The sequence below is a fragment of the Protomyctophum bolini genome, assembly GCF_963924005.1.
Source record: "Protomyctophum bolini genome assembly, chromosome: 1".
Taxonomy (NCBI): Eukaryota; Metazoa; Chordata; class Actinopteri; order Myctophiformes; family Myctophidae; genus Protomyctophum; species Protomyctophum bolini.
The window spans coordinates 23,984,927-24,129,105 of record NC_137862.1 but is presented as its reverse complement, the minus strand read 5'-3'; the positions used below and the strand labels follow the sequence as shown (position 1 = coordinate 24,129,105).

At 43.4% G+C, this 144,179-nt stretch overlaps 5 protein-coding genes across 5 annotated transcripts in view; 2 read left to right on the top strand and 3 right to left on the bottom strand.

Moving 5' to 3' along the window:
• Nucleotides 1-6,343, bottom strand: part of LOC308319753 (NT-3 growth factor receptor-like) — a gene marked incomplete at its 5' end in the record, with an annotated part of 201,336 nt that extends 194,993 nt beyond the window's left edge. Inside the window, one exon of the mRNA XM_080769935.1 lies at nt 6,051-6,343. Within this exon, the coding sequence (XP_080626061.1) occupies nt 6,051-6,343 (293 nt within the window). The remainder of the gene's footprint in view (nt 1-6,050) is intronic.
• A 63,481-nt stretch (nt 6,344-69,824) lies between these two features.
• Nucleotides 69,825-80,641, bottom strand: LOC308312948 (large ribosomal subunit protein mL46-like). Its single transcript, XM_080759754.1, has 4 exons — nt 80,377-80,641; nt 73,203-73,410; nt 70,997-71,173; nt 69,825-70,449 (listed from the first exon to the last, which is right to left on the bottom strand). The coding sequence occupies exons 1-4, from the start codon at nt 80,620-80,622 to the stop codon at nt 70,196-70,198; spliced, it is 885 nt and encodes a 294-aa protein (XP_080615880.1). The 5' UTR covers nt 80,623-80,641; the 3' UTR covers nt 69,825-70,195.
• Nucleotides 80,642-80,920: 279 nt separating this feature from the next.
• On the top strand, nt 80,921-84,933 carry LOC308314269 (small ribosomal subunit protein uS11m-like). The gene is made up of 6 exons (XM_080761810.1): nt 80,921-81,063; nt 81,284-81,397; nt 82,202-82,300; nt 82,482-82,611; nt 82,773-82,838; nt 84,596-84,933. The coding sequence occupies exons 1-6, from the start codon at nt 80,984-80,986 to the stop codon at nt 84,701-84,703; spliced, it is 597 nt and encodes a 198-aa protein (XP_080617936.1). The 5' UTR covers nt 80,921-80,983; the 3' UTR covers nt 84,704-84,933.
• A 7,749-nt stretch (nt 84,934-92,682) lies between these two features.
• abcc12 (ATP-binding cassette, sub-family C (CFTR/MRP), member 12) lies at nt 92,683-127,383 on the top strand. Its single transcript, XM_080769921.1, has 28 exons — nt 92,683-92,767; nt 93,360-93,507; nt 93,674-93,910; nt 100,809-100,982; nt 101,229-101,376; nt 102,147-102,295; nt 103,488-103,595; nt 103,937-104,200; nt 106,214-106,285; nt 107,886-108,010; nt 108,695-108,767; nt 109,836-110,039; nt 110,888-111,007; nt 112,203-112,305; nt 116,005-116,055; nt 116,210-116,311; nt 116,904-117,007; nt 117,512-117,694; nt 118,194-118,420; nt 118,842-118,979; nt 120,157-120,346; nt 120,838-120,927; nt 121,333-121,519; nt 122,016-122,175; nt 123,018-123,096; nt 123,957-124,070; nt 124,944-125,108; nt 126,328-127,383. The coding sequence occupies exons 1-28, from the start codon at nt 92,685-92,687 to the stop codon at nt 126,418-126,420; spliced, it is 3,891 nt and encodes a 1,296-aa protein (XP_080626047.1). The 5' UTR covers nt 92,683-92,684; the 3' UTR covers nt 126,421-127,383.
• A 5,405-nt stretch (nt 127,384-132,788) lies between these two features.
• cep89 (centrosomal protein 89) overlaps nt 132,789-144,179 on the bottom strand; it is a 90,977-nt gene continuing 79,586 nt past the window's right edge. Inside the window, exon 20 of the mRNA XM_080760732.1 lies at nt 132,789-133,018. Coding sequence (XP_080616858.1) covers nt 132,853-133,018 — 166 coding nt within the window. The 3' untranslated portion in view covers nt 132,789-132,852. The remainder of the gene's footprint in view (nt 133,019-144,179) is intronic.

Sequence of the window (144,179 nt, the reverse complement as noted above, 5' to 3'; positions counted from 1 at the left end):
AAGCTAAATATGACATTGGAAAACATGGAATGTAGTCTAAAACATTCCCCAAGGCATGCAGGATATATTTCTAGTGGAGGCTTGTGCAGACCGGTGTGGTAGCCGTAGGCTGGACAGAGAGCTATACCTTCAGCGTGTTGTGTTTGCCAGTCAAAGTTAGGCTATGAGGCTCACCAATGCCCTCTCGATTGTGTTATATCACTAATTTGTCATTGTGTGTCTGTGTGGTTTGCCACATGCTCTCTATGTGCAGAAATGCGTAGTACACATACTGTAATAAGGAGCTGTGCGTTTACAAATCAAGAGAAATTTGAGGAGAAATCATTCAGTTGTCATCTGTAAATTGACATAATATATTTAAATCTAGCTTCTTTCTCCAATTCTCAAATGGTGGCAGGCGTGACCTAGTTTCCTACACAGAAGACTGAGGCTCATGCAAACTTGATGATTATGCTTATAACTGAGAAGCAGTCTGTATTGCACAGTACAGTACAGTACAGTACAGTACAGTACAGTACAGTACGCAGATTGTAGCACCCCTCCCCCCCACACACACACGTGCACGCTCACAAGCACGCAAAACTTTAACGACTGTTTCTATTTTGCTCCTCACTGTGCATGTGTGGACACACACACACACACACACACACACACACACACACACACACACACACACACACACCTTTACATTCGTGGTACTGGTGTTTGTAAAGCATTTGTGACTAACTTTATTATATATTCAGTCACCATGCTGAGAGAACAGAACCCTGCTGTAATGAAGCAAAACTAAACCAATTAGCCAAAATGTTCCCTTTTGTAGGTTCAAAGGTAATAAATAAACATGCCAGCATGCATGGCAGTGCGTGCCACTGTGTGTGTGACTATGTGCCTATAGGCGTGCATAAAGTATGCAAATTAGTTTGGGTATGCATTTGCCAAAGAAACCTGTTCTACGCAGCACGTTCAAAGGATTTCAGCCAGGATATTCGAGCCCCATCCAAATTTGAAAGATCATCTCTCATCTTTAAGGTTCTTAGGAGCATGTCTTGCAGCGAGCCTGTATTGTGTGTTATGCAGTGATAATAATTCTCACAGCACCAGAATCTGGATGGGTTAGGTAAAGTAACAAGATGACATACATCCTTGTAGTCTTGACTCTCGGGAGCTTGAGAAGCCTCCATTCAATACAAATAATGAACCTAGAAACCGGACCACACAAACGACACCTTCTACTCTAACGTTCATGGGAAATGTAAGTAGTACAACGCGTTATAGCTCAGACAGAACAGCAGCATTTTCATGACATGGAACAATAGTTCAGATCATGTTGAATTACGAAAAGGAATTAGATTCTGTGTGGGTAGTCGACTCAAGTTTTAAGAAGAAAATAATAGAAAATAATTCCAAAATGTTTGATGAGCTATGATTACCTATGATTAAATCTTTATACGAATGAATGCAGGCATGAACTACAGTACTTTCATTCATTCATTATGAAGTTTAATTTATGTCATGAATGTGGTGGTACTAGAAAATTTGACTTTTATAGTGGCCAAGAAGGAAGTCACTTAAAGAGATTGTGACATAAAAAAGTTTTTGTAATTTTTATTATTATGTTTTTTAGGTTTTCTGAGCTCAATTGCACCCCCAAAAAACTGAACTTTTAACATCCAGTAGATTTTCTGTGGTTTTCTGGCTCGAACAAGTGCTCTGATGCTCAAAAGGCTTCAAAACTCCAGACCACAGAAAATCCACTGAATGATCAAAGTTCAGGTGGTGTGGGTGGAATTGAGGTAATAAAACCTAAAAGAAAAACTAAAAAGATAAATCTATGAAAATATATCTCATGAAACCTTTAGGCATGATTTATACTACGATGAAGCATTGTAGTAATCTTGGCAACAGAATATCTTGAAAAACAGAACCAGATGTAAACCGATGATCCGCTGTGGCAATGATGAGAATTAGACGAAAGAAAAAAAAATCTACCAAAGCTACATTATTCCGGTTCCTAAACTTAAAGAACTACAGAATTCAAATCATTTAATATTTGACAAAAAACTAAAGTTAGGTTATGTTAATTTGTTGATTTGTAGCCTGAATGAGAGTTCACAAATAGCATCCAATAGGTTCCATTTGTACACGCACTCAGGGTTAAATTAACACTGAGGAACCCTATATTGTCTGCAGAAGGCTATCCAAGGAATATGGATGGAATTGATTGACATTTATTGATCATGAAATAAAATGTGTCAGATGTGTAGCATACATCAGACCCACCACAATCGAATGGTTAACGCAAAAAAGGCTCAAAGCTTGTTTCCATTGCGGTCCCGGTATGAGGTGTGTATGATGTCATGTTGGGTGCATGACATGTACTGCAGAGTTCATGATATGAACATGTCTCTAAGTGAATGTGTGGGTGTAACTGCCACTAAAGTGTATACTGTGTGGCCCAGGAATACATCTATTCTAAATTCAAGAAAAGCTGTCTGTCTGTCTGTCTGTACACTTAAAGAGCAAGACTGCTGCTCGCTTCGACCGCCATCTCAAAACGCCACGGCGCACGTACAGCCTCAAGGAATCTAGCGCCGCACAGCCCTGTCCTCCAGCCTCAATGTGCCCTGCTTGCAAACACCAAACATTTTAACAATCATCTTAATGTATGGGTCAGTTTTCCGTGCAACATTCCTCTTGCCTTCCCCACCTTTTTGTTAGAGCGTTCTCGCTGACTGTTCCCCCTGCCAGGAAGGCAGCAGAGCCACACAGCGCATACTACAGTGACACAAGCGCGACACTCTCTTTCGCTCTCTCTCTGCATGCAGTGCAGACACAGGAATCGGCTACACAGTGCGAAATGTTTGCAATAGCGTAGCCTACGGCTACCATCATCCATTAACACTTCCCTCCCAATCAATGTGATCTATTATATCACATTACCCACACTGTACATAATTTCCAGTTCATATATTAGAAAGGGTAAGGCCCTAGTCCTATAAATTGCTGTGCGCACACACACAGCTGCTTCTAACCTGTGTTAGTTAGCTATAGCTCCCTACCACTTACTGTAGTCAACTTCAGGCCCCCAGTACTTAAAAGCTTCAAAACCTAGAGCCAGCACCCCCCCCACACACACACACAACACACACACACACACACACACACACACACACACACACACACAAACACACACACACAATAAATTATAAATATTGTGACCAGTGGTGTTCTCATCCAAAAAGAGAGCCATGGCAACAGATTTTGCTGGGAACATATTGCATAACATACCAGCACAAATCAACCCGACTAAAAAGAGGAAATGGGAGGAAGGGTGCTTGCATGGCCGCCACCTAACAGGAATGACACAACATAACACATTACTCTATTATCCCCACAAAGCATTCCCATAGCACACCATAAATCCATGCCCCCGCCCCCCCCAATGCATTGCCAATGTCATTGCACATAATTAAATATTAAGCAGAATAAAGCAACAGCTAACACTGAACGTGCCCCTGCGCATGATATGAGTCTCCCCCAGCCACTAACAGCCCAAGATGTTACGGTATTATTTGGCAGTAGCTATTCATGAGCCACCCATGCAAATAATTCAGTCTGAATAGTGAAAAAATGATTATCTGGCCATGTTAGCCAGTTCTTTTTGCTGCAGCACAAACCATTAAACGGCTCCTCGCTCCTGCTAGGAAAACGCAGGATCTGCTATGGGTTCTCATCTGAAGGAAAGGCTCTCTCTGTTCCCCTGAGATCAAGTGAGATGAGACATCATGCAAGAGAAAATGTAACCATCAAAAAAAAGTAGAGATTAGAGATGGCGGGGAGGGAGGGACATGAGAAAGACGGGGATTGAAAAAGGGAACAGTAAAAAGGGGAAGAAATATACAGAGGGAGAAACGGGCGAGAGGGAGACAAGCAAAAAGGAGTGCCAGAAGAGAGAGATACAGAATAAAGCCTCATTTACATTTCTGCGTGTCACGTTTTTTTTTCCTTTTTTTGACTTGACAAATCTGTTCTTTTCGCAGCGTGGTCGTATAAGACGACGTCTAATTGGAGGGAAAGAGCGATAAAAAGAGGGAAGAGACAGCTGGATGGGGGGAGAGACACACAGGGAGCGAAAGGGAGAGATGGTTTAAACACAAAATTACCAGAGTACCATCTAGTGGCATCACATAGTCGTGGAACTGATCCATAAAATAGTTGAGATGTGTCTCCTACAATGGAAATATAGGAAAGTGACAGAGGAAGAAGTATTTTCTGTGTGCTTGCGTGCGTGCGGTTAAGAAATAAAAGGATGATAGCCGGTGAATCACCAACTCTCTTATGTAAAGCACGTCTGTCTCTGTCTCTCTCTCTCAAGCACGTCTGTCTGCTGCCACCCCCCTCTCTCTCTCTCTCTGTCTCACTAGCACATCTGTCTGCGCCTCTCTCTCTCTCTCTCTCTCTCTCTCTCTCTCTCTCTCTCTCTCTAAATGCAGTCTTATTTTAAGGCAAAGAGACGAGATGCAGCTCTTTTTTTCTTGACTTTTCAAGAAAGGAGCTCTTTGATGTCAGTGCTTGGCAGGAAGGATCTCCTCAAACGAATCTCATTGGAAGAAAATGAGGGGAGAGACAGAGAGAGAGAGAGAGGGGGGGAGAGAGAGAGAGAGGGAGAGAGAGAATGCACTTCTGCAGGAAAAATATTCTCACCATTGCTGTATTTTTAACAACCTCTTTTTACTGTAAAGAAGTGGGAGACATAGCAAAAAACGTCCACAGCTTCCATCCACCCCATGTTGTCTATCCATCTTTCTAATAGTTTGTCCAATTCCTTGTATTGCATCTGAACATACAGGGCTCCATTTTCGTCACTGCTAAACCCCTTATCCCTAAACTTCTTTGCCTTTTTTACTATTTTGAAAAACATTTTTGAATAGTTCAACTAGCTAATCTACATTGACACGTTGTGAGCTTGTAGACTGGCCATTTTAACTATTCAAAAATGTTTAGCAAAATAGTAAAAAAAGGCAAAGAAGTTTAGAGATAAGGGGTTTAGCAGTGACGAAAATGGAGCCCACAGTACCTAGCCAATAAACGGATTAATTAGACACATAAGAGGCTCCAAATGCTTGGCTTTTCTTCACCATCATCCTCCTGGCAATTAAAAAAAAATCACACCCGTGTGACTGTGAACTGAGTGGTGAAACTCCCCTCTCCCCCTTCCCCTCTCTATCTCTCTCTCTCGCTCTCTCTCTATCATTAGCAGGCAACAGTGCAGCACTATCTCTCTCTCTGTTTCTGGCACAACAGCGCAACTTTTGCCCCTAATGGTACTCTAAACATAGTAACAGTAACATAGTCACATAGTTAGTCACGTTTAGGAAGGCTGTTCCTTGGAGTGGTTGCACCACTCAAAAATGTGGTTGACAGACAGGCACAGAGAGAGAGAGAGAGAGAGAGAGAGAGAAGAGAGAGAAGAGAGAGCGAGAGAGGGGCGGGGGGCTTTAGTCTGGTGAGAGTGAGGGGCTGCTGCAACAGCCTTCAGCCTTTCTAACTGTAGACTAGCGTACTGTATAGCCCTGCTGAAACCTGCAACAGAGATCACATACTGTAGGTGAAAATTAACAACTTTCTACGGAGATAATGAACGCTAACGCTAACTAACCCACACACACGTCTCACACACACACACACGAAATTGTGTTAGTCATGGCAATGCAATATCTAGGCTTCCATTGCAAAACCATTGCAAAACGTTTGACAGTGACACCAACGATCTTACACATCTGTGAGCATATTATTTATAAAGGGTGTGCTTGAGTGTTTTTCCAACATCTTTGATTTGAATGAGAGTACAAAACGTGTACGGCTTGGGCTGCTAAAGAAATAGGAACTGTCCTTGGTGCTACTTAAAACGGGGACCCGTTTAGACGTTATATGAGGGAGGGAAAATTGGTAGAGGGAGGAAAACTGTGCGCACGCGCGCGCGCGTGCACACACACACACACACACACACACACACACACACACACACACACACACACAGTTTCACTTACACAGAGGTGATGTTCTTGAACAGGTCCTCTATGTCCACCACGGCACTGCTACTCCCATTGCTGCCCTCCTGCAGGGCGAGTAGCGGGAAGAACCTGCTGCTGTCCGACTTATTACAGTGCACCTCCGTCTGGGAGCACACGCAGGACGGAGGACAGTCCAACAGCGGTGCTGTCACGGACGAGCTCCGGTGCTCCTGGACGAAACAGCTCATCAGGAGCAGGAACAGCACTCCTCCTTTCCATCTCCACCGGCAGCAAATGATCAAACGACCCGAATAAAACCGTACATCCATTTTTCTTGTCTGTGTCTAATAATGTAGAATAGATCCGATTCCTTGGGGTGGGTGGGGGGGGGGGGGGGATGTCTTCTCTTCCACGACGTCCTCGACTCCTCTCGTTAGTATAAATGGTATGCAAAAATATGTTAGCAAATATATATAATATATATATATATACACACACACACACACACACACACAGTATGTCAGGCTATACAGCCTATCTCGTATAAGCAGCACTGTGCCTTGGCTGTCGATGAGTGTCAGTAAGCGGCTGTGTTTCTGTGTGTGTCTGTGTGTGTGTGTGTGTGTGTGTGTGTGTGTGTGTGTGTGTGTGTGTGTGTCAATGCGTAACGATCGACTTATCCGTAGTGGTCAACGATAGCGGCGATGTCCTTGCGCGCGTTGTGACCACAGAACCGACATGGACGCATAATATAGAGACAGGCAATTGCAACGTGAAAATAAAACAAAATAAAAGTACGACCGCGGTGAAATAAATCCTGGGGCTCCGTGCGTCGTTGCGCTCATCGTGTGGGAGGTTGCATGGTTCTTTTAAAGCGTTAAAATCCAACTTGACGTGGTCGTCGCTCCGAGGACCGAGAAGACGACTGCATGGCGCGCGAGAGAGAGAGAGAGAGAGAGAGAGAGAGAGAGAGAGAGAGAGAGGAGGGGGAGAGCACGAGGGAGCAGCCCATATGGATGGACTGTATGAGCGAATGAGGAACAGAAAAGTTTGGTCGGCTACCGAGGAGGAGCATCAAGTGGTGCCTCCAGTCCTGGCTGCCCTGGGTTTTCTAATTAACTGTGGTTTGACACCTGCGGAAACAGCCGAGCGCAATTAACAGTCATTCTGCTTAACATTGGCCAATTAACTTAAGTCTCCGTTCCAAAATGTCGCCTGCATGCCACTGACGGTTAATTGTCAAAAATAATCAAGAACATTGACAGTTAGTCTACTGTTTAACAACGCGTGATATGGCAAGCTGACACTCTTATCAGACAAAAAGCCTAGTATTTTATCCATAGATCGTTACGCCCTCGTGTGGCGACTCCACATCATTTACATCAGGGGTTCTCAACGTTTTTGGCCGGGGACCCCCGAAAATGCTTTGGCAACGTATCGGGACCCCCGCCCCGCCCCCTCCCGACCCCCAATATAAATTGACTGCTATACAATAACCCTAATAATAGAGACAATACACCATAAATAAAAACTGAAACCAGATATAATCATTATGGAAGGTGTATGCATGTACTATGTGTACTATATGTAAACTCTTCATTTCCATTTTCCAGCCATTCAGTTGCAAAATGAATATAAAAGTTTTTTTTTTAATTATTTGGGGACCCCCCAAAATAATTTGGCGACCCCCCCGACCCATGGGTTGAGAACCCCTGATTTACATCAACGTATGATAGGCACAAAATAGAATTTATGTAGGCCTACATGTAGCCAATTAAAGGATGGACGCTCCCCCCCGACCCCCCCTGAGCAAAATGTGAACTTATGTTATATACTTATGATGTATAAATAGGCTTATAATAACAAAGTGAACAAATGCAAAAAGAAAAAAAATACATCTAATTGCAGCTTTTATGCAATACCTCCCAAAACTAGTGGTCTTGCTTCTGCATGCTCTGTGCAAATGCATAGCTTAACTGGCATACACTCCATGTTTTGTCTCTCACAAATTAATTCCCCCTATCGTTTAATAGACTACTAGTAGCCTACTGCATGGTGTTGCATGTCAAAGTAGGCCTCGCCTTGGCCTGTGGATCTCCCTTGCAGAATGCCCCAAGCAAGCTGGTGGGATAAGTGATAGGTGGCCAAGGTTTCATGGGTCCTGTGCTAGAGCTGATGTCCTTGTAATTCCTGCCTGTAGGGTGTGTGGAGATTTAAAGGATCAGAGTTCAATTTTCTGGGGGCGATGCCGGGGGAAATCCATGTCTCTGCTTTTGATATTCCAAATACAGCTCTGGTCGATTATTTTTATGGCCGGTGGGGATAAGTCCTTATCCCCGTTTCTTGTCAGGCTGAATGGGCTCTATGCACACTAGACATGTAACGGTATGAGATTTTACAGTACGGTATACGGTGACGGTATTGGTACCATATTCCGCAGTATTTTATGGTAATATTATTTTTGAGGGCCGCTATAGCCCCTCCTATATTCATTAGTGTAGATTTTCGTCTTACACGAACATTACATTCCCATTGACAATTAATGGACAATTTTACGTCATAGTGTCTGAGCAAATAGACATGTTACGTCATGATGATGTATGATAAGAGCGCCCCTCACTTCACACAGGTGTGTTTTCATGATATATATATATATATATATATATATATATATATATATATATTTTTTTTTTTTTTCTTTTGCTACTATAGGGCCAATCAACAAACAAACAAAAAGAGGCAAGTATAATCATTAGAAGAAAAACATTGAGCCAATCAAATGAATGATTTGAGTAAGATGTTAAATTATGCTACTGCATGTTTGCATCACCATCTGGTTTTGTGACGTGACGGTGTGACTGAGATGTGGAAGTGCGTCACCCTCATTCTATTGCTGCGTGCGGGAAGAGAGTTTGTCAAGGTTTGTTTGCGAGCAGAAGTTTGTGTTCTACTCCTACTTTAAGGTCATGTCCACCAGACATCAAAGCTTTCACACACCCATGTGACCAGATCCGCCTTCACATTTTGTGCACACTGCACAGCTCACCTGCCTGAAAGAAGGTCTATGACTGAAACGTTACTTAAATTATAATAAAAGTGTATCGCAAGTGCAGATGGTGTGCGGGTCAATGTGTACATTTTGTGCCTTTCTTTTGGTGCATAGCTGTGGAAATGTACAAATGTAATCTTTAAGATGTCCTATGCAGTAATATAATAGCCTGACACTTCTATTCTACCTGTCACAGTTCTTAGCAGCAGTCATTGCGTGATTTCGGGTGTGACATACAGTGAGGGTGTGAGAGTCCCCCCCGGGGACCCCCCACACGGTAACTTTACTCAAACATTACTCATTTGTTATTTTTGAGTGGTGCTAACCACTCCATTACATGACTTTCTGTGTAAGTCTGTCTATCTGTGTGTGTGTGTATGTGTGTGTGTGTGTGTGTGTGTGTGTGTGTGTGTGTCCGTATGAGCACGGAAGTACCCTCGCAATACCGCTGGATGGCACTGTTGAGCAGCATCACACACACGCACGCACGCACAGTACAGTACAGTACAGTACAGTACAGTACAGTACAGTACAGTACAGTACAGTACAGTACAGTACAGTACAGTACAGTACAGTACAGTACAGTACAGTTCAGACGGGTCAGATTTTCTTTAATGAACGTGGCTAGCGATTCAGGGCTGGAAATGTATATCCCAAAAAGAAACAATCCATATGTGCTCAAATCAGGGCTGGCAATCTTGGTCTAATCTTCATATTGAGATTGGTAGATATGTACGCACTGTTATGTGGTTTGTGTGATCTTAAGCAAATTTTGTTTTGTATTGCCTTAATCAGGCAGACACAGACACTGAATTTGTGTGGTTGGATGACTCGGATAAACTTAAATAAATATTGTTTCATTTGTTTGTGAGTTTAGGGTTGCTTACGTTTAGGCATAGTTTTAATGAGGTTAGGGTTAAGGTAAGGATTAACATTGTTTTGCTTGCAGAAAGTAAATTAGTCAATTAGCCTGTTTTATACTTTGACGTACGGTACACCGGTGTTGTGCAAAGATATCGCTTATTTTTGTATCTTTGAAAGCACAAGTGGTGATACAAGTAGGTTTATTGATCGTCATGACATGGATGGTAGCTATAGGTTTGGTTTTGAAGGATTAGTTCAGCTTTTATGGTTCACTGCTGTAGTAGCCTATATGTGTGTGCAGAGACTTTGATTAGGAGAATAACACAATCCTCCCATGGCACATAAACAGATCTAAGCATGTGGAGGATGGAGCTGGAGAGGAGGTGAGTGAATAAAGCATTATAGATTCTCATGACAAACAGAGCAGCAGCAGAACAGCATTAGCCAGGCTACTTGGTGGGTTGAGTATAGAAAAATGCATGATTGATTAGGGTGTGTGAATGATGATTGGTTCACTTATAAATGGATACCAATTAGCTTAACCACTTTCAAGCTGGTGTCCCTATTTTGAGCATGCCACAATAGGTGGAAAGAAAATCGTTCAAAACAAAATGTGTGTGTGTGTGGGGGGGGGGTCGAATTTCGGGATTAACTCTGGCCACTTTCAACGCCAGCTTTGTACAAGATGAGGATGGCGGGCAGTAACGTCAATGTATTTCTATGCTTCTGTTCAGAATCAGAATCATCTTTATTGTCACACCAGTTTTACAAGTAAAAAAAGTAGTTCCTATTGTGTTATTTGTCTAAGAAAACAAAGACAGGGAAGAAGAGAGGGGAGGGGGGTTTGGGTAAGGAGATCAAGGCAGGAAAGAAAATTTAGAAGCTTGTTCCACAAACGGCACACTCGTAGGGTCTCTCAGCTCATTTACAGATGGCACAGCCATAGGGTCTCTCATCTTACTTACTGTACAATACAACTAAGGGGTTTCCAGATATTTACAAGCTTGTTTCACAAACAGCACAACAATATGTTCTCTCTTATCTTATCTCTTTTTATGCACCAAAATTATGGAATACAATTACTCAGGAAATCAGACATCAGATACCAACATTTTAAACAAAAACTAAAAACACACCAGCTTCCCCAGCATTTTTTTGAACAAATGTCTTGACCTTCTTATGCCTATTTTTATATCTGTGATTTTATGCATATCCGTTGTATTGTGCTGCTTGATATGTTAACCTATGACCTAACTGTAAAGCACTTGATTTATGTCCTGCCTGTGAAGCACTTTGAACTGCAACTCTGTATGAAAGGTGCTATATACACCGGTAAATTAAGTGTATTATTATCATTGTTATTATTATTACCATTATTATTATTATTATTATTATTATTATTTACATGCTAAGCCATACAACCAAGGGGGTCTCGTCTTCCATAAAGAAAATTACACATAGGCCTATCTGAGATAATAAGGTGTGTTAGCATAGCGGCCACTGTGTACTGTGCAATATATACAGTATATAGTATAGGCTACACAAGACGTTACAGGATGTTATTCAGGTGCAACGTTATTCAAGGTGCAACTGTTGTCAAGCAAGTGTGTAGACTGTACAACTTGTCTGTGTGCTGCGTTATCCGATTATTGCATTCCATAATGGTTGTATGTTGTAACTATAAGCACAGCTTTACATCGCAGCACTGTTTAGCTAGACCTGGCCCACAGTCACTGCTCCATGGCACCAACACTGAGCTCACAGATTGTGAGCTTGTAAATCGGCAATTATCTTGACGCACTATCACTATTATCTTGACGCAAACAATGTTTATCCACAGAAAAGGCAAAGTTGGCACATTATTTATCAGCAACACAAATACTCAGAAAAACTAAGCATTGCTCAGCTAATTCTCTGTCTATGAATAAAGATTAAAAAAAAAGTCATCTGGAAGTAAAATTACACAAAAAAAGTAAAAAGACAAACATAATTATCAAGCGATTATTGTCCATACTCCTGCTTCTTCTTATTATTATTATTACTACTACTACTACTACTACTACTAGGCTACTATTAATATATTGGTGGCAAAATGACGCATATGTGGGGAGAGTGTAGCATCATACAGCAATGGTCAGGCCAGTCAGGAATTGAAACAGGACTCGCCCATCAGGTCACCGGCTCATCACTCTTCTTTATTAATCAACTTTTGAAAATGTGTAATTTCTCACAGTGAGAGATCCATTCCTGACTACAAAAAAATGAGGAAATTGGAAGTATGACCTGGATTATAGTTATTAAGCCCAATCACTTCTTGGTTCCGTTATATCATTCACATCTAAAGCAAGTCAAATTGAGCTATAGAAAGGCATAGTTAAATCATGCGGAACCATTGTTCTCATTTCAATCAAGCCTTTCTTTCTTTTTCTGGACAAAGTGGGCTGTCTAGGTTTCAAACACCTGCCACAGCCCTTTCTCAGATTAACAGAGGTATCGTTTTCATTTTTTAAAAGAAAATGATATACTGTACATCAAACCTGTCCCTATAAGAATACTCTTGTCAAACCGTCAATCATTGAACCTCCCTTCCTTTCTCCGCTAAATAAATGAGTGATTGGTTTCTGAGATGTTGCCTATATCGAGCGGGGGGAGGGGGACCAAAAAAGCAAAAGAACTATAGCCGATATCAGATGTGTGTGTCATCTATCTGTCTCCTCTGGGAAGAATATGCGGAGAGATGCCTTAAATCTGTCCGATATAGTCCGACTTTTTGTCCCAGAGATCAGTCCCCTCCAACTGGGGCCGTATCAATCTACCGTATGACTTGTCACTGTCCCTTCTCAGGTAGTCAATTTTGTTAGGGCAACACATATTTTACTTTCAGTTCCTGACAACACCGGGCAGCATCCCAGAGGTAAGCGAAATAAGCCCCTGCACGGAAGGTTGCTAGTTCAAATACACAGACCAGCAGGCTAGAAGACACAACCCCAGGCATTCTCTCATTCCCCATTCCAGCTACTCAAGGTGTTGGCAGGGGGTCACTGGGTGACAGTAGAAGTCTGTGCTTGTAATATGTGTGTGAAGGTTGGTGTTGCGGTATAAACAGAACCCAGCTGACTCCTGTCGGAGCCCATTGCTTCAGTGATAAATCTCTGTCAATAAATCTACCCATGCACCAATCTACCGTACCCACCTCTCTCTCATGAGGCCAGGTGGCTGATGAGGGAAATACACATGGGTGGGAATCATCGTGGGATCGAACCCTTATACAGTGCTGATCACTACTCTCTCTAATCAATATAATGCACTGCTGTTGCTACAATACATTCAAGTATGAGTTAGTTTAACTCGAGAGATTTAAATGAATACTCTGACTGTTTGTTGTGCACTAACCAAGATGGCTGTTTCTCAAAGCCAATAGCCAATGTAAAAGTTCACAATGTGTCACATCGTGTCACATATTTGTGAGCATTTTGATTTGTTGTTTTACTCAAGTAAATTTTTAATTATGCACTTTTATTTGTAACAGATTACAGTATTTCTATATTGCAGTATTGATACTTTAACTTTTACCGATTACATGCTATGCTGCAGAGCGGGTCCTTGGGGTCCAAGACAAATTTCTTCCTTGGGAGACAAAATAAAGAAACCTTGAACTTTGAACCAACTGGTGGCTAAACTCGATAGTGTTGCCAGACAATTCTAATAGAAGGACCCTCTTTAACAGATTATCTTTGAGTCTAGTTGAGCAGGAAGTAATTGTGTGGTCCATAGTGTCATCTCAAGATGTACACAATGATTTTACACTCGTGAGGTCAACATAGCCCTTTATCTTATTCTGAGCCCTAAAAATGCTTTGATCGCATGTGTGCACGTGTACAAGGATGATTGGGGAAATTCAATAATGTCACGATAGTGTCACCAGAGGCTAGCTACGTATGCTAAAAACGGTAAATAAAATAACATTAATTCTGGATTAAATGACATTAAAGAAACACGAGATTGGCAAATATTGTGTTTTCAAGAAAGAAAGAAAGAAACTAAAGACAGAAAGACAGGAACATTACAAACAAACTGAATGTATTAGTGAAATAGCAAGATTCTGTGAATGGAATCATAATAAAAACAAGTGGTGGTGGGAGCTGGCAATAGAGCAGCAATCAGCAGAAGTAAAAATAATGAGCAGGTCCTCGAACCAGCTGTGATTGTGCTATTGTCACCACCAACAAGAAAGACAGACAGAAGAGACAGGACAGTCAGTAGCTGTGTCAGAGGCTAATCTGAGACATCCTGATCCTTTCGTGCCTTGTTCTGATCCATCCAAATAGACATGATTTCAATATAGTTTAAATAGACTACTTGGGATGATTGGAATTACCGTATCTCTGTTCCTTTCTTGCCCTCCTTATTCAAAACTTGATCAAGGCTTTTTTAATTAATGGTGACAGGGAGTAACGCATGTAAGTGACAGGCTGTCGGCCATTTTTGGCACAAAATTAAACATGGCCAAATCACATTGTGTGTGTGTGTGTGTGTGTGTGTGTGTGTGTGTGTGTGTGTGTGTGTGTGTGTGACACACACACACGTGTGTGACGCGTCTAGTGCGGTAGTATAGTAGCATAGAGATGTTTGTAGATAGTGCATGTTGCTTGCTGCTTTCTGTTTGCTACTCTCTGCTTACAGCTGGCTCCACCAGCTAGCCCTGAAAAGAAGAGGGGCGAGTGTGTAAGTCTCCTCCTGCTGGTACTACATAGCCTCTCCACCAACAAGACTCCTGTAGTGCCTCCCCGTGGCGACGCATGGTAACTGGGTCTCTGCGGACCCAGGCTATAAACTGGAGGGGATCTCGGAGCAGCAGTGGGCCCCAGAGACGCGGCGTATAGGCCCACCATTGTGCGGACACGCCCTGACGCCCGTCAACCCTGCCCCAGCTATGGGTAAACAGCCCAACTGCTTTGTGGGTAAGCTTATTTATAGGCAAAGGCTAAGGGAGCACACCCTGACAGAAAAGCAATTTGCTGGCGGTGCGCAACAGGCGGGCCTTAAAAGACCAAGGACCTGGGCAGCCTCCTGCAGCCATGATGGGGGACTGGTCGTCATGGGCTCACCCACGCCACCGGGTTTACCCCATCGTGGTGAAGATAGTGCTACTGGGAAGGGAGCACCTCCTATGGCACTTAAAAAACGTCCTTGCACAGGTACAGTATCCACCTCTGACCACGGTAGAGAGTTATTGAGCTACATTATGCAGACGACTGTGCTCTCGTAGCTCACAGTCCATAGGACCTCCAGGATGGGACTGACTGTCAACACCACCAAGACGGAAGTAGTTTGCCAATGGAGCTCCAACATCCCATCTACCACCTACCTTTGCTCTTTCTGCAGAACAACTATCAGTTGTATCATCATTCAGATACCTGGGGAGCATTCTCTCTGAAGACACCACCATTGACAATGAGATCCAGAACAGGATCAAGCAGGCAGCGGCTGCTTTTGGGAGACTCCGGCGACGGGTCTTCCAAAACAAGAACCTCCATCTCTCCACGAAGGTCTCTGTGTACCAAACCATCTGCATCACTACCCTCCTCTACAGCTGCTAAGCCTGGGTAATTTACAGCCGCCACATCAAGGCCCTGGGGCAGTTCCACATACGTTGCCTTCAGCACATCCTAGGAATTACATGGCGTGATCGTGTGCCTCATTCTGACATACTCGCAAAGTCCAACTGCAGGAGTATTGAGGCCACGATCACCCAGCACCAGCTACGATGGCTGCGTGTGTGTGCGCGTGCGTGTGTCATTTCGTCTTCAGTGTTCATTTGACTCCAGGGTGTATATTTGTATCCATTTGTACACCTTTGATTTAAATGAACACTCAGGAATTTACAGTGTATGAAGGGTATAAAGAAAGAACAGCTATTCTAAAGCAGACTGCTGTTCGTAGATCTTCCTGATGAATAGCCATCGTAAAGCATAAACGACAACTTGCTTTAGGATTCAGAATAAATAATGCTGTTGAGTTAGGACTTAGGACATGGTTGTAGATGATTGGCATTTGCGACTGCCACTAGGACAGGAGAGTGAGTTTAAAGTTATGGCTCAACCTTCAGCGTACAATCTGGCTGAGAGTGAGAAGAAATAAGCTGTGTGGTGGAAAAAGGAGTCAACATTTCTCACTTAAGTAAAAGTATCAATATTGCAATATAGCAATACTCTGTTACAAGTAAAAGACCAGAATTCAAAAAGAGGCTTAAAAGTACAAAAGTATTGGTATCAAAATCAAAGTACCAAAAGTAGTTTTGAAATGTATAAAGATTTTTTGAAAATCGCAGATCTACAAGCTCACAGCAACGCTGAGATTGTAGGCTCTTTTCAAAAGGCATAATTTATACGGCCAAAGTGCATGGTCAATGTGTGTTTTGTAATTATAATCTTAAAGTTTTCAAATAAATATAGTGGAGTAAAAGTACAATATTTGGTTAAGTATAGGCCTACAGTACTTAAGTAAATGTTTAGTTACCATACATCACTGGAAAATCAGATAACATCTTCATTTATCTTGTGCTGCAAAGTGAGAAGTTGCACAACCAGATTGTTAAGCCCTAGAGCTGACATAAAGACATAAAGCCATGAAACAGATTTTGTTATGAGATTCAGCTTAGTTTGAGCTGCTTAGCTGTTTTACTAACACCTGCCATATCGCATTGGCTAAAACACTAATGCTGTTTTAATACAGTTTAATACAAACTCAAAATGTATTGTATATATTTCATTATGAAAGAAGTCATGAAACCAGCCATTAGGTGCATGAGAAGGAGTACAAAGTGAATATATACATATTTAATCAACTGTACATTGCGTGGTCCTCGGAGCAAGTCAGCAATTCTATTAGCTTGTGTGAACAGAAATACAAAGATTTTTTTTAAATGATTACGGTGATACATTGTGACCAGTGGGCATCAACCATGTAGTGGACATTTTTGTCAAAATTCCATTTCTGCCACGGACATACAAAATGAGTATTGCCAGAATCACATTTAAGAGATAGCCCTGAATGACCATAACAGATCTGTAACTCTGAGAGTGTAAAAATGGTACCAATTAAATGAACCCATTTGAACACTCTCAGAGTTAAGGGGGTCCTTACCACTAGTTACTCCTAATAATTATGCCTGGAGAGTAGAGACTTGATGTAGGGAACACAGTCACATGGGATCCCTATGTGATGTTATTGTCAGTTATTTTGACAGCCTGCAAGAGCGTGCATGAGTTGCTTGTGGGTTATTGGGTGACGTCTCTCTCTCTCTCTGCAATCTTTTCTTTCCCTCCTCTTTTCCCATAATTTTCTCCTGTCCTTATAGTCATCTTCTCTCCTTGACTTGTCTACTCTCTCCCTCGTGCCCTTGTCTTGTCTCTTGTACAAAGCATGATGTGAGAGGTTGTCAAGAGAGTGTTAAACACAATCTGTCCTTCAAACAGAATGGAAAGTGCCAAGAAAACCTTGATATCTCAGACTATAAAGGGTCTGATGTTTTTTTCATGGATGTATGGTACATCAGCCCGAAACAATGTAGCAGAATACTGTATATGATCATAAAAAAAAGAAAAACACAGTAATGCAAGAAGAAACGTATTGTCCTCATGAGGACAAGTTGGCCTGGAGTGAAACTGCGATAGAATTCAAAATAGAAAAGATAGTATTAACCCCCAATGAAACACACAACCACAACATAGCAGAGCCACCAGTATATCCCAGTTTATATTTACAAAATACTAGACTCTAGTAGAAAAAACAAAAGCTCTGAGATACAGTATGTATGTACTAGAGCCTGCAGTACATACTGTATCTCAAAGCTTTTGTTTTTTCTTTCGCAACTACTAGTGGGAACGGCATCACAAATTCAATAACATTTGTAATTTCAGCACAATTTTATTTCTGTACTCTCAGCTCCAAGGGAAAATATGCAGCAATTTATTTTCTCAGCAAAGACATTTTAGTGTGATAAGCGAGAAGAGATTTGCAGAGATTGTCAAGGCAATATTAGACATGCCACCAAATGACTCATCCCTGCATGCTTAACATGTCACACTAAAGTGCAGGAGTCATTTCCTGTGCATGTCTGTTGGCCAGTATAGCAGTACAGCATTGCACTGCATTTCCTGTGGACATGTATTTGCTTATGAGGCTGACAACTGGTAAGACAAAATAACGCCAGGGATGAGGTTGACATACCGGTATGTATGGCACCCTACTACTTGCTTTCTATTACATTGTATCACAATCAAGTTGCCATGACAACTCACCATGAAACAATCAACACTCAAGACACAACTACTGTCATATAGAAATAAGCTAAGAAATTGAGTGGTGCCTATCATCACAATTTTTTTTTATGTGCAATGGTGTATTAACTTTGTATTTATGGTTTCTTCCTGGAGGCTGAACCCTTGACAGTCAAACGGGCCAATGAAATAAACAGTAATATAGTGACATCACACTATCAGCCCCTCCCCTAACCCCTCCACCTTTATCATACAACTACAGCTGTGGGTGCGGCTTCAGTTCACCACCCACCGGGCAAACCAGGCATACTTAATGAACTGGTGGGCGTACCCATTTGTTAAAACAACATTTTAACAAATACTGTACACTTTTTTGAAAAGATTATACCTCCTTATATAACAATAAGACCTGATGATTATGTTTTAGGGTAGAAAAATATCATGGCACTCCATCTTTAAGTTGTTTATTATTGAACTGGAGAGTTTTGTGTTCACAACATATGTCTTTCAATTGGTTATTAAAATGCTTGAACTCACATTCGTTGTGTTCTGCTGTATTACTGTGATGAGTTTTACTCCTCATGTATGGCTTTTTTACCTGTATAGGTTTTGGCCACTTCACTCTCCTCGTGACTAATTTGGTATATCCTACTGTTCATGTTGTCACATGGTTACAGGTTCACATGAAATGAAATAAAATGTAGGTTTACATACGTAAACCCGGTTTTATGAATGAAAAGTGAACCTGTAACCCTTCTTTGTCACTTGGCGGTGAAGGCTGGCCCCGTCATGCCTTTCCAGTCGTCAGAAAAGAGGAAGAGTGTGTGGGTGTGGGACGCACTTAAGAGTGACGTCGCACCCACGTGGGTGATTAATTTGGTATAATGCTCCTGATCCAAGGGTGATTGACTTGTCACATGGTTACAGGTTCACTTTTCATTCATAAAACCGGGTTTACGTACGTAAACCTACATTCTACCATTGTCCACTGAATTTCAGATTTGACAGTGCAGCTAAGAGAGAGTGGGTAGAGGGACACAGGGCCGAAACGGTAGATTGAGACAGTCAATATATTTAGTCGACTAAGGATTAAGACTAAACAATTTCACTAGAATAGGACTAAAACTAAATGGCGTGTTACTAAGACTAAATCAGAATAGTTTTCAGACAGTTATTTTAGTCTTAACATTATACCTCAGGCAGCTGTCTGGTCCACCTTGGCCACTCAGTGGTGTATTTCTATGTCATACCTTTAGTCTATCTATTTGACATTCGGATACATCATACATACATACATTTTCGCTCAGTTATGTTGATTAGTATACTCACTCGCCTCAGCACATAAGCACGGATCACTATGAAGTATAAGATTCAGCAGCAGAACAGAATGTAATACTGTTACCACGGATACAGGAAGGCAGATAGACGTCATCGAAATTCTTAATTGAACAATTTTCAGACATCAAAAACACTTTTTTCTTGCCAAAGCATAAAGTATGCTCTATTATTATCTATGATTCATTATAGAATAACTGCTTGTTAAATTATGATTACTGGTAAAAAAAAAACAAAAAAAAACACCTAGCTACTTTTACTTCAAAAAATTGTCATACATAAAAATATAAAAACATAACAATGTGTGCTTAATTAAATTGGTTCATAATTTAAATGTTTGCCAGCACATTTTAATGCTGATAGCAGCGTTAATTTAACCAAATGGCCAGTCAATTTAAATTTCTATTGAGTTCTTTAATAGTTGTTGACAAAGTAGGATATTATTCACTGTATGTAAGAAACACTACAGTGGTGAGCAACATCAACACCCTAATAGCTTTGCTGTGGTTGCATTGTGGGCATTACATTGTCATCATTGTAACATGGTAGTGTACAAAGTCAATATCATACTTTCATTCCTACCTAAACACATTCCACAAGTATAAGGTAAGTTTATGTCTATTGAGTGCCGAGTGCTATTGACCGAGTATGCAAGTGAAGAGACACAAGTAGTCTAGTAGCTGCAACATATAGTGTCAAACCCTAAGACCGTTTAAATTGTACATTGTAGTATGGAGGCACAAAGTACATGGAGGCCAGTCTACAACAGCGGTCATCTATGATGGCAATACTATGATGTCAGTACTCTGATGTCAAGACTGTGATGTCAGTACTGAGTCTGTCTGTCAATATAAGTTAATATAACAGTAGTGCCCAGTAATGTGTCTCTCGACGATTGACCTGAAAAACAAGTGGGAAGTCAAAGAACGGAGAGAAAGTCCATGTCAACATGTATCACAAGTTCAATGCGATCATGCAGAGGTTAACAGGAGCTGCATCATCGGCATACGTCCCACAGGGTTTGAAGCCCACCGTTCCCGCTGAGGCTCCTCCGACAATCTTTGCTTCTCCCACTAGGATGGCTTCCGAGGCCGGAGGTCAAGGGGAGTACATGGGTCGAAATAAAGTGCCAGAGCTCCAGAAATTATTCCAAAGGCATGATGGACTCCCGATACATCTGAAGAGAGGTTTGATGGACAGAATGTTGTACAGAACCACCATGGGTCTGACTATTGGAGGAACCCTGTACTGTATGGTGGCGCTGTTCATGTGCGCTCAGGCCAAGTGACGCTACCAGCTCCGTTCAGATCCAGTGCATGCACCCAGTTTACTTTCTGTTCTATTTACTGTATCCCCCATCTGATCCTCTTCCTGGATTATAACACAGTCTTGTTAACAATGAAATCTAATTTTATGAGGAGAATAACATTTATTATCATATTATCGTATAATAATAATTATTGCTAGGAATTTTCAATCAACGTCACATGTGAACCAGCTGTTGTGTGCAATAGCCAGCCAAATGGTTAGGACACATGCCTGACAACGATTCTGGGGCGGGGGGATCATTAGCATCATGTCTCTTGCTTCCCTACTCTCCAAGTAGAGAAGAGGAAAGACAAGACACATTGCACCCTGACTGAGGGCAAGGCTGGCTGGAATAAAAACAATGGCAAATGGCCCTTTTAAGGGATGTAGACAAATTGCACCCCAGTTCACCCGCTTTGAGATAGGCCTGCTGTGTGGCAACTCAAGAGAACTACCGGAGACATGAACAACCTGAATACAACCAAACAACGTGCTATAAAGCCAATTAAGAAACCGTTTCCCCTGCCCAATTCGCCGTTGTCATGTCCACGCATGCACGCAGCCACCTGTCCTCCACTCATTCACAAATCACAAAACCCTCATTATCAAGCAACTCATGTAAGCAGGCCCTGGACTCAATTTATTTACTGTTGTGTCGCGAGAGGTACAGACAACGCCATAACGCTCAACTTTCTGTACATGCACCACCGATTTTTCATCTGCATTTAACAAAATCACACCCATGGGAACACACTGTAGCTCAGTGGACCCCCAAATCAACATTTATTAGGCCACGGACCCCCCATTTGAAAGCATATGCCAGTGACCCCCGATAAGGCATTATTATAATTATTATTATGGCTCTAGCAGTGATTCCGAAACTTATTAATTTCATCATGGACCCGCCAGTTTCACACGCATTAGGCTACGGACCCCCCCCCCCCCGATTTAATGGCATTTCTATCTCTGGTACCGCGATTTATATTGTAAAACCGCTGTTAATTTAACAACTGAGAGTGTACAAATGGAACCATTCCATTTGTACACTCTCTGAGTTACAGACCCATAAGGGTCCATGTGTACACTCTCTGAGTTACAGACCCATAAGGGTCCATTTGTTTTCTAACTATCTCTAATTGAGCTAGGTACCACTTGGAACTCCCTCAAGTACCCCTAGGGCTCACCGGACCCCACTTTGGGAACCACTGCTGTAGCTGACCTGAATAATTGCAATGTCCTGCAGTCACTCCAGTTCAGTTCTAGACAGAACTGTTGCACTCATTCCTCAAACCTCAACATTGTATTTAACTACACTCCCATAAAGCAAGAAGAACAAAAAACTGAAAAGAACTCACTATACCCGGCTAGAGGATAGAAAGAATGGAAGAGAGGAAGGAGTCAAAAAAGTAAGCATAGATAGAATGGTGGAGTAGCTGAGAGGGGAGGATTTAGAGGGCCTTTCTGAGTAGAATGGAGGCAGTGGGACAGTAAAGCCTGATTTATATACTTTGTCAAAACAAAACAAAACGCCAGACAAATTGCATAAGTGGAGGAGAAACTCAAAGACATTCTGCAAATGCTTGTTTAAACAGTAGTGCTTTTACGTAGGTGGCTCTTAAGAAAATGTCTACAGAGACTGTGGCTCTCAACTCTCAAGGCCTGGGGAAGGGCATAAAAGAGTCTGCGCAGCCGATTGCAAAGCTATGTCACCAATTAGCCAATGCCTTCCATTATTTCTGGCATGTAATCTCACAATGTGTTGTGTGATGCAACACATTGTTTAATTTGTAAATTGCTTATTTTTAGCCCTTCCTATATACAGCTTTTGTCCCCAGACTCCCCACACACGTCTCATATTTGCCATTGACAATGGGAGGAGAAATTAGGTCATTATGTGCCTCAAATATGATGTACATTTGTGGCAGCACAAACAATAAATGCCTTGAAGGGAAAATTGACGTCATATGGAGCAAATCGGCTAACCAATCACATTGAGATGATGTATGATGATAAGAGCACCCCTCACTTCATTTTTTATTTGTTTTTTTGCCTTAAAGGGACACTTTCACCCTTTAAAAAAAAAGAAATGTTAATGACGTCTAGGAGATTTAGAACACCCTGCGGGTCTTTATGTGTGTAATATGTGGTTTTAGATATTTTAGATTTTAGCAGTGAGCCCAGTGTCTCTGATGTCATGGACACTGGGCCCCATTTACTTCCTGGACTACAATTCCCATAATGCTTTGGTGCACTGCTCCTCTGCACCACCTCCTTGTGGATAGGGGGAGGGCTGTCTTACTGAGACAGCCCTCATGTGGAGGAAGTAAGTGAGCCCAGTGTCCATGACATCAGACACTGGGCTCCCTGCTAAAATCTAAAATATCTAAAACCACATATTACACACATAAAGACAGGAAAGTGTTCTAAATCTTCTAAATGGCCTTTTTTTTGCAAAAAGGGTGTCCCTTTAAGTGTATTTAAAGGTTTGTAGATATTAAAAAAGTCATATACGATTACCGGTATTCAATTTATCAACGAAGTAATCAACAACATGATGGATAGTGAGGACCTCCTGTACACCATTTCAACTTCCCGGCTCCCCTACATCTCCACAAATCCCCAATTTTGAACAATCAGGCTTTCTCTTCATATCTGGGTATTTATGTACAGTACATTGTCTCACAACGGGCCAACTGAGACATGTCATAGGAATCGCCCTACTTTGTATAACCCTATTCCCTCCCTCCCCATCTTCAGTTTGGGCGCAGGCACACTGTCCCATCAGAAAACGCCTAGAGCAGCAAAAAAACTGAAACATTTTGCCGACGTTACAAGTTGAAGCCGTGCACTAGCGTAATTTCCATCCACCAGCTGTGCAGGAAGAGACACTTGCTCTAGGCGTTTTATTGCCGCCTCTTGGCGCAAAAGTGTGTCTGCAGTCTGCACCCTTCCAAATTAGCATTTCGTAATTGGAGACTGTTGGAAGGGAGGGGGCCTTATTATAAAAGGGAGGGGGTGGGCCTTATAATGAGTCAAAGATGTGGGAGACATCTCCCACCAACATTGTCAGTGGCTGAGGAGATGTCAGCGTGAATATAATCTACAATAAATAACAAATGTACGTGCACCCACACACCCCCCCCACCCACCCACACACACACACACACAGAGCTGTGCATGTGACATGACTAAGCCAGCAGAACTCCTAACAGAATAGAAACCGATTAAGTGAGTGGGTGGATCTACCCAAATCTTGATTGAAAACGAAGCTTTAGTTGGCGTGTTGGTGGTGCTAGCCCAACTGGAGGGAGAGAGGGAGATGAGATAAGGAAACGTATAAATCCCTGAGGCGAGACGCGATTAGCTTATCCAAGTCTGCACATTGAAAAAACAACTTTGCCATCTAAATAAATAAATAACAAAAATAATTCAGTCATTCAAAAAAGTCCAGGGTGTCTCAGGGGTTGTGTGTGTGTGGACGGGGGGGGGGGGGGGGGGGGGGACAGGACGAATGTCATTAATGCACATTCATTGTTTTTGGCAGGAACAATGGAGATGGAGAGAGAAAGAGACAAGGTGTCAGAGAAGAGGTAAAACAAAACACCTGCGGTCTGCGAGGCTTAGAGAAGAAGAGACAGGCCATACAGTGACATGGTTGGATATCGACCGAGTGAGAGAGGAGGACTGCAGTGGTGTAAAGTTAAGTAACTAAGCACATTTATTCAAGTACTGTGCTCAAGTACAATTTTGAGGTACTTTACTGGAGTATTTCCAATTTTCTGCACTTTTACTTCTACTCCACTACATCTCAGAGGCAAATATTGTAGGCTACTTGTCTTTACACTTAGTTACTAGATAATTTGTGGCGTATAATATAACTTGTTAAGTTGTTACTGGCCATTTAAACATTCTTTGTGATCTTTGTCTTGCAATTCTAATAACAGCCGGGTCGATTCGGTTCTGCACGAGTACATTTTTTACGGGTCTATTTGGGTCTGTCGGTCAAATTGCACCTGTGAACTCGTGAAGACCACTACTGCAAGCTGAGAGTTCACATCAGGTACCAATCTATAAAACTAAAGTAAACTAAACATCTGGGGCAGATCTGACTTGCCCAGGCCCTCACTTCACACAAACTGAACCGCAAGACAAGAGCTTAATGAGCTATTAATGTGGTGGTAATTTGATATTAATGAGGTATTATAAACTATCCTGAGATCAGCCTACCTATGTCTTCTGTCTCACTCTCAAGTCCTGAATGGCACACTGTCTCTATTACAGGTATATAGAAAATATTACTCAAATAATAAAACAGATGGTGAAATAAAGTTAATCTATAATCTATGTCCGACTGTACAGTTATCCGATTGTCTGCCAGGCAGTCTTCTACTTCTACCTATAAGTTATTTAGCTATACATCTGTCTGTTCAGCATGTCTGTGTGTGCGTGCGCGTATGTGGCGCACACACAGACAGACAGCACATACACCGTTAGTGTACACAGTGTGTGTGTGCATTCTTTGCCGAACTTGTTGTACATCCACTTACAGTATATTCTTTCTACAGTTTGCATGGTGTTTGTCTTCTCCTTGTCAGTGTTTGTCGAGGGATTACAGCTCTGCCAGCCCTTCTGCATGACACAGTACCAATTCCCTGCTGCATCTTTCTGCTGAACAAGCATCTGTCTTCAACGGCCACGGCTAGACAAAAAATGCAAGATCACAATTTATTATTTTTCTTTTTCCTCCTTTGGGGGATTATTTTGGGGTTTCTCTGACACCGTTATTATTTGTAGTCCTAAATCAGCAGTATTAGTGTCTTAAACTAAAGCCCTGCAAATTCCAATTGTACACAAAATAAATAAAGAAGAAAAATGTGTATTTCCTGATGTGCTGTTCAGGTGAGCACATGGTGGGGAAGCAGCACTTAAGGGTTAAGGACCCCATCTTGCATTTTGAAAAACATTTAAAAAAACATCCCTAGATTAAACCGATTTGAATTGTGAACCAGACAGACAAACAGACAGATTAGAGGAAACGTGTCTTCTCTACAGAAAGCCGTCTCAAGTGTCTCTACAGCTGTGGCCAGTAAGATCAAGCTGCACGACTTCTGCCTGGCTGACATCCAGGAACATTTATCATTGGACCTACTCAATCACTGGGGAGTAGGGGTGTAACAATATAGTAAATGCATTGAAAAATCGATTTTAATTTCAAGAATTGAAGTATATCGGAAAAAAAATAGCCACATTTACTATGTATTGTATCGTTTTGCATTGCAAATAATCGATTGTATTAATATTACATTTTTGTGCAAGGTATTTAGCAAGTTTAATTACTTAGTTTAAAATAATGTCAATGTATTTTAAATAGTTACTGTATCGATTTCAAATCATTGAATAGTATTGTATCGTCCACCATCGTATCGCCATAATGAACCAATATCATCCATGTATCGTATCGTCAACCATGTATCGTGATACGCATCGTATCGCTGTTACAATGCATCGTTACACCCCTACTGGGGAGTCATTGAAGATGTACCCAGGGCCCAGATTAGTTACCTCTACTGTCTCACAGCCTCACTTCAACTCTGATCTATAAGTCCTAGCCTGTAACACCACATACAAACACCTTGGACCTGTTACACATACATTGTTACCCTTAAAGCAGGAAAGGCAGCGCTCTGCAGACGCTCTGCCCTACATTTTTCACATTGGCCTGTTATAGCGTGACCAGAAAAAGACCGATTTTTGCAAAAAGAAAATATAGAATTGACAGTATCCTACTCCTGCAGATTTTGGCCAAACATCAAATCGGTACACACGATCTCTATAGTTGTGATCGAGACGGATAAGTTAGATTTTTCATATTCCATCCTGATTGGCTAAGATTGACATCTAAGTGGCGATTTTGGTGAAAAATTGCACGTTTAGGAACAAATGCCACCGTTTTAACATTGCCCTATTATAGCGCCAACAGGAAGCTGATTTAGTATATATATACACAATTCTTTGCCAAACATCACACATTATCGGCAGTGGCTCAGGGGTGTCGTTTGAACCCGGGTTCCCCCAGAGTTAGTGTCGAAGTGTCCTTGAGCAAGACTCTGAACCCTGATGTTACATGGTTTCCTCTGCCAACAGTACTGTGTGGATGGGTGAATGTAATGCACAATCTACATATGTAAAGCGCCTTGGATAAAGGCACTATATATATATATATATATATATATATATCATTTACCATTTATAGTCAACTGATCAAGACGGATTCCATCCTTATTGGCAAAATCCGAACCTTGCTGGCCCACAATAACCTACCTGACCTGGCAGAGAACTGTACTCTGAGGAGCACATTTTCTAGTTATTTGAATACATTTTTCTGAAAACTTCATCAGGATTTATAAGGCATCCTTCGAATCGGCTTGAGGTCTAAATGGATTAATACTGCACAGCAGCAGAAGGAAAAGGACACGTTTCAGCCCTATTATTTTGTTCAGCATTTCTGAGAGATAGGCCTATGTGAGTGTGAAAACAACATCTGACCTGGTGCAACCAGCTTTTACAAATCATCAACAAATTACAAAAGTAATACCAGATAAGATCAGTAATACCAGATAAGATCAGTTCTTTTTTTGTGAATGTGAATGTTTTTGCCATTTGTCACACCCCTGTCTTAGGCGAGGGTCATATGAACATCACAGATGGGAAGGCCCCAAGTGCAATAAGTGACAACAAACAAAGGAGACCATATGTCTGAAAGTAGAAAATAAAAAGGATATTCAAAATAAAGTACTTCATATTATATACAATAATATAAATTAAACCAATCATTTTAAATAAATCATTATTGTATAATATAAGTAGTTTACATATTTATAAATCAGGCTTTTTTAATGTAAAGCAAATCATACATTATAATCTATATAATATACATTATATATATATATATATATATATATATTATAATATACATAATAATAAAACAGATCTAGATCCAAAATGCATTTATACAAATAATAAACAAAACATCACCTCCTCAGAGACTGACACCCTCCTTTGACCAGCTCCAGACAGCAGACTGAGTCCTGACTGACTGGGCCATTTCCTAGAGCTATATACCCCCTGGCTCCTCCCACAACACAGGACCAAATGAAAAGAGGGGTAAACATGATCCACAACATGTTAGTCGCTCAAAACAGTCACAAAACAGTTACATATATATTTATATTGCAGTTGAGCTTGTAGCTCTGTTATCTCACAAAGTCTTTAGTTTTTTTTCCAGAGTCCTTTTAGACTCCACTGTCCCTCAGCGACAAGCAATCCTCCCATCCCTAGAGGTGGAGTTGGTTTGGCCCAAACTGGCCAGTTAAGCTGTCCCTACTTAAAGTGACAGGACACATTTGCAGGAATTTGATGAGAGCGGTGTGTGATCCATTTGCTGCTTGCTTATAGTTGTTTTTGCATACTCTAACAGTGCGCGCTACTGAAAGGCATGTAAATGTAATTTAGCAAACAGTGACAGGGTGGGGTCACACTGTCACACCATTCACTCATTCTATTCATCCATCTTCCATCCTCAAAATGTAACTGAATTAATCCTGCTGTGCTGTGCTGTATGATACTCTACTGTTTCACTTTTATTCTTTCACCCCCCTCTCACACTGATCTCCGCCAGGCCTGGTTACCTACCCAGGGCTGTGTCAGTCATGAGGTGCAGCCATTGGGACCATAGCTATTCCGCAGCTATTAATTTCAATGGAAGTTGCTCAGTGGTGTTTGAAGCACCCGGAAGAACGCTCTACTATCACTTGATTTTGGCACCAAAATGTGGTGCCCAAAATGCGCACCTCAATCGATTCATGAATGAGCACCCCAGCTGAGCACTCTTTTGCTCGTGCATGGGCTTCGCCCACCTGCAGTTCCAGCTTTGGCCAGTATTGATATACAGTATAGTAGTGATTGTGACATTATAGGGAGCTGTGGGGGAAAATACAGTTTGTTGTTTGTGAAGTGAAAGAGATTTTGGATCATGCAATTGTAATTTGGGAATGATTGGATATTGCGTTTATTTATTTTTGTAAGAAATAGGCCTCACCCACACATTGTGAAGGCAAATACAGGCCAGCAGTATGGAGTATCTGTTTGACAGCCATTGTCGCATGACTCACGAGACCATTGGTGCCTGAATCTGGTTGGGGGAAACCAATCACGTTTCTGTAACAAACGGTGACATTTATAGCTTTTGTGGTGCTCCCTATGGATGTAAGTGAAATAGCTTTTGGCTCTCTATTGGTTAGAGGCCCTTCAATGTGTATTTCAAATTTGGGGCATGAAGGTCGGATGCTGCATTCATGATTTGTTTTGAAGAAAACGTGAAAACATAATCTCATGGCTACTGGCAGGGATAAAAAAAGACACAGGTAGATTAGCAGACAGACACACAAGACAGGACACTGATGTAAGCCGGATTCGGTGTTGCACTCCGAAAATGGCCTAAGGTACAAGCTCAAGTCTAGTCAATCTAATATAAAAAAACATAGTCTTTTTGAACACTGATGGGGAGATAGACATGGAAGGAGGCAGACAAACACCTTATCCATGACTTAGTTATTCTTGCCCTCTCCTCATCTGCACATAGAGATAAACTGTAAACCTAAACAGACAACCTTCCACCCATCACTGTATTATAATCAAATGCAATGCCTATGAATGTAACTTTGAGCAAGGATCTATAATTCCCCACTTATATGGCCTATGGTTATAGTTCAGTCGGATAAACCCAGACGTTTTCATTAGATAACTCAAGAATAGATTTAACCAATATTTATTATAATAATGAGAATACAAGTGCATGTGCATATAATATTTTATCTTGGCGTTCGGCTCTGCTACATTTTTCCTCCCTGCTCGGCATAATTAAACACCATCATTAAACATCAGGGAGATATATATACTGTACTATAACAACCCCCCATGGGGAACAGAAATAACAGAGCCTGGCCGGTGGTGCTGGGGTGGTGGTGGGAGCAAACATCACATAACCAGGAACCTATTATGCAGAAGGTAGGGAGGAAGAAACATAGAGTAATAAAAGGATAGAGGCCGAACCGGAGCGAAAGAGCCTAGCAGAAGCTGCTCGAGTATATCTGACTGAAATAACTCTGAAAGCTATACGTATCATTTATACTGGGTCTGTCCCAGTGACCAGCAATGAAACACTTTAGTTGCACTGGGCAGCTCCCAGTGGCCACATGACTGTGGTTGCACTGGGCAGGTCCCATGTGTGTAACAGTATCAGTGTGAAGCTGAAAAACACTTCCCAAGATAAATAAGGACTTTGCAAATAGCGGTGTCCACATGAGCCGGAATGAAGCAGGCCATACATACATACATACATACATACATACATACATACATACATACATACACTATAAATATAAATACAACATTCACACCAATTACCATGAAATTTACATCAAATGTCATTTATAGTGAAATCAATATTGCAGCTCAAATTATGAGGCATTATTGTTGGGCCAATGCCAAGACCATGTACTGTACTGTTGAGAATATATTAATATTCATTCATATAAGCATTGTTGCTAGACTTAAATAGGAATAATATTCCTTGAATATAATAAGGAATATGTTTAACATAATATTTATTTAATTAGTATTCATTTGTGTTAGCCTATACATTTGACAATTTGCTACTACTACTTCAGATATTGTCCAAAACCCACGCAAATCATTATCTCTGAAGTCATGTTATCAAGATTTATCCTGATGATTCCTTTACAATTGGCTATGATTGGCTATCACAATTTGCAGTAGCCCAATAGCCCATTCATTTTACCAGAAAATGCCACACATTTGATCTGTTCCAAATTTGAGGGGCCTCTAAACGATTTCACGTACTGAACAGGACTTATGAGTCATGTAACAATGATCATCACACTTTCTAGTTACAGTTTGCCTGTAATTTCCGTCACATGTTTTTGGGCGGGGAGTATTTAGTTGTGTGTTTTTTTTTATATATTTGTTTGTGGCTTTTCTCCATCAATGTATCAAGTGAAGACTGACAGGAAAGAGGGAGAGACAGAAGGGGAGAGACATGCAGCAAAGGTTGCCATGAACGGGACTCGAACACGCAACGCGTCGTCAGGCCAAAGCCAATATGTGGCATGCGCCTGGACCACTTGGCCAGCCCCTCGTTCAGAATGTTTTACAAAATCTATGTATCTTTTCATTTAGCTTGGTTCGCTTTGTTGGCGTTTACTCTTACCATTCTTTGGGTCATCCATTATTCTACGAAGAAGTTGCCCTGCACAGGAAAGGAGAAATACAGTGTGCAGTCTACACACTGCCATGCCATGTAGCTCCTCACAGCTACACAGGAATGGAGAAATACAGTGTGCAGTCTGCCATGTAGCTCCTCACAGCTTGTCCCAGCCAGTGTGACACCAATCTGAGAATCGTCAAAAAATAAAGGAAAAACAGCGCCCAATCTTTTCCTTTGAATTTTGACGGAGTCAACAGTCTGTCTCGGGAGACTAGTGTGACACGCACGCACGCCCTCTGCCAACCTGGGGGGCCAGCAGACTGACTTTATGTGCTTCCTTCTATGCATGAGGAGTCCAGGCTGCTTCTTTTCACCTGACAGGGGAGAGTTTCCCCAGCCAGACGTAGCGTGTGGAAGGAACACGTTATTCTGACCAGTTCCTTTCCCCTCCATCAAGCACAAGACACGAAAATCACTCTCTGCAGTAACTCACTCATGCACACGCACGCACACACGCACACACGCACGCACGCACGCACACACGCACACACGCACGCACACACACACACACACACACACACACACACACACACACACACACACACACACACACACACACACACACACACAGAGAGAGAGAGAATGAAAGAGAGGTTTTTTTGGTAGCAGGGAACAGACAACAGCCGAGGTTCTAGCTTCTGATCAAAGTTCTCTTTGGTTCTGTACAGAAATCTGCATTCAGTTGCTTGCCATGCCTTAGGTAGCATAATCACAAACACGTAGGTATTGTAACACATGGAAATCCTGGAATCCAAGGAGAGCAAATGGAACACATTGTCATGACTGACGGTGTCCTTGAAAGTGGGGGTGGGGAGTGCTGATTAAAGGCATCCTGTCCCACGTCTGCGAGTGCAGGTGAATGATCATTGCCTGCCGAGGCGAAATTCATGTCTTTTCATTCTGAATGTGAGCTGTGCGAAATGTGACAGATACAGAAATGAGTTGGCTGGTTTGTATTCCATTTGAGTGGTTGTTCGTCCACCTGACCACCACGGCGGTTAATTGTCAGTGGGGGGGGGGGGGGGGGGGGGGCTCTGTCCGTTCGGAAGTGCCCTTAAACTGCCGGTAACTGTCACACTGTCCTGCAGTGAGGGTAGTGTGTGCACAAAAGGCACTTGAAAGTTGAAACAACTCTCAAAAACCTTTAAAAAAATCAAATTAGCAGGATACTCAAATATAGCAAGCCGGAGTCCTCTTAACTTTTTCGCTGCTAAGTACGTTTATGAACGTAGCTAGGCTATTGGTATAAAGGTGCTAACTATGCGTATGTTCGTATACAACCATATACTCCATATATGAAAGCGGCAATCGTCAATTTACCTTTTCGCATTGCTCCGGTTAGTATGGACAATGGAGAACCTCCGTCCCCACCAGCTATGGGATTTTTAAAACCAGCTCCATTGAGCCTCCATTATAACAGGATTTTCAAAGCGGTGTATCTCAAAAGGTTCAAGCACTGTCCATCGTCGCGCAACGATCACAATAATTTGTGAGTTTGTATCACATCGCTGTCGCTGAGCACATGTAACTGTTTGTATAATGATAGCTAAGGGGTCTGAGCTAATGCGACTGATCACTGTGCTCACAACAAATATCTAAATATCAAAATCTTAGTCTTAATCAACAAAATGAACACTGCACAGGGTAACAGCAATATACAGTAACAGCAATGACACAAAGCAAACCGCAGAACACTCAGCAGTGAGGCCTGTTGTTTAAGGCAAATATGACTGCTAGTATCAGGCTTTTCCCACAGCAAGACCTTCTGCACCTCAGTGTTGCTTACCAGCGCCCACAGCAGGGCATATAGGGTAAGGTGGTGATTGAGTGGGTGTGTAATTTCCTGTGCTATTGAGATGGCAATGTGTGCAAATATGGTGTTGTTGAATTCTGTGAGGTTGGTATGGGGAGACCAATTATCCTGGCAGCAACGTTGGTTACTCACACTAGCTCAGCCCAGAATATATAAATCGGCACAGAGAAAACGTTTTTTTATTCACTTGTAAAGTTGTAAATATGAATAAAAAAATGATGCATAGCATTAAAATGTATTTTATTTAAAATGTGTTATATTGCAGTTTGTCCATGTCCACTCAATAGTGAGCTGCGCTAATATATTAAAGTATAACTGCATGGTGATGTAAAACAAACGGTGACAAAACAAACATTAAATACTCTTTATTGTTAATGGCATTTAATGTTTGTGTTAGGGATGTACATTTTCTCTTCATTGTCAATGGCGTTTTTAAAACAAACATTGAACTATAAACAAACTGTACTGAATATAGCCCAATCTGTACATACAGTATATTTATTGGTCTTTTTTTAAAGGTTTTTGATGTGGAGAGAGGCAGAAAGTGGGAGCGAGTAGGGGAGACATATTGTATTACATATTGTATTAGCATGCATACCTCTGGTATGCATGCTACATTATCCAACCACTAAATACGTGGAGCGTGGCCAAATGGATTATTGTTCCACATTAACGTTGAGCTTTGGGCTGTAAATGACTTCCTGTAACCAACACACAACATTTAACACTACCAATTATTCTCTTATTACGATGAAACCAGCTGAGAGATGATTTTCAAGGAGAATTTTAAATAACATTAGTGGTTTTGTATAGGTGAGGAGGCGGGAGTGAAGCAGTGGCAATTTACAATAATTGCATTAATAATTGCACTCAGGGTGAATTATAATGAACTAAAAAAATGACTTAACACAGCCCTATATTATGTCCAAGCGATTCCCCACAGCTGTTAAGAGAACGTGTTTTAGATTGGAAGGTTAAACTGTCAGGATTTATTCTTCTCTCTGCCCAATGAAAGTAAAATGTAAAATGGGAGGAAAAGTTACACCTCTCTTTCTCTCTCTCTCTCTCTCTCTCTCTCTCTCTCTCTCTCGTGTCATCTTCTATTTTCTTTATTCTCTTTATGTCTCTTCCTCTGCTCTCTCCCCTTTCTTTTCTCTGTCTCCCTCTCAGTGACAACCACAGTCGTCCTCTGTCAGCATGTGGATCAGCTCCAGTACAACTATAGTCTTCCAATGTTGACCACTGCATGGGAGCCGGCAAGGATAGACGGGACATGTTTTTAACATCACTTTGAATAAAGATGCTCAACCTCCATTGTCTCCCCTGTCTGCTTTCGAATTTCCATTTTAGACTACAAGCTCCAACTTTATTTCATGGGCTTCAGTAATACCTTCAAATAAAGGACTCTGAATTCCATTACATCAATATACCCCTGCTACAAATATGCCTGCACATGGGCGCACGCATGCACGCACTAACGCGCGCACACACACACACACACACACACACACACACACACACACACACACACACACACACACACACACACACACACACACACACACACACACACACACACACACACACACACCTCTTTTCTTCCTCTGAGGAGTGTATGAATAATTGATTCCTTTATTTTGAGGAATAGGGACAGAAGTCCAAGCTCTCGGTATTGTGTATGTGTATGTAGTTAAGCCCTTACTCCCATTCACATCACCCTGGAGAGACATCAGTGCAACATTTTCATGAACACATCAGCCAAGAACAGAACAAGATAGACTGTAGATAAAGTGAAGAAAGGAGGGAAGGGAAGGGGAGCGGAGCGGACAGGAGGAGAATTGTGAGGATTTTTTATTTCACTAAAGCTAATTGAAGTGGTATTTCAATGTAAAACATTTCTTCATTTAACATCTACTCTGACTTTTGAGTGCACACCAGACAGTTAAGTTGCATTCTTTTTTTTATATTTGACATTCATTCGAGCAGACATCCAATTCAAGTTCAAACTCCATGTTAAATGATAGTTCATCCATAAAATGACTATTTCTATAATTTATTCACCCTGTGATGTCTATGATGTGAATACAAAGAGAATGTTTTTGTATAAGATTCCTTTACAGTGAATGAAGAATCCAAAGACAAAGACTAGAAAGAAATCGCTGCAAGCAGCGATAAGGCAGGACTCTTATATAGCCTGCCACTAATCACGAACAGCTGACACAGGGTGTGGCAGCCAGAACTCTCAGGTGATTGACAGGTTAGGCACTTTAGACCAGCAGAGGTCAGCAAAGCCACAGGCACTACAACAGAACAAAGTAAAGAACATTCTTCACAAAACGGCAATTTTCATTGGCTCATAAAACCTTCATTTTTTCACTTAAAAAAATGTACTATACTTTCCCATGTCCGTATAGATGTTCACGTGTAGAAGTTTTCGTGCATTTTGATCAAATATCCTGGGAGGAGATGCATTTTAATTGATTTTCATATAATTCAAAATGGCGGGTGATCTAGAGGTCAGAGGTAAAAAGTAAGAGCACGATACTTGTTTGGCATGATATGTCATATGTGTGTCGAGGTTTCATTGCTGACGGTCAGACGGTTTATGAGCTATGTGTGATCAAAGTTTGCATTTTCAATTGAGTGCTATAGTGCCACCCTTTGGCCAATGGTTGTGGGCTTCGCATCCTCACCGTTTGGCATGGCCCTCAACCATATCTCCAACTTTCACGAAAACCGACTGCACGGTTCAGCCAGAACTGCTATTTTTGGCGGAAGGAGAAGGAGAAGAAAAAAAACAGCAAAAACAATAAAGGACCAAGTCCTTTCAGGACTGCTTGGTTTTAAATTGAGGCCAAGATTAACAGCAGCAAAACGATATGTCTATCCACCCTGCACGGTGTTTACTTTTCCAAAATATAACAAAAGTTTTAAAGTACTTCCAGGCTAAATCGTCTCATGCATGCTGTCGCACAGCCGCACACGCCTGGGCGGCGCTCGTGTGCATGTGAGCTCCCATTGGACCACATGGAATGGGCACGATTTGACAAAATGTATATTTAAAACTACTTGATTATAGATTTTTATATATTTTGGCCTCATATTTTTCCCTTCTATTAAGCACTGTCTTGTTGCAGTATAAGTGTATAGGCTATACATACGGAGATGAAAGAGGAGGGGAAGAATAGACAAACAAAATATAATGGGAGGAGGGGAGGACACGTTTATGTGAGTGAGCGCGTGCATAGCAATGTGTGGTAAAAGCTCTGAGCCAGTAGACAGAGCGTTGGACTGTGTCCTGTTGTAAAGTCATTCCCACTAATGAGCCTCAGTGACTGGAGGTTAAACTGGAGGCTGAGGGAACATTTAGTCAATAGTAAACAACTAATTAATCATTCTTTCTGCTGCCCACATTTGCAACAAAGCAAATGTGTATGCTAATAGAGAAGAACAAGCATTTTCAGGATCTTCGGCTTATAAAAGTGTACATTCACCAAAGCTGAGGGATTGCTATCCCTGCGGCCGATACAATTTCCCTCTCGGGTTTGCCTGGGTCTGGATATTTCCCAGAATGAAAATATTGACAAAATGATCATTTGCAATATGCTTTTAATCCATATAGATGGAAAATAAGTTGTCAAAAGTGATTTTCGAATGGAGGATTAGTATGTGTTGTTGACAGGATGATGTTGAAAGTTGAAACCTCCAAGGCATCTTAAGCAACCAATAAGCACCAGCTGCAGGCATCTTCAGTTGGGAGCCATCCTGCCCTGGTGTTTCACCCCCTTATTGCTCACCAAGATGTGTCTCTCCCTGGAATCTGTATAGAGTGTCTGTCTTAAAACCATGTCAGACTGATGTTGTGGAAAAGTGGAGGATACACACCTAAGCTCTAATCGTGGCTAGACCACAGAGAACCGTGACTTGTGAGATACTGAATGAGGCCGAACAGCGTCATGGGGGAGTGGGATGGTAGAGAGAGTGGAGAGGGCTCAGTAGTGAGTCATGGAGGGTCAAATGTGGGTGCATGTGTTTGGTCCGACGTACTAGCAGTCGTACAGTCACGAGTCCGACACCCTACCCAAAACCCAACCTTAAACCCAACCTCAGAGGAAGCCACAGGTTAGTTGTAACCTGCCACGCATGTCAGAAGCGACGGGTTAGTTTTAACCTGCCACGGGTAAATATAACCTGCCGCACATGTCGGGAGCTAAAGGGGAGTTTTAACCCGGCCACAGCTTTGTAACCGGCCACGCATGTCAGGAGTGACGGTGTTGTCGGATTAATACCTGTTGCACTAAAGCTGACTGTTGCAGACTGAATGGCAGGTCGCAGGCCAACAGTATGGAAGAGTGAATTCCTGCCTCACTAACTCCCAGGACCTCCTAGGGCTAGGTACACCTGACAGTGGATGAAAAAAAATACAACCTATATATATACACACACTTTTATGCAATGTTTTTGTAACCCATTTTTTCACCCAGTGCCAATTGCCTAGCCGTAACCTGGCTCCTACTCTCCCTCTGCCAACCTGGGGAGAGCCCCGAACCGAGCATACGCTTCCTTAGATGCATGAGGACTCGAGGAGTGAGCAGGCCGTTTCTTAATAATGAATTTCATTTTTATAGCGCTTTTCCAAGTGCTCAAAGCGCTTTACAATGGTTCATTAATTCACACACCAATGGTGGAAACCTCACACCGACCAACTCATTGGAGGCAATGTAGGGTTCAGTGTCTTGCCCAAGGACACTTCGACATATGGCCAGGAGGAGCCGGGATTCGAACCGCCGACCCAGGGATCATTGGACGACCTGCTCTACCTCCTGAGCCACAGCCGCCCATCTTGTCACCATCTGACAGGGGGGAGGACGTATGTAGTGCGTGGAAGGAACACGTTATTCCAACCAGTACCTTTCCCCTCCATCAGGATGACCAAGGGGGAGGATCAGTCTGATCAGTGGTTCTCAATCTTCAGAATTTCATGGCATGTGCCTTATATGCAAAAAGTCAATGCAAAGAAGAATTATGGGCGTGATGCTCATACGAGCACGAATACAATCCCTGGTACACTGACAATGGGTATACGGCACTCACTGCCATCCATAGATTTACTTTGAAGCATACAGTAGGATGGTATATCCTGGTGGCTCTGCTAGTAAGAGCTTTTTCCACAAAATGCAAAACGGTCATAATGCAAATCTGACTCGTGACCTGCGCATTACATTCTCTCCACAATACTGCCCAATAAAGCTGACAGGCATTGCGAATTACACAGTAAATGCCCCTTTTCACATTATTATTATTATTTTACCTCTCCACGGACAGAGCAACTATTTTTGTTTCAAACCTATCGTTTTAAAATAGATTTAGAGGCTAATGAATTTCCAATTAAAACAATGATTTTAATTTAGTGGATTGCACTTTCTCCCCTGTGTGCACTAAGCAGAGAACACAGCGTTTTATTTCTGTGTTCAACTCATGACCAAAATCTGATACATTAAAATGTTTTGCTCTCATAGTCTCCTGTAAAGTGAGTGTTGTGGTGTTTTTATTACGTATATTGAGACAGAATCAAATGAACTGCATAAAGTAGACCTCCCCAGGGGCCCCTGCAGGGTAGAGATTATGTAAATAGGAGACAACAGGCCATCAATTGTCTTCCAGTGTGAAGTAGAAAAACACTGGTACGCTGGCTTCAGTGAAGGAGGCGTCAGAGGCTGCTGGTACGCTGGCTGCAGTGAAGGAGGTTGCTGGTACATCGGAGGTGTCGGAGGCTGCTGGTACACTGACTGGAGTGGAGGTGTCGGAGGCTGCTGGTACACTGACTGCGGTGTCGGAGGCTGCTGGTACACTGACTGGAGTGGAGGTGTCGGAGGCTGCTGGTACACTGGCTGTAGTGGAGGTGGCGGAGGCTGCTGGTACACTGACTGGAGTGGAGGTGTCGGAGGCTGCTGGTACACCGGCTCCGGTGTCGGAGGCTGCTGGTACACGGGCTCCGGTGAAGCTGGCGTAGGATGCTGCTGATACAGTACGCCAGCTGGGGTGAAGCTGGCGCTGGGTGCTGCTGGTATACCAAGTCCGGTGAGGACGGTGCAGGATTCTGCTGGTACGCCAGCTGCGGTGAAGCTGGTGCTGGGTGCTGTTGGTACACCAGCTGTAGAGCTGGCGCTGGGTGCTGCTGATACGCCAGCTGTAGAGCTGGTGCTGGGTGCTGCTGATACGCCAGCTGTAGAGCTGGTGCTGGGTGCTGCTGGTACACCAGCTGTAGAGCTGGCGCTGGGTGCTGCTGGTACTGTACACCAGCTGTAGAGCTGGCGCTGGGTGCTGCTGGTACACCAGCTGTAGAGCTGGCGCTGGGTGCTGCTGGTACGTCGGATACACAGGTGGTATCTGATATGCTGTATGGTGGCTGTTATGCATGTCCGGGCACAGGGTTACTAGGCGGATTGGTCACCTGTGTGTGTGCCCACTGATTGACCACATCAGTGCTGTGCTGGTGATCGGGATTGATACCTTGATTGATACCTTGCCCACTGTAGATGGGACGAGATCTGACGTATCCGGCTCCTTGAATCACACTCTTGTGTCATCTCACCGTGGTGAGTGAAGCATCCATCTCAATGGACAATGTAAAATAGTAGCCTTGCTGGAGGCGTGCATAGACTTAGAGGGTTGATGCTATGCCCACTACAGGGCTCCGATCAGAGAGTATGAGGAAAGGATGACACTTGTGTTGGCATTTATGGTTTTTATATAAAGCTGAGTGAATGAATGAATTAATGAATGAATGACTCAATGAATGGTATTTCCTCAAGAACGCATTCAGATGTACAGTAAATGTTTGTCTGTGCAGCATGTGGAGACTGCACAGTGCTCAACTGGGGTCCTCTTGCACTGAGAGTGCCCGAACAGAAGCCTGAACTAAAGAAGAAAACTGGGCCTGCACAAAATAAAGCAAAATAAATGTAGCTAATTTTCTACCCAAGGAAAATTTACATCTGAGGTTTACATCTCATCTAACCAACTAGGCCTATAGATTTCATTGTTTCATATCCTTGTAATGTTATAATAATATACAGTACAGTAATATTCATATACAGTATATTGTAACAGTTTTCAAAGTAGAAATTGCAAAATGCTATAAGCCGACTCTTCTCATTGTTAATGAATGCATGTGAATGCAAAACATATACAGTATTATTTTTTGGTCTTTATAGAGGAGAAGATATGATAGGACTCTCGCCCTTCACTCCCAAATCATTCTCCTTCTCCTATGATAGGAGAATGATTTGGGAGTGAAGGTCTGTGCTCTGAGCAAGAGAGCATGGGGTGAAAGAGGCAGTCTCTGTCAAAATTGCAGCCATTCTGACTCCACCCATCTATTCTCTACAGTACAGATTAATCACCACTTGCAGCTATAGCTCCTTTCTCCCTAACTACAGAGATTTGTGGCAGGGTTATTCACGTGATAATCTGAGTTATGAGTTCCAGAAGCTCATTCGCATGAAAACGGGATGTATACTTCCTTCATGACTTCATTCCCCTGGTTTGAGGTGACATTGAGGTTTGTCAGTGTTTATAAACAGCCTTCAGGCTGGGATTAAACTGGAGGATTAGCTGTTACATTCAGTTGCTGTGCCTGACCTCACTTCAGATGCACATTTAAATCAGGTATTTCAGAGTTTTGTACACAGAAAGCTGCCATGTAGCGGTGATGGTGTAGCTACTCTCGTATTGTTACTAAAGTGTTAGTAGCACTGTTGAGCAAGAGCAGCGGTTCTCAAACAGTTGGTCAGGACCCTTTCTTGGGTCAGAGTAATTTTTATGGGTCACGAGTCACGACGAGTAGATATTCCTTCATCGCTTTTGAAATCTTTTAAAAATAAAAACACATTCAATAATTTTTCAAAGAAATTCCATATAGAAGAAACAAATTAAGTAGCTAGCTGATCTACAAGCTTACAACGTGTTGCATTGTGGCGCTTTGTGTGCTTGTAGATCTGTTATTGTCCCTAGTTTGAGTCCTGGGGAGGCATAACATTTCACTTCTAGGTCTTGAGCTAAAAAGTTTGGTAACCACTACTTTGAGTACTACCTACACACTACTACTCCACTGGCTCCACATCGCCTTCAGGACTGAATACAAGATTTCCCTTCTCACTCACCACCTGAGTGCATTTACGGCAATGCACCCCCCTATACCTTAAACACTCTTAAAGCCAGACCCGTGGGGCCACGGGTTAAGATTTGTACCCTCTGATAGCCAAAGCCACGGCGCCACGGGTTGTAAGAAAAAGGGAGAGACATGCAGAAATTTTACATTTTCATATAGCATGTATATTTGAATAATAAATCGTGTTCTCGCTTGGAGGAACACGATATTCCTATTTATCTGTATCACAATGGAAACACATAGCTTAGTATCCAAATGCCAGGTACAGTAACTGAATATAAGGCATGCCACCCAGTCAATGGAGCAGCAGAGGAATACCTTCCAGTGAAAAAGATAGATTCCAGAGATTTTGAAGTTGTGTGAATTTCTGCCTCTGTGGGGGTATTTATATGCAAATATCCTGGACAATGGCATTGTAAGACTAAACAATATAGGACCCGATGATGTGTTGGTGAAAAAAGAACAGGAAAACGTATAAAAGTATTTAAACTCTTTTTTGATAAAATAGTGTCTTGCAGGGTTAAGTTAGTTTATGTATTGGATAGTTGACAGATATTTAGTCAAGTCATGTGTATTTGTATTGTTATGGCCCGGCCTATAGGGTCACCTGGTGCAAAATAACAATGGTATTGCTGTCAACAATACAGGAACGTATTGGCTAGGGCAGCAAAATATGTGGGAGGTGTGGGAAAGATAACTCTAAAGAAGACTGTAAGGAAAAAGAATGAGCAAATAAGTGTATGGATTGTGGAAGAGAAGTTCAACATTATGCAGGCTCAGCACAGTGCCCTGGGACAATCAGGAGGTGCACATTGATTGATTGATTGATTGATTAACAGTTTGCAGAATTACAGTACATTTCAAGTACAACTCAATACAACAAATTAACTGTGAGTGGACGACACCATAAAGCATTACACTTGTTTACAATAGGGCCCACCATTTTCAATTCATCAAAACACAGGATGAGAACAGAAAGGGGAATGTCGTATGCAGAAGCAGTAAAGAGAGTGGAGGGGCACAAAGATAACACCATGCCAAAAGTCTAAAACTATAGTTATCACTTGCACGATTGTTATGATTTTCTTTTACATAATAATAGGCATTTTAAGCTCCCAGCAGCCATCGTGGACTCCATCTTGAAAACGATGCCTTTCTAGTTCGTTATTCGTAAAGTTTTAGTATGTTATTTAGCACACCCAGAATCCATTGAAAAATCTCTTCTATCAATTAGTTTGGTTTTCAACCATACCTATACCTATCTAAGTGCAGACAGACTAGACTAGGTCGTTTGGACATCATTTTGAACGCACGCCAAAATTTAAAAACTTCATCCCCAGCTATGTAGGCTGGGCACAGGCTGCCACTTGTTCCCGCATTACAGTCTGTTCACTTAATGTGATTCTATTATGCTACAGTAGTATAATTAGTGTAGCTCTTGATTGTTTTATTTATTGATGTACTTTTGCCTGTAAATATTTTGTTGCAATGTTGTTTGACTCAGACAATGGAAATAAGTCGAAAGACTTTCTTGTGTTTGTATCCTTGATGTTTCTTCAATGAACATGATGTAAACTTGTTTTTCCTGTATGACGTCTAATCAAATCAAAAGATATTCACTAATCACTAATAGTACTCAAGTACATAATATTCATTGCTTTCTCTGCCTGATCTCATATAATCACAAATCCACTCCTGGTAATCCTTACTTTACTGAATTTACCTTGCCCACTCTTTCTCCACAAACTTTCCTACTCCTTGAGGGTCACTAATAAACAGGGCAACAGGCTGTCGGTTTGTGTCACCGTTCTCATCCTGATCGCATAACTCTCACTTCCTTCATCACTTTGACATATTTTCTCCTTTCTTTTCTTTCCATATACTTAAGTCCAAATTCTAGCTGCCAGGATGAATTAATTATCATATTTTCTAACAAACATATAGCCTATCAGTGAGAACTGAGCTCCAAGGTTGGTTGTTCTACCACAATGAACATTTGCACACTAGATATAAGGTGTGAGTAGGTTATCTGTTGAACATTGTATGTTAGCCTATAAGCAAACAAACACTGACAGATTAAAGAATAAGTTGAAGAGGAAAGTAAAGAGAGAAGAAAGAGGGAAGGAGAAGGTCGGAGGGGTAAATACACAAAGGAAGGGAATGAGACAGAGAAGATACAATGAAAGCAAAATGCAGGGTAGAAAATATAAAGAACTATATATATGAATGGGAAAGAGAAATGGGGGAAGCACACAGTATAGATATAGTGCAGAGAGAGTGACACCAGACTGAAAAGCAAGAGATGGAGATTGGAGAGACAGTTGAAGCGAACAGAGAATGCATGTGCACTCTGACTCTCTTTGCAATATGGCCAATGAAATATTCAAATAGAGAAGCAGATATTTTTTGCAGAGCCAGCAGGCCTCTCAAGGCCATCAAGGCTGGAAAAACTTCACTTTGCAAAGGAGATTTTTAGGGGTTAGGCTGGGTTATGGTTAGAATTACCATTTTAAACCTTTATTGCGGCGCGTTGGATGAGAATGCGTCGGAATAGCGGTCTTCGGAATGCCGGTGTGTAACCAAGAGAATGATGGCTGCAATGTGTACCTTGAAATAGAGCTGACTGTCCAGTATCTTTCTCAGGTTCTTTGTCAGTTTGAGTAGGATCAAGGTGTCCTTTCCTTCCCAGGAAAGGAGTGAAGCTCTGTTTAGTCTATGTTGAGCTTATGGTGCAGGGAATACAGTCACTTGGAGATGTCATCCAAAACTGCCTCTCCCTGGCCAGCCGGGGCACCTGATGGAGGGGAAGGGAACTGGTTGGAATAAGGTGTTCCTTCCACACGCTACTGTACGTCCAACCGGGGAAACTGCCCCCTCAGGTGATGAGAAGCAGCTTGGACGTGTAGTTCTTGACATTGGAGGGGTCAGCACTGGATGAGCGATCGTATAACTGACTGACTTGAAGGCAGATGGAATGCAGCCTGTGGGTTGAGTTGATGACGTTGGTGGAACATGGACGGACTGACTGACTGAGGGGTGTATACCGCATAGGCTCTGATGCCTTGACATCATGTTCCATTCCCGAGCCTAGCATCGGATTTGCTGCGACTCCCCAATTATTGCTGTGAGACCGTTCTCATCCCATTGAATTGGGCTGTTATCATCGTTATGGTCCAGTAGGTCCCTATAGGCCTACCAGGAGGCTCTGGTATGCTGTTATCAGCCACTCTTTTGGGTGATTAAATGATAATGCATACATGCTGTCACGTGACCTGTCCAAGTCCCGGAAAATCGGCTATTTTCAAATGTTCTAAATGTATATCGGGCTGATGTGGTTAATGTAGTGTATAACTGGTAAATAGCCTGCCTACGCCACCTCCCGCTTAATGATGGGGCAGGGGGAACCCCTAGAGTGAAATCCTTAGAACTGACCAACTTCCCCTTAACAGGAACAATTTACAAGAGGCATTTGTGTGGAAGACATATAACAACTTTATTTGTATTGTAACTACAGTATATATAATTAAAACGTTAGGGCAATATCAATAGGCAAGATAAGATAATAAAGTGACCGGTTGGAAATTAGCTCTCCTAAGGAAGGGCGGGTCGGCCCGTGCACACAGTGAAATAAACTCGAACTTAGGGAAGAAAAGGGGGACAGGCCTAGCACAAACTAACTAAAATCAATACAAAACATGCAGTGCAGGGGGTTAACAAATACACACCAATCAAACCCAACGATCCCACAGTGCAGTCCCAACAGAAAAGTGCCGTGTGCAGCAGGCGGACCCGGCCTAAGGTTACTCTGTAACATAAATGGAGAGAAACAATTAAAACAAGCCAGTAAGAAAGTAATCAAAACATGCCTAAAATGCCCTTGCTATATCAACTCAAATAAACAAAACAAAAGGATAAAACAACAGTGGAAAACAGTGGCTGGACTGGTCCTTTGATTTGCAGTGAACAGTGCAATCAATGTAAGAAGAAAAAAAGTATTTGATCCCCTGCTGATTTTGTAAATTTGCCCTAATACAAAGAAATGAGCGGTCTAAAATTTTTATGGTACTTTTATTTTAACAGATAGACAGAATATCAACAAAGTCCAGAAAAAAACATTGTACAAAGGTTATAAATTAAATTCCATTTGATCAGGTGAAATAAGTATTGATCCCCAAGCAAATCATGACCCATGTTGGCAAGCACAGAAGTCTCTTGTAGTTGGTCACCAGGTTTGCACACACCTCAGGATGAATTTTGGTCCACTCCTTTTTACAGATCCTCTCCAAATCCTGAAGGTTTCGAGGCTGTCGCTTGGCAACTCGAAGCGTCAGCTCCCTCCATAGATTTTCTATGGGATTAAGGTCTGGAGACTGTCTAGGCCACTCCATGACCTTAATGCGATTCTTCTTGAGCCACTCCTTTGTTGCCTTGGCCGTATGTTTTGGGTCGTTGTCATGCTGTAAGATTCATCCACGACCCATCTTCAGTGCTCTGGTTGAGGGAAGGAGGTTCTTGTCCAAGATCTTACAGTACATGGCCCCGTCCATCTACCCCACAACACGGTGAAGCGTTGTCCTGTACCCTTAGCAGAGAAACACCCCCAAAGCATAATATTCCCACCTCCATGCTTGACGGTGGGGATGGTGTTCTGGGGTTTGTATTCAGCATTCCTCTCCCTCCAAACACGACGAGTCGAGTTGATGCCAAAGAGTTCAATTTTGGTCTCATCTGACCACATCACCTTCTCCCAAGCCTTCTCAGAATCATTTAGGTGTTCATTGGCAAACTTCAGACGGGCCTGTACAATACATGTGTCTTCTTGAGCAGGGGGACCTTGCGGGCACTGCAGGATTTCAATCCATTACAGCGTGTTTCCAATGGTTTTCATCCCCACCATCAAGCATGGAGGTGGGAATATTATGCTTTGGGGGTGTTTCTCTGCTAAGGGTACAGCACAACTTCACCACGTTGTGGGGTTAATGGACGGGGCCATGTACCGTAAGATCTTGGACAAGAACCTCCTTCCCTCAACCAGAGGACTAAAGATGGGTCGTGGATGGGTCTTCCAGCATGACAACGACCCAAAACATACGGCCAAGGCAACAAAGGAGTGGCTCAAGAAGAAGCACATTAAGGTCATGGAGTGGCCTAGACAGTCTCCAGACCTTAATCCCATAGAAAATCTATGGAGGGAGCTGAAGCTTCGAGTTGCCAAGCGACAGCCTCGAAACCTTCAGGATTTGGAGAGGATCTGTAAAAAGGAGTGGACCAAAATTCCTCCTGAGGTGTGTGCAAACTGCAAACCTGGTGACCAACTACAAGAAACGTCTGACTTCTGTGCTTGCCAACAAGGGTTTCTCCACCAAGTATTAAGTCATGATGTGCTTGGGGATCAAATACTTATTTCACTTGATCAAATGGAATTTAATTTATAACCTTTATATAATGTTTTGTTCTGGACTTTGTTGATATTCTGTCTCTATCTGTTAAAATAAAAGTACCATAAAAATTATAGACTGCTCATTTCTTTGTATTAGGGCAAATTTACAAAATCAGCAGGGGATCAAATAATTATTTCCTTCACTGTAAGGGCAAGGGCAGGGGGAACATTCCAACTCACGTGGAAGCCACATATTGACACTTTAAAAATAAAATGATCTAATCTAAAACAATCGCAATATTACACAAAATGAAAAGTATCATTAACAAAAAATCACTCCAAACTCTGTACAGATCCCTACTACTGCCATATCTAACATATTGTGTGGAAACACTTATACAACCATAGTTCATCCCATCTTTATGTTACAAAAAAAGCAATTAGAATTGTACATTTTGTCTATTATGCACCAACAAACCCACTTTTTATTGAAAACCGTACACTGAAACTGCAAGATTTAGTCAACCTCAACTCCACTGCAATAATATACAAGGCTCATAATAAGTCACTTCCAAGCTGCATGCAGGAGCTGTTCAAGCCAAGAGAGAGCAAATATGACCTCAGGGTAACAGCTATATTTAAGACGACAAAGGCAAGGACAAACACCAAGGGGAGATGTCTAACTGTAATAGGAGTAAAACTGTGGAACTCGAACGAGCTTAAATTGTTAAATTCAATACAAACATAAGAAATTATTCAAAGCAAAAGGTAATCGATACATATAGCAGCAGAACAAACAAACTGAGAAAATGGTTGAATGGGTGCTTGGCTGTATATATTTGTAAAAGATAATATGTATACAATTTCACATGTATCTACATGAGATAGTATAAATATGTTTATATTTATTTTTATTTATATTTAAAAATCTATTTATATTTATATTATTATATATTATATTATAGTAAGACCTCTTGGTCGCCCACGCCTGCGCTTCAAGAACGTTTGCAAACGTGATATGAAGCAGGCAGGCATTGACCACAACAACTGTTGCCACAGCCGTCACTGCAAGAAAACATGACTACTCAGGCGCAATCCATCGTCATCACTGACGGACGGATGCCTATGATGGTGGCATCCGATGGTGGCAGGGGGTTAACAAATACACACCAATAAAACCCAACGATCCCACAGTGCAGTCCCAACAGAAAAGTGCCGTGTGCAGCAGGCGGACCCGGCCTTTAACAAGGTTACTCTGTAACATAAATGGAGAGAAACAATTAAAACAAGCCAGTAAGAAAGTAATCAAAATATGCCTAAAATGCCCTTGCTATATCAACTCAAATAAACAAAACAAAAGGATAAAACAACAGTGGAAAACAGTGGCTGGACTGGTCCCTTTAAGGAAAAACACTATTCAAATCATTATTAAAAGAACAAACAATAAAACCTACTTTGATTTGCAGTGAACAGTGCAATCAATATAAGGGCAGGGGGGACATCAACAGCCTCACAGCTATAAGAGAAGACAGTGAAGTGATATTAAAAAGCTGCATTTAACTACACAATATACATGCAGTGCATAGAATATACAGTATATACTGTTTTACCAGTCTCTCAATGTCTTTAAGCACAGCAGCAGATCACTTCACTTCAGTGTATTGGTGAAGTCATTTGAAGACTGAAATAAACAAATACATTTAAATAAGGTCAAATAAAACAATAGGAATACAGACTGAAGTGCTAAAACAATGGCCAAACGTGGCATGTGCTCTACCAAAAGAAATGCCATTAGCAGTATTAGCCGCAACAAACTTCGGGTTACTTTAGTAACCTCAGTTATATAAGTGACTCGAGAGAGAGAGTCATATGGGGTCCAAGCCACTAGATGGCGCAGGCACACAGCCTAACATACACTCACGGAACAATTCCATTGGATCGTGAACTGTCGCTCATGGCGTGGTTATGTCCCCACCCACTGGGTATATAACCTAAGGTCCGCCCTGAGCAACGTCATTCCTATCAACCTGCTTTCTGACGTCTTAAAGAAGACAGAAGGGCGACTTAATGACTCTCTCTCTCGAGTCACTTATATAACTGAGGTTACTAAAGTAACCCGAAGTTATCTTAAGTACCTCTCGGAGAGAGTCATATGGGGAACATAACGCTCGTATGATCGCCTTCGGCTGATAGAAAAATATTCGACCCTAGGATCATCTCCATTGGAGAGAGACCAAACGCAAAGGAGGCCCAAGAAGCCAACCCTGCGCGTTCACCCAAAAGAGACATCCTTTATAAAAGATGTCCTTGACCCAGGGCCGACAGCTCTGCTGTTCCAGCCCTGCCGGTCAAAAAACACGATAGTCATCCACCCATAACGGTCAGGGGCCAGAAAGGGACCTCTTGACCTTATGAGGATGCCCTTGACCCAGGGCCGACAGCTCTGCTGTTCCAGCCCCGCCGGTCAGAAGACAACCCGCCGCAGCGCAGACATCCTGAATAGGGACACCCCTGGCCAGGGCCCAGGATGCAGACAAACCTCTTGTAGAGTGTGCACGTAGGCCCTCTGGGGGCTCAGTACCACACGAGGTATAGGCTAAACGTATAGCCTCCGCAATCCACTGCGAGAGTCTTACTTTCGAAATGGGTTTACCCTTCCATTGGGAACCCCAGGCCACAATGAGCTGCTCACCCAGCCTGAAGGGGGCAGTTCTTGACCTGTAAACTTTCAAGGCTCTCACCGGACAGAGACAATGTAGTCTCCTATCCTCCACCGAAGAGAAGGGAGGAGGATGGAAGGCCGCGAGATCCACGGGCGAGCAGCCCGCGGGAAAAGTCTTAGGTAGAAACGAAAGGTTCGGCCTGAGCGTGACCCTGGTGTCATTACCACTGAATCTCAAGCAGCTGCTGCTTACTGAGAGCGCGTGCATGTCACCAGCCCGCTTCGCCGTTGTCAGGGCAACGAGCAGAGCGGTCTTCAGAGAGAGGAACTTCAGGTCCACCATTTCCAGTGGCTCGAAGGGGTCTCTCATTAAGGAGTCCAGGACTATTGTCAGGTCCCACGAGGGGACCAGAGACCTGGCGACCGGCCTGAGGCGTGTAACTCCTTTCATGAATTGACGGATCAGCAGGTGTTCACTGATTGGTCTGTTGTTCATACCAACCTGATAGGCCGCTATGGCCGCCAGGTTGATCTTGACTGAGGAGAGGCCAAGACCCCTGTCTAGGAACTCCTGTAGGAAAATCAGAATGTGTCTCACAGACGCCTGAAAAGGGAAGACCTCTTCCTGTCTGTCCGAGCACCAACGCTCAAACACATGCCAGGCAGTGTTATAGCGTCGTCTGGTGGAGGCAGCCCTGGCACCAAGGGTCGTTTCTACGACATTCGGAGGCAGGCCAGTCGCTTCTAGCGAACGCCCCTTCACGGGCCAAACCCAGAGATCTAGGTCCTGAGGACGTGGGTGAAAGATCTCTCCTCCGGCCTGGGTCAGCAGGTCCCTCCACAGAGGGAGCTGCCCTGGTTCTTTGAACAGGAGAGGGACTATGTCCTGTCTCCAAGATCCCCAGGCTGGAGCTACTAGTAGCAGCTCTGATCCCTGATCCCGCACCCTGGCTAGGACATGCGGAATCAGTTCCAACGGGGGGAACACGTATAACAGAGAACACAGGCGAGAGGACCGGAGTCCCCCCTGCCTGTTGATGTAACAAACCGTCGTGGTGTTTTCGGAAACGAACCAGGACGTGGTGACCTCTGAGGAATTGTTCGAATTCTCGGAGTGCCAGGAACACTGCCAGTAGTTCCAAGTAGTCGATGTGGGAGGAGCGTAATGCGGCATCCCACACGGCATCCTCCCGTCGTGGGTGGCGTCCCAACCGGAGAGGCTGGCGTTGGTGGTGACCAACCTCCTGACTGTGGGGAGACCCATCGGGATCCCCTCCGTCAGAACACCTCAGTTCGACCACCATTTCAGAGCTAGAGTGCAGTTCGAGGACACTGTCACTCTGGCCGAAAGTGCGTGTAGATCGCTGACCCTCATAGCGGACGTCAGGGCGACTAGGAGGGCTGGCTTTAGTGTAAGACATTTTAGGTCAGCCGTCTGCAGTGGTTCGAAGGGCTCATTGTTAGAGCCCTGAGGACTAGAGACAGATCCCAAGAGGGGACCAGTGGTCTGTTGATCCTGTGTACCCTGCGCCCTTCACAAACTGCTTCGCCAGCGGATGTCTCCATACTGTCTGGTCGTTAACGCCCATCTGGCAGGCCGAGATGGCTGCTAAGTGGGTTTTCACTGAGGAGAGGCCTAGACCTCTGTCTAGGAACTCCTGCAGGAATGTCAGGGCGTAAACTACTGAAGCTTGGAATGGGATAACCTGGTTAGGTCGTTCTGAGCACCACTGCTCGAACACGCCCCAGGCTGTTTCGTAGCGGGTCATTGTCGACTGGGCTCTGGCCTCCTGAATCGTTGAGACAACATTCGGAGGGAGACCGGCCTCAGTCAGCATTAGCCTCTCACGGGCCAGACCCATAGGTGTAGGTCCTTGGGGCAAGGGTGGAAGAGGGATTTCAGCCAACGCTGAAAAAGGCCTCATATGGAGTCTGTCCAGACCTATCAGAGGCCATCCGTAGACACGTACCCAGTGGAAGTGTGCGGCCTGACTTGAACATGGTCATGCACTTCAGGTTGTTGACTCTGTCCCGACTCAGCGGAGCCCTGTAGGAGACAGAGTCCAGAGTGATGCCCATGAAATCTGTGGATTGGGTAGGCGTCATCATGCTCTTGGCTAGGTTTATCCTGAAAACCCAGTGAGGTCGCATGGGACACGACCCGAGTCGTGTTCCTCGCGGCCTCCTCCGCTGAATCCGAACACAGGAGACAGTCGTCTATGTAACTGGACACCCATAGACCCAGAAGTCTCAGGGGTGCCAGAGCGGCCTCCGTACAGTGGACGAACACTCTGGGACTGAGGGACACCCCGAATGGAAGGACCGTGTACTCGTAAGCCTTTTCCTGGAACCCAAACCGCAGGAACTTCCTGTGAGGTGGGTAAATAGGGATGTGGAAATAGGCGTCTTTTAGATCTATGGATGTGAACCAGTCGCCTGGGCGTATGGAGCGCACCAGAGACTCGGCCGTCAGCATCTTGAACTGAAAAGACTTGAGGTGCCTGTTGAGTATCCGCAGGTCCAGGATGGGACGTAGACCCCCCCCCCTTTTTCTTGACCAGAAAGTAGCGGGAGTAGAACCCGCTGCGACGCTGGGCCAAGGGTACCTCTCTGACGGTATCCTTCTCCAGCAAGGAAGCTATCTCCTGTTGGAGAATCAGACCCTCCGGACCCCTGGCATTGGTGAAGATGACCTCTGAAAACGCCGGGGGTGTTCTGGCGAACTGGGGTCTGTAGCCCTTCGCTATGGTGTTGAGGATCCACGGGGATCCTCCGCACCACTCCCACAGTGCCAGGTGCTTGGCTAGTGGGTTCTCTCCGGCTATGGGAGGCACGCCCCGCCTGGAGGTAGTGTTCCCTGGCATGTCGGAGAAAAATTGGGCATGACCCGTCTCCCCAGTGGCGTTTTGGTACGCCACTGACCTTATGCCAATATGCCCTGCCCCACTGCGTCGGGGGGGCCCATGGGGCCCCCGTGGCAGTGGGTTCATGTCCACCCCCCTCCGTGGATATTGTTTTGTTGTCTTTTTTGTATTGTGTACTGTACTACAGAAAAAAGTGCTGTACTTGTGCAAACAATATCGAGGGACCTGGCTACAGGGACGTCCAGGACGCCCACCTGTGCCATGGTCCAGAAGCGCATTGCGGGCGGACTGGACGTGCAGTCCGAGACTGCTACGTCCGGTGCTGGGCCCGGCGCATGGGGGGAGGGTAGGGTGTGTGTCACTTCGGCTGCTGGTCAGGGCCTCGCAGCCTGGACGCTGCACCTCCACGTTGAGGGTCATCCTCTCGAGTGCGCCCCTGAAGAGGTCTCCGGGGATGATAGCACCCTCGGAGAACTCTCTCTGGGCAACGGGATCCAGACCAGGTGAGGCTTCCAGCCACCTAGAGGTGATGGAAGCCGTGGCCATAAGGCCGGTCAGGTCGGTGAGTCAGTACGTGAAGGTCACAATTTTCTCATGTAGGCGACGAACTCTAGCCAACTGTTCAGGAGTAGGGGCGTGGCCCATCTCCTGAAGAAGGGAGCTCTGGGAGCCCTGGAGTAACGTTGAAGCATTGAGATGCCTCCCAGACGCTACTACGGGGGGAGGGACACGAGAGCAGTGCGGAGTAGCCGGGAGAGTCATGGGCTCCTTCCAGCTAGCCGTGTAATGTGCTCTGAAAAACCTGGGACAGGGGAAGCAGTGGTCCCCCGACAGTGATTTTTGTCGTGTACATACTGTGCAGCTTGGCCACAGGCCCACCCATGGTGGGGGTCTGTGTCAAGAGCTTTTGCCTTTCTTTGGGGAGCGGTCCCGGTGTGCAGTCTGGGGCTGCTACACCCTGGACGGGGCCCAAGGCATGGGAGAGCGTCTGAGCACGCTCCTCCTGGAGACGGAGTTGCAGGGTCCGATTGGCCCCTCCAGAGACGCTGTGCCGGTCGTAATCCTGGCAGCCGTCATGTTGGCTGTTGGACAGCAACGTGAGGCATTCAGTGACCGTAAGAGAGCAGCGTGAAACAATAGCCGAAGTAGCTCCGATGCTATGGCTATGTCATAGACGAGTTGGTGTGGCACCTTGAAAACAGCCTATCTGGAATGCTAAACATGCTAGGGTGGCGTCGGCCATCCAACGAGGTTGCTACTCCAGACCTCGAAAAGGTTAGCTAAACAGCTAAACAAACCTAGCTTCACAATGTACATACCTGTAATGTTGAGGGAAGCAGTCGGTTGTCGAAGGTCGTTGGGGAGCCACGTCGATTGAGACTCGTGCCTTCGGCCGCTGCGTGAAGTAGTAGTAGTGTCGGTGGAGGCCTAGGACTGCATCCGACACCCCGTTGTCGCAACCACCGGCTCAGGGGAGCCTCGTTGGTGGGCTGACGAGATCCCGCTGGAGGGAGAGCAGCACCCAGAGCAAGCCGGCGAGGCCTGGCTGATGTCTTGGGTCTGGCTCCACAGGTCTGTTTACCAGTGAGGTGAAGAGCATGTGGAGCTTGTTGCTGGCGGTCCGAGCCGCCTTCCCGGCAGGGGAGGAGCCCAGGAAGGACTCGTCACTGTGTCTCTGAGACGCGTCAAGGTTGAGGGGTCTGAAGAGAGAGGACGAGGTGGTGGGCTGACGAGATCCCGCTGGAGGGAGAGCAGCACCCAGAGCAAGCCGGCAAGGCCTGGCTGATGTCTTGGGTCTGGCTCCACAGGTCTGTTTACCAGTGTGGTGAAGAGCGTGTGGAGCTTGTTGTTGGCGGCCCTTATCACCCCCGCAGGCCATCTTGGGTGCTGGTGTAGCTTGAAGAAGGAACCAGCAGTCCAAGACATTGTAGAAACACTTCACTTTTAAGTTATAATATAATATCATTATAAAATAATAATATATAATATAACCAAAATGTTGTGAGGAAAACTGTCTGTAACTCACAACCGGATAAAGGAGAAAAAGGGGTGGTGGAGTAGAAGAGTAGGACTCGTGGTGCTCCACTGGGAACTGGGGAGGGCTGTCGCCACCCCCGCAGGCCATCTTGGGTATTGGTTGTAGTCTGAGAAGAACGGTAGCCCAAGAGGAAACTTCTTTTTCTTTTATAGTTATATTATAATATTATTGTTTTAAAAACTAATAATATATAATACAACAGTAAAAAAGAGTGAGGAGAAAATCTGGTACTCACAAGTTTGTAGAAGACGGTGAGGATAAAGCTATAATATATATAATATTATTGTTTGACAACTAATAATATATATATATATTACAACAATAAGAGGATAAAGTCACAGTATATATATTATTGTTTTACAACTAATAATATATATATTTGCAACAGCAATGTAGTGTGAGGAGAAGGATCTGGCACTCACAAAACAGTGTTGAAGAAACAGGAGTCCAAACAGAGAGAAAACCACGTTTTGCAACTGTGGCTGCTGTTTCTAGAAGGGAAGGCCGCAAAGCCTGGGACTCGCGTAGCGAGGCCGTCACGCTGTTGTTGTATCAGGTCCGACGTACAGCAGGGCTTCCGTCGGCAGCGTGGATTGCGTCACGTAGAGTAGGGCCGTGGATCTCTAACCCGCACGTGCGAGGGACGCTAGAGAGGGCTAAGTTAGCGCCTGACGGCTGGAAACTTAGCTAACGTCTCGCGGAGCTAAGAGGCTAGCGGCTGCGTTCGCGGGAGCTAGCTAACCCAAGGGGCTAGCGAAACTGCGGAGGCTAGATAGAGCAGCGCTGGTTAGCTTGTAGCTGGGCAGGTGAGCTAGAGAAAAAAACTTCGGGCCTCGTTCTAATGCTTATCAGCTTATAGTAGTGCTACGTTGTGCAACAGTAGACTAAGGCTAAGCTAGCAGAACAAAGGGACGCAACGTGGCTAGCAAGGGGGAAACAAAGTTTCGGGGATAGCTAGCAAGAGGACAAACCACAAGCCGCCGTACGGCCCACTTGAGTTTTAATGTCCTTAAAATAACTTACTGGCTTTTAAAGCTGGAACGTCCGTGAGTGAGAGAAGGACACCAACGTAGGACTGCGAATTTCCGCGGCACAAGTTTGAAACCCGTCCTTTATGGAAAACAATTTTCAACAGTCGAAAAGGTGATTCTCTTGTTTAAGACGTGTATGCGTAGCACAGAAAGCGAGGAATGACGTTGCTCAGGGCGGACCTTAGGTTATATACCCAGTGGGTGGGGACATAACCACGCCATGAGCGACAGTTCACGATCCAATGGAATTGTTCCGTGAGTGTATGTTAGGCTGTGTGCCTGCGCCATCTAGTGGCTTGGACCCCATATGACTCTCTCCGAGAGGTACTTAAGATAACAGCTTTGGCCTACCATGCTTCACTCTGTGAGAAGGAAACACTAGGTCCTGCAGCAGTGTGGGGTAACACATACAAAAGCAACCTTCAGCCAATATATTTACTGCAGAAAAAAGCAATAAGAATAGTCAATAAAGTAAATTACTATGAACACACAAATTCACTGTTTCTGAATACACATACATTAAAGTTTTTTGATTTAGTTGATTTTAAAACAGTGATGTATATTGGAACTACAATTCACATTAAATATAGCTTAGATAACAGTTCTAAGTTGTCTCTGTTCAAATGAGAGAACAAACATGTTTATACAGGATCCATGGGCACAGCTGCAGGAGAAGTTTTAGCAGGACCCTAAAGATCTGGCTCGCTGATAGCAGCTGCAGATAGCAAGCCCCTACTGTGCTCCTGTCGTCCTTCCTGGGGACCATACCTTATTTGGACATGCGTGGTCCACTTTAGACTTCAGGGGGGTGGGGAACCTGAGTCCACCTTTACATCTGTTGTCTTTGATGTTCCTGTATAAAGAGCTTACTGTTAATGTCTATGTGTGTGTGAGGCCCAGACAAGCCGTGAGGCTGGCTGTGGCTGGAAACATGCATGGAGCTCCTAGCTGCTCCATGGCTGTTTTTGTATTCTACTCTTGACAATAAAATGGACTTGAGAACTTTCATTCTGCGTGCATCGTCGTCAGTCTCTCTCCTAAGTTGTTGGTAGGAAATATCCATCAACAGCACCAACTATTATTTAAAGCAAGACATAATCTGCTTCCTGGAAATATCCAAAAAAGGTTTAGGGATAGGGATGGGAGGTATGAGCTGAGAGGGGAACTAAACTTTAAACAAATAAGTGTTGGAACTACCTTGAAGAGCATGCGTGTTTCTGTTCATGGAGTTAAGCTGTGGAATAGCTTGTCTGAGCCTACTGTATAAAGCAAAGCAACAACCTAAAACAATTTAAAAAGAGGCTCAAACAGGATTCTTTGTATAATTATAACCTGGAATGAGTGGGGAGCTGAGCTATGTTATGCTATGTAGTGTTGGACTAAAGTATAACATTTTAGCTTTCTGTTTTTTTGTCTTTTTTCCTCCTTGTTTCTAGTTGTCTGTTGTCTGTTTTCTGTTTTTTTTCTTCTATAAATGTAATTTGTTTGTTTTGTTTATATGTTGATTGTGATGGATATCTTCAATAGTATTTTGGAATACATTGAGATAACGATAGGCACTAATAAGCTTTAAGCTTCTGCCCATGCCTTTTCGATCACCTAAAAAGAAAAAGTAAACTGTTTTTGTGTAATGTCTCCCTCTGAAAGATCGAAAAACTATTAATTCATCCAGAGTCAAAATGGCTCTCTACTAGGAGGAACAATGCTTTTGTACTTCCTGCTGGTCATGTGACTACGTAGATCACCTGAATGGTGCAGTAGGTGCACCATTCACCTCAATTCCCACAGTAGGTTTTGTTATTATAATAAAAATCTAGAAAGTAACTAGTAACCAAAGATTTCATATAATTGTAGTGGAGTAAAAGTAGCCTACAATATTTGCCTCTGAGATGTAATGGAGTAGAAGTGAAATACTGTACTGAAAATTGGAAATGCTCTACTAAAGTAGAAGTACCTCAAAATGGTACTTATGTAGCTACAATACTTGTAAATGTACTTTGTTACTTTACACCAGTGGTTTTCAACCCTTTTCATATCAAGGTCCATTATTTATTCTGCATTTGAGCCACGGACCACCATTTGATGAGATTTAGCCTCTCAGACCCAAAAGATTTTGTCCACAATTTAATGCTGTATTGATGTTGGTACCATTAGGAGAGACAACAGGCAAATGTTAACAATTCTTCTACATTCTAATTGTGTAGACTTCTTGTAAATTAATAGAAGCATGAATTTAACAATAATTTAACTATTGATAGCATAAAATTAAACCAAATGGAGTAATGGACCCTTTGTTTCATGTAATGCTCTCAAGAGTTAAAGATCTATAGCCTAAGTGTGCATTTAGTTACCAACAATTCCCCATCATTTAGCTAGGGACCACCTGAAACCCCCCTCAAGGACCACTGGTGGTTTTATATGAATGTCTTGCATTCATAGAAAACCATAAACGCATAGAATATCATAAAGTTCTTTGCAAAGGAAATACATACAGTATAAAGCTTCACATTCAATCAAAATCACATTCGCTCATTCAGGCCTGACCGGAGTGTTTGTTTCTGTATTTTTGTACAAAGAATCCTAACCAATTCCCAATGTGTTGACTTTTTGTGCTGGATACAGATCATTGCAAGATCCACTGAAATAAGTAAGTAAGCCTTGCCGAGCCATCGAGGCCCATAGGGCAGGAGCCTATATCTCCTGTTTCAGTAGTGCGAAGCGTGATGTACCCCCTGGACATGACGCTACATGCTAGTAAGTCACATCAGTGAAAAAAAAAATGAAAACGAACGGTTTGTGGAGCGGTCTTTATACCGGATGGTCGCCAGTTCGTATCCCCGGACCGGCACGTTAAAATTACCACCGCTGAAGTGCCCTTGAGCAAGGCATTGAACCCCTACCATGAAATGTTCTATGAGCAGGGTGTGTCTATAAACAAGTCCTTGGCTTAGTCCACTTCCCTGGGTAAACAAATAACTTTGCTTTGCTTTGCCGTTGCATATTATGTACAGTACATTGGTTGGTAGTGTTATGTCTCAATGAGACCCTTTAGACAGGCAGCACATATATTATTTTATTATGTCTCAATGATACCCTTTATACAGGCAACACATTATTTTCAGTCATTTACTCAAGTACTGTACTACTTTTCACTACTTTTACTTCTACTCCTCTACATCTCAAAGGCAAATATTGTACTTTTACTCCACTATTATTTCAAAACTTTAGTTAGTTACTTTGTAGTAGATTTTGATTATTATAACTAAACATACATTGCAAATACTTAGTATGCAAATACTAACATTGCATACTGCAAGTGGTTACTTGCAGCCCTATATATTTCAGCCATTTGAAAATAACCGATCTACAAGCTCACAATGCTCACATTTTTAAGCCAATACTTTTGTACTCGTTACTCAAGTAAATGTTGAATTCCAGACTTTTACTTGTAACAGAGTATTGATACTTTTACTTAAGTAAAACATGTGAATACTTTTTCCACCACTGATAATTCCGGTGCTGAAATGAGAACATCTCTCACTGGGCTTATCAGGCAACACACAAACACACTCTCACACACTTTGCATCTTGGGAGATGCTAGTGCTCCTCATCGGCAATCACTGTGATCTACAGCAATCTATTGATCCGACTAGCTTGTCCGATCAATAGGGGAGAGGAGAGAGGGAAACAACATTAGAGGAGAAAATAGGCTATTTAAGGAGACCAGAGCGTCGGCTGGGCAGCAGGGGATGAGATGAGAGGAGAGGAGAGATGGGATGAAGAAGGAAAGGAAGGAGGGGAGGGAGAGGAAGATTAGAGCGAGGGCAGAGGGGAGAAGAACAAGGAGGGTATAGACACTTTTTGTTTGGCACAGTTGTATGGATTCTGCACAGGAGACGAGCTGTGATCAAAAAGAAAATATGTTTTTCCACCAACAGCGAGTGACAACGGAGAAAAAATAAGCTATGTATGTCTTCCACGGTAGGAGGTATACTTGTACTAAGAAAGACTGCAGAGATAAAGAGGTAAAAGCAAAGGGTATGAGGCCTGATATGAGATATAGAGAGGAGCCACTGGCCTGCATGCTGTGATTCAGTCATCTGTGTTGAAGTGGACTTTATGATATGCCGTGCACTGTCAAGGAGACATTGAAAGTAGGCCTAGCTTGAATACTGATGATAACAGCAATGAAGATCAAACAAGAAATACGGTCAGAACGTATAGAAAAGGTATATCACACAAATGTTCCCACAGTAGAGTCAAGTGATGGGGTCTTGTTAACAGAGACTGACAGTCCCATAATAAAACTCCATAATTCCCAAGCAGCCAATAATAATAAATATAGCTGCAAGCAGCGATAAGGCAGGACCAGAAAGAAGACAATACGCAATAAGAACAATATGCACAAATAAGAATCATGGGCTGAGTTGTCAGTACCCGGGTTTGAACACACAACCTTGTGGTCCAAGGGCAAGAGCTCTACTGACTCATGGGCTACACGGAGACAATCAGTTGCTTCATTGTAAACAGCAAAATCATTCAGTGTTTTTTATAACAATTATGTGTGTCCTAGTTTATGGGATCATTGTCCATTACTACAGTGTGTTCGATGTTCGTGTTTTCACGTACACACTTCTCTTCAACCGGGATTTCAGATAATGGTCCATAGATTGGCTACGTTTACATGAGCAGTTAAATCCCCTTTTCATTCCGAATAGAAGTTCAATCCTATTAAACGTTGTTATGTAAACACCTACAAAAACGTACATCCGAATGAAAACGCTCGATGCGATCTAAAAACCATTCCGATGTCACTGGCCGGATTACTCCGATTTTCAATGCGATTGAAAGAAATTTGACTCATGTATACACTGCTTCGGATGTAAATTCATTCTGGTCTTTCTGAGCATGCTCCAATTGGGCGCTCATATCCAAGGCGCGCCGTCGGCGCCGAGGAGTTTGCACATAGAGCGCGTTATTTCGTTCCTTTTTTCAGATCCGAAATCCACAAAAAAAACGTGGAGCGCAGCAGATGAGATACCCCTGATCTGTGTGTGTGTGTGTGTGTGTGTGTGTGTGTGTGTGTGTGTGTGTGTGTGTGTGTGTGTGTGTTCAACGGTCTCTCTCTCTCTCTCTCTCTCAAAAATAACGAGCGACCCGATACAATAATAATCATCAGTGTTGCGTTGCGTGCCCTGGCCGTGCTGTAGATACAAAGTATAATAGTAGGCCTACAAATAAAAACGAGATGATCAACTTCCCAGCGGAGAAGCGGAGCCGCAGCGGGTGGGGAAAAAAAGACGGCGTAGTTTCACGTGAATTAACATGTATCATGTGACGTCTTCTATCACTTCTCCATATAAACACTCATTCGGAATGACCATTTCCCATGTAAACTCGCGGCAAAAAACATTACATCGGATGTATTTTATTCTGAAGTATTTATTCGGAATGATCACCCTTCATGTAAACGTAGCCATTGTGTGTGGGACGTTTCATGCAAATTGCTCAAAAATCCTACAGGTTTAAGCATTTTTCAAACTGCTCAAAATGGCGGAAAGTCTGAGGGCGGAACTTACTTTTCAAAGTGACAGATGTGTTCCCCATGAGTCAAGAAACATGTGGAAACAAGTGCCATGAATTTTGGCCAAACAAAGCATGAGTTATGCCTGGCATTTGGCATGACCCTCTACTATTTTCTATGATGCAAGAAAGATGTATTTGGCACTGCACTGTGGCGACATGGACTAGGGCTACGCTTGCATGCGGGCCCTTTGTCTAAGACAAATTTCTTCCTCGGGAGACTAATAAAATATATCTCATCTCATCTATACTGTAAAGTGACATAAGCATATGACGCTGCATGTATTAGGGGAAGAAGAAGAATTTTTTTTTTTTCACTTAAAAATAATGTACTACGATTTGTTTTGTCCGTATAGGTCCAAAGTTCACGTGTAGACGTTTTTCTGCATTTTGATCAAAGATCCTGGGAGGAGATACATTTCAACTGTTTTTCATATAATTTAAAATGGCGGGTGATCTAAAGAGGTCAAAAGTCAGAACATGAAGAGGAGACACATTGACAAAGTGTCATTGATAATGGTCAAATGGTTCAAAGATTGCATTTTCAATTCAGTGCTATAGCGCCACCCTTTGGCCAATGGTCATGGGCCTCGCAATTTTGAAAAATTGCAGTGTGGTTGCCGCAGTCGCTTAGATAGGCCCCTCCCACTAATATTGTCAGCCAATTACAATGTCACGTTACCCCTGTGATCATCTATAGGAGGTGCTACATAATGACTATAAACTTTAATATCAGTTGCAGAAAATGTCATTCATCATGAACTAAATGTCTAATCAACCCCAATCTTCAATACATATAGTGAGTGCACCTCAAAAAGCGTGCACGTCTGATCATAGAGGGTGTCACAAATGTACGTCAGAAATGCCATTTCTTCCCTGTATATTACTTTCTTTGGGTCTCACCGGCTGTAACACGCTACTTGTGTCGGGGCACCACACTTTTTATTTTCTCGAAATTGTCTAGTTTGTATTACTTTCACAGACTGACTGATGAGCTGCTCGCAGCGGTTTAGCAGGTGTCTAGGCTGACTGTGGAATAGGACTCAAGTCCAGAGGGCAGGTCAGCTTACAAAGGGTTTTATTCAACAAAATAACAAACCCAAGACAGGGCAGGCAAAACCAGCCCAATAAGCAGACAGAATTCTCTACAGGGAGACAGGGGGGAATGAGTCGAGCTAGGGTCTGGAGAACATGGTCAGGGGAGCAGGCCATGACAATAGGGCAGTACATTGCCACGCTGGCATCGGTGTGAGAAAGTAATGCACAATCTCTGTAAAGTGCTTTGGATAAAGGATAAAGGCTACACACACACACACACACACACACACACACACACACGTGTGTACTACAATACACGTATTGTAGTGGAATGTGGGGTTTTGTACAGAAGCAGGGCAGCTGATTGTTGTTCAGACTTCTCTTTATACTACTAATATAATAGTCCTCCCAATTGGCATGCAGCTCAGTGACACAGAGGCGCGCACACATTTAAATACACATATGCACAAGCAGACACTCATTTATACACACATATAAATATATATATACAGTAGATAATGTATCCTCATGCACATGTAGAGAGACAGACAGACACATATCACCCCTGTTGCCAGACTCTTCTGTTGTTCAAATTAAATAAAAACTAGAGCGGTGCCCGTGGAGCCTCTACAGCGGTGCCTGTTGGGACACTGGCCTACTTGGAATGATGCAAGTTGGAAATGCATGCCTCACCCGGATATTGTGTCCCTTTATGGATAGACTCCAGCTCAATATATGGACACTGGGCAGGGGCCCTGTCCAGAGCCCAGGCCTTTTTGGGGCGGTTCTGTATAACCGTGGGTCTGACCGACTCGACACCGGGTACTGCACCCCCTGTGGTGGAGTGGAACACGTGTGTCGAATTTAAAGTTGGTGAGGCGAACGGTTCTCGAGTTACGTGGATTACACACGGAGAGATGTACAAACACTGACAGACAGAGACTTGGTAGATAGATAGAATAATTCGTGCTGTACTGGGACCAGATCACACTACTACTATTGAATGACAGTGCGCCAAAAGTCTGCAGCGAAGTAATTAAAAAAAGATTTTAATTAACTTTTGATATAAAAAAATCACACAGAAATGAGAATTTGCCCATTTTCTTGGCATACATTGTTAGGTATGCTCATATGATGACCACGGATATGGTCTAAAAGTGTGAAAAACGTATTTTTCATTTCACTACACCTTTAAAGCAAACCCCTGCCATGGCGAGGAGTCACATGAGTGTCTTCAGGTCCAGCAAGAAGGCTGTATACTGTAGGTCTCAAGCCCTCAAGGAGACTTCACAGAGCAGAATGTCTACACCAAAAAAGTGGAACCTAACTACCCTGCAATGCAGTCAAAAGTGGACAGCAGAGTCCAAAAGAAACTTTCAACAAGGACTTGTTCTGCTGAAGGACAATCAAGCTGTTCAGAAGAAATGGCTAATGGCAGTGCTCACCCTCACCTTCCCTGGGAAAAACGCAACGTGGACAAGAAGACTTTGGACCAAGGTTACGCAAAGACTTTTTGTAGACTAGCTAGGCTTAATTCTACTTCTATCTAGACATGCAGATCAGGACTCATATTCAGAACCCACATGGTATCATATACGTTTTTGGTGACCTCATAAAGGTCAGGCGGGGAGTGTATTGTCTTTTATGTTGTCTACAATGGCTTTATTTTGAAAGACAGAAGTACTTATATTGAGAGGCTCTCTTAATGAGAACAGGTCACTGTTAAGGCAGAGTTTAGATGATTGCACTGGATAGTAATCACAATGAGCTGTGTGCGCTTGCAAACATCATCCACTCCTCTGTGCAACAATGTGATGCTTTTTCCTTCTCACCTTGTATGTACCTTCACCAGGAGGCAATGCTGTAAGTTAGGAGTCGGACTCATCATCATCATACTATAATTCTAACAATGTCTGTCTGTGTGTCACTGTGACCGCCGTAGCTCCTTACTGCCTTCACCAATCACTCCCACTTTTCACACAGGCATTGACCATATGAATATGGAGGGCGTAACGAAGCCCTTTTTTTCGATTTGACAAATTAATGATTATTAATGAATGTATTAGTCAATTACAAACGCACCCGGGGGGCAAATATCTCACAACGGGTAAGGTAAGGGCTAGTGTTAGAAAACGAGGATTTCATGGTCATTTTGGATTAAAACAATTGTATTTACAAGCTGAAGAGAGAACATGACAATATCTCATGTTGTTTACTCCATGATTTGTAAAGATGAAGAATCTACAGTAAAGAACAATCTTAGGTCATAATTATGTCGTTCTTTTTATGGGAAGTGGAGTTTAGCTCGCTGTTGAGCTGAAGTTCAGCATACACTTGATCAGTATGCTGTAGTCAACTCAACAGCATGACCATTCAAAATGTTATGGGACAGGGTACACTTGAGGAAAACAGGGGAGGGCCATACTGAAAAATAATAATTAAAAGTCTCTCTCTCTTTCTCTCTCTCTCCCCCTCCAACAAAATATTTTGGCAAATGTTTGTCAAATGGGGATTATGCATGGGGCCAACCTGCAAAATGTGGAAGTGGAAGTCAATCATGTATAGTTAGTAGGCATTCCGAATGAAAAGCCTAAATTATTTTCTTCATATGAGAAATGACTCCAGAGATAATGTACATCTCTAGTAGTAGCCTATCAAAAAGTATGTTTTGCAGAACATGTTGCAAATGGGTGTGACCTACAGTATATGGGGGAGTTGAGTCAGGATCCAAGGAATCAAAGGGATGGGATTTATTTGATTTGATGGCATACAATCATGACATAAGAGTTATGACGGACACATGGACAGGGGTGAAAACATAACATCCGCCTGATGGAGATAACTGGAGAGATATGTCTGCATATCCACTACATAGACCTGCTAGGTACATTGGACTATGAAAGGCAAAAAATGCAGACAGACCGTCCACTGAGCTCTCTTACAGTGTCTGCAGCAAATACCTAGATTCTACCCAAAATTGCAATGATGGTTCAATGATGGCCGGTGATGAGCCTAGTCGAACCTGGCAGCACGTGTAATCATCTATGTAATTGTCGTCCAATCAGTAAGCCTTTTATGAAGGAGAAACAAATGTATGTCATGCATACGATATTCTCTGCGCAAGTCATGGCACACAACAGTCTTGTCGTATACAAATTCAGGAGTTAAGGTTTAGAAGTAAATTCAGCGCAAAGACACAATACCTCTCAACTTCCCCAAATGTAACAAAGTTTGACTTGACTAACAACCATTGTCACACATGCCTGCCTATTTTTGAGGGGCGCTAGCCCCTCCTATATTCAGCTATTAGTGTAGATTTTAGTCTTACACAAACATTAAATTCCTGTTGACAATGAATGGAGAATTTACGTCATATGTGTCTGAGCAAATTCATGTTACGTCATGATGATGTACGATGATAAGCGCCCCTCATTTAACAAAGATGTGATTTTCTTATTTTTTTAAGATATTTTTTAGCGGCTTATGCCTTTTTATTGGTTTTTTGGGACAGACAGTAGGCTGACGGGAAACGGGAGAGAGATAGGGGAAGACATGCAGTAAATGCCGTGGCACACTGCGACTGGATTACCAGTCGGGTGCCCAGACGGTTAAGTTTTTACAGGCTGAAAGTCAGGCATTAACTATTCCATAATGAATCCTTAATTAGCTCCCTTTCTGAGACAAGGGGGTTCATTACAACAACACGCATGCCCAGTTGCTCACGCATCGAAAAGGCCCCAAAACAAAGTCAGTGGCTTTATGGAACAGTATATTGTGCTCCAATTGTTTCGGCAACATTAGTAGCCCAATTGACTAACCATCAAAATACTCATACCACCTCATTGACCCTCCGTTGCTAGATTCTAGGGAATTACATGAACCTAGATGTAGCGAACCCAAGCTAGAGAATGGTGAAGCGTACTGATGTTTCCAGAAGGTTTTATTTATGCTCAGCCTTAGACCTTGTTTTGAACATAAAGTCCTTTCCTTTGTGTGAAACACCTTTTTTCTGGACAGTGGACACCATAAGAACTATAGGACAGATAAACAAGATAAAATGAGCTCTTACAACATACAAACCAGGTCATATAAACAATAACATACAGAATGGGCCTTTAAAACACACACACAAAACATAATTATGAACAATCACACTGTACACATTACCTTGTTCCCGTTCTAGCTGGGTGCTAAGATAAAACTGTTGCTGCTGCTTGCCTCAAACATTTCCTTCTGATTCTGAGCAGCCAGGTGAGTGCAATAACCAATCAAGGAAACCCCCAGTTGAAAGTTACCAGGCTCTCAGCCACACACTGAACTCAAAACCAAAAAACCCCTTCAAAATAAAAGTATGACACAGTGCCTTGGGTCATTTAAAGTAGGGGCACAGGATATAAGGTCCACCATACAGATTTATTTCAGATTGGATGATCCTATTTTGTAGAAAAGGTTGTGTGTGTGTGTGTGTGTGTGTGTGTGTGTGTGTGTGTGTGTGTGTGTGTGCGCGCGCGTGCACGTGTGCACACGTGTGTGTCGCACTCTCTCCTTGCGGAATACTGACCTTCCAAGTTGTTTATGTCGGCTGTTGGACACACCTGTACCACCACACTCACACACATGCCCTATCTCCTTCTTGTCCCTGGGGTCCTCTATCGTTGTCTAATGGGGGGACAACGATAGAGGACAACGATAGAGGACCGGTGTGTGTGTGTGTGTGTGTGTGTGTGTGTGTGTGTGTGTGCGTGCGTGCGTACATACGTATGTGTACGTGCTTGCAAGCATGTGTGACTGTGTGTGTGTGTGTGTGTGCCAGAGGCGAGCCATTCGGCATCCCCACTGGGAACATTGATTGTCCTCACACATGCAGGAAGGAAGGTCTTTGGAAGGAGATCTTCACTAGAGAATAGAATAGAATAGACTTGGGAGGTTATGATAATATGTGTGTGTGTGTGTGTGTGTGTGTGTGTGTGTGTGTGTGTGTGTGTGTGGGGGTGCATACTGTACATGTTGGAGGAGATGGTAAGAGAGAAGCATAGACACAAGGATAAACAGAATAGTGATTAATTGATTGATTGATTGATTGATTGAGTGATTGAATACATTAACAGTTTGCATTGACAAGCACAAGGAAGTACAGTACAGTGCAATACAAGGTCTGCTAAAAGGATGAATCCAAGATAGCCTATTGGCTTGTTTCCATTTGGGTCCTTTGCTTTTACTTTTTTACTGGGGCCAGTTCCAGTAAGCAGTAAGTGCTCTTTTAGAGTGGTTTTGAGGGAGAGTAGTGATTCACACTTCTTTATGGCTGTTGGTAGGGTATTCCACATTGTGGTGGCATAGCATGGACAACAATTTAAATCCTTTTTCGTGCCAAATCTGGTTCCTCCTACAAGAGTCCTCAATGTATTCTTAGTATACTGTATTTCTGGGTCTGTGTGAACACAAGCATTGGCTGATGATTGGCTGATGATGATTTGATTGGCAGGTCAGATCAACATATGGATCAACATATGGAATATCAGAACAGGAAGGACTGGTGGGGAAAAATCAACATGAACAGGTAAGGGTTTGAGGTCAGATGTGATCATATATGGAGATGTGATGTCACGAGGCGTGAACAGAGCTCCAGACGTCCTTTTCCCGGGCAACATATACAACTTCATCCTGGGGGGGATCCCATCCAAGGCATTCCAAGGCCAGTGCATGGAGATGTTATCCCTCCAATCTGGTTCTTGGTAAGCCCCTGGGCCTCCTGCATTACTTATTTTCAAATATAGACAAACCAGGATATTTCAGCTCAGTCTGTATACTGTGTAGGTAGTATACAGATAAGATCAGTACCACATGGCGAAGTTATAAATTACCTGCATGAATCCTAGTACAAAAACTAGTCTCTAGTCGATGGCTTTAAGCAACACCTGAAAATGGACATACAGAATAAACCAGTAAGACGCCTGAGGGCGAGAAGCGAGTTAACAAAAACAGTTATGGACGGAAATATATTTAAGATTTATGAAGATGGCTTGTCCTCCACATACAGCAGAATACACAGAGAGAGAGAGAGAGAGCTAGAGCACAAGCAGAATGCATATGGCACAGAAATGCGTATGTTTTTACCTGATCTGGATTCAGCATTTATTTATGTATTTGGAGGGAGGGGTGTTCTCTCTTTTTTGTTTTGTTTCCAACCACTCTGCAATATGTTCCCATGCATCTCTCATCCACTCAATGTCCCACTCACTATTCTTCACCCCGCCTCCGCCTTTCTGAAATACTAGATCTGTCTCCCTCTTTATTTCTCTCTCACTCTATCTCTCATATTCACTGTCTTCTGCTACCTCTCTACAGTTGTGTTTTCACTCACTCACTCACACTCTCTCTCACACAGTCAGTCAGTCAGTCAGTCAGAGACACACACACACACACACACACACACACACACACACACACACAATCTGTATCTCTTCCTTACCGTTTCCTTTTCTTATTCTGGTTACATCTATCCCTCCCCGCCTGTTTGCAGTCCCTCTGTCAGTTTTCATCAGAATCTCTTCCTGTCTCTCCTCCTCCATAACTTGTCTCCCATCTCCTTTTCTTCCCATCTACTTTTGCGTTTCCGTCTCACTTCTTCTGTCTGTATGCTTGCAGTCTGTCTGTCTGTATGCAGTATGCTTATTGTCTGTATGCTTGCAGTCTGTCTGTCTGTCTCTCTGTATGCTTCTTCTGTCTGTATGCTTCCGTCATCAAACTCTTTCTCCCTTGTCCCTTTCAGTCTCTCTCTCTACGTCTGTCTCCTGCTCTGCAGTCTTTTCTCTGAGGTCACCACAGGCGTTCATGGTTTACTTACATCACCTCTTTGGAAGTGGTGGATACATTCTGCCATCTACTGGTAAGAATGAACAGCAACCTGCTGATGTTCAATCAGTCTTCATCTCTGGAGACCACTGGTGGTATCCAATCAAATGTGATAGATATGGGAACTCACACGCTGAAATTTAAATCAGCAGGGAATATTTAAAATGTGTATTAAAATGACTGTAGCTGTGGCACTGAGCACAATGATGTATTGTAAATGGTATCTTTCTTTCTAAAGTTAATTATGAGGAAGTGATGAGTGCAGTAATCTGCATTTTGTGCACAGGTTAATGCCAGGGTTTAAATGCAATCACTCGGGCTACTGTAATGTTTGGAAACAATGAGCATATGTGATGCATGTTAATGCCAGGTGTGAAGGGGGGCCTGATCGGTTTTCATCCTAATCACGTACTAGACTATTAGTTTCATATCTTTTCTGGTGGAAGGCGTGTTAATTAGCTAAATTGGCTAGGCTTGTGTAATGCCGTTTGGTTGGAATCAAAGGAGGATATGAATAATCATGTTCCTGCTCAGTCAATTCAGCTTTAAATAATTCCTCCATGTACCCTGTGTACTTTATTGTAAAAATGTGACTGCCCACTTCTGTGCAGCCTTACACAATACTGTATCACATTACACAAACTGGATGACCTCCCCATGCAATTATATTTTTGTCCATACAAACAAAAGCCAACAGAGACCTCGCATTACTGAACTATACAGCCCTAGCTAGGGTGATCAGTAGCCTCTCAAATCATTACCAAATGTCCCACCCCGTCCTACACCATGGGCAAAATCTCCACTCCCATTTCTATCTCCCTATCACAAAGAGAAAAATCTCACATAAGACCTAAAATAATCCCAAAATAAAATTTGGGGGGGTCCTCAGATGAATAAGAAAAAGAAATGCAACTGAATGGCTGGAATATGGAAATTGAGAGTTAACATATTTTCTCTATTAAGATTATACAAAATTGGCCAACCAGGACTTGAAAATATATTTGTAACCCAATGTCATTAGAAAGACAATGTGACACCCCAAATAAAGAAATAGCGAAAAACTCTCAAGATGGCACCACCTACCTTGAACAGTTCCTCAAGCTACCGGTATATATATTTTCACAATACAGTTTGGACACAGTATATTTCACAACAATAACAATATAGTTCAGGGCAGCAGCTTGTTCCCTTCAGTCATTTATTATTGTCAATGCATTCAAAGGTATACCTTTTTTCTCAAGTTACAGGATACATCACATATTCAGCACAGTCTTACGTCCTCAGGGTACATACACACAACACAACAACTATTATAGGAGGTGGTAAACCTCCAAAAAGCATATCAATACGCTATAGTTGATTGTGATTCCAAGGACTGAGCACTCCTTCAGTGGTCTTATGATTTACTCAACACCTTTTTTGTTGTTGTATAGTTCACTGGTGGTCTTTTAGTTGTGGGACACGGGTCACTCCCCAGTGTAAATTTAACCAAGTAAACCTTACCGGACTCCCCCAAGGCTGCCTGCAATTTTTGATGCCTCAGTTCTCTCTGCTTCTCTGTCATAGGTCGAGGACAAAGCGGTTGACTTTCTCCAGGTACGCTGGTTTGAGGTAGTCTTGCAACTCACTCTTTTTCACCCACATGAAAGGAGGCATTTCTGAAGACTGGGAGAGACGGGCACTGTCGGACAGGACGGCTTTGAAAAAGAAGACCTTGGCTCCCACAAAGGTCTCTGTACGCATGGCTCTGGGTACTTTGTATTTATAGACGCCACAGGGGGTATTACCCAGAAATGTGGCCTGCGAGGCAGCCTCTGAAGCAAAGAGAAAGAAGAGAAGAGCTGGTTTAGTTTTAAAAGCTTCCCCAAAAAACACTGATTTAATCAGCAGTTTCGGCTAAAACCAATACAGTATTTTGATTTGAGTTCAACACCAAAATTGCATTTTTGAGGCCGATAGTGATATGTGAACAGATTTGACTGAGGGACTGCCATTGGATTTTTTTAAATATTGTTTTTTTTTCATGTCATATGAAAGCATGGAATCATAGCTTCAATTGGTTGTTCAGTTTGACCCACCAGTTTTGGAGATATGGCTTATAGAGTGATGTCTGACCGAAAACAGTGACTTGAGAAAAGAGACTTGAAAGGTTCACTTTTGTGATCTATAACATTACACCTAGCTACATGTTTAAGCATTTATTTCATATTTACATTTATTTGAGACATGCTCTAGTACGTGAAGAGTCTGATGTGTATGTGAAAAGCTGGAGGTTGCACGATGGCAGCCCCTCAGTCAAATCTGTGATGATCTGATGACAGATTAATTGTGCATCGCTATTCCCTAGTATTAACCGGTTACCTGGTAGACAAGAAGCAAGAGCTCTCTCAGCTGTCTGTCTCAGGGTCTCTCCCGTCTCCCAGTTGATCTGAGGAAGCAGCCAATGTTTCTGCTCTCCAACTTTCTGCTCCACTAACAGAACTAGGGAGTCCGCTAAGCAGCGTTCCAATGAAGACATCTTCTCTTCTAAATCAGCTTCTGTTAAACAACAGATAGACAGACATGAAGACAAGAAACTGGCACATAAAGTTACTTAAAAGGACATTTCACCGCTGGAAGAAACGGCAGTCACTCAATGTTAATAGCATTTGTAGTAGATAACAGTAACACAATTTGAAATTGGCACCCTATTGCCAGAAAAATAATGAAGTCGATGTGTTTGACTAAGGTTTGACTGAATTGCTGAATTCCTACAATGCCCATAATGCTTTAGTGCACTTCCCCTCCTTGTGGAGAGGGGGGAGGTTGCATGGAGGTGTGACTTGTAGTCCAGGAAGAAGTGAGACCACATTTTCATGACAGGTTTTTGGTCATGAACATGGCGTCATGACTAAAATATTAAAGAAAAACATATTACACACATAAAAACCCCAGGAAAGTGTTTCTTGGGTCCTAAACACCATTAATGTAAAAAGAACCACGCTCATCTGCTGAAAAAACTAATTATTTTGCAGACTTTTGGTCTACTGACGACCTTCAGGCATCAAACATCACGTTCTAAACATCATTAAAATACGCTCTGGTTGCAAAAAACACATAGAATGTGATATGACTGGACCTTATACTATACTAGGTGACCCTGTGATTGATACTTTTACTTGACTGGATCATGCACTTGTTGGCCTTGCGTCTTGCTGAGGTGAGGTTTATAGTGAATTTATTATATTTTGTCTGGTTTTAATTCTGACACATTGAAGCCAAACATTTGTTTCTTGTCTCGATTTTCCAACATTTAAAATATGAAGCGGAAACATGGCATCCATTATCCAGTATACGTACATTATCCAGTTGATATGTTTATAGTGACTCATAGGAATAGACTATGTGACAACCAGGTATAGTCTGGTGACCACTGGAGAGACGGTTGACAGCCGGAATGTAGACGGCACCCCGGGAGCAGTATGGGTTAGCGCCCACAGCCTGCATCCTCGGTGAGGAGGAAGCTTTCCAAAAACCTTTGGTGAGGCCTTTAGGAGGGCCATTCGAGCCGCAAGTGGAGCCTGCGGTACTACCGTTTCCCAGCGGTGGAGCCTGCAGAACCATTGCGGCTCAAGAATCCACCACTCCTACTCTGGTGCTGGGAGTCTGGTGCAACGCACAGGAGCTGTACTCCTGGTGAGAGCAGGAGTGGACCTGGTGAGATGTAGGAGGGGCCCGGACAGGGGTCAACCCACAGAGACTAGTCCACATGCCAGAATAGTACCGGAGTGGTTCCATCGGATTGTGTGGCCCTGGTCTTTCCCTAGTGGGTCTGATCGAGGGTAGCTACTGGGACATAACTAGGGACTTCATCACCCCGTTTGGGTCACACGAGTGAGGGGTATGATGTTCGCGAGACCCAAAACCCCTGATGACCTTGGGATACATCACTGAAGATACGTCCCAGTTGCATCCATGCAATGTATTCTCTATATTATCCATTCTCTTCCACTTTCTTCTTCCGCCATCCCTAATTCAGAACTCTCTCACCACAGGTTGACACTATCAATCAATCATGCTCGAGTGATCCCAACTAATGAACAATCGATTTCAACAAGTCTATCCATCCGCCCCCGTGCAGAGCACATGGCCCGTCTCTCGATGCTCACACATACCTGTGGTCCTGGGTTCAGGCACAAACTGCTCACATACCTGTGGTCCTGGGTTCAGGCACAAACTGCTCACACATGTGGTCCTGGGTTCAGGCACAAACTGCTCACACATACCTGTGGTCCTGGGTTCAGGCACAAACTGCTCACATACCTGTGGTCCTGGGTTCAGGCACAAACTGCTCACAGACCTGTGGTCCTGGGTTCAGGCACAAACTGCTCACACATGTGGTCCTGGGTTCAGGCACAAACTGCTCACACATACCTGTGGTCCTGGGTTCAGGCACAAACTGCTCACACATAACTGTGGTCCTGGGTTCAGGCACAAACTGCTCACACATACCTGTGGTCCTGGGTTCAGGCACAAACTGCTCACAGACCTGTGGTCCTGGGTTCAGGCACAAACTGCTCACACATACCTGTGGTCCTGGGTTCAGGCACAAACTGTTGGAGTTTCTGCTCCCATGTGTCCTCCAGGTCCTGAGCCAACACGATCTCTTCGTCGCCACGGCGACCCTCCTCCTCGTCATCCGAGTCATAATCATCCGATTGTTTACGCCTCAGCCTCTCGGCATCCTCCAGGAGACGCAGCTCGTGGTCAGCCAGCAGGCTTTTCTCCAGCTCCATCTGAGACAAGACGGGGATTCAATGTATTTAATCATGGGAGTATCGACCATCTCTCTCTCTCACTTACACACACACACACACACACACACACACACACACACACACACACACACACACACACACACACAGAGGCATGTTCAGCTTCCATCTCTATTTAGTCCAGCACAACACCACCCACTCTCACCTTCCAGATGAAAGCATTGTGTATTGATAAGAGCATCACCACCAAAATAATATTAACTATTTAGGCAAATCAGTACCTTTTTTTTTTCATCTATAAATATGATGGTTGTCAATTACATAGATATAAACATATGAATCCGACGAAGGAAAATAACTTAAGTTAAAAAAGAAAGCCAGCAGAGCCATGGTAGATTATTTCAAATTTGTATTGTGTATCTTTCTAACAAAAGAAAAAAGATAAATATTTTTGACACAAAGAGATTCACCCTAAAATAATTGGTTACTCACCCCATGAAGACTTGAATTAATGGATATCGTTTACTTTTTTTTGTCGCATTCTTAAGTCAATAATTTGATGACCAGCAGTGGTTCCCTATGGGGACACAAAGAAGACTCTTTGTGTATCTATAGGGATCCACTGCTAGTCATCAACAAACACATCCATGAATTTAAGTTATTTTGGGAGTGAACCATCCCTTTAAACATGAACCACAAGGTACAACATAACAGCCGTAGAAATGCTATGTAGCTGTGTGCATATTACAGTGCATCCAGGGCTAACTAAATAGTTTATAGTGCAAAATAAAATACAGACCAAAAATAGATCTATTTCTGACCCTATGAGGTAAAAACATAGAACAACCACTGCAGTCACTGAGACAAGGGACAAATCCCTCCACACTGTTCAAAAGCATTCATCTGAGCCTCCAGGAATGTAGTTCATCTGTTAAAAAAGAAAAAAGATACAAGAGAAGATAATGTCATTAATAGCAACACTCATGAGTGATTTCAAATGACAAGATAATCAAAACATACATATGCAGTATTATTGAGGACTTAAAAATAGTTAAAAGAAGATTTTTCCTGGAAATAATTAAATAAATAGTAATAATTTGAATAATTGATTAATCAAAAGGATGATAAATATATAGAGATTATAATTAATGGCAAGACTTAAGAAAGATTGAATCTGATGTTAGGCCAGGTCAATGCAAATGGAATGGCACTGTGAAGACCTGTCATACCAAATGTACTAATTAGTACCATTACATATTTTATACTATATCGTAATGTATTTCAAAAATATATATCTTAACGTTTGCTTAAGGGACAACAATGAAGGAAATCCATGTGGGACCATGCTGCTCTTTTTAACACTCAACAATAGTAGGCTAGGGTTCCTGTAGTTACTCACTTATAGCTCTCTGCTGCCCCCTAGTGTCTTTGTAGTAAACTAGGGACCTTCAAGACAAGCTGCTGCTACCAAAAGGGGGCAGCCACAGTCAAGTGGAGACAAATGTAGTTGAAGATTCACGTGGACTAAAGTTTTACCAGGAAACCATATATTCTCTTTACAGGCTCGATTCCAAGGTCATTATTCCTTTGTTAAATACGTTTTGTAGTAAACAAACTGAGTTCATATTGTTTTTTACCAATTGTTTTTGAACCACATGCTGAGAATGTGAACTGAGGGAGCTGAGCTTTGCTGCATCAACTGCCATTCTGATATATCATTATTATATGTATTTGCATACCATATATGATAGGACACATTCTAGTATTATTTAAGTCCATGTTTTGTAAAATAAAATGAGTTTGATTATGAAGGATAATAATGGTAGGTATAGGATCAACTATTCGACTTTTTTTTTTTCTTTTTTCACAATTTTGATGACTGGCTTCCGTAATACAGAAACAGCTGCTAAGTACATAATTTGTGGGAGTGAGTGATTTTGAGGGGCTTGACCAAAATGCAGAGGTAAAATTCTAGGCTGTCCATTCCTAGAACCTTTTTTTGCCCCATTTAGGACTGAGGCTGATATATACTGTAGATACCAACAAGCTCCCCAAAAGGGGTTAAGGAAATGCATTAATAGCTAATTCTGCACACGGTGATGTTGCATAAATATCATCCGACAATGACTGAGTTGAATTTTAAATATTATGTTTACATATTAAAACATTAATTATATACACTGCAGCTCTTTTGGTATGTGAGAAGTGTACAGTATGACTTCAACATAGCTTTTCAAGTACTGGTAACTTCATGGGGTATAAAGTTTACTAGGAAATCATATCTTCAGGGAAGGGAAGGAGTGAGAGCTCCTAGTTCAGGTTAGATTAGTGGACATTAATCTAATCCTGAAATTACCTTCTTTTTGTATACCAGGGTTATTGTAAATTAGTTATCTGGAAATGAAGTTAAAAAAATAAAATAAAAAATAAATATGAATAAAAACTAAAACTAAGGCAAAAACAAACTAAAACTAAAGCAACATAGAATTGCATTGTAAAATGGGTTCTGGTTAGTTTTTCCACCATCATATCATGTATTATTTCATTGTAACCTTTTCAGCTTATATAAAGCTTTCCTCATAACACCGATATTATAACCTTATTTAATTGGATGTGTCAATAGTGCTGCTAAAGATATACGTAAAATACAGTATACTGTCTGTAATCAATGGCTCTGCTCTTGCACATTTATGACACACTGCTGCAAAAATATATATCACCCATCAAGAGGTTTATCATACTGCTGTTCTACCTGTACCTTTATTTATATCTCAACCAGTATTATTACATTTATTGTAATTATCTTGTAGTATTGTTGTGTTCGTTCAGACTCTGAACATTCTGCTGTGTGTACCTGTATGACTAAACTGTTCTAGATTATTGATTCCGAGCATGACTTTGCATACTTTTCTATCCCAAAAATGATTGAGTGCACTTTTCTTTTTTTTTTGCACTTATTATTATAAACTCCAGTAACCTACCTTGGCAATAGGTGGTGATTTGTGATTTTTGGATGACGTCCTCAGCAAAAGGGGTGTCAGAGCCTTGTGCATCGGAGTCAGCATCACTGGCTGCAATACCAGGCATGTCTTCAAACGTCTGTAAAGATATATATTCTATTCATTTAACAGTAGAGTATAGAGCGTTGCAGTAAGGAGAACCAAGATAATATTTTGATATTCTCAGTAATTTAACTGCCTAATCATTGATGTGGAATCCAAGCTAATAGGCCTGCAGGCTTTCTATTCCTGGAAAGTTAGCATGCTATAATAGAAGCCATTGTTCTCACATCTGTCAGTCTGAAATGACTTAACATGCCTACGGATGATGTCACTGGTAGGTGGGTTTCTGAACTGTCTACAGCCATCCTCTGAGACAGTAATTAGACAGAAATTGTATGATTATTATAATGACCATTAATGAGGACCAATTCTACGAAGATAGGTTTTAACTATACTCTTACAATTTCCGTCTCAAATTGTATTTGAGTGTGCTGGGGATGAAAGATGGATTGTATACTTACTATAGCATGGGCAGTAAGTAGTCCCTTACTCAACTGATCCTGTCCAGCATAGTGAAAAGCACAATGAGTTTACTTTGCATGTTCTCCCCGTAGGTACCCTCACAAAAACATCCAGTAATCCTGGTCTCTAAAATGCCTCCCCCTGGCCAGCCGGGGCGCCTGATGGAGGGGAAAGGAACTGGTTGGAATAACGTGTTCCTTCCACATGCTACGTCCAACCAGGGAAACTCCCCCGTCAGGTGTAAAGGAGCAACTTGGACACTCATGCATGAAGGAAGCATGAGTTCAAGTCCGTTGCTCTCCCCAGGTTGGCGGAGGGTGTGTAGAGCCCAGGATCACATGATTAGATAATTGACACAGGGGTGAAAAATGGGTTACAAAATCGTGGGATAAAGATTATATAAAAAAAAGAAAAGCACAATGAGCTAAGCAAACAGACTTACTACTCACTCGATGAGGAATGTTTTGTTCTTGAAACAGCATCACAGACACGTCATGTCATGCAGCTGATTGACATCAGTTATTGTTTTTAAAAGAAAGAAAATAACTCCTAATAGGGACTTGCTCCATACGAGTATCTAGTTACCGTCACAGACATAATACATTCCTGCAAAATATAACTGCATAACTCTGTAAACAGAGGCATTATAAGACCAATTGATTGGTCTTATAATGCCTATATCGTTATATAGTCTGGGATTCTCAAACTTCCAAGCTAACTTATTTATATTTTGCTGCATTTATATACATAATATTAATAATAATAATAAGGGAAGGCATACCTTTGTCATTCCATGTACTGCCAGGTTTATGTTGATATCTTGTAAATGATGGCTGAATTATTGTGCATATCCGTGTTGAGTGTCAAAACTAATTTCACCTATTTCTTTACACCTGTAAACTTGCGATGTAACAAAGTTGATTAGAGACTGCAGTAACATTGAACAAACTCTTGGGGCACTGTGGAGCATTTTCTAACACACTTTTCACATTTTCATGAATAAGACACCTGCTACACCGCATTGATTAGCTACATCTGGCCTACAGGGCACTGCTCCATGGATGCAAAAACTGCAAATCTCTGCATGTGCAATGCATGTGCAGTGCATTCTTGCATCACAAGTGAAGCACACCCTAATGCCAACACTAAGCCACTGTCTGAAAGAACTACAGAAAGTTATTTCAAGAAAGTTGTGATAACAAAAAAAAAAGTTAATACATTATATATTATATTCTTTGCGATGTTTCAGTTAACCAACCAGGTTACTTGTTGCTAAGTTTTTTTTTTTTTTTAAACATATGTTTATTCATTTTCTTTATAGTACACATAAGTATTTTCAACAATTGACCCGCCCACATCCCCCTGGCAGCACAAATACAAACAAAATCTTATCACGAAATGATTTGACAATAAATACAAAACAAAAATAAATAAATGACAAAACGTGTTGCTAAGTTTTAATAGATGGTACAGTAGGTAGGTACTAGGTAGGGACTTTATTCATCTCCGAGGGGAAATTCAGGTGATTACTTTTCAACTTTTGCAATTGCAATTAATTTATCATCTAACTGTATGAAATCAATGACACATCAACAACTATACGACACTAAGACTATATGAAGTGAAATATTCCGACACGTTTTCAGATTGTAACGCTTTGCTCCCAGTCCTAATGTGTAAAACCTTAGACTGAATTCACACCAGAAGCAGCATTCACTTTGTTTTATCACTAAATTCAATAAAATGGGCGTGTCCTGTGACCTGTCCAAGGTATTAAGTGGCATTAAGCAAATTGTGGTCCAGCGAGTGCTCCAGTTCTTTGACTGGCTCAAAGCGAGCAGCTGCGCACTGCCACAAAGCTCACAAGCAGGGAGTAGAAGATGCTCGTCTGTGGCAGGCAGCATTGTTTGCAAATGCCATGCTCTTCTTCAAGCTTTATTAATTATCATCAATGGCCAGCTCAGTACTTCCATACAGAGAGTAGGGCAGGACTGACCGAAATATCTGAGCTACAAGCCCACAACACATTGTGGCATGACATGTTGAGAGCTTGTAGATCTGCTAACCTTCAAAGCCATGTGCTTGAGCATTATTTAATCACCCCCCTTCTTCCTAAAGGGGAGTTTTTCGTTACCACTGTCGCAATATTGCTTGCTCTGGGTGGATCTTTGAGACAACTTGTTGTGATTTGATTTGACACTTTAATAAAACTGAATTGAATTGAATTGAAGGTCAGCACTAACAGTCAGTCCATCACAAGTGGTATTAAGTGTGTATGTGTATGCCTAATCCAGGCCAGGCCCATTCCAGAGGACATACTTACAATATCTGCATAAATAAATACAGCCTGAGCAATAACACCAATATTCAATAATTGTATTCCCATTCTTTTTGGTTATTTAACATTAATAACCATGGAAAGTTTACATCTTGAATATCTCATGAATTTAGCTTTCATGAAGATAATGCGACATTTGCATCACTCATCACAAGCCTGAGAGAAAGTCATACACTATAAAAATGTCTATGTACACTGACTTTTTTGTTTGTGTTTCTAGCACCTTATAATGTCCTTAAGTATGGCATGCACAGTACACATCTGCTGCTATGCTCACACACCTTTATATCTTATCTCAGGTACAATGTGTAAATATTGTTTTGTTTCTTGTTTGATCTCCTTTCCCACCCACCCCCCTTCTTCTTTGCCCTTTTTATATGGAAATAACGACACGATGGGAACCATTAGTCCGGCAGATGGGGTGGACAGGTGGGAAATTTGTTAGTCTTTTTTATTGGCCTAAAATATTGTCTATATACATACATTCATGAATCCACTTGCTGACCGGCTGTCGGTATTGGGCATTTTTATAGGGTTTTTTTGTGACCCTACCATAACATCATATGGCAGTCAAACTTTACTTATGCTTTAAGTAGCATAACATGTTAGCCCTGAAACATGACTGCCATGATGATTATCTCGTATGAATACGAGAGTCATGAATCATGGCTAGTAACATGTCAAACTAGGGGGTGTAAACAAACTGTACGTAGGGTTCCGAGAGGGGCTAGGGGTTTGCATGATTCTGAATCCAATCCAAGCATTAGTTTTGCACAAACAACACTCATTGGGCTAAAAACGGCCATAGACGTCATGACAAATGTGATGAGATGTGGTCAGCCGATTTGGGCAAGTGACTATGGCTGTTTTTAGCCCAAGGAGTCATCTGAAAATACAGTGGGTGATTTGCATCTGAGCTTGAAGATCTGCCATTTTCGCATATGTTGTTGGCCAAATAGGCTCTGATCCAGAGAGTTAGCTAGCTCTGGACCACATTATAGCCCGATTTGGAACCTCTCGGTTACGATTGGAGCTATGGACTAGAGCTCTATATGACACCGTCGGCCCAGACATAGAATAGGGATGCTAGGGGCCTCAAACGTTTCATGATCCACTGAAACTCACCTGGTACATGAGCTCTGCAAGCTGCTCCTCTATGGGGTTTTTGTCTCGGGAGATGACAGGGAGTCTCTGCAGCCAAACTGAACCCATTAACGTCCATGGCGACGCGACGGTTTCAATTTGATCTTTAGCTTTCAATGAAACGCGACACGCAGAGCTTACTGAAAACTGGCGCAACGTTGATGCTGTATTACTGACCCTTGTTCTCTCAAAACACTTAACTAAATGCATAAAGCACCGACTCGCCATCCTGCCACAGGGCGCAGCCATATTGGTTCTCCTGCAGCATTACCCAGAACGCTTTGCGAAAGTCGATGCCATTACTTTGTGAAAGGGGGGATCTAGAAATGATCATAAAAACCAAGTATGACTCCGAATATTATATTGCATGATTTGCAACAACGGGTTCAGCAATTAGATATTGTATTGTATTTAGTCCAAAGATTTTATAAAATAAAATGTATCGTTCTAACAGACACAGTTTTATTATGTAGGCCCCTATATGCCCCCCAAAACATCCACATAATGGTGCTTACCAGGATGAGCTTTTGCAATTTGCTCAATGTCACACGTTTTGTTTTGTGTACAAAAGTGACTGTACAGAAGAACCATGTTTAAATTAAACTGTATATTAATTAGTTCAATCAGAAACGTATGCCGGCAAGGACATGTAGACATTACTGGAGGATCGTAAGTGTATTTTTATATGAAGTCTTATTATTTAGCATCCGTGGTAATGGTTGAAACCAGAATGGTATTCATTATTAGCGTTTAGAATGTCTGTGATAGTCCTGATCCAGTGCGTTAACAACGTGTTACACTGTGATTATTATGCTAGTAATGATGCTGGAAACGATGTCTATTTTTTGTTTTTGTTAATTGTTATATATTCTGTTTCTGAATGTGACAGAGTGCTGCAGAGAGCGCTATGTTCCAGTGCTGTCAGTGTCAGGTCACACGAGGAGACAGCCCTGCCCATCACAGATACAGATGCTGGCCAATCATCCAAATCCAAAGAGTTCAGGTACAGTAAGTCCATACACAGTTCAGCAGGTTATTGTGGCTGTAGCTTGCGATGTGTGTAACACACCTCCCAAGCTGTGTATTACACACATCGCAAGCTACAGCCTTAAGGCTTAGATTGATCAACACTATTGTAGATGAATTTGATCGATTTTGAAATTTGTATATAATAAATTCAAAATTGATAAAATACATTTAGTCTTGATGTAAGATCCAGTCCAAACATAAATGTACTTATTTATAGCTGTGCTTATCAGCTATTCTTATCTTTTCGGCCTTTCCCTTCAGGGGTCACTACAGTGCCTCCATGCATCCTCTTCTTTCACACCAACTAGCTTCATGTCACTACATCCATACATCTCTGGTCTTCCTCTCTAGGCCTCCTGCCTGGCAGTTACTTCCAACCTGAGCGTCCTTCTACCGATACTCACTATGCCTCCTCTGTACATGTCTGGTGGCAGGCCTCTCTGGCTTTATCTCCAAAACATCTGGCATGAGCTATCCCTCTGATGTACTTGTTTCTGATCCTTACTCTCAGAGAGAACCTCAACATTTTAGTCTCACACATCACACCTGACACTTTTCTCTTTTTCTATCCGTTCCAACCTGCTTGCACTACAAGCAGAACGATATTGAAATATTGTGTTTATAGAGCACGTATGCAAAACACATGTGTGACATTCCCTAAGAACTACTAGACCTACTCATAATAGCCTTACATACTGTATATGACAACTGTTTTAACAAAAAACAAAAGACTCATTTTACAAACATCGCTGAGATGACTGCTGTTTTCTTCCTGCAGTCACTACCCACCGATGCCTGGTGAGGACAGCACTCTGAGGTGGGCAGGGCAGAAGTTTGAGGAGCTGCCGATTGCACACGTCAAAGCCACATACAACAAGTACGCATATTTTCAAACTCACATGTTCAAGGTTGTGCTTTGTGTGCAGGTACATAAGAGTAAAACTTACTTTTGCTTGGCTTCCTTCAGACAATGCAGCCAGCATAGATAATAACAACAACAATAACGAGAAAATATTGTTCCTAAAGAAACAAGTGTGGTCCTGTATCTGTGTCCCCAGCACACATATCCAGGTGACAGACAGTGCAGGTGTGTCAATGGTGAGGACGTCTTGTGGGACAGAGGGCTTCAAGAATGTTAAGAAGTCCACCCCCATCGCTGCTCAGACGACTGGGATATCTGCTGCCTCAGTACGACCCATAACATTTTTGTTTTTCTTCTGTACAACGCTTCTGTAATGAAGATGCTCCTATCCTATTACTGATTGATCAATCAATGACCACCTATGTCACTGCCTTGACACTGGTTTTATACAAAAAATTGTTTTCTTGTGTCTGTCTGTCCTGTGTAGAAAGCCACAGGGAAGGGAGTTACGTATGTCCGTGTGGTGGTGAAAGGCCTTGGACCAGGACGGTTGGTAAGTAGAGCAGCAAGACTGAGACATTCTGGTCAGAGAAGCAACACAGTATAGGATTTAAAGTTGTTATAAGTCATTATGCTGGTATAAAACATGAGATGACTTCATGAATAGAGAGAGTATGCAAATGCATCACTGTTCAACCGGGTCACATCCCTCTCATCTAGACCGAGTGGTAAAACATTGAGCAACATGGAGCGTTGGAGTTTGGAAGCGCGTGTTGGAAATCACTCAACGGTTCGGTTTCTAAATGTCACATAATGCAGGAGCCAGCAGAACGTTATTGAAAACGAGTACTTCCAAAACTGATAAAATAATTACCTGCATGGAAAGTAGCTCATAACATGTCTATGGTGGATTTTAGATGAAGCAAAAACTTTGTAGATAGAATCCGATCCGGACTTTTCTCTTTGGATGTATTGGGGAAGTCGTTTTCTGCCACTCAGTAGGCATTGCCACATAACTTCTGGGTACAATGATGTCATGAGCATGTCCTCTATAAAACATGAGATGACTTCATGAATATTGCTTCGTTGTTGTTTCTTTACCACCTGCGAAGCAGACTGGGCTACATTCTATCGGGTTGGTAGTGCAACTTATCTTCGCATTGGCTGCCGTATTGACCTATTTGTCATTGGCTGCCTCGTCTCTAGGCAACCACGCACGTTTTGCCTCTAGCCGACCTCTCAGCCAATGGGATAGGAACATCCCATAGTCTGCACCTCCCAAGAGTCACTAACTCAACGTCTGCACGGCAAGAAGAACAGTCACAACATACTGTAATACTAGACATGTGGAAATTGACGCCAGGAACCAGACATGTGGAAAATAAACCACATGCATCAACGTGAACGGCATGACTATCGTGGACCCCCGCGCCAACCTCCGCGGGGACCCCCTCGCCGACCTCTGCAGGGACCCTCGCACTGACCTCCACGGGGGTCTGCGGTAGACTGTGTGGGGGTCCGCGGATAAAAGGGGGGTCCCCGTGGAGGTCAGCGCAGGGTAGGCTACAACCAAATGGACGACCCATAACAGTCCATTTGTACAGTCAGAGTTTATTTGTAGAAAAGGGTCCTTTGGTTCCATTTGTAGTAGGCTAAATAAAAACGTCTGGGTTTCCGAGGCTAATACATTGGCAGCAGGAGAGAGATAGTGGTTTTTCAAAACCTGCTGAAAGGAATACTGCAGGAGGTTACAATTTATTCAGCCAAGTGGTCGCTAGACAACAGACAAAGGCAAGTTTCATCAAATGAAAAAAATACTTTTGTGGTACGGTACAATGTTTCAGTGAAAAGAGTCAGTGATGATGGAATGACAGACAGTTAATGAAAAGTAGCCAGAGGCCAGACTGAGATGTTTTGGACACGTACAGAGGAGGGATAGTGAGTATATCGGTAGAAGGTTGTTGAGGTTGGAACTGCCAGGCAGGACGCCTAGCCTCCTAGAGGAAGACCAAAGAGAAGATTTATGGATGTAGTGAAAGAGGACATGAAGTTAGTTGGTGTGAGAGAAAAGGAGGCAGGGGACAGGGTGAGAAGGAGGCAGATGATTCACTGTGGCGACCCCTGAAGGGAAAACCCCATTCTGGGGGCTTGCCAGAAAGTAGGGTTTTTTTGCCACTCAGTAGGCCGTAGTTCCCGCATAACTTCCGGGTATGATGCTGATGTCACGTGCATGCCCTCTATCATGACACATTAATTAGTCAAACAAGTTACTGTACTACTGTAACTAGTTCTATTTCTCTTTTCATGCAGGCTGCCATCAAAGGGTTGACCATGGGAGGTCTAGAGGTGGTGTCAATCACAGACAACACTCCTGTACCCCACAACGGATGTCGCCCACGGAAAGCCAGAAGGATTTGACCAGTCACATGCCACCTTAGACCAAACATCATACTTCTTCTAACACAGACATTAATTAGTGCAGATTCATACCGTGCATATAGCTAGCTATTAGGACATATTCACTCCAACTTCTTCTGTGAACATTTTTGTTATACATAGAGATTCTGTAATTGCACATATTGGCCAGAAGAGGGATTATTCCCTCCTCTGGAAGAAAATGTATAATAAATTCTCACCTTGGTTGCCAATTTCATTGTGTTACTTATGTCAGTCTTTGTCCTTGGAGTGAGCGAAACCATTATGTTATACTACCATATGTAGAGGGGGAGACACTGAAATAAACACATAGATTTAATAAATCATCACCAAATGAAGAGTTGGACACTAATGATGAATAAATATTACGGTATATAGGAAAGGTCTGTCCTCAACATGCATACTGTTACAGTCATTAAATGTAACATGATTCGGAACAAGAACAATACATGGGAAATACAGACAGTTATGCATGTTGAATTCTCATAACTGTTGTAGAGTGTATAGAAAAATTTCAGTATGTATTCAGACAGCGTGTGAATATGAATCAAGGTCCTTGGCTTTTTAGTGTAACAACATTCAAGAAGAGCTGGAAGTGGGCGAGCCGATATCTGAATGGTTTGGGTGCACACTGCATACCATGTGGGGCCATTGTGGGCGTAAAATGCCTTCTTCAGACACGACGGACGGTGAAGCGACACTTGAAGCTAGGCTACTCTGGTTCGGCTCATGGCTGGCTGAACTGTATGCTGTGTGGCATTTCCCTGCTCGCTGTCTGCCTCTCCTGTCTCTACCGTTACTATTATAATAAAGTAGAAATGCAGAAATGTAATAATCCGTAAAAAGGAAGAAGAGGTGGCAGTAAACCACACAGTTTAGCAACAAGTAATGTTTAACTTTTGGAACCCACACCATTAACCTCGGTTAACCCAGTGAATATTGCAGTCTGAACACCGTTTTTTTAATTAACTGTCAGCCTGGCTGCTTGTCTGTTGTTTCAATCTGACGGATCGTTTCTGTGTCTGCCTGTCTCTGTATTTGGAGTTGGACTACCGGACTCTTGCTCTGGCCACTACATGATTCTGTGTTTGGATGACTGTTGCTCCATCCAACAATTAATGACTGAACCAAAGTCATTAACAGCTGTGTGAGGTGTTCACTTATCTTTGGGTCTGTCAGCGTCTGATTGGCTGTTTCTCTATCACATATTGGCACGTGACAGGTGTTCATTCATCTGACTTTTTTTAGGATGTAAAGCCTGACTGTTTTACTATTAAGAGAATGCCTCTGGCTTCTCACTGTAATAAAGCCAGTGCTGCCAAGTCCCATCAACGTCAAGTCAAGAGTAGTAAAGTCTTTTATGAGCATCATATCCCCTACTTACATTATGGACTTGCCTGTCTAGTGTAAGGGTATCTGTCAATGTTTGACATCTGGAGAACCTCTGACCTACCAATAATAACAATAATCACTCTTTTGCTTAAGTCCCCAACAGCCAGGGAATAAAGAGACTAATGTGGAGGAAAGGGCTCGGCTCTAGAATACAATCAATACTTTGTTAATGAGTCATTGCTTACTATATAACATATATGTAGAAAAAGAAACCTGTTGAATTAAGAGAATAAAAGTGGGAATGCTACTAACAACACCACTGTCACATTTGATAGTCACAAGGAGGTGGAAGGTGACTGCATACCTTTGAACTACAAACAATGTGATGACGCACTGGTGTCTGCAGTTTGGCCTCCAGCTGGCTATAGCAAAACACTGGATCTCAACTCCCTCCAAAGGTAACATCTATTTTCAATGCTTCAATTTTTTTTGTACATGTTTGGCTTTGTTTTGTATAGAATTATAATTTGTTTAGGTTGAACTTTACTTTAGATTTGCTTTGTTTGTTAGAGTATAGGATACAGTGCAGTACAATATTGTGTGTTGAAACTTACTGGTGCTGAGGTGAGTAGTAGCCTAGGCTAAGCCTATAGTTGTCATTAGCTACAGTTAACTATGGCATCGGTTTCCAAACTTTGGAGCCCGTGACCCAAAGGAGAAATGTGATGTCTCCCTGGGAAACAAGCTAGTGAAAGTAGCAGATCTACAAGCTCACAAGTGGGTTGGGAGCTTGTAGATTGGCTATTTCCACTACTTCTTAAACATTTGTTTGCTAATGTATGTATTGTCTTAGATTTTTCTTTTAGATTTCTTCATGAAATTACTTAAAAAAAACATTAAATTTGTTCTTGATTCATGAAAAACGTTTTTTGAAAATATTTTGAAATGATAATTAAAAACAAAATGTAGGAAAAATAAAGGGACCTATAAAAATGTGTGGGTCCCACAAATGGGTCCTGACCCAGTGTTTGGGAACCACTAAGCTATGTATTATAGCCTAAGACATATTATTCAGCCTGACCAGTAGGTCCTATGGTTATGCTGTTTGAACTGTGGGTCCTTGTCTGCTGTCTGGTTTAACCTAAACTACTTCAATATGCATTGAAGACATGCAAAGTGCAAAATACACTGATTATGTGTCTTGATTGTGAACAAACGTATACTGTAGTCTCTATAGTCTGCTAGCCCAGTGGTTCTCAAACATTTCCATGTCAAGGACTCCAAATTCAAGTAGGCTATTTGGCCGTTGTCCATGTCCACATCTGAAAATATTTTGTTCCAGGGATAAGATGAGATTTCTGTAAAAATGAAAGAAAGAAATACACAATTTCTGCACTGGCTGCCATACGAAACAGCTCATTTTACCTGGAAACCCTAAGGACCCCTGGACCCCACTTTGAGAATCACTGGGCTATTGTCTGCATGTGGGCTACTGACTATATACTGTATAGTCTGAATGTAAGAAATGTGTTCTCTCCGAGTCCCAATGAATGAACTCAACGATGTTGAGTTTCTAATTTATTATGTCCGAATGTATTGTATCTATTGTCTATTATGTGTATACTATACAGTGGTAGTGCATTTAAATCTGGATTTGTTTTCCTTGTCCTGCCTGTAGGTTACAGTAGTTCTGAGTCTGCCTGTCTGTAGTAGACAGTGCCTGGATGTAACTTTGCGTTTCTGAATTCCTTCCACTGGTATTCCAGTATAAAATCTAATTGTTTTCATGATTAGGGAATAGAAGGTTCATTGTCATCTAAAAAGTACCTCTCCCTCCATTTCTCCTACGCATGTGCTGTGAATGGTCGTCTGTTCTTTATCAGATGTCACCAAAGACATATGGACACCTCTGTCAACAGCAAACTCTTTTGTTTTGTTTTAAACCCTGCTACTTTCCGGAACCATTCCTTGTATCCTCGGGTGGTTGAAAATAGAATAAAATTTATATTTCAGTACTACACCAGTACTCCAGTGTGACAGTAATCATGTGGGCATAGCAGTCCTTATCATAATAATAATAATACTATCTCAGATTTATAGGTTGTGGTCGGTAAATCTGTCATTTTCTCTGTGTCTGTATATGCCTGTCTGGTGCAGCATTTTAGTTTTGACTAGATTTACTTGAATTGTCCTTTGTTGAGTGATGTTTGGAACTAGAAACAGCCTGCGTTTAGTGTTTATATGTTTTTACACAGTGTGGCTCTGCAAGAGAGTACCCATCTGTAAGAGAGAAAGAGAGAGAGTGTGTGTGTGTGTGTGTGTGTGTGTGTGTGTGTGTGTGTGTGTGTGTGTGTGTGTGTGTGTGTGTGTGTGTGTGTGTGTGTGTGTGTGTGTGTGTGCGTGCGTGCGTGCGCAAAGAGCCAGACCAATTAACACCAAGGCCAAAGAAGTACCTATATATTTCACTGCACATTCATGCCAATGTAATCTAGCAGATGTATGGGAAAAGAATGGTTGTGGCCAGCGAGTATGCCTATACTTGAATGCAAGCCACCTTGACAGCTATTGCTAACCAAAAATAAATAACAATAACTTTTTTAATTCCCATTTGCCAGGTAGAGACGGAGGCAGCTGGTCTCCATGAACATAAGCCAGGATGAAGAATAAAGACATGGATCCGACAGTCCACTCAACAGCAGAGAATGGCATTCAGGGAATCTCATTCGTATGTAAAATAAATGCCAGCTCTAGTCTCCACCTCATTTCATGTTGCCTTGCCAACTAAGTTGCCATTCTTTCTCTCTCTCTCTCTCTCTCTCTCTCTCTCTCTCTCTCTCTCTCATTCTCTCTCTCATTGTGTTTATTGTCATTTGTCACAACTCGAGTTGGCTTTGTCCGTGGCGTAAACGTCTTTAAATACATACTTTTTGAAAAGTCTACACTGCTGTCGCCACACAGCTAGAAGGTCCTGGGTTCGATTCCCGCTCGGGACACTGTGGGCGCTGTCGGCGTGTTCTCTCCTCCGAGTCATCAGTGCCCATACCCGAGGCGGGGTTGGCGAAAGGGACTTTCTGTGTGGAGTTTGCTATGTTCTCCCCGTGACCCCTAGGGTAGGTACCCTCACAAAAACATGCAGTAATCCTGTTCTCTAAACTTCCTTCCCCTGGCCAGCCGGGGTGCCTGATGGAGGGGAAAGGAACTGGTTGGAATAACATCTTCCTTCCATGCGCTATACGTCCAACCAGGGAAACTCCCCCCTGTCAGGTGTAAAGGAGCGACTTGGACACTCCTGCATGAAGGAAGTCATGCTTTTTGCTCTCCCCAGGTTGGCAGAGGGTGTGTAGAGCCCAGGATCACATTAGATAATTGACACAGGGGTGAAATATATACATCTAAATCTTAGTCTTTTAGTCAAAATGAACCCTGCTCCTCAGTCATTGTCTCCACCAGGCCGAAGGCATGGGGAGAGAGTATGTTTTGAACTCCGTCCGTGTGTGTGTGTGTGTGTGTGTGTGTGTGTGTGTGTGTGTGTGTGTGTGTGTGTGTGTGTGTGTGTGTGTGTGTGTGTGTGTGTGCGTGCGTGCGTGCGTGCGTCCGTCCTTCCTTCCTTCCTTCCGTCCGTCCGTTACCAGCTAATCTCCGCCACCGTTGGCCCGATCCATGCCAAACTGTGCACACACACTCCCTGGATGCCAACAACGAACCTCTGCCCCAAATATTCTTCAACGGCCTGTTATAGCGCCACCATGAGGCCGATTTAGGCAAAACAAATTTCTGTAGATTACACATTTTATCCATACATCACACAATTTGGTATACACTATCTCCATAGTCATGTGATCAACACGGATCTGCACCATTTCCCATCTTCCATCCTGATTGGCTAAGATTGGCTTCCAAAGCTTCCAAAGGTCCGTTTCGAACAAAATGCCACAAATCACAAACACAGTGTGCAATTTCCGTGAAATTATACACGCACATTTCCACTAGGCCGAGGACGACATGCCACTCATTTTTTTCCAAAATCAGCCTCATGGTGGCACTATCACAGGCCAATTTCTGTTTTTAGCTATAACTGCATCGATCTGTATACAACTTATGTATGTGCACTGACTGCACTCCCTAGAGGCCATGGAAAAACATTGTCCCTGCATCCCTCCACATCTGCCGGTTATAGCGCCACCATGAGACCGATTTCTGCAAAACACATTGCTTATATAGTCGCACAGATTTCATGTCCTGCTCATCCAGAATTCTATCCTCAGATATGCTATGAGTGATCTGGCTCTGCATTTCCTCAACAAAATGAAGAAAAACAAAACATGATGTCTAAACATTTTGCCAAACATCTCACACAGTCCTATCCTCCTGGTGGAGACTGACACTGTTTCTAGTTTTCTCTCCCTTTCTGTCTCTTACTCCCTATTTATTTATTCTATCTCCTCTCTTCACACCCCCCTTCTCTTGTATCTGTCCTCACTCCTCTCTTCTGCTACCCCTTCATCTTGTCCCCGTCCCCCCCCCCCATTTCATATCTAACCCTACACTCTCCGTCTCTTATGTTCTGCTCTCATGTTTTTGTCTATTTATCCACATATTTATTTATGTCTCCCTCCCCTCTCATCCCCCTCCCCTCTCCTTCCCTGTCTGTCTTTCTTCTAGCGTATGAGAAAAGAGAGTAATCTGAGAAAGTTCCGGGCTGATTCGGGATACGGTCTCCGAGAAGCTCTCCCAGATCTAGATTACAAAGTGGAAGATTCCAATCCCATACATGGCAAATACCATCAGGCTATCCAGTCCCTCAAACCCATTCGCTTCTCCAAAAAGTCAGTAACACAACGGATTACCACATTACCCATGCAGTAAAACCCTTTCATATAGCCTACTAACTTAATATAACACCTTTCAAGCACAAAAGTGCATCACGTGAGTAAAATCACAATGCACAAAGGTACAGATGATGATGATATGATTATTATAATTATTATTGTTGTGAAAAACTAATAATACATAATGTATAAAAGTAATAATAATAAGCTTGTTTACTAGCCTAGCAAACCTGAAATCCAAGATTACTAAATTAATTAAGCAGTATAAACTAGCATGGAAATGATCAAATTGTATATATATACATATATATATATATATATATATGGATGTCCCACATGTCCCAACATCATAGTGTCAACCCCTTACCCCTGTGTCAGATTGGTGGTTAGACTGGCATATTCACCGATACCGATATGGCAAATAAGGGCCGATCGCCCGATCCGATACATTTCCCGATACCGATACAGTATCGGGACATCTAATATATATATACTGTATTAGCAGCATTAGCAGTCATGATCTTTTTTAAGAAGGTGCAGAATATAGTACAGTTGCTTGTTTAATTTTCTTTTATTTATACTGTGGTATAGTTTCAGCGTTTAAAAAAAGTTTTATATAACTTTTATGTCTGTTCTGTTTTGTTTGTCCAAGACCAAGGACCACAATGGAAATAAGTCACTGACTACTTTATGGTGTTTTCTGTCCTTGTCATGTTTTCTCTGTGAGAAGCAAGCAGTAAGCCATGTGTTTTTATTTTAAACAAAATAATGTATAATAAATCAAATCTAAATATATATTTGCATGTATGAGGAATTTGTCTAATGAACAATATGAAAAATTCTGTAAAAATATTTACAAATATGATTTTCTTTAATCTTTCCACAGTGTAAAGGAAAATATTTCACCAGATTCATCTTCTATTCGTTACATAGCACTACCTCTGTAATTCAGGGCCGTCTCCACAGAAAATGTCTTTTGTGCAGCAGAACGCTTTGGACATCATGTCCAGATCCAAACAGATGCAGTGAGCAAGTCACCTCCCAATGTGTGCCAGTTGTGTGGCTGTCGCTCCAACCCTCTGCATGGGAAAGTGACATTGATGAGTGGCGCCCTCCAAAAGTTGGACTGTTTTCCACTCCAAAAAACACTGGATGCCAAGAGCGCTCAAACTGTGCCACTAGCTAGCATGTCTGTAACACAGAATGGTGAAGATGCAGTGAAGACAGGTCCCTGGTGTCATCAATATGACATTATGTCATGGCCTCCAAGTACTGATAATAGGTACTGCACTAAGTACTCTTAAGGCCTATTCATTCATGATACTCCAGTTTTAGGTGATAAGGGGACCGCTGGAACGGTGGTTAGTAAAAACAAGAGATCTGTTTGGGTGAGCGATGAGTCGCTTACCACCGCAGCGTGACGTCATGTTGTAATTTTAGGTGGCCAGAAACTGGAGTACGAATAGGCCTTTATTAGTAGTACTATAGCAGAAAAGTGTTGGCACTGACAGATCAGAAAACTATTTTCTGTGGACATGGCCTCCTAAATAAACCTATAATACAAACATTGTTGAATCGTGAAATATAATGTGGTTGAATCTATCACGATGAGACATAATGGAAGACATCCTCACATTGACATGATACAAACGTATTAACGTTCTGGTCCATGTTGTGATATCAATGAAGTCATGTCACCAAGCAGTGTCTTCTTTATGTCTGTTTCGCCTGTCTCCAGGAGTCACCCCCTGGACTCTGCGGGGTTCATCTCCTTCTCCACCTTCTGGTGGTTGACGCACATTATGTGGTGTGTGTTTAAGAACAAGCTGGATATAAGCTCGCTCTACCTGTCTCCCCTCGATGCGTCGGACCCCAATGGGAAGAGGTGCGTAATACATCAAAAATAAATACTGAAACCAGATATAATCATTAAGGAAAGTTTATGCATGCACTATGTGTACTATATGTAAACTCTTAATTTCCATTTTCCAGCCATTCAGTTGCAAAAAAAAAAAGAATAAGAATTGGGGGAACCCCCCCAAAATAATTTGGCATCCCCCCGGGGAGTCGCGACCCACGGGTTGAGAACCCCTGGTCTATTACAACTACTGTTCTAAATCCTTTAAACCCGTTATTGACTTTATACCAACCTTGAAGTGTACCTTAGTTACGTCACCATCAATAGCCAATAAGGGACCAGTCCACCATTCTTCCCGACATATACGTACACATATATACATACGTTACCTTTTACCCACCCAACATTGAATCATAAACATATCTTGAAAAAAACATATCTTGAAACATATCTTAATTACGTCATCATCAATAGCCAATTAGAGACATGCATACCATACATACATACATACTGTACCACTTTTGGTCCAGCCGACCACAATGCTTGCGTGCTCTGCTTGCGCAAGTAAGTGTGGTTGTCTGTCTGTCTGTCTGTCTGTCTGTCTCTCTGTGTTGTGAAGGATTCAGAAGATGTGGGATGAGGAGGTTGAGAAAGAAGGTCTGGAGAAGGCCTCCCTAGGCAGAGTGTTCATGCGCTTCCAGAAAACTAGACAAGTGATCACCTTCCTGTCAGGGGTCATATTCATGACCTGTGTATTCATAGGGCCGGTAAGTACTATAGAAACATAATTATACTGCGTTTTGTTTTCGAATTGAACCTATGACTTTCCGTTTATCTATTCTCTGGGTAGTAGGGGTGTAACGATACGATATCGTGATACGTATCGTGATATGTATCTCCTCTCCTCTCCTCTCCCCTCTCCTCTCCTGATAGGCGGTGTTGGTGAATCTGATCCTAGAATACATCGAGCGGCCTCTGTCGTTCTCGCTGGAATACGGTGTGGGTCTTTGTGTGGCTCTGTTCTTTTCAGAGTTCCTTAAAACCTATTTTGCATCTCTGGCGTGGGCTTTGAGCCTGCGTACCGCCGTCCGGGTGAAGGGAGCCTTCTCCATGTTGGCCTTCCAGAAGATCATCTCACTGCGAGATTCCACAGCCATCTCTATGGGAGAGGTACACATTCTTTTTTTTTACTTGTTTATTGCCATTATAAGATCATTTACAGGTAATTTGGTTCATATTACAAGACATGTTCATTTTCTCTCAGATCTTGTGTAAAAGCAAAACCAGTGACATATACACTCTAAAGAAGCATACATGCACACACATACATTTATATACACACATACATCTTCAGAGAAAACGTGGACAAAGAAATACAAAAATACATAGAAAATTAATAATATAATTTGCCTTGCGAGTGCCTTGGGGGTGAACTTCACCGTTTCACTGTGATATGGGAGGTTTTAAGTTAGAGTATCTGAGCGGCAGAAAATGGACGCCAAACCGGACGTGCATCACACTAAAACCAAGTATATCCGGTTCGGCAGTTAAGCGTTGGCACTTGCGTCCACCAGGTGCCAGTGATACGGTTTGTAAACGTACTTAGTTACTTTCCACCACTGGTGGCTAGTATACAGTATTTTGTCTTTCACTATCAAGGACCACACCACCAGTGGAAACATTTAACCATTTATTGAAATGTAGGAGGGAAGGAAGAGCATGGTTATGGTTACGACAGATGGCCCGCGACGGGCCGGCGGCGACATCGAGGATAAAGCAGAGGTGGGGAAGCTTCGGGGATCCGGCATGCTCCCGAGGCACGTCAGACCCCCCTTAGGGATCTGTTAGGAGATGTTAGAGGGAGTAGGATGAGAATTAGGGTGGGGGGGTGGGACGACGAAAGCGAGAACGGGGGGAGAACCAGGGGTAGGATGGGTTGGTTATATATGGGTGGAGGTGGCTTGATTGGGGATGGCTGATAGGAGATAGGAGATGGAGGCGGCTGCATTGGGGGTGTGGTCCTGCTCCTGAATTTCAGTTATCTCTAACTCCATTTCACTATCAAGGACCACACCACCAATGGAAACATTTAACCATTTATTGAAATGTAGGAGGGAAGGAAGAGCATGGTTATGGTTACGACAGATGGCCCGCGACGGGCCGGCGGCGACAGGATAAAGCAGAGGTGGGGAAGCTTCGGGGATCCGGCATGCTCCAGAGGCACGTCAGACCCCCAAAAGCTTCATTAAGGGAGACAGGATGGGGCGGCCTTCGGATCTTGCGGATCTGGTCTGATGTAGCGGAGGTATGCCTGGGAGGGCCAGCGGCCCGTGATTTGGATCAGGTGGTCGGTCGGGGATGCTGTTACGGGATGCGGGGGTGGCTGCGCCGATCCTGAAAGAATGGCCTGAGTAGTGTGTCGGGGAGATACCGGAGAGGGCAGGTATGTGCGGAGTTGTTGGATGAACCACGTCTGGAAGCAGCACGTCCGGACTCGGAAGTGAGAGCGGATCTGAAGGAGAATAACTCTGGGACTTCTGGTATGGAAGGTAAGTAGGGAGCAGTTTGTAGGGTTCGGGATCGACTGGTTTCCGGGGAAGAGGACGGGTGCGCTTAGCTTAAGGTTAATATAGTCTTGAGTGTTTGATGTGGTCGACCTGGGGTTCGACTGACAAGGGGGGGAGCGGTATCCTGAGTGGAGAGTTCGTATGCGTGTGACCGGAAGGTCTGTGGCGAGGGGCAGGCGAGGAGGGACTTGTGCGGGTTCCTGGAGGTTGATGGAGATGAGGTTGTATGGTGGCGACGATGGGTTGGTTTGGTTATGGGAGTGGCGGAGTTCTGCCGAGCTGACTCGACTGTTGGTATGGATCTGGGAGGAGTGGCGAGACTGGAGAAAGGCGAGGTTTTCAGGTTGAATGTCGGCGCCGGATGTGGGGAACTGGAGTTGGATCGGGTCCTGCCTCTTTGTGTCGGTGAAGGCATGGAATGACCGGAACGTGAGCGACGTGGGGGTGGAACTGATGGGAACCTGGGTGCCAGATGAGATGGCCTGTGAATGGCACGATAAACGGAGTGGGAGCGGCCTGTGATGACGATATTGCCGACGGCTGTGTTGTCCGAGTGGATTGGGATCGATCGGTGAGACCGTTCGTGGCTCCTGCGAGCTCCGGGGTTCGTCCGGCAGCAGAACATCTGGTGCTGTAGAGACCCCCAAAATCGGCATAAAGGACGGCTTCTGTGGACGGGTTAATGTCTTGCGGGTGGGTGAGGTGATCTTCTTGGAAGGGGATGCCGTTCCGGAGGTGAAGAGACGGAGCCGGAGTTGAACCTTGTGATGGCGCTGGCGTAATTAGGATGGCACGGGGAGAAAAGACGCTTGGCGTGGCTCGGGTAGATGAGGGTTTGGGCGGGGGAGACGGGTCCAGATGGGCATCGCACCACGGTGTGGGCTGATTGAGGGATACCGGAGGGTGGAGGATCCGATGGACGTGGGACGAAGCTGTTCGAGGGACAACCTGGAGGTGATGGTTACGGGTGGGCGAGTGGCATCGGATGCTTGGGAAATGCCCTGGAGGTGATGGGTCCAGGTGGCGTTGGAGTGTGGTGTCGGATGCTTGGGGCGTGGCCTGTAGGTGTCGGGTCCCTATGAGCATCTGGTGGGACCTGCTTGAGGAGATAGCTGAGGTGATGGGTCCGGGTGATCCTGGGAGGGGGGAAGGCACGATGCGCGGAGGGAGAGAGGAGTGTTGTGTTGAGGGAGACGATGCTGACCCGAAGGAGATTCACGCTGTGCCGGGGGAGACGACGCTGGCCCAGGGGAGAGGCGCGCTGTGCCGGGGGAGACGGCACTGGTTGGGAGGAGAGGCACGCTGTGCCGAGGAGACGACGCTGGTTGGGAGGAGAGGCACGCTGTGCCGAGGAGACGACGCTGGTTGGGTGGGTTGAGGCACGCTGTGCCGAGGAGACGACGCTGTGGGTGGGTTGAGGCACGCTGTGCCGAGGAGACGACGCTGTGGGTTGGTTGAGGCACACTGTGCCGAGGAGACGACGCTGTGGGTGGGTTGAGGCACACTGTGCTGAAGAGACGACGCTGTGGGTGGGTTGAGGCACGCTGTGCCGAGGGAGACGACGCTGACTGGGGGAGAGGCACGCTGTGCAGAGGAGACGACGCTGGTTGGGAGGGGAGGCACGCTGTGCCGAGGAGACGACACTGGCTGGGGGGAGAGGCACGCTGTGCCGAGGAGACGACACTGGCTGGGGGGAGAGGCGCACTGTGCCGAGGAGACGACACTGGTTGGGAGGGGAGGCACGCTGTGCCGAGGAGACGACACCGGTTGGGAGGGGAGGCACGCTGTGCCGGGGAGACGATGCTGGCTGGGAGGAGAGGCACGCTGTGCCGGGGAGACGATGCTGGCTGGGAGGAGAGGCACGCTGTGCCGAGGGAGACGACACAGGCCTGGGAGAGAGGCACGCTGTGCCGAGGAGACGACGCTGGCCCGGGGGAGGAGGAACTCTGGGCCGAGGGCTGAGATGGACGGCAGGGGGTAGTGGCATCTCGGTGCCTGACTCCCCGTACTGTGGCGAGCTGTCTGTGTAGACTGAGATGAGGGCAGGGGGTGGCATCTCGGTGCCTGGGATGAGGACGAGGGGTGGTGGCATCTCGGTGCCTGGGATGGGGACGAGGGGTGGTGGCATCTCGGTGCCTGGGATGAGGGCGAGGGGTGGTGGCATCTCGGTGCCTGGGATGGGGACGAGGGGTGGTGGCATCTCGGTGCCTGAGGTGAGGACGAGGGGTGCCGACATCTCGGTGCCTGAGATGAGGGCGAGGGGTGGTGGCATCTCGGTGCCTGAGGTGAGGACGAGGGGTGCTGGCATCTCGGTGCCTGAGATGAGGGCGAGGGGTGGTGGCATCTCGGTGCCTGAGATGAGGACGAAGGGTGGTGGCATCTCGGTGACTGAGATGAGACGAGGGGTGCTGGCGTCTCGGTGCCTGAGATGAGGACGAAGGGTGGTGGCGTCTCGGTGACTGAGGTGAGACGAGGGGTGCTGGCGTCTCGGTGCCTGAGATGAGACGAGGGGTGGTGGCGTCTCGGTGCCTGAGATGAGGACGAGGGGTGCTGGCGTCTCGGTGCCTGAGATGAGGACGAGGGGTCTTGGCGTCTCGGTGCCTGAGATGAGACGGGGGGTGGTGGCGTCTCGGTGCCTGAGATGAGGACGAAGGGTGGTGGCGTCTCGGTGCCTGAGGTGAGACGAGGGGTGCTGGCGTCTCGTTGCCTGAGATGAGACGAGGGGTGGTGGCGTCTCGGTGCCTGAGATGAGGACGAGGGGTGCTGGCGTCTCGGTGCCTGAGATGAGGACGAGGGGTGGTGGCGTCTCGGTGCCTGAGATGAGGACGAGGGGTCTTGGCGTCTCGGTGCCTGAGATGAGGACGAGGGGTGGTGGCGTCTCGGTGCCTGAGATGAGGACGAGGGGTGGTGGCGTCTCGGTGCCTGAGATGAGGACGAGGGGTGGTGGCGTCTCGGTGCCTGAGATGAGGACGAGGGGTGGTGGCGTCTCGGTGCCTGAGGTGAGGACGTGGGGTGGTGGCGTCTCGGTGCCTGAGATGAGGACGAGGGGTGGTGGCGTCTCGGTGCCTGAGATGAGGACGAGGGGTGGTGGCGTCTCGGTGCCTGAGATGAGGACGAGGGGTGCTGGCGTCTTGGTGCCTGGCTCCCCGTACTGTAGCGAACTGCCTGTGTAGACTGGGATGGGGGCAGACGGCGCCGGCATCTCGTTGCTGGCGTCCCTTGCGGGGGCTGATGGCTGTCTGCGGCTTCTGTGGGCAGTTGGGGGCGCCGGCGTCTCGGTGCCGGCGGCCCTTTTTGGGGCTGGCTGGCGTCTGTGGCCTCTGCGGGCAGTAGGGGGCGCCGGCATCTCGGTGCCGGCTGTCCCTGCTGAGGCTGACTGACGTTGCATTCTGTGAACGGTAGGGGGCACCGGAATCTCGGTGCCGGCGGTCTCTGCTGGGCTGACTGATGTCTGGGGCCTCTGCGGTCAATAGGGGGCGCCGGCATCTCGGTGCCGGCCGTCTCTGCCGAGGCTGGCTGATGACGGCCTCTGCGGACGGTAGGGGGCGCCGGCATCTCGGTGCCCGACTGTGATACCTGCAAGACAGGAATGGGCTCGGGGGAGAAGAAGAAGGCATTACGTGCTGCCACCAAAATAGAGGCCTGACAGTGACAGTTCCCTTCGACCGTATTTTAGCGATGATGGTGAAAGAAAACCGGTCTCTAGTACAAACTTGAGTTGAGCCTGGACCCCGACCTGCAGCTGCGGGGGGGTACTGGAGATCCGGTGCCGATGACACTACCGTTTATGTGTTTGCTTTTAATTACATTTAATTGAATTTATTTTTAATTGATTTATTAGTTTATTTTAATTTGGGGTGCAAGTCGAGCACGTAACGTGGGCCAAACGAGTCCCTGTTGGACGAATGAGTGTGAAGTGCGATGACTGTTTTGATGAATTGAACATGGTGGACCCTGTTGTAAACGAGTGTAATGCTTAATTGGGTCGTCCGCTCACGGTTAACAGTCTTGTATTGAGTTTGTGCTTGAAATGTACTGAAATTCTGCAAGCTGTTAATGAATATTTCAATCAATCAATCAATGCTGCTTTTACAAGCTTTCCCTGTGCTGGGTGAACGGTAACAAGACTACTCGCCCCGTTTCTGTTTTCCTCCCAGAATTTTCCCCAGTGAGGGGTGGGAGAGGCTGGACAGCAGACGGCTGGACTTTGAATTTCTCTAACTAACTAACTAACTTTCATGAGAGCAGACAGCCGTACAAATATAATTTAAGTCTGTTATTTATAATTTAAGTCTGTTCACAGAAGTTCTATCCCTTTAACGGGGGCGTGTACGTCACGACGTGCAATTGTAGTTTTTTTTTTTTTGTGGGATGGTGGGAATGACACCCGGAAGAGCTGGACTACAGCCGCGGCCAAATGAAGTGAAAGAAACTTAACTTCTAAGTGGGATCGAATCCCTTGTCTTTCTCTTAAGTGTTAGTCTCACTGACAGCTGTTTGATGATGCTGCGCTCATTGCATGTTCCTGTGTTGTCTTGTGATGATTGGGGGGGATTATCTGGGATCTAGTGCTTGAGCCTGGGATACAACATGTGTGTGATGTTGACGCTTCTCCCGTTGTTGTTATTACTCTGAGTTTGAAAGTAAAGAAGAGTTGTGTTAACCTAGTGTCGTGGTCCACTTTCGCAAACGCGATGGTTACGATAACAATCGCTGGCGCGCGATCCGCGGAGAATGGGGACAGCTGCGTGCTGTCCGCCGATCAATCAATCGAACCAACAAACAAATGATGACGATACGAACCATGCAAGGGGACCTGGGACGATGCGAACCATGCGAGGAGAAGGACTGTTTGGAGCGCCGACGTTGGAACGGCCGTGACGGATGACGGGAACGGGGAGAACGCATTCCTTCCGTGGATTTATCTATACCTGGCCTGGGACTTAATCTGAAAGCTACGACTGATGGGTAGAAAGGAGGAAACGGCTTGAGGTGAGATGAATGAGCCGCCGGTCGAGTAGTTGTGTATGCCACTGCACTGTCACATATTTCTGTTGTTGAGTTGGCGTTGCCGTTGCGTGTTCTCGCGACGAAAGCGAGAACGGGGGGAGAACCAGGGGTAGGATGGGTTGGTTATATATGGGTGGAGGTGGCTTGATTGGGGATGGCTGATAGGAGATAGGAGATGGAGGCGGCTGCATTGGGGGTGTGGTCCTGCTCCTGAATTTCAGTTATCTCTAACTCCATTTATTACTTGCACAAGCAGAATGCGCAAACTGCGATCAGCTGGGTATGTATGTCGGTGTATGTTGGTATTGTCCTTCAGCCAATAAGGGACCACCATTGACGTAACTAAGGTACGTTTGGTGATCGGCTGTGTATGTATGTATGTATGTATGTATGGCCTACTTGTGTGCAAGTCGGCACCTCGACAGAGTGCATTTCTAGTTTAGAATGTCATAGTGAAATAAAATGAAAAACATCCTCCTCTTCTCCTTCAGATGATCAACGTGTTGACTGCTGACAGCTACAGGATGTTTGAGGCAGCAGTATTCATACCCTTCATCTTCTATAGCCCCATACTTCTAGCGCTGTGTGTCATCTACTCCGCCTACATCCTGGGTTGGACAGCACTCATAGGGGTCGGAGTCTACATCATTTTCATCCCCATTCAGGTACTGTAGATCAGTATAGCCTGGCATGGCCAGAATAATATCACTGCGTAGATATTAGTCTGAAAGATTCCTTTCCAAAGAGGCGGTTACAAACAGATTCCAAAATCACAGCCGGAAAAGTCTCACTTCGAATAGTGGGCTCTTCAATCAGAGCCCACTATTGTGTTTGGGAAACACTGCTGTAGATTATACTGTTGAACACTTTTGCATTATGGACATTTTTCCTCTGTCTTTGTGTGTTTTTAGGGCATCATGGCCAAGTCCATTAACATGTTCAGAACCAGAGCGGTGACACTCACAGATAGCCGTGTGATGACCATGAATGAAGTTCTGAACAGCATCAAAATCATCAAGATGTACGCCTGGGAGGACAGCTTTCAGGAGAAGATAAATAGTATTATTATTATTACCCTTATTATTATTATTATTATTAATTATGTATAGCAGCTGAGTGGGTAGAGAGGCTGGCCTCGGAAACAAAAGGTCCCTGGTTCAGTTCGTGTCCCAGCCCCAGTCAAAGTGTCAAAGTGTCCCTGAGCAAGACACATAAAAAAGGGTTAGTTCAGATTTTTTGACTTAAAGCTGTAGGAAATACTTGGCATTATACTCATTATCTTTCTTCTTTAATTTCTTCCATGCATCCCCCATCGCAGAAGGGTGACATCAGCCCTCAACGGCTTCTGCCAAAAATATGGGGAGGGGATGGGGAGGGACCCTCCCCTACCTCTCTCCTACTGGGCTGGGCTTCTGGCAGGGTTTCTTTCTTTTGAGTTGGGCGTCATATTCTAACACGGCCTGAAAACCCATTGGCAGCCAGCTTGGTATCATGGCTGGCTGGCTGGTTAGACTCTGAATCCACACCTCCTAGATTTGAATCCTGCTTGTACCACTATTTTTGTGCCACCACTTTCTTTGCCGATTATGTAATGTTGGCTGAGGCGACGGAGTCCGAAATACATGGCCGGTTAAGAAAGACTGCGGTTAGGGTTTGGGGTGGGGTTAGTAATGTCCAACATGCAGTACATACCTGTGGCTTCGTGCGGTGCCACTCAAAGTGATTACTGGGTTTGGCTGCTGGATGCAAGGGCCAACCGCTGTTATGTCTGGCAGAAGCTGTTGAGGGCCAATTTCACCTGTGTGCTCCCCCATCCTCTTCATCTTCAGGTCTCAGGAAAATGGAGCAGTGCCATCTAGAGAAAGCCGGTTACGTCCAGAGTGTGAACTCCTCCATTGCCACCCTGATCCCCACCCTGGCCACAATCCTCACCTTTGTCGTCCACACCGCAGTTGGCCTTCCATTGGGCACCGCAGAGGCAAGTATGAATCTTGGTGCAATATGAATCATTATTTTTTGCAATAGGGTGTTCTGACCGAACAATCTTTGGTCAAAATGTGGTAACTTTTACATTTTGTACACTGTACAAGTTTGTGGACAGTACAGACTACAGTAGACATTTGTTTTCACTGTAGTCTCAATTATTGACATTATTGACAATAATTGTGTTTTTATTTTATTTTATTATTTTTTATTTGATTCATTTGAAAAGCAATATAATCACAAGCAGTAAGAGGATAACACAAGAAAGTCAATTGAGTTCCTCTCACAGTTAACAGTTAAAGGAGAATTCTGGATTCATCGTTTTCTTACCTTAATCTGATGTTATTATATCCAATAACAAGTGGTAACTTAATAAGTTAAGAATACATTACAATACAAAACACATGACAGTAACATACAGTAAAAACAAGCACTCCCTAATCTTTCCTAGACTAAATGACCCTCTAGATGGGAACCTTTTCTAATAGACATGCTTTTGTCGGCTGACAAAAGACCTCAGATTGGTTGTCAGTTTGACACAAGTAGCCCCCAACCCTAGTATGCCCCTGATCAGTCTATAGGCCATGCAGACCGTGGCCATCTTGCCATTAAGTTAATGGCAGGGTGGCAACTAGCCACAATTTGCAATTGACAGCCCATACATCTAAACAGAAAATCTGATTGTATTAAACAACGTAGCCACGCGTTTGGGAGCACTCGCTTTCAGTAAAGCAACGTCCTGTTGCCTCCCTCCTGCATTATGTGCAACTTCAGAACAGGTGATACGCAGGGGCAGGGCCGTTGAGTGATTACCAATGGCGCTTCCAAACTCGAACACTTTGAAAAATTATCACTTGCACGGAATTGCTTGAACTTGTAACTTGAACTTGTACTTGTATAATTGCTCATTTATTACCTTCTCCAAGATCTTTTACACACAACATTGACACAGGTCGATAATTAACAGGGTTATTTTTAGCTCCTTTTTTTGGGTCTTGGGGGGAAAATACCCTGCTCAAATTCTGAATTGACAGGTTGAATAAGAATTTGTTAATAAAATGAGCAGTTGTGTGTTTGATTGACTGATAAGGCTGATTATGAGTAGCATTACTACTCCTGTCCTTCCCAAAGCTGCATGCCTGGTTCTTCACTCCCAGGTAGTTATCTTCTTCTTTTTGTGGATGCAGGCCTTCAGTATAATCTCCATCTTCGGCAGCATGAGGATCACTCTGGGCATACTGCCCTACAGTATCAAGGCAGTGGCTGAGGCCAGTGTCGCTCTGATTCGACTCAAGGTAACTCTTCTTTCTAGGGGGGTCTGCCCATAACTCAGAGCGGTTTCGCGAAGACCGCAAAAGCGGTTTCGCGAGAGCGGTTTCGTGAGAAGTTTCGTGGAGTCATGTGATGTCAAATGATCAGATTTACCATATTCCATTTTGTATGGCTACGATTGACTTCCAAATATGAAAGCCCTGGGTAGCCAACCCCGAGATCTGCACTCCGGCGATTACACTTATGTAGTTTATTTTAAAATGAGTTCTCAAATTATCTCACAGCCAAGGCTCTGACAGTGTAGTCATTGCATTAGGCTTCATTCAGTAAAATGTGCATGTTCTCTTGGCTTTCTGGGGCACAGAAACTGATGCTGACTCAGAACCCAGATTCCTACCTGGAGCAGACCACCGGCACAGGCTATGCCATAGTGATGGAAAACGCTACTCTGTCCTGGGCGCACCCTGACGTGCATGCAGAGCCAGAGCACACTGAAGAGAAGGGACAATGGCCAGAGAAGGAAGGAGAGCCTGACCCTGACGACCAGGAGAAGAAGATGCCCGAGGAGATGACAGAGGAGGAGATCGGGAAACCAACCCTGAGAAACATCTCCTTCACTTTACCCAAGGTGAGTATTCTGTGTGATTCAGGGTGGTGGTTATCAAACCCTATAATTTCAGGAACGCCGTGTTGGTAAGCATTACGCCATGGACCAGGACCACCATAACGTTATGGGTCCATTTGGTTACTACAATAGTAACTATCAATCACTTAGCTCCAGACTCCCTGGAACACCCTCAATGACACCTTGGGGTCCCCCAGACTCCACATTCAGAATCACTGTTTCAGGCCATTTATTGACAATTTTGTGGGAAAACAACGTTATTTTGTTCAATCTGTATGGTAGATACAGTATATACAGTAACTTATACAATTGGGGTGGTTGTATTTTGGCTCTTCCATTGACACTTTTGAAACAGATCTGTGTCTGGTTTGACAAGTTGGGATTCTTGCATATTTAATTTACTGCGGTTTGCCTCTCTCTCTCTCCTCCACACGCACTGTTCCTTTGGGCATAGCGTGCTCAGCGCACTGAGCACAGCCAGAATATTCTGTAGGCTACACTGCAGTGTTTTTATGTGTTTTCTTAGGCAAATGTACTCGTCCTCATTTCGACCAGGGCATTCGACCACGTCTATCCATGGTAACGGGACATCTTTGGGCTGCGTAAAATATGCCTTCTCCCTCTCTGTTTTTAGCTCCTCACCCGCCACATTGTTTGCTTCATTTCCTTTATTTGCTGCGGATTGCATTCACACCTGCACCGAATCACAATCAAGTGCGATTGGAAGCGAAGCGAAACCCCCGTTTTTGGTCGGAGTAGAATGCGGTTCTTTGATGCGCATTAGGATTCGAATGATGCTTCACACCTGCCAAACAAAGCGCACTTTCTGACAATGTGCAGCAGGATTCGTTTTAATCGCAGTAAAGCTTTCTGGTGTGAAGGTCACCATAGTCTCGCGTGGCCAGACTGTTGCCTTCTTCCCACAAATGTCAAATGCTTCCGGTCATACAGCTAGGAAAATTAAAGAGGAATGTGCACGGGGCGTGGCCTGGTCTCCTGCGGGAGGTTTGCACATGTGCAGTGTAAACAGGAACTGCGATGATGGATTGTTCCAGAAGAGGTGCTAGAGGTACATGAGAGTTGCTGACCCTGAACTGAAATAATAAAAAGGATATCAAAAAAGAGAATAGTACAATGTTGATTTTGTTTTTATTCTAAAAAGTATATCAATTTCATAACTGTGGAACCTTTGAAAGATAAAGGACAAGTACATTTACTAAATGTTAATGTTTTTGTATATTTTTCTTTTGTGGATTTTCCATGTTCTTTTGATGACTACATGTGTTAAACTTTTATTTTTGTGAAATGTCAAAGGAACATGGAAACATTCTCAACTGTTCTGGATCTCATTATTTACATCACAAGTTATGAGCTTTCTATCTAGCACCTCTGCTGGAACACTCCATCATCGCTGTTCCTGTTTACACTGAGCATGTGCAAACCTCCCGCAGGAGACCGGGCCATGCCCCTGTGTACATTCCTCTTTAATGTTCCTAGTCATACAGTCTGGAGTACGGAAGCTCTTTTGATGATTAAATGGTAAATGGTAAATGGTGCATTTATATAGCGCCTTTATCCAAGGCGCTTTACATAGATTGTGCATTACATTCACCCATTCACACACCGATGGCAGCGGAATCCATGCAAGGCACCAACTAGCACATCGGGAGCAATTAGGGGTTCAGTGTCTTGCTCAAGGACACTTCGACAGTAACTCTGGGGGAGCCCGGGTTCGAACTGGCAACCTTGCGGTTCCCATCCAGGCACTCTACCCCTGAGCCACCGCCTGCCCCTAAGCGATAAAGCGATAAAGCGATAAAGAGGACATGCTTCACGGTTTCATCTTTACAGTCGTGCAAATATGGCTAGGTTTGACATGACTGGATGACAAGATATACCAGTGCCTGAAGGTCATATTTCAGCACTTGCAGAGGAGACCCGGGAAGTAAGTAAGTAATGAGTAATGAGTCAATCATTATGAACTTGAGCTCAGACCATCCTTGTCATCCTCTACAGGGTCACCTGCTGGGGGTTTGTGGAATTGTGGGGAGTGGGAAGACATCACTGATCTCCAGCATCTTACAACAGGTTGGTCACCAGAATTAAAATATCCTACTTTTAGAAAACAACTTTTCTTTTCTGTGCTTTAAGTGCACTGACTTCTGTGGGTTTTTATATTGCTTGCTTTAATATTGTTTTGTTGTGTAATGAATAAGATAGGAGGACTGAATGTGTCTTTGACTTTATTTAAGTATTTTAAGTTCTAAGTTGACTAACTACTGAAAAAGAGAAAAGGAAAAAAGAACACACCCAAAAGGTCAGAGTCAGTTATCTCAGTTCAAGAGAGGTTCAAGGCACAGTAGTGTAACATAATCTGATAAAAAGCTTTTATTAGATCAGCTCAGTGGCCTTGTAAAGGCCTTTTTATACTCCAGTTTTAGGTGATAAAGTGACAACCAAAAACTACAACATGACGTCACGCAGTGGGAGGGGGGTCACCCCCTTCCCCCTCACACACACACACACACACACACACACACCTGTCATATGTTCTTATACAACAGGAACGCACGCAAAAAAATATCCGCGTTTGTTTGTGAGTTAAATCTGTTAATTTAGCTATCTCAGTCAACCCATAGATGTGAACTCGCACAGAAACTTTTAACACCAGTTCTCTTTTCTCAATAGACAATATTTTTCCCCAGCGATGGGATACAGGCAAGACGTTAACGTCATCAAAGGCCAGCTAGAGTATCCTGGCACTTGAAAGAAAACGCCCAGCAGTGCAAATTCAAAATCTGATTGGCTAAGGAACCTGTCAATCTTTATATCGCTCCCATTCAATTCAACAGAAAGGGGATTCTCTGGAGATTCTGAAGGCCTCACAGTGGAATCTTTTACCCGGAGATAACACAAGGAAAAAATATCATTGGTTAAAAAAAACCAAGCGCTGTTGTACAGTACCTGCACATAATGGAAGCAGTGCGTCCAGCCTGTCTGAATGAGAGACAGTGCAATGATGGCAGCGAAATAAATACAATATATTTTCGAAAAAGAAATATTTATTATACATTTCTGCATCAGGCAAGTAGAGAAGGCCTTGCTGGCCCTGACGGCACACCACTGACGTCACGCCGTGGTGATAAGCGACTCACTGCTCACTCCACATCTCTCTGTTTTTACTAACCACCAAAAAGGGGAATAGCTTATCACCTAAAACTGGAATATGAATTGGCCTTTAGAGTGGTCCGCCCTGAGACTGTGAGGTCGGGGTTCGATCACAAGCCAGGTCATACCAAACACTGGGTATGTTACGTATGTACTATGTATGGTACCCAATGCCTTCCTGCTTGGCACTCAGCATCAAGGGTAACGTCATTTCCATGGGTTGTACTTGTACATGAAGCTGCCTCACACTACAGAAACAGGAGCCATATACTGTAGAGCCACATGGCTCGGCAAGGCTTACTTACTACATCACGGCTGACACCTACAGTACATGATAGAGCAAGGTTGTTGTCCAGGTGTTTTATGATTGTAAAATCATTGAAAATCGTTTAGCTTTAGTGTTAAAATAAACAAAACTTCAAATAAATCTACAAAATGATGTGAGCCTATAGTTTCTTTCATGTTTTGTTTAGTTTCATGTAGATTTGTATTCTAACTCGTCACGTGTTTTATCCTGTAGATGCACATTCACAGTGGCTCCATCACGGCTGACGGGAAGTTTGCCTACGTCTCCCAGCAGGCCTGGATCTTCCATGGAACCGTCAGGGAGAACATCCTGATGGGGGAAACCTATGAGGAGACCAGGTAAAGGCACATTTAGAAGACAAAAAAATCATTCAACATTTTGGCCTGACCTCGAAAAAAGAAAAAAATCTTCTAAATCCTCCAGTTTTCTGAAATAAATATTTTCACGATTCTTAAAAAAATCAATAGCTAAATTATAACATAATGTTTAAAACACCAAAATGGGTTAAGTTCCTTGTACTCTTAAGTAAGTGTCAGTGCTCGCTGGTCATAACGTTGTTGATTTAATTGTTTGTTTCTAAAACATTGTTTCTGGGGGTCCTTGGCATATGGGACTAGTTTATGTGCTGTATACAGTACTACCGAGATACTGAAGAAGTATTGCTCTCCACCAGTAATTACCTTACATTACATTGCATTACATCAATCGAGGACACCTCTTTTGATTATCATCGTAAATTGGTGCTCATCTAATGATTTAATCAGCCAAACTGGCTTCTGTGTACTAAATAACTTGATCACAGTTGTAAGACTGTTACCTAAATGGATGGTTGAACTGTAATTAGCCCTTCGCTAAGTCCCTCCCCAACCCGTCCTTGTCCAATAGTTAGCAGCAAGGAGGCAAGCTGTCCTTCTCCCCCATAGAGATGGCATTGGACAATCGCTTATTGGGCTGGGACTTAGCGTAGGGCTAATTGAAAGTGAAAACAATTTCAACTAAATGTTCCCTCCCCTCCTTCTCAGGTATGACAGTGTGATCAGAGCCTGTAGTCTGAAAACAGATCTGGAAATTCTGCCTTATGGAGATCAAACTGAGGTAAAATGAGCTATAGAATACCAGTAAGACACCTGAGGGCGTGCACACATCCACCAATACATGTTACTGTACTATTTTAATAACAATATTAATAAGGGGGAAAACAAAGACAAGGGGGACAACGGAGACAGCGCCTGTTTCACCTGAGACATTATGACTACGTATGTCATAATTTCTTGTTTTTATCAGCTTGCAGAGATGCTCAATGATCAGACTTTCTAGACTAGACTAGTCTAGTCACGTGGCCTATACGGCCAATGGGACACCAAGCCCGCTCTCCTCTACCCCACCGCACCGCTACTACGGAAAGCCCCACTTAAAAGTACAATATGCAATATACAATGGAATGCAAGCTCACATATATTGTTTGTTTTTTGGGAATTTTTACACATGTAAAAACATATTTGCACATAGTACCTGAGATAAGATATATAAAGGTGATTGTTCAAAAATAAGATGTTTCCCCTGAGTTATACAGTAGTACAATTTAAAAGAGATAAGGTGCAACAAAGCGACAAAACTCCACAAGATACAAGGACACCATACCTGAGTCTCTCCACTACATACTGTAGCATATTCCAGTTCATATCTCAGTTCAAGGTTGTAAAAAGCAGTTCCTTGTGGGGGAATGTTAAACATTCAGGTTAATAATGCAGTAATCTCTCGTCTTTCCTCTTGTCCTGTTCTCCAGTGGTGGAAAAAGTACCTGCATGTTTTACTTAAGTAAAAATATCAATACTGCAATATAGAGAATTAGAAAAACTTTGTTTAAGTAAAGTTCCGGAATAAAAATTTTACTTGAGTAAAAGTACTAAGGTATTGGTATCAAAATTTACTTAAAGTTACAAAAGTAGACAGTACCCAGTAAATGTAGAATGTGATCTTGTAGATTGGCTATTTTGAGTGAAGTGAAAGTACAATATTTGGATCTGAAATGTAGTGTCAAATAACTGAAATTTGGAAATACTCTAGTAAAGTAAAACGTGCCTCAAAATTGTACTTAAGGACAGTACTTAAGTAAATGTACTTAGTTACTTTACACCACTGCTGTTCTCCTCTCCTCTCCAGATAGGCGAGCGAGGGTTGAACCTATCAGGAGGCCAGAAGCAGAGGGTCAGTCTGGCCAGAGCAGTTTACTCCAACAGAGACATATTCCTGCTGGACGATCCCCTGTCGGCCGTTGACGCACATGTAGGAAAACACATCTTTGAGGAGTGTATTAAGAAGGAGCTGCAGGGAAAGTCCATCATCCTGGTCACTCATCAGCTACAGGTACTGCAGGGCTTTGTTTTCACAGCGTGGCTGTAGCTCAAGTTGTCTAGAACCATGTTCAAAACTCGACTAAGGCCAATGCCAGTACAATCATGATGTTATGAAACACACCTGACCTGGGAAATGATGAGAAATAGTCTGCATTTATATAATGTATAGAAATGCAGACTGTCAGTGTATGAGCAGATAGTCAGACACATTACGTACATTAAAGGGCTGTTGAAAATAAATAAATAAACACTTGACAATGCATGAGGTATACATTCACCATTATGATTCTCCCTTGAGAGTTGAATTGTATGCAGTATTCGTTGCTGTCCACCAGAAACCACTTAACTCCATTTTTCTTATTAAATCATAAATAAATGCTATTGAACACCCTGTGTTGGTTATACAAAATTAGAACCAAAAGTATTAAAAAGTGTTTCTGACAAAACAACTCCATTAGAACGTCAAACTGTCTGCTAAAGCAGCTAACTCCACCACCTCTTCCCCTCTCATGCAAGTAATTGACAATATACTGTATGAAGTCACAATACCAACTTTTATGAGGCAGTATTGCATTGTTTAAAAAATATAAGGTTTTCTTAATTTCCTGATTTTTTATTTTTTTTATTTTTCTGGAGTTAGTTACATTTTGGAGTTAGGTGGTTTCTCTCGCTGTTGTAACTGTAATGTAAGTTACTGTTTGTAATGTAACTGCATGTGTGTGTGTGTGTGTGTGTGTGTGTGTGTGTGTGTGTGTGTGTGTGTGTGTGTGTGTGTGTGTGTGTGTGTGTGTGTGTGTGTGTGTGCGTGCGTGCGTGCGTGTTTGTGCATGGGTGTGTACGTCCGTGTGTGCGTGTCAGTATCTGGAGTTCTGTGATGAGGTGGTGCTTATGGACAGAGGGGAGGTGAGAGAGTGTGGAAGCCACAAGTCCCTGATGTGGGCCGGGGGCCGCTACGCCCAACTCATCACTAAGTACCAGGTACTGTAAACATATGATGTAATAACACAGAACTGACCTGAACTGTAAATATATGATGCAATAAATACTAAACCATAACTGTCCTGTACTGTTATTATCTCTGTGTTCAGTGTTTTGGGATAAGGTTACGGAATACAGAAGGAAAACATGATATGTCTTGATATATGTAGAATTGTGAATTGATGCAAAGTAGCATAAGATGGCACTACATTAGTTTATGATGCTTAATTCTAGCCTGCAAATCCACTGATACTTTCTGTGGTGACCTCTCTTTTTACAGTATATTCCACAATATACTGAGGTGGTGAGAGTGAGTGATCATGTCCATGCACGCAGTTTGTGCATGCATTGTGTGCCCATCCATCTGTGTGCCAATCCGCAGATAATCTTGCAATCTTGTACACTGATCACAGTGTCAAATTTGTGCATGCTGCCAACAGGCCAAGGAACGCAATTATGGACTATGAATAATTTACCAAGATATGAGATTGTTGTATGTTGTTCGTGCTTGTGTATCGACTTTTGGTATTCATTTGATTCGTTCATTCCAAATTCAAGGAATTGCATTGGATCGTTATGAGGTAACCTACCTATTTAAAATTGGCTTACTGAAATCACTGACTCATGTTTGTCTTTAGTGGTAACATTCATTATTGCCTGATGCCAAAATAGCACCTGCTATAAAAATCCCAGCTCACAATTCTCTGGCGCCACCACTGGTTATACGGAAACACTTAAAATAAATGTATAAATAACATGAAATGAAAAACAAGAACATACCTGACATGAACATACTCCTGACCTACACAAATCCACCCTGTTCATTAATCTAGTGCACACATTAACACATTATTAACACACACACACACACACACACACTCGCGCGCGCACACACACAATCTGTATCCTACTCCTTTGTTTGTACAATTACTATCGTTACAAATCCCACCAGAATCTTATGTCCTTTATCTGCCCTACACACCATCTCCCTCTAAACCCTGATTCATTCAATGTGCATGTGGTACAATGGTGTCGGGTGACAAAAGCAACAGATCTACAAGATGACAATGCATTGTTAGCTTGTTAGATCTGTTCTTTTTGGGAACTGACATCCTGCATGAATTACGCATACACGTTCCTGCTGTCTGTCTTCTAACTCTTCTCTGACTTTGACGTTGTCTTGTTCTGCTATCAGACTGAACGAGAGGAGGAAGAGGAGTCTACACCCGACCCCCCCACCCCGACCAAGGAGACGGAACTAGAAGACGTAGACATAGACAGTCAGCATGACAACAAAGGTGGGAATGGAGGCTTCAATTCTGTTAATGAGAATATATCATTTCGGGCAGTTCTCTAACCCTGTATTTATGCAGCATGATTGTCCTTCTGCACAGAAACATCCTGCTTCACACTGCAAGCTTGTAGATCAGCTATTTTCACTACACTACTATTAAAAAACAAAACAAAATTAATTAACTGTTACGGTATGAGAATGACTGAACCCAATATGCACGCCACAAAACAGGAAGGTTCAAAATTAGAGTATTTATTGATATCCAAGGTAGTAACGAACAAAAAGTAGCAACTCCAAAACTCCAAAATACAAAAAGAACTAAGAAGTCCAAAAAACACACAGAGGAAAACAAACCTGAGGAACACTCGGGAAAGTCCGGAAAACACACTAAGGAATCCAACCTGAGGAACACTCGGGGTAGAAAGACAAAAACCAGTAACCAGGAAGAAAGACAATGTTCTGACAGTTTGTGTGTGTGAGGAGTCCAGTTATATAGGAAGCAGGTAATGGGCAAAGTGTTCACAGGTGGGCTGACGAGGCAGTTGGAGACAGGTGAGTGAAGGGACTGAGTGAGTGGAAAGGAAAAATGGGAGTGGCCAGGGCTGACATGGTCTGTGGAGAGACAGACCCTAACAGAACCCCCCCCTCAAGGGACGGATACCAGACGTCCAACAACATCGACAAGGGATGAGCAGGGCGGGTGGAGGGGGCCTGGAGGAGGGAAAACTGAGGCAGATGTCAGGTGGGCGGCCAGGACGACGGCCAGGGGTAATTCTGGTGACCTCAGGGGGACGTCCAGGAGGATGGGGGGCGGTAGAACGAGCACCATCGGGGGGACGGCCAGGGCGCTGAGATGAGGCAGCGGAGGTGTCATCTGGGGGACGGCCAGGACGCTGGGATGAGGCAGCGGAGGTGTCATCTGGGGGACGGCCAGGATGCTGGGATGAGGCAGCGGAGATGTCATCTGGGGGACGGCCAGGACGCTGGGATGAGGCAGAGGACCGTGGAAGCGGAGCCGGGGATGCTGCAGGCGCTGGACGTGATGCTGCGGGTGACGCCAGGGGTGCTGCAGCCGGAGCAACAGGAGATGCTGCAGGCTCTGGAGGGAGGGCTGCAGACTCAGAAGACGGGACCCCAGAGGTGAGCTGCAGCGGCGGGGCCTCGGAGGCGAGCTGCAGCGGCGGCGCCTCGGAGGCGAGCTGCAGCGGCGGGGCTTCGGAGGCGAGCTGCAGCGGCGGGGCCTCGGAGGCGAGCTGCAGCGGCGGGGCCTCGGAGGCGAGCTGCAGCGGCGGAGCCTCGAAAAACGCTGCAGACGATGGGACCGCAGAGGAATCTGCAGGCGGAGGCGACGCCGGGAATGCTGCAGGCTGAGGCGAAGCTGCAGGCGGGACTGCAGGCGAAGGCGGAGCTGCAGGTGGAACTGCAGGTGGAGGAGGCAGAGCTGCAGATGGGACTGCAGACGGAGCTGCAGGTGGGACTGCAGGTGGAGGTGCGGGCAGGCTGAGCTGCGGAGAGCCGGGCAGCAGAGAGCCAGGCGGCGGAGAGCCGGACGGCGGAGTGCCGGGCGGCGGAGAGCCGGGCGGCGGAGTGCCGGGCGGCGGAGTGCCGGGCGGCGGAGAGCCGGGCGGCGGAGTGCCGGGCGGCGGAGAGCCGGGCGGCGGAGTGCCGGGCGGCGGAGAGCCGGGCGGCGGAGTGCCGGGCGGCGGAGAGCCGGGCGGCGGAGTGCCGGGCGGCGGAGAGCCGGGCGGCGGAGTGCCGGGCGGCGGAGTGCCGGGCGGCGGAGTGCCGGGCGGCGGAGAGCCGGGCGGCGGAGTGCCGGGCGGCGGAGAGCCGGGCGGCGGAGTGCCGGGCGGCGGGGAGCCGGGCGGCGGCGTGATGGGAGGCGGGAAAACAGAGGAGACTGGAGTGACGGCCTCCTGGGGACCAGGAAACAAAGCACCACGGCTCTGCCATCTGAAGAAAGCCAAAAACTTGGCAAATACACAGTCACCCCTCCACTCTTTATGAAGGGACTCTAGGAAGTCAGAGTCTTCATAAAACACCTCCCTAGTTACACCAAAATCCTTCCAGGTAAAGGGTAAGCAGGGCTGTTGAACAGGCTGGGAAGGAGGGTGGATGCTGGGCAACATGTTGCTCTTGACGCCGGGCAGCGGGGTGCCGGGCAGGGGAGTGCTGGGCAGGCTGGGCGGCGGAGAGCTGGGCAGGCTGGGGGGCAGAGGTTCCTGGTGGTGTCGGCGGCCACGCCTTCTCCCAGCAGGCCCACGGTTCCCCCCCCTGTCGGGACAGGCGGGCTGGATGGGCTTGGTGGCTGGGAGACCCAGGGAGACACCCCCCCCCCTGTTGACACAACGGGGACCCCCCCGAGCCAGACGGGTGCCATAATAGGGGTTTTGCGCATGGAGTTGTTCTGAACAGACAGGACCTTCCTCGCTGGAAAAACAGGGAAAATAATCCATACCCTGCCGGTTAGCCTCAGGGCTAGTGGGACGCAGGTTGAGCACCCCAACCCTAAGAGAGTGAGCTGGCTGGGAAGCACTGGGAAAAGAGCTATTGTCCAAAAAATCTGTAAGCCTCCCACGAACAACATCCAGGTGGGGGACAAAGTGACTAATCCATGGCCTCTCTGTAAACCACTGCAGGTGGGTCACAATCTCCCCTTGGAGAGAAAAACGCTGGTTAGGTGGAGAGGCCAAGAGCCGATCCACCACATTCTCAAATAATTTAACCTTCCTCTGAACGGTTTGTAGCAGTGCTGGGTTCATATTTATGGTCAGAACATTCTGTTACGGTATGAGAATGACTGAACCCAATATGCACGCCACAAAACAGGAAGGTTCAAAATTAGAGTATTTATTGATATCCAAGGTAGTAACGAACAAAAAGTAGCAACTCCAAAACTCCAAAATACAAAAAGAACTAAGAAGTCCAAAAAACACACAGAGGAAAACAAACCTGAGGAACACTCGGGAAAGTCCGGAAAACACACTAAGGAATCCAACCTGAGGAACACTCGGGGTAGAAAGACAAAAACCAGTAACCAGGAAGAAAGACAATGTTCTGACAGTTTGTGTGTGTGAGGAGTCCAGTTATATAGGAAGCAGGTAATGGGCAAAGTGTTCACAGGTGGGCTGACGAGGCAGTTGGAGACAGGTGAGTGAAGGGACTGAGTGAGTGGAAAGGAAAAATGGGAGTGGCCAGGGCTGACATGGTCTGTGGAGAGACAGACCCTAACATTAACCCTACAGTCGACCGGCGATGCTTTTGGGCAACATTTATATTAAATCATAATTTTTTTAATCAATCATTTAATTTAATGTATTATTCATTTCATCATTGGGTCCTATTGTTTAGTCTTACAATGCCATTGGTCATGATATTTGAATATAAATGCCTTATCTTTTGAAAAATATAAATTGAGTCGTGACCCATAAAAATGTGTCTTGTTTTGGGAAACAGTGGTCTAAAACAGTGGTCTAAAGTGTGTATATATACATACAGTATAATTTATTTTATGAAAGGAAGGTGATGGCATTTTAATTCGGTCAGACACTTTGTCCAAAACTATCACGCAATCCCGGCCTACTTTTGTATAATAAAGATAATGTTACTTTATTGATACCCGTGGGAAAGCTGGGTATTGTATTCAATACTGTCTGTGAAAGTAAATGTATTTTGAGTGCTTGTTTTGCATGCTTCCCAACAGCCTTTGACATGTCAGATGAAATAGATGGAGGAAAAAAGCCTGATAAAAAACGTAAGTCTAAAAGAACATCTGTAATATAACGTGGGCTGATTTGTGTTAAAAAGAAGAGATTATATTTCAATGTGTAATTATTTTAAATATTTTCATCAGATTTCGATAAAAATGTATTGGCTTTTGTAGTTGAAGATTATTATTATTATTATAGGTCGAGAAACAAAGGCAAAGAATCAGCTGGTAACTAAGGAAGGATCTAATGAGGGTTCTGTCACTTGGAAAACGTATCATCAGTACTGCAAAGCTGGTGGAGGTAAAACACACGTGATTACCACGCAGTACACACAGATGTTACAACAGACACACCTGATTACCACGCAGTACACACAGCTGTTACAACAGACACACAGTCAGCGGTGGAAAGTACATTACTTAAGTATACACTTTTGAGGTATTTGTACTTTACTTGAGTAATTCCAATTTCCAGTACTTTTACTATCACTGCATCTCAGAGACAAATGTTGTACTTTCACCATACAGGTGGTAGGGATATACAGTATCTGTTTGAAAGGACTGTTTGCAGCAGAGAGAAGGGGGTGCGATTACAAGGATGTGTGCGTGCGTGCGCGTGTGTGTGTGTGTGTGTGTGTGTGTGTGTGTGTGTGTGTGTGTGTGTGTCACTGTGTGTGTGTGTGTGTGTGTGTGTGTGTGTGAGATGTGTGCGTGCGCGTAGCAATGTGTAAGGCAATGTATTGGCAATCAGTTTTCAGTAGCTTGTGTGCAATAGATTGATGTAATGAAAGACATTTTTCACAATTTGGTCTTGTAGCATCTTCCACATAGCAGACGCAGACATATTGTGCAATAGTCTCAACTTATTTCAGTGACTGTGTGTTGTGTTCCAGGCTATATCGCTACGTTCCTGGTTATGTCGATTATATTCCTGTTGGTGGGAACTACGGCCTTCTCCAACTGGTGGCTCTCCATCTGGCTTCAACAAGGACATGGGGTGAGAGGGATCACATGTTATTTCTACGACACATTCTGTACATAAAAACATTGCTTTACATAAACTCAAAGTGCACAAATGGATATTAGCTACCCCAACCTGGGGAGAGCAACAGACTGACCTAATGGTTTCCGATTCCTGTAGGTGTAGGGGGTTCCAGATGGATCAATATTGTAATTGTATAGCAGACATGGGGCTCCATTTCCGTCACCGTTAAACCCCTTATCCCTAAACTTCTTTGCCTTTTTCTTTTTACTATTTTGCGAAACATGTTTGAATAGTTCAACTAGCCAATCTACATTGACTCGTTGTGAGCTTGTAGACTGGCCATTTTAACTATTCAAAAATGTTTAGCAAAATAGTAAAAAAAAGGCGAAGAGGTTTAGGGATAAGGGGTTTAGCGTTGACGAAAATGGAGCCCATGAAGTACACATACCGGATGCCACGCGCATATAGCCTCTATAAAATACTGTGAGTGTGACAAGCTGTGCGTTGTGCCGACAGAAAGCCAATGTGAGCGTTGCAGATCAGGGAAACATCTCCTTGAACCCTGAGATGTCCTTCTACCAGTTGATTTACGGACTGATCGTGGTCGTCATGTTGGTCTTAAGCGTCGTCAAGGGCTACTCGTTCACCAAGTTCACTCTGAACGCCTCCACCAAACTCCACAACAAGATGTGTAAAAAGGTAAGGCTATAGAGCGTTGCAGTCCCGCCCCCTTCGAGGGCACCAGAAGAGAATTTCCCATTCATTTTTCCCATAGACATTTGAAAAAGTAATTATTTAAAGACCATTTGATGCCAGTACGTGGTAATCTGATTATTTGTGACTGAAAGGCACTCAATTGTTTTACTTAAGTAAAAGTATCAATACTGTGATGTAGAACTACTCTGTTACAAGTAAATGTCTGGACTTCAAAATGTACTTAAAGTACCAAAAGTAGAAAGTACTCACTATGCAGAATGTCCCATTTCAACCTTTCAAATGTATAAGAATATTCAGAAAATAGCAGATCTACAAGCTCACAATGTGTTGCATTGTGAGCTTGTAAATCTGCTATTTTAAAATGGCCGAAATGTATAGGGCTGAAGTGTGGAAATAATCAAGTAAAGTACAAATACCTCCAAATTGTACTTAAGTAAATGTACTTAGCTACTTTACACCGCCCATGCTTGTCTTTCCTCAGGTCATAGCGAGTCCCATGAGTTTCTTCGACACCACTCCGACAGGGCGGCTGGTCAACCGCTTCTCCAAAGACATGGACGAACTGGACGCCGTGTTGCCTTTCAACATGGAGAACTTCCTGCAGTTCGCCCTCCTGGTCGCCTACACCATGGTGACCATTGCCGTGATATTCCCCGCCATGCTGGCAGTTATAGCCCTGCTGGGAATGATCTTTGGTCTCATCCTCTTGTGAGTCATGTTCTGTTTACACCGTTTGAACGATCAAAGCGTAAATGTGTGGCCTGGGCCGTGGCTCAGCGGTCCAGGCACCTTGGCCGGTAGTCCAAGTCTGGCAGTGTGCCGCGGGTTCGACTCCCGATCTCGGCGGCCTTTACTGCATCTCTCTCCCCCATTTCCTGTCAGCCTGTACTGTCTGTCCCTCTATAAAATAATATTAAATAGGCCACAGCTTGATCCTATCCACCTAAATTAAATTCTGTCTTTTGTGAAAAGTGTTCGGGGAGGAATGACGGGGGTGACCTGTTTCTACTGAATGTGTGTGTGTGTGTGTGTGTGTGTGTGTGTGTGTGTGTGTGTGTGTGTGTGTGTGTGTGTGTGTGTGTGTGTGTGTGTGTGTGTGTGTGTGTGTGTGTGTGTGCGTGTCTTACAGTGTGTTCCAGAGGAGTATCCGTGAGATGAAACGGATGGAGAACATCAGTAGGTCTCCGTGGATCTCTCTCACCACCTCCACCATCCAGGGTCTAAATGTCATCCATGCCTACGAGAAGCAATACATCTACGTTGAACTGTATGACATTCACATTTACATTTTCAGACAATTATGCAGATCTTCCTATTGAAAACAGAAACATTAGATCCCACTATCATATACGAAAAAAATAAAAACATTGTTTTATAGTAGTAGTAGTAGTAGTTTCCAATGTACAGTATAATGTAATTTTATATTCTCAAATACATTATATTAACTTAATTCTCTGTGTGACTGAAAAAGAGAACTGATCATGGAGTTTGGAATTCAGCAATGTTACATGAGAGGTTGTTACAGAATATTGTGATTATACCACAGTTGCCCTTAAAAAAACCCCACGTCAACTCAATTTCATTATAACATATTTTTAATGACATGATATAGCGGCAGCCTCTATCGCCCTGTCCTGTGTAAACGTGTAAACGCCTAGTTTAGAAGCCACAGCTGCCAGCACAGCTGTTTTTTATGTTTTGATTAGTTGACTGAAAACTTCTACTCCATTATATCTCCAATATTCCATGTCCAATATTGTACTTTTTACTCCACAACAATTATTTGACAGCTTTTGTTACTAGTTACTAGTTGCAGATTAAGATTATACAAAATACGCATTGACCAAATAAACCCTATTTTATACAGTACTTAGGCTACTCAAAATAGTTGAACTACAAGCTCATAACGCGTCACACTCACATCGCAACCTGTTGTGAGCTTGCCTCGTAGATCTGCCAAATCTGAAACGGTTTGACGAATATTTTGACAAATGTGAGTACTTTTCCTTTTTTCGTAAGTATATTTTGATGGCAATACTTTTTTGAATACATGCAGCTATGCCTTTTACTTGTAACAGCCAGGGTATTTTTATATTGGGATATTGCTACTAGCTAGTATAGCTACTAAAATCTGAGTACTTCTTCCACCACTGGGAATTGCAGTACCATAAAATATGCTTAGTGAGATAAGATAGGAGATGTACTGTAACAGCATTGGTGCAACGCTTAAATGAATACAATATTACAAAAACCTGAATGAAAAGATTTTGAAAAGAAAGAAATTAATACAATAGATAAAGAAGTTATAGTTACATTTTTCTGGCCAGGGTGCAAAACATTGTCTCGGCCACGCCTTCAGCCTGCCAGAGACAATGAGGACTGATATAGTATGGAGAGTGAGAAAACAGACATAAAACGTGTAGCTTTAACATTTCCTACCATAGGTTCAAACAACTGAGTGATACCAACTCCAACCACTTCCTGCTGTTTAACTGCGGGACGCGCTGGCTGTCCTTCTGGCTGGACTTCCTGTCTGTCATCATCACTGTCCTGGTGTCGCTGTTTGTAGTCCTCACCCCCAATGATGTCATTGAACCTGCCATGAAGGGCCTGGCCCTCTCCTACACTATACAGGTGCATAATTGTTATCACATATTAGCTATTTGAGTGAACCCATTCCAAATAGGATATATATACTTCATCTTGTGATAATTAGCCACATGTCATAATCCTTCAGATCAAAAAAACGTTTAAAAATGCTTTTCTTTCTTTTTTTTCTTTTTACAAATGTAAAAGGTTTAGAATTTTTGTGGAACTTTTTGTGACACTTATGATTTCATTGTTTTGATGTTGACTATAATGTCATAGGAATACCATGGTGACAGTAGTTAACAGCTACTCGTGTGCCCTTAAGCAAGGCACTGGGTGATGGTACTAAAAAGACAATCATGCCACCTGTGAAATAGGCTGTGTGTGTGTGTGTGTGTGTGTGTGTGTGTGTGTGTGTGTGTGTGTGTGTGTGTGTGTGTGTGTGTGTGTGTGTGTGTGTGTGTGTGTGTGTGTGTGTGTGTGTGTGTGTGTGTGTGTGTGCGTGCGTGCGTGCGTGCGTGCGTGCGTGTGTTCAGTTAACAGGGATGTTTCAGTACGTGGTGCGGCTGGCTACAGAGGTAGAGGCCAGGTTTAGCTCGGCGGAGAGACTCCTAGAGTACAGCCATGTACGTAACTGTCGGTCTGTAATGTTCTGCATATCTACATCATGTTCTCCACGCACGCACACGCGGACACACAGACTATATTTATATATTTATGTTAACCTCTGGGGGAAAGCTTGTTTCAGTGTGCTGTACAAATTACAGTATATCAGAAATGGTTGGTTGTGCCCTTCATGCTAATGAAGGGCTTCTCGCTCAAGGGCATGCTCCTATTCAACAAAACAGCAATCCTGCTAACAGTAACAGATTTTCATTGCAAATTGAAAATCTGCCCAGCGAGATTACATTTTCACTCGATGTCTCCATTATGTTCTCCACCAAAATGTATCTCTCAATCACTCCATTTATCAGTCTGTCTTACTCTCTGTCTGTCTGTCTGTCTGTCTGTCTGTTATATGTTTTCCTCAGTGTCCATCTGAGGGTACTAGGAAGGTAAAGGATGTCGTTATCCCAGAGGATTGGCCCAAGCAGGGCGCCATCTCTTTCGAAGACTACAAGATGAAGTACAGGGAGAACACCCCCATCGTCCTCAATGGCCTGAAGATGCACATCTACGGCAGGGAGAAGATTGGCATTGTGGGAAGAACAGGATCTGGTGAGATGGCTGGCAGATTTCCAGATGTTTGTCAGATTAACGCTCCTGTGAATATAGAAAGATCATAGCTCCGGCACATAGTGTTAGCGAGTTCTCTCGACTCAGTAACACCCGTATATCCGCATTGACCAGGTTTTCGATGACTACTGATGTCTAGTAAAGCTAAATAATAGAACCCACCGAAGCAAAGGCGGTTTTGTGGTATCAAAAACCTTTTCTGTGCTGCATTGGGAATCCTCTCAGATCTTCACCTTTTATGTAGAATACACTTTTGAAGATAAAAGATAAGATAAAGACATAAAATATGTCCACCAAGCGGAGAAACGTTGATTCACTCTACAACACACCCTACCGATCTGGTCAAATATAGCATTTGTCTTGATTATTTATGACCAGATCTGTAATCAAAGTTTAGTTATTATTTTGATACAGGGAAGTTATTTCCCTGACTGACTGAAGGCAAAAACGGCAAGGTGATATTATTGCTCCTTCCCAGGTAAATCTTCTCTAGGTGTGGCACTGTTCAGACTGGTGGAGCCAGCTGCAGGCAAGATCCTGATAGATGGAGTGGACATCACCACCATCGGGCTGCAAGACCTCCGTAACAAACTGTCTATCATCCCACAGGACCCTGTGCTGTTCGTAGGAACTGTCAGGTACGTTGTGTCTTAGCCTGTCTCACTGTCAATCTTTCTCATTGAAGCTCTATTATGTTGTCCTTATGTTTCCTGGTATCTATTTATTGTCTTTCTTGCTTTTTAACCACTTAAACCATGGGGGCAGGGGTCAACAATACAGTATGTCCATACATGGACAAATGTATCCGTGGCAAAGATTTGGTCTTGTCCGTTTTTTGAGGGGCCCTAGCCCCAGCTTTGAGTGTTTGTGTAAACACAAACATTGAAGACAAAAGTGTGTAAACACAAACATTGAAAACAAAAGTATGTAAACACAGACATTGAAGACAAAGGTGAGGACGCAAATTGTGATTGGCTTGAATGAGATGATGGATGATGATGGATGTATGATGATAAGAGCGCCCCTCACTTCACATGGGTGTGATTTTGTACAACATTAGAACGTTCTTATTTTGATCATAAAACCCAATTACTATGCCAAGTCTCCAGGTTTTCTTCAGAATATGTACAATTGTACACGACACTGTGGCATATTAGGAGTCCAACCTAGTACTAGTGGTTCAAACATTTGATTTGCAACGACCCCCATAACTCTGAGAGTGTACAAATGGAACCAAATGGAACCAAATGGACCCATATGGATCCATTTGGTTCCATTTGTAAAGTGTGTGTGTACAGTGGCTGGCTGGCACTCAACCTCCCAAAAGTATAGGACTTTTCAGTGGATGATCACTTATTTGTGTACTATTATGACATGCCCCGAATAGGGCTGCTACTGTGGGGTTCATGTGGTTAAGTTCACCCTAATGAAGCTAAACATGAACAACCATGTATGGACAATAATGTTTCTATTCTATCAGGTATAACCTGGACCCCTTTGACCACTCCACTGATGAGGAGGTCTGGATGGCCCTGGAAAAGACATACATGAAGGATGCCGTATGTTGTCCGTGTGGAATTATCTGTCTACAGTATATGTCTGTCTTTCTATCTCTGCCTGCATGTGTGTCTGTCAGTGTCAGGGTGCGTTCAGAGGAATTGAACAAACTGGGGTATATAAATAGACAAAGACTAACTAGACACAGGTGAACTCAAAATACAATCAATCACAGGATAGGCTAACAGAACTAAGAGGACACAGGTGAAAACACTGACACATCACAAGGTAAGTGAGACAAGGTAGGGAACAGTAACTAGGCAGACAGGAAACACTAGGGACCATACTACAAAATAAGATACACAAAACCAACAGAGTAACAGAAAACCAAACAGAACAGGAAGACAAGGCAAAATACTGAACATACAGAGAATAACAGAATAAGGACTGCAGTATTAGTAATCAAGTACAAAGGCAAGAATAGTAACAACAACTTCCTTTCTTGACTTAAGCAAATACAGAACATAAATCAACCACATAACAATTAAGGTCAAGCCAAATATTAGTCCAGTGGTCTGGACCTAAGTCAATGCTCAAATTCAAAGGCAGAGGAGCTAGGCGTGACAGTCAGTTTTCTCTTTAAGACTTGTACAGCAGCACAGCTCCCAGAATATCAAAGTCACATTTCACCACGAGCACATTTTCCTCCAAAGCGAAGAAGCACTTGTTAAATGTATCGGATGACCGGTTTGCCAGACAGACAGACAGACAGACAGACAGACAGACAGACAGACAGACAGACAGACAGAGATTGGGTATTATAGTCTACCTATATTAAATGTATAATCTATCTATACATTCTTGGTATTTATAGATAGATTATTATTATTATCCGTAGTAGTATAATGTATTTTCTCTATAGATCGCTAGCCTTCCTGCGTCGCTGGAGGCAGAGGTGATTGAGAATGGAGAGAACTTCTCTGTGGGAGAGAGACAGCTGCTGTGCATGGCCAGAGCACTGCTCCGGAACTCTAAGGTACCTGCCTGTCAATCAGTGTGTCTCTTTCTCTCCGTTTATTTCTGAGTCCATTACGTCCAATGAATGGATGTAATGGACGGCAGCAGCTGGCAGCAGTAGCAATAAACGATGAACAATTTGCTTTTCAGCTAATACATCAATATGCTGTACAAAACAGCAACGCTGTTATTGTCCTAGAATGGTCCTAGGTTTTACAAATACGTTTGTGAAGTACATTTATGTGATTCCTTATTAATTACAGAAATCCAATCTCCCTCTCACTTTCTCTTCCCAATATTTGTAAATGGTAGATAAATGGTAAATGGTGCATTTATATAGTGCCTTTATCCAAGGCGCTTTACATAGATTGTGCATCACATTCACCCATTCACACATATATTCCTACACCAATGGCGGAGGAAACCTTGCAAGGCACCAACCTGCACATCGGAAGCAATTAGGGGTTCAACTTCAGCGTCTTTCTCAAGGACACTTCAACACTAACTCTGGGGGGATCGAACTGGTAATTTCACGGTTCCCTTCCACCCGCTCTACCGGCCACTCGACCCCTGAGTATATATAGCATTGTTGCCTTCCTTCGGGCAACAACCTTGTATCTCTATATTTTATCTTTATTATGTTTATTATTTAACACATGAAAAGTATTAACAAGACCTTGTGACTAAATAATCTTCATTCAGTCCGTGGTTCTTTCCATTTTCTGAAAGGTTTTCAGAAGTTTTCCGATATAGCAACAATATGCAATAAACTGTACTAATCTGTCTGTCCCTCTGCTTGTCTTCCTTTGTCCGTCTGTCCTCCCTATGCGCACCTGTCTTGTCTCCTGTCCTCTCCATCGTCCCTCGTCTCTCTCCTCCTCGTTCCTCTCAGATCATCCTTTTGGACGAGGCAACGGCGTCCATCGATTCAGAGACGGATGCTCAGATCCAGCAAACCATCAGAGACGCGTTTTACGACTGTACGGTCCTCACCATCGCACACCGCATCAACACCGTCCTGGAGACAGACAGAATAATGGTCATGGACAACGGAAAGGTAACACAGACATGCACAGCAAATCACAAAGACAAATAGGGAGATCAACAGACAGAAAGGACCAATCACTTAAACCCCATACTTAGTAAACGAATAGTCAGTGTGGATTTCCAATACTTTTACTTCTACTTCACTACATCTCGGATCCAAATATTGTACTTCTATTCTACTCCACTACATTTATTTGAAAGATTTAATTACAAGTTACTTTGTAGATTTAGATTATTATTACAAAACAACATGTATTAACCACTCCAGCCCTATATGCATTTCAGCCATCTGAAAATAGCTGATCCACAAGCCCATAATGCGTTGCTGAGTTGTGAGCTTTTCGGCTATTTTCAAAAGATTTTTATAGATTTGAAAACTTGAAATGGGATATACTGCATGAAAAGTACTTTCTACTTTTGGTACTTTAAGTATTTTGATGGCAATAGTTTTGTACTATTACTCAAGTGTTTTTTTAATTTGTGATTTTACTTGTAATGGAGTATTTCTGCATTGCAGTATTGATACTTTTTAAAGTAATAAGTAAAACATTTGAGTCCTTTTTACCACTGACTGGAGTTGACTGGAGTTGGCTATTAGTCCCCCCGCACCCATTTCAGTAGCTTGGGTACATCATAGCACTGCCTAGAATACCTAGAATAGGGATGCTAGGGTTCAAATGGACCCTGCATGTTTAACCTGCTGTCTTTAAAAGTATAGGCCATGGGCAGTTGGGCACACTTCCCAGACATTGCTCCTGCTTTGACGTATAGCATAATTATGTTGGTTCTCCTGCTTTTTAGTTTATTAGCACATTTTGTTATTTTGTTTTATATACCGTATTAGCCTTATTGGTCGCATTATTAGACGTTCCTGTTCTTCCTTTGAGCTTCTTCGTTAGTTTATGAATGTTACATGTCCTGTTATTGTCTTGTATTTATTGTTACTGGCAGAGCTGTTTGACTTATTTCGCCTCTTCTCTTGTCCAGTTCACATTGAGACTGTAGTCTCAATGTGGTTTTTACTGGTTAAATAAAGGTTAAATAAATACAATAAAATGTCTGACGGTGTTTGTCCTCCTTCTCTTTGTCCAACTCTGCTCTGTCTCTCTTTTCTCTCTTTTTCCTTTTTTTTGTCTTCCCTATATTTCACCACCCTGTCCATATGTCACATGTCACACTTGTCCCTGCCTGTCTTGCACCTGTCCTTCTCTTTCCTGTCCCCCTCTCAGGTGGTGGAGTTTGATCGTCCGGAGGTGTTAAGACTAAAACCAGAGTCGTTCTTCGCCCAACTACTGTTAGCTGCTAACACTGTCAACACCTAAAATCTGTTTTTTATCACACACACGCACACGCACACACACACACACACGCACGCACACACACACACACACGCACACACACACACAAACACACACACACGTGACGCACACACACACGCATGCACGCACGCACATTTCTCACTGTACTGTATTGGATGCCAGTTGCTGTTTACAATCATCAGACGGTAAATTACACTTAGGCTACTCTGATTCTGAACTCACGTGGTTCTTGATATCAAACAACCAGAGATTATGTACATGATGTACACTGTACTGTATGATGATAGTGGTTCAGTCTGCACTACAGTATGTCCACTCCTAGTCCCTGAGTCATCAAAGTACTCCTTAAACCAGCGGTCCCTGTTACCTCCTGACCTACGTGTAGCTGACGCACCCCCAAAGCTCAGTCTCTTTGTATTTGGCCGAAAATGATAAATTTTTTAATGTGATTATGGCAAATAATCACAGAATGTCACTGCACTGAGAGACATGCAGCTGCTGTATACAGTGTTTTAGCGGATTTTGACGTTTGTGTTAAATAACACCATAAAACCGCCATTATCCTTTTCATGTCACGCACCCCCGAGAGGGCGTTAGCACACCACAAGGGGTGCACGCACCCCCGAGAGGGCGTTAGCACACCCCAAGGGGTGCACGCACCACAGTTTGGGAACCCCTGCCTTAAACAATACGGAACCTCTCTCACTGTACTGTAAAGGCTGCATACTTCTTACCGAAACACAGGCTGGGAAAAGGATTCAGCCTGATCAGAGCCCCATTGACTGTACCCCAACCTCACAGTCTCAGGGCGGACACTCTTAAAGGCTGTACCGCAACTGTTTGAGTTCTTTCATTTGAATGTCTCATTCATCCTCTGCTGTTATACGTTACGTTTTTATCATAGGAGTTCATCATTTTATAATAGTCTGGCATGTTTATTAAATATGGTATTTATTGATTTCTATGTCTCTGTACTAATCTTACTGTCAATCTTTTGTCAATATAATTCTGTACATTTTGGATCATTGTTCTTTTCAATAAAGTATGATTCAACTCTGAATATGACGTGGGGTAAAGGTTACACTTTGTTTCCCAATACTTTTCAAGGACTTTTTGTGTTATTGGATAGCAGTGGATGAGAGACACGAGACGGCAATGATAGACAGAGACAGGAAAAATACCCCCCTTGGTAAATAAAGTTTTTGGGGAGCTTACAAAACGGTATGCAGACTTATTGTTTATTTTGCAGTCTGTTATTTTTGTTCAACCACCTGTTGAATTAGCCTGGGATGTGTGCACCTCCTGACCACTGGTTGCATGGTTACTGTACCTGTTCACATCATTGTTGCTGTTGGGTGTTCAAAACTGATACTGATATATATATTATTCATTTAAACTTTAAACATTTTAAAATGGTGAAAATATCTGCAAACTGAGTACAATAATAGAAAGAAAACATATAACAGAATAGAATGGTATTATAGATCTTCTTTACATATACAGTAGGCTATTGTGTGCTATTTCTTATTCTATCTTTCTGTTCTATTTATCTGTTACCAGCTACATGACTCATGAATTATATATATTATCCTTTTCTTTGAAGTAAATGTTCCATAGTACTGATGGAAGAAATATGTTAATACTGAACCCAAATTAGAGCTGTAAATATTCTTTCAAAACACTGGCACTGGTTTGACACTTCATCTCATCATGAAAAGTAACTGAGCTTGTTTTTGTAGCTACACTACAAGTTAGTAATAGTAGATAGCTACACTGAAGCCTCTTTGTTTTACTTTAATGTGGTTGGTAATGTGACAAGACATGGCTGAGCAAAACATATGACTATAAAAACTACTGAAATGGATGGAGTAAGACAGAGAGAGCCAGCTGCACAAGCATGAATAGACAATATTTGAATGACTGTGACCTTTGTCAAATAATCGGTAAAGGAAAATAAAGGGAGACATTTCTCACTGTTGAGTTCGCACCTGTGATTGTTCAATGTGTGCGCACACCGTCTATGGTGCACAAACGTGTTTGTTCAGTGCGTGTATGACGTTAGACGGATGAGTCATGAAGGAGAGGGATAGTGAGACTCGACCAAGTCTTCTCAGGCTTCGTACATCAGACAAACATGCTCTGTGCTGTCCGTGTTTCATGAAACAGTAGTGATATGGCTGACTGAGTAAAATAAAACAATCTACCTGAAAATAGATAGCTATAAGTGAAGAGCAATTTCCGCAATTACCATTTCCGCAATTTCCATTTCCGCAATTTCCTCAATTTCCATTTCCGCAATTTCCATTTCCACCATTTCCGCAATTTCCGCAATTACCATTTCCGCAATTTCCATTTCCACCATTTCCGCAATTTCCGCAATTACCATTTCCGCAATTTCCATTTCCATTTCCAACTATTAATGGCAGCTGGGTTTCATCATTCACATAAAATAGAATTCTGTCCGTTTAGCTATAAAATTATGTCAGGGAATAGGGATACACAGTATATGTCTTTCATTTGCATTGCATCTCCCCCCCCCCCCCCCCCCCCCTACCCTGTCTGGTATGAAGATAATCTGAATGAAGATAACTTCATTCAGATTTATTTATTTTTATTTCATTTTCCAGATTTTTTTTTCTTCTTTTTATTTTATTTTCATTGGTGGGCCAGTCATGATGGTCCCGCGGGCCTGAGGTTGAGTATCACTTACACAAACTTGTTTTTCTGAGATTTCTTTAAATGAAAATCATGCTTTTCGATGACTATAGAGATGACTATACCCTCGAAAGACCCAGAAAAGAATTCCCTGTTCAAAAATATGAATCCAATCACAGTTAGTAGCCCATGCATGTCCCACTAACTGTACTAACAGGACTGCCAGTGCCAGCAGAGAAGCAGTTCACTCAATGGAGTGGGCTGCCTGCCTGTATGAGTGAGAAACAAATTAAAACCCTTGGCCTTAGTTCATCATTGAGTGGATTCCTTTGAAAAGGTTTCCTTGACGTTTACTGATTATCTTACGTACAGTAATTAGTAACATAATTTGTTATTTTGCTCAGTCAGATATACCAGTAAGATGCCTGAGGGCGAGAAGCGAGCATGCATCCGCCTCGTCGATGGCAGATTGCTGGGCGAGCGCTGTCGCTTTGGCATGGGGGGTCAAATCAACATGGAATGAATTATGTACTGGCCATATAAGGTGCATGTCTTGAGTGTACAGGGTTTGATGAGGTCAGATCAACATATGAAATGTCAGAACAGGTCAGCTCCATACAGTATGGAGATCTAAGAGTGGTAGCGGGGACATTCTCTTGAGTGTATAGGGTTTGATGGGCCTGTTGAGAACTCTAGTTTTCGTCGGCTAATAACGCAAATAACTTTGGGGCAGGCTTGTCTAGAGTTTGAAATTTGAATGGATAGGTATACAATAAGGGAGAAATGGAAGATAGGAATGTGGAAAGATCAACATATATCCATATATGGAGATCTAAGGGATGACATCAGGGATCTCCATATAAGGATAATATGGACTTAACTGCGACAGCAGGTCACATTTACTATGCCATCAGGGTCTCCACATCTCCATCCTGATGATGTCACGAGACCTGGGCACCATAATTATGCAACCAACACACTGACAGGAAATGCGCAATTCCACTGTGACCTTCGGTCGCAATTATTCACAGTATTATAAATCAGCAATTAATTACTGATTCCCCGGATTGATAGCAAACAGCCTGGGCTACTGTAGAAACAGTAGAAATGCTATCCCCTGCTGGCAAGTGGTGGTACATTAAATGTGCGGAGTGGATCTTTTCTGTCGAGTCAGTCAGTCAGATTTTAAGATCTGCTATTTTCACTGAATGCTTGCCCCAGAATAGGGATGTGGTTAATGGACGGTGACATCATAGAGGGTCAATAATGGCAGGGGAATAATGATGTCATGATGGGGCAGTGATGTCATTGGGGGTGGGGTGGGGGAGATGTCCTAGAAAAGTGTTACGGAGGTTATAAGTAAGTTTACACTCAGTTTATTCATGTATTACAGTGACAGTGGCTGTAAAAGAGCATTTATGTTCAGTCTACTTTCCCTGGACAGACGGACAGCTAGCTCACTGAGTGAGTAATGATAGACACACACAATATTTTATTAGCTATGGCATCTCGAAGGTGATCGCCTTCAAAAGTCCGTAAAAAAAAGGTCTAACACACATAAAGAACTTTCAATCTGGTTGAGTTTAAAATATAAGTATGAAGGATCTGAGCCAAGAGGAATAAGAATATACAGAGAAAATTCCTCAGCAATGATTTTGACAGCTAGCTAACGCTCAATCCAGAACAGAAAAGTGCCTTATAAAATGTCTCTTGGTCTAATTGGTTTCCCTTTAATTAACACTGAGCGGTAACATGTGAAACACAGACCTCTATGACCACCACAGCTGTACCAAACACACACCATCAGCCCTACAGAAGAGACAGGCCTAAACCATCTGTCCTAGACAGCCAGCAAATCTCAAGAGCTTAATGACAAACGACTTAAAACTGTAGCACCTGTTGGCAAAGCACTGCATTTAACCGCTATATCATCAATGTGGGGCAGAAACCATGCATGTTTAAAACCCTTATTACTTATCAGGAAAGATCGAGTATTCCAATGGATCCAATGTAGTCATTATTTAGTCACAAGCGGAATATTTATAAGACACTGGTTACAGTATGTCATTATAGGCGAAATAATAATAGTAATAAAAAAATCACACCCGTGTGAAGTGAGGGGCACTCTTATCATCATACAACTTCATGATGTAAAACAAAAATCACACCCATGTGAAATGAGGGGCACTCTTGTCGAAAACTGTATATAGGAGGTTGTCTTGTCTCTGCACAAATTAGCCGATTTGCTTGTCTACATATAACATAAATTCTCCATTCATTGTCAATGGCATTTAATGTTTGTGTTAGGACAAAAATCTACACTACACACTGAATTTAGGAGGGGCTAGCAGCCATTGCACCCTTCAAAAAAGTACCAACATTAGCAAAGATAACTGAGCGATAGAAGGTTTGTGTCCCACAGCGATGATATGTTAACAATCATGTATAACTGTAAAAAGCATGTGCCGTTTACTCTGATGAAGGAGCATTAGGCTCCTTGCCGTCTTGTTTGTTCCACATACAAATGTGAGCACAGGGTCACAGCACAAGACCCCCCAGAGCTTGTTGGGAACTGACAGGGTAGAACTGGCAGGGTAGATTGTTCTTGAGGTTTTTCCAGAGGGAAGTTTCTCAACTTGCTGTTTTAAAGAATGGACTGGATAATGTGGCTAGGGTTATGGCTCCACAGTGGTTACTTCCTGAACTCATTATGTGTAAGGGGTGGTTTTCTCTGTCTTGAGAATACAAATCAAGTCAAGTCAGATGAGTCAGTCGGTGTCTGTGAGTTCAAATCAAACATGGAGCTCCGCTGGAGGGAAAGGAGCCAGGAGACATAGGAGGGTAGGAGGGAGGAGACCTTGAGCTTTTCTGGGAGAAGCGAAAGTGGACATGAGGAGGGAGAGGTATCACGCCTCCTCTTCCTCCTCTGGGGCCCATGAGGAGGGAGATGTATCACTCCTCCTCTTCCTCCTCTGGGGCCCATGAGGAGGGAGAGGTATCACTCCTCCTCTTCCTCCTCTGGGGCCCATGAGGAGGGAGATGTATCACTCCTCCTCTTCCTCCTCTGGGGCCCATGAGGAGGGAGGGGGGGTATCACGCCTCCTCTTCCTCCTCTGGGGCCCACGAGGAGGGAGGGGGCGTATCACGCCTCCTCTTCCTCCTCTGGGGCCCATGAGGAGGGAGGGGGGGTATCACGCCTCCTCTTCCTCCTCTGGGGCCCACGAGGAGGGAGGGGGGGTATCACGCCTCCTCTTCCTCCTCTGGGGCCCACGAGGAGGGAGGGGGGGTATCACGCCTCCTCTTCCTCCTCTGGGGCCCACGAGGAGGGAGGGGGGGTATCACGCCTCCTCTTCCTCCTCTGGGGCCCACGAGGAGGGAGGGGGGGTATCACGCCTCCTCTTCCTCCTCTGGGGCCCACGAGGAGGGAGGGGGGGTATCACGCCTCCTCTTCCTCCTCTGGGGCCCACGAGGAGGGAGGGGGGGTATCACGCCTCCTCTTCCTCCTCTGGGGCCCACGAGGAGGGAGGGGGGGTATCACGCCTCCTCTTCCTCCTCTGGGGCCCATGAGGAGGGAGGGGGGGTATCACGCCTCCTCTTCCTCCTCTGGGGCCCACGAGGAGGGAGGGGGGGTATCACGCCTCCTCTTCCTCCTCTGGGGCCCACGAGGAGGGAGGGGGGGGTATCACGCCTCCTCTTCCTCCTCTGGGGCCCATGAGGAGGGAGGGGGGGTATCACGCCTCCTCTTCCTCCTCTGGGGCTCACGAGGAGGGAGGGGGGGTATCACGCCTCCACTTCCTCCTCTGGGGCCCACAAGGATTGGCTAGTGTCAGGAAAAGCCGGACAGAGGAGCATCCTGTTGGGGCCGCACTCTAACAGAGTCTCCTTGATGGTCTGGTTCTCCCTGGTCGCTGCCTGCCACACCACCTCCAACTCCTCCTCTACTGACCTGGGGATGAGAGGAGAACAAGAAGGGAAGAGGAGAAGGACACACGAGACAAGGAGGTTGAGCTTGTGGATGAGAGGGATTTGATTAATGATTAAGATACAGAGACAAAAAGAGAAAACAAAAATTTACCAGGATAGGAGAGATTAGGAGAGAGAGGATATGAGTGGAGAAATGAGAATAGACAAAATGAGAGATGGGGAGAGGAGAGAGAAGAGAGGAAAAGGTTGTCACGTGGAACAGAGAGGTGGAGAGTTGGAGATACTGAAAGAGAGAAATAAATTGATTGAGATGCGAAGAGACTTTAAGTCTGAAATCTCTGGAGGTCAGGCATCAAATATACTAGTACTATACTAGTACTCCATGGAGCCTATAGTGTACCATCTCTACAGTACTCCATGGAGCCTAGTGTACAATCTCTACAGTACTCCATGGAGCCTAGTGTACCATCTCTACAGTACTCCATGGAGCCTATAGTGTACCATCTCTACAGTACTCCATGGAGCCTATAGTGTACCATCTCTACAGTACTCCATGGAGCCTAGTGTACCATCTCTACAGGGACATTACATTGTCTGGTGTGAGTGTGACCACTTGTAGTTTCATTCCAGCCATACTGGAATAAATATGTATCTGTCAAAATGTAAAATAAGCTTCAGCAAGATTAGAATCATGTTGATGTTAAATAGTGTGTGTTGAATACATCTGGATCATTTTATCTCATTTCTCTGGTGAAAATGAATGGGACCTTTGGACCTTGTAATAGTTCAGAGTCTTGCATTACTCAAACGTTTGAACTGAATGTAAAACTCAAATGCATGTGTGCATGGCTCTAAAGTAAACTGAAACACAATGTTTGTATTTCTCTAAAAATAATTCAATGTTCTATGGCTTTATTGTTAATCTGCATTCAAGTTTGCATGAATAAAGTAGGCTACCCAAGATGAACTGTATTAGCTGCAGCTGTGCTTATCCTGCTATGACACTGCGCTAAAGGCACTATAGTAGCTAGAATAAATGTAAGGCTGCTGCACAGGCCTTCTGCGGACATCATTAATCTCTGCCAGAAGATTCTTGCATTTGTGTGTCTGTTTGCAGCTAATCTTGTAAACTACTAAACCGATCTTGTGCATGCTGCCATCAGGCCTATCCGATATCCCGGTCCCTTACGGCCCCCACATCCCATTCCAAATTTACATTAAACTGGACTTTTAGAATGTGATTATTAGTCTACTTCGAGGAGGGGTAAAATAAGTTATGAGCAGAATTGTATAGCCTTGAAATATGCCAGGGAATCATGGATTCCATTGTATTATTATTACCATATTTACTGACATTGTTATCTGTGAGATCTCCATACATAGGCATGAAAGGGACACAGCCAGACATACAGGTACAATCAATGGCTATTGCAAAACCAGGTGGGCCTGACAGGAACCTTACGTTTTCAAAACAAAAAGCTGACATTCTTTTCCCAGATCAAATATTAATTCAAAGTTTGTACTGTAAATACAGAACATATGTGGAGGCTGGTATCTGGTTTTGCACACGTCACCATTAATAAAGAAAATAGCATGTATAATGTCAGGCCTTTGTCATGCCTGACATTATGTAGGCAGAGGAAGGTTTAATTAGCTCAGAATATCACGAGCAAAAGATTAATATGAATTATTAATGAAAACATACCATGAAACTCATCTATAGGCATAAACAGCTGCAAGTGCACCCTCCAGCAGTGAACGTAGTTAATTCAACTGGTCAGCACATTTAGCAAATGGTCTACTTGCATTGTTCTCACACTTCCCAGCTGCTAGCTTGCAAACGTAGAAAAGAGTTCATTCTTTTTTGTAGAATAGGACCCTAAAAATCTGATTCATACTATGGTCCCACCTTGGCAGAGGTGGTGGTAGTGTGAATGCTGCGTACAATTCCCCGGAGTGGATCACCCAACCATTCCACATGGAGGTAGTCTCGGGACCGATTGGAAGCATTGAATAGAGTTAAATGAAGTGTACTCGGGTGTGGAAGAATCAAGGCCAATGTGAATCATGGCCTGCGGGGACCAGGCAATCGTATTCGGGAACAGTTTGAATCAAACGGAATCAGTGTGAAATCTGCCCTTAATCAGGCAGCTCACTGACAACAATCAGGTAACCTCACCCGCAATACTACTACCTATAGTATATTGGGAGGTGTAGTTCAAAACTCTATACTGTAGCATTCAGAGATTGTGGAATAGTAGTCTGGCTATACAAGACTAGGTATTGTTCAAAAGGTCAACTACTAAATTGCCTCTTTTTAAAAATGTACAGCAGTTCTACAAAACTGGTACATGTATAAAAAATATGAAATATTTACATAATTTATTAAACTCCACCATCTGAAGCTATGAGGCCAGTCACTTGGGCAGCAACAGCATAACAAGGTTTATGAAGTAGCCAATTATAACAACATATATAAATATAAGTGCTGGTCATAATCCATTATAAACTGAGTGGAACAGCAGATTATAATAACGACCAGGTAACACTTTAGGCTACTTAAAGGTCAGGTCTATAATGCATTATAATCACTGTAATTTATAATTCAGTATAATGCATTGTAATGCAATGAAAGTATACTGCTTCATTACACTAGTTATATTATAAATCTTTATAAACGACTTATAACAAAGACACTTTATAGCTGACTAAGTTATGGTAGTTATAATGTGCTGTTCCACTGAGCTTATAATGCATTATGACCAGTACTTATACTACATGATAAGTTGTCATACATGCGATTATAAACATTTACAATGAGTGTTAGAATGCCTCATGCACATTCAAATTCATTATAAATGTGATAATTATAGACCTTAATTAAGTGTTACAGTATGTCAAAAAATATTGTACTGTATATTCCACCCCTTCAGCAAATGAGATGAAGGCACACAGAGCACTCTTATCTACTCACTGATATTTGTATCACACTGTATCTCTCTTATGTTTATGGTCATATGCAGTGACAGACAACCCCTCTTCACTCTCCTCATACCTCCCCCTCTATCTTTGGCTGTCACTTTGCTTTTTATTTATTTTTCTCCATTATGCATATATAATTTCCTCTCCCCAAGCCACACTGACCCTCTGTCTGTCTGTCTGTCTGTCTGTCTCACACATAGGGCTGTCACGATTACACATTTTAGTTGGCGATTAATTGTCACACAAATAATTGCGATTAACGATTGAATTGTGTTTTTGGCAATGAACATTGGAACTCTGATATGAATATGAAACAAAATGAAATTTCAGGTGGCTTCATAATCAAAAATTACACAGGGCAGATATGACCTGTGTAACTTAAATGTACAAAGAAATTACTGCCATATTTAATAATTTATAGCAGAAGGGTAAGCTTGTAGAGCTGCTATTTCTTTCTTTCTTATATATATTTTTAAACAATTATGATGGTTTTACAAAAATAATTGCGATTATCTCAAATAATTGAGATTAGATAATTATGTAATAATTGTGACGCACGCACGCACGCACGCACGCACGCACGCACGCACACACACACACACACACACACACACACACACACACACACACACACACACACACACACACACACACACACACACACACACACACACACACACACACACACACACACACACACACACACACACACACACACACACACACACACACACACACACACACACACACACACACACACACACACACACACTCGTGAAGCATGTCAAATACTTAAATTATACTGCGAAGGATATTTTCTTCCAATCCAGTAAGTGACAACTTACTGGCTGAGTCGAGACGAGCTGAGTCACAGAACGCCTGCTGTTCAGGCAAATGGCAATAATAATGATGTCAGGACCACTTTCATCAAAATAAAACGTTTAAATTGCATGTTAAAACTGTTGATCTGATTGCAATATTCACCACTCATTATGATTGCCGTCTCTGTTCATGTCTCTGTTCTGGGATCTCCTTGCCCTGCCATGCTACTCTTGAGTAGGAGGAATAGGCAAAACGAAGCAATTACAATCTCATACTATATGGCACATTGACAGCTGAGCATTACTGTACATCAGCGGTTCTCAACGTTTTGCTTGCTTTGGCCATGTCTAGCAGAACTAACACTATGCTCTATGAATTAATTCTTTTTTTTTAACCATTGTTTCCATCGTGCTTAATGCTTATCAGTTATGATAGAAATTGTATCACCTCACATACTGTAACAGAATGACTGATCCAGGCAGCTGTCTTTAAAAAATATATATAAATAAAACAAATAAATAAAAACATTGTAGTATTTCTTTCACCATGGCACCATCCAATAGAGAGAGAAATGGCGACAGGTCATGATACTGTAGATGGGATTCAGTCGGATCAGTCCATTGACTTTGTAAATTGTTGCTGTCAGGAACCTTGTACAGTATCTACATATAATTATTTCAACCATGGAGTCTAAAAATAAAAAAATAAATCCATTTAATCTAATAACATGCCTTGATGGAAAATGGAGCATTTCTAGATTTACATAGATTATGCATTGTGCCATTGTGTCACACACACATTCATGCACCAAAAATCAGCCGTGCTTGGAACATACTTTTAGTGGCTACATTTGTTTTTTATTAGTGAATATCTTAGTCATAATGAAATTGAGTTGATGCGTTTGTTTTTAAGGGTAACTGTTGTATAATTGCAATATTACACTCGAGGGTCGTGCTTTAACGTCATTAATGGCTGCCATTAGTTGTGATTGGTTGTGCGGGAAAGATATGGCAGAGGATGCTATTGGCTTGGCTGGTCCAGGGAGCACATGGGACGTTATTTGACACCAGACAGATAAAAACCATTTGCGACAGGATTGGTTTTCTGCCTCTCATATAAAGACATCAGTATCGACCCAACATGAATGTACCATGGATGCCCACTCTGCCACAGGGCATGCACACCACCACGTCAGCTGCTAGCCTCAGCACAGGGCAGGCTTGAATTGAAATGCACTGTCGATAAAACATTCCCTAATGCAATTAATGCTCACTTCATGTGGGATCTGTTTTTCTTTTTCTTTTCTTTGTCTATTTATATGGAGATGGAGATGGAGATGGAATAATTGATTGAAATAAGTGTGTGGGGTGCAGCTATCTGTACTTCTACACATTACATTGGTACACTTTCAGAAGTTAATTGGAATTTAATTAACACAGTTTAGCCATTTTACCAAAATCCATTTTAGCTTTGATTCATTGTAGGTAAATGAGTAAGATACCTACAACAGACCTACGACAGTTTTACAGAACCTGCCATGGTAGAGTTATCAGGCCTGGTGAATCGATCGATTGCCCAGACGGGGGGAAAACTGTGGTTCTAAAAGTGGTTCTACACTCTGAGAGTGTACAAATGGACGGGTCCAGGGGTGCCTAACTTATCCAACAGCACCTGCGCACACACACATTATCTTATTATTTGTATGAACACAATTAAGGCCTTGCTGTGTATACTATACATGTCTTTTCTAATCAAACCGCAGGTGGCCTTGGGCGTGTATACACGTCTTCATGGCTTTTTTATTGATATAAAACAAAACATAAAAAATGGCCTCTCCTTCTGCACTGTACTTCTTGCTGTTTCGCACATACATGCTGCCGTTCACTTCTTGGTTTACGGCTCAGAAAGAATGGCTCGTATCTCCTAATCTAGGATACTCTCCATGGTTTTGACCAGATGGGCAATGTTCTGTCATCATTTCTAACTTCAGCATGCCTCTCGTTTGGAATATTAACGCTTCAGGAGACTTTAGGGTGACCAGCACGAAATAGAAGATTTGGGGGGGACGGGACGGAAGGCGGGGCTTTTCAGAATAAAATCATATCTGCTGGCACTCTAGCGCTTATATTTTGAAAGATGCTGGCGGCATCCAAATTGTTAAGCATCAAAGGAGTTAATTAGAGAGGTTGCTAACTTGCTATAGGCAACACACTATTGTTCTCGGTCTGAGAATTCTTTGCCAGCAAAGTGAACCTGCTCTTTGTTAACTTTTGCACAACAGAAAAGTGTACATTCCCGTGTTAATTTTTTCACAATATTTTGATTTAGTCTTAGTCTTTTGAATAACACACCATTTAGTCCCATTTAGTATTCTGAAAAACCGTAGTCGACATAGTCTATAGTCTTAGTCTTATGAATAACACACCATTTAGTCTTAGTCGACTAAGGTCTTTCAGAAGACTAAATAGGACTAAGTCTTTAGTCTTAAGCCCTAACCACACCAAAGGGTCACCATGCAACTCGAATTCCATGCGTTGAATCACTAGGGTCAACGTGCGTCAATGTGCAACAAGACATATCACACCACAGGGACAACGCTAAAACCGTCTTGACCCTTTGGTGTGGTTAGGGCTTTAGTCTTAGTCAACAAAATTAACACTGGTACATTCACACACTGTTGTCATGCTTCACATGACATATATAATATAAATGAAGCACTACTTATGAGAGGAAACCCTGAGGGTCTACCATGAATATTCATCACAAGCTGAGTCAACGACATCCTCACATCTAAAGGGCTTTGAATTATGAACAGTTTAAAGTGTTCATTTGACTCTGAGAGCATACAAAATGCAACCAAATGAACCCGTAATACCCGGACCTTACTGGGTACCTCAGTCAAATAAGGTGCATGCCATAATTGTGTTTTTCATTTACTTTCTCCGTTAATTTTGTTTTTAAACTGTATTTATCCATTCCAATGTTAGCAGCATGCAGCAAGCTGCAGCATGCAGCAAGCTGCAATCTGTCTTCTATTGTTGTGGTACAGTTCATGCATGCGTGTGCGTGTGTGTGTGTGTGTGTGTGTGTGTGTGTGTGTGTGTGTGTGTGTGTGTGTGTGTGTGTGTGTGTGTGCGTGCGTGCGTGCGTGTGCGTGTGCGTGCGCACGTTTCTGAATCGCTCATAAAACCATGGCAACAATACTTCTCTTGTGGAAAAAGAGGCTGAAAAACAGGCTGGGCGCCATATTATCAAAAACAGTGATAGTTAGTGTATGTTTTGTAACAATAATCAAAATCTGCAAAGTAACTAGTAAAACTAACTAGGAGAGATTTAGTAGTAGAGTAAATGGAAAAGTATTGGAAATTGGAAAGTACAAATACCTCAAAATTGTACTTAAGAACGGTACTTAAGTAAAGGTACTTACTTTCCCCCACTGGCAATATGCAATGCAAAGTGAAGAGCAACGCTTCATCAAGGGACTGAGAATGTCACAGGATGTGACCACACAGGATGTGACCACACTCAGTCCATTGACAACTACATAGAGGCCCCTTTTTCACCAAAATAACTTCTAAAGAACTGGTTCCGTTCTAGGTTCTTGGAACCTTAGTTAGTGTTTTCAGGGAACCGGCGGCCATTTTTTTGAACACTGGGTCAGTTTTTGATTGTGGTGCACACTGCTCCTTCAATTGGCGTGTGTGTGTCTGTCTGTCCCTATGGGTGTTTAGAGTGTATGGGTGTTTAGAGTAGGCCCCGTATCCTAAGGTCGTTCTATAACTGCACCATCGAGAGCATCCTAACGGGTGGAACCATCGTGTGGTACAGAACTGCACTGTCCACCAGCAGAGGGCACTACAGAGGGTAGTGAAAGCAGCCCAGCGTATAATTGGAGGTGAGCTTCCCTCCCTCCAGGGAATATACAAAAGCCGATGAGTGGCCAAGGCAAAACGGATTGTTAAAGATGTGTATCATCCCAGCCACAGCCTGTTTGAAACATCTAAGCGGCCGCGGCCAGGCAACCGGTTCCTCAGCCTCGCCAGCCGCACACAGAGACTATGGAACACATTATTCTTTTCCGCCATCAGACTTATGAATGATTATTTGACACTAGACTGTAGCTGTTGTATGGTTTTTAACGTACAATGAATTTCACATGCTTTTTACGCTGTAACTGGTATTGCTGACAATAAAGTTGAACCATGAACCTTTGACCCCTGCGTGCAGCATACTGATTGGGGTCAGGAAGGGTGAATCCTCAGGAACAACTGTGCTTGACTCCTGTCCTGATTGGGACATGCGAGGACGCGCACACGCACACACACACATCCTCCGTCATTGGTGCTGAGCCAAACTGTTAAAACAGACAAAGTAGAACAAAGCGGGGGATTGCAACTCACTTTAGGATGCTACAAAAAAACTAAAAATAGTATTTTTAGGAGTATCCCAAAAGTGCTATGTTCTACATAAGTCAATCTTCCCCACATGTATTCTCTTGCCGATTACACCCATATAATACACCTTCTCCACCGGCATGGGACTGGTTCCTTTCTTTTCTGTCTGCCTGATTTAGATCCAGTTCATTGTGTTTCAACTGAAAATAATTGGTTCCGAATCCTAAAAGTTGTCTTGAAACTAAATGTGTTGTGTCTAAAGCACAGCCTCGTATCCACTTTAGATATTCTGTACCCATTATTTCGGGAAACTAACTGCAATTGACGATTTAATTCCCCACACAAGGATCCTAAATGGAACCGGTTCTGGAACCAAACTTGGTTTTGGTGGGAAAAGGGCCCAAGTGAATGGTCCACTTGTCACAGAAAATCAATACCAAAACATTCAGAGTGATCACCATCATATCCTGTGATGAAACATGTCTGTCCTGAATAGGAGTGGGATGACACGTCTCCCATTCACAGGGCATTTGCTGTCACTACAAAGATGATGAGTGTGAAAATGGTGACTCATATGCCTATGACCAATGTGTTAGACAGCGCACTTCCACCCCATCACCAAAACACCAGATGAGAGAATATCAGCCATCTGTTCATAGACTCGGTTTGACACAGTATGAGTGTGTGTGTGTGTGTGTGTGTGTGTGTGTGTGTGTGTGTGTGTTTGTGTTTAACATAAGTGGACTCCTTTTTATATTTATACACGTACATAACATTCATGACGTATTATTTATTTAAATATTAATTTCTTCACTGGACCACTCTCACATGTCTTAGGAATGGGTGGACCGAAGTAGAAGTTCCCAACTTAAGTTCTCTTTTTTAGAAAATAAATAAATAATAATATGCATGTTTTTCACCGATTTTGCCCCCCCATGATAGGCCCCCCCCCCCCCCCCCCCCCCATGAAATCTAGGTTATTGTTTTTTTTTGTGAAAAGTCATGATGAAATATTAAAGAAGAGTACCTCAAGTTGTCATGCATTGTACTGCAATATATTTTGATGATAATATATAATTATATTGGGTAAAATATAACCGTGTTTAGTGATGGTGTAACAAAAAATATGTTTAGTGTTCTAGGGCAGGGGTTCCCAAACTTTTTTGGACCAGGTACCCCTTTTGGGGTAGATATTTTTCCAGGTACCCCCTCATCCTCGCAACACGGATAACAAATAAATGTATACGTCTAAATGTAGACGTTTAAATGTAGACGTCTAAATGTAGACGTCTAAATGTATACAGACGTCTAAATGTAGACGTCTAAATGTGTACGTCTAAATGTGTACGTCTAAATGTAGACGCTAAATGTGTACGTCTAAATGTAGACGTCTAAATGTAGACGTCTAAATGTGTACGTCTTCTCTTATGGGCGTCCCTGGCATATCTTTTCAAATGGGGGTCCACGGGCTAAGTAGTGTCAATTTGGGGGTCCTTGACATGAAAAAGTTTTGGAACCACTGCTTTAAACACTTTAGCACTTTATGAACATGAACAAAATAGATGGGTCCCCCCTGGAACTCCCTCAGGTACCCCTGGGGGTCCCCGGACCCCACTTTGGGAACCACTGTTCTAGGGTTAACTGCAATGATGAGCCCGCCCTGCACAACCACGTTTTTCACCCACATTACTTGTAATGTGATTCTGAACATCAGCATTTTGAAAAGGTTCAGTGAAAGTCATATATTCTTCAAGACTAACCACTGTATATAGAAACCCTCATTCTATGCCCAGAGCATGTGGCTTGATGGATGAGAGATGGTCAAATGAATGAGATCTGATAAAGCTTTGCTTTTAAAATGGTACAACGATAATGCTAGACACTCAAGCTCACAGCTTGTCTATGCATCAATTAGCCTAGCTCTAAACGCACACACCATTCTAAACTTATATTTAAACTGTAATCTTTAGAGACGTAGATATCTGAAGAAGCTGTACAATGAGTGAGCAGGTAGCCATTTTGTTTAATTTAGGATTCAAGCCATTTACTTGGATTGAGAGGAGAGGAGAGGAGAGGAGAGGAGAGGAGAGGAGAGGAGAGGAGAGGAGAGGAGGTATTGTATTTAGGGTATTTAGGTATTATGGGGAATAAAAGCAGCTCCTGAAAGCCGAGCTCCAGAAAATGAGGTGAGAGCCATTCCTGAGGCGATACTGAGAACTGAGGATGCTGTGACTGCAGGGCAGATGGAATGAAACACTACACAAAGAAGAGGAGAGCAACAGGGAGAGACGGCAAGAGGGTATGTTAGGCACAAATAGCAGATCTACAAGCTCACAACACGTAACTTTGTGAAGTGGTTCATGAAGTCAAGAAGCTGTGTAGTGGTCAACATTATAAGTCTGTGGTTGTGCTTTGCAGTTTCCAGTGGCCAAGTAGAAGTATTGTTCCTAGGTGCGACTGCAATGTATGTACAGTAACTATAACTTAATTGCAGTGTTGTTGCAAAATATAGTTTTGTTGCCATTCCAGATTCACAAATACATTCTACCAGTAGAGGGCAGTGTAGAGCACAGCTATGTTGTGTGACACTGCCGGTTATGTTGCAGTGCAATGTGTGATCATATTGTGATGTGTCTACAACAATAAAACAGACTTTATTATTGTTAATCTCTGCATAAGGATAAGATATTATGGATATTATGCTTACTGTACAACACATGCAAGAAGATTCCCTACCGTATAGCCATGGAGCACTTTTGTTGGAAATAACAACTTTTAGATTTTAACCATCACGTTCATTTTGTGCCACTAGGTGGCAGCAGATTGTAGTTAAGCCTTGCCATTTGGCTATTTCTCTATATTATTTGGTATTTTCATTTCCAGTTTCCATGCTTGCAGGCCGCCATTGTAACGATCGGCTTATTAGCATTAGCCTGCACTGTTTACCTTTCGCCAGAAACGTTAACATGTCGGAAGCGATGCGAT

Coding starts and splice junctions, on each gene's coding strand:
- abcc12 (XM_080769921.1), top strand. CDS start 92,685: ATGTGGTGTGTGTTTAAGAACAAGCTGGATATAAGCTCGCTCTACCTG. Junction 117,008..117,511: donor GGCTTCAACAAGGACATGGG/GTGAGAGGGATC, acceptor TTGTGCCGACAG/AAAGCCAATGTGAGCGTTGC. Junction 118,980..120,156: donor CAATACATCTACGTTGAACT/GTATGACATTCA, acceptor TTCCTACCATAG/GTTCAAACAACTGAGTGATA.
- LOC308314269 (XM_080761810.1), top strand. CDS start 80,984: ATGTTTAAATTAAACTGTATATTAATTAGTTCAATCAGAAACGTATGC. Junction 81,064..81,283: donor GTAGACATTACTGGAGGATC/GTAAGTGTATTT, acceptor TGAATGTGACAG/AGTGCTGCAGAGAGCGCTAT. Junction 82,301..82,481: donor GTCAAAGCCACATACAACAA/GTACGCATATTT, acceptor CTGTGTCCCCAG/CACACATATCCAGGTGACAG.
- LOC308312948 (XM_080759754.1), bottom strand. CDS start 80,622: ATGGCGAGTCGGTGCTTTATGCATTTAGTTAAGTGTTTTGAGAGAACA. Junction 71,174..73,202: donor GCCTGAACCCAGGACCACAG/GTATGTGTGAGC, acceptor GTTGTTTAACAG/AAGCTGATTTAGAAGAGAAG. Junction 70,450..70,996: donor TCTTGCTTCTTGTCTACCAG/GTAACCGGTTAA, acceptor TCTTTGCTTCAG/AGGCTGCCTCGCAGGCCACA.